This window comes from Lepisma saccharinum, chromosome 8 (assembly GCF_977018435.1).
Source record: "Lepisma saccharinum chromosome 8, izLepSacc3.1, whole genome shotgun sequence".
Lineage (NCBI taxonomy): Eukaryota > Metazoa > Arthropoda > Insecta > Zygentoma > Lepismatidae > Lepisma > Lepisma saccharinum.
Window position 1 is genome coordinate 6,795,237 of NC_139236.1, and position 133,729 is coordinate 6,928,965.

A 133,729-nucleotide genomic window follows, 5' to 3' on the forward strand; every position below is an offset into this window, starting at 1 on the left:
CTGAAGGTCCAGTCCCGATTAGCCTTACTGTGCATAAAGTGGACTCAAAACACCAAATCAATCAATCATATACTTGAAATGTGACGTGCTAAACACTACTTTTGGAGATCAGATGGACATGGCAATTTTGATATACAAGTTGCACTTTTTCTACTTAGATTACTTATGTCCAAATTTTATCCTAATAGATAATCTCGCAACAACGCAAAATGTTTAAATTAACTCGAATTCACAATGGCTCATATACAGTGTGTTTATAAATGAACGGTGCGGCTTCAAAAATTAATAATAAATCTATTTATTACCTTACACGGGCAAAACTTACACCGTAATCAGCAGCAACTGTCCAAGTTTATATAATTATTTTTAAATAAGTATAAAGATAGAAATCGAGAGGGGGCAATTGCCCCTCTGTGCCCCCTTGCAGGTGCTCTTGGCCGTCTGGAAGAAATAGTGCACGAAAGACGTGAAAACTAAATCCATCTTGAGTATCCTTTTGTCTTGCTACTCTTAGATTCTGCAACCTTTCTTTCTATAGTCCAATGTTTGCCTTCCTTACCTCCTAGAATTGATTTATGTACAAGTTTGAGGGCTAATCTCCCCTGCCCCCTGTGGTTGTGCCACTGCATCTTCTTCCACCGTTGTTGCTTTGTGAACTTTCATCGGCTTCAAAATACTTCATTTTCTTCAAGAGCACAATATCGTTTAATAACCGGCGATATGATTCCTCTACCCTAAATTTCTGGAATAAAGTATAATAAAATAGGGGCATGGAAATCTGGAAGGGGGGCGAGGATGGCCACCTCTCCCCTTTAGAAAACGAATGTCAGCTAAAAGTATATATTTCACACGTATAATTTGATTTGTCATAGTAATTTACATTAATTATTATAATGGGGATGCAGGAATGCGATAATTTCGAATTCAAGTGGTGTTTCTTGAGGGGGGCAACACTATTATCGGGTTAATATGCAATTGCATATGGCATATTTCCCTTCGTCTAAAATATCGAAAGATGTCCATGACGAGGGGGGGGGGCATTCCCCCCCCCCTTGCACCCCGTGCGCACGCCTATTGCTACTCATTTCTACACTAGTTGGAAGCTTTATTCAATTTCGAGCCAAAAATGTAATTTAATATCAAATCAGGGTTGTTAAACGTCCACGAACCCATAAATTCTAATGGGTTCTATTGGGTTCTGCAACAAGACCGGAACCTTTTTTATCGCACAGTTTAAATTCGGTCCAAGTTGCGTATTCTTTCATTTCAATATGGAACTTAGACCGTCTTTAAATTGATCCGGAAAGAAGGTCCCTGTGCCGTATTTCAATTGATCAGGAGAAAATGTCCCTGGAACGAATTGAAATACATAAAGAGGCTCTTTACAGTCCAATTCCATTTATGCTTGCTAATATTCCCTGCTGAACCGGAATTGAATTGATTTAAAATTCCTGACCCTTTAACAACCCTGGTTGAAATTCATTTTTTTTACAAACAACCATATTTTTCACGGCTATTTCACATTAATCCCATACGATATACTGAGTTATTTTTCGCAATGTTCTAATGAAAGGTAAGAGATTTTGGCTATTCCTTTTTCTTCCATGATGTTAAATAGATTATATTCGTCACGCGCCTATAACGTTACTAGCTAACATTTGTGAATTGTTCTTTCCTTGTAACGTTAACATCTACCATACTGAATTTATTTACGTTCCTTATGCAGATGGTATGTACCCAACTGCATTTTGTTCCGTTCCGCTACAGTGGTTTACATTTTGCTACATTCCTATGTAACGTTAGTTAACCATATTGCCTTTCACTTCATTCCGTTACGGAGGATTTCATTCATTACGTTCCTATGTACCGTTATTTACTACCATGTTGCATTTCGTTACGTTTTTGTAACGCTAGTATATACCATATTGCATTTCGTTACTACGTTCCTTGTAACGGTAGTATATACCATATTGCATATTACGTTATGTTCCAATGTGCTCATTTCGTTACGTTCATTTATAACGTTAATATCTACCATAATACATTTTGTTACGTTCTCTGTAACGTCAGTCTATAACATATTGCATTTCGTTACGTTACATGGGTACCAGCAGCTGAACCATACTCTTCCTCCTACAAAATGGAACGTAACGTGTAACGCAAATTGGGTACGTTACGACTCCCTGGTCGGGGGGTCAGCCCGACGTATCCCCAGCCGTTATAGTAGGTCTCACACCCAACGATATACTCCTGAAAAAAATCCTGCCTAGGTGGAGAATCGAACCTACGACCTCCCTCGTAAGAATCAAGCATGCTACCTCTTCTCCAGGTAGCTATTTGTTAAAATTTGTTACTAGTTTGAAGAAACCAATTCACACATAATGTCATGTCTATAATTTCCTCATGGCAATTTTCATGAGGAAACGAATTCAGATAAAATCGAGAAACGCTGAAGGAAAAAATGATGAACATGTCTATTGGCGTTTTGTCATATTTTGTAAATTGTGTAAAACTTCCGTGTTTTGAACAAGCAATCGTTTAGTTACGAAGTATTTGTTGTTTGTTTAAAGTAGGAACAGGAGAGCGAAAAGGAGTCATTTGAACCAGACCCCGTTTGACAAGAAACTTCAGCTTTTTTCCAAGGACTGTATGAAAAGAGAGTCCTCCTCCGTAGTCGAGCGGGTTAAGGTGTTCACTCGTCTTGAGATCGTTCGCTGCGGGACGGCGTAGGTTCGAATCCGGCTCTGGTCGGAATTTATTCGGCCTACGTATAGGGCCGGTGGCAACCCACCATCGTGAGGAAATTGGGAAGCTCCGAGTGAGTGAGCGTAACCTGGTCAAGAAGACCTACAATAACGGCTGCGGGTTCGTCGGGCTGATCACCCGTCACCCCAACACTGGTCTGAGACCTCCACGCTATAACAGGTGACGGCGGAACAGTGTGGGAGGGAGACCAGCAGTCGGTAGGTAAGCCAAGGCCCGCCAAGGTGCTGTAGAGCTGTAGGGTTATGTTATGTATGAAAAGAGAGAGGAAATGGATATTCAACGTATGAAATATAAAATATGTTTGAAATTATAACAATGGAAACCTTGAAAGATAATACTAACGAACTTCAAACTATGAAAAACATATTTTCGTGGTGGAAAACTCCAAGTCATTTTCGAAATATGAACTTGATTTTTTTCTATATTATAAAGTGGAGATATGGGACGATACGATCCCTCAGCAAGAGAATTCTAAGTAAGCTACCTCCAACTTTTTCAATGGTCATAATTACTAATTAGGGTCCGGAAGTTGATGAAAAATTAACTTTTTTCTGACCCTTAAAAACAATGCTAAACCTGATATCATGTCCGTTTCCCTTCAGTTAGAGCCGGAAAAAACCTTCTATTTTACATTTTTTTCATTTTTCGGCCTTTTTGGCTTTTAGTTTATTTGTCAGTATTTTTAACAGTTTTTGTTGCATTTTTACTTATTTTTGAGGTTTATTTTTCTCCTCCCCTGTTGTTTCGTGCATTTTAAATGCATTTACTAGTAAAACTTACATATTTAGATTTCTTGACATGGTCCTTTTAGCAAATTCACCATGAATCGAAAATACGGTCAATGGAAAAGCATAATATTATTCTTAACTGAAATGTTTGGCAATGGATTAAAATACTTTGTGTGAAGATCTACTTTGAAGTTCTTTTTCTGGACACTATTATGGCTTTAATCTGTAGTTTTAAAGTTAAATTAGTCACAATATTAAATGCAATTACACTCTGGTATACGCGAAGCACAACTGTATTTTCGGATTCTGGCCGACTACAGTATCATAGAAGGCCCACTCTGAAAGGATGTGAATTGGTTGATTTGGTGTTTTAAGTCAACTTTATGCATAGTAATGCTAATCGGGACTGGACCTACAGTTTAAAGTGGGATCCGAACCGAGTGCATAAAATAACGTGAACCGTGTGGTGTAGGGGGATCGTTTGCGTATGGAATGGAAGGTCATGGGTTCAATCCTACTTCTTTGCAAAATCTTTTTCGGGAAGTAAACTGCTTTGGACGAGAATGCTTATCTACGTTTCCAGGATATTTCCGTTGATATTTATGCGATTTATGTCCAGCATTTCCGGATGCAGAAAGTTGACATGTAAGTTCTTAATATGTGTTAACTTATAACAACTGAATGAAAGGAAAAGTATTTCCTAAAATCCTGCCAGTCACTGAAAGATTAAAAACATTAGTAGAAGCATTACTTGAGGCATGCACAGTGGCGACGATTATGGAGTGTGGAGGGGCAGATGACACAGCACTATGCTAAACATTATCTACAAAGGGAAAGAAACTATCCTTGCCCTCCCCCCTCCTCCCTCCCCCACCTTGCCCCATCAGTTTTGAAACCCAATCGCCGCCACTGAGCATGCATCGCATAAATATTTACAGTAATATCATATAATATTGTATTACGTTATTAGAACACTTCGTACTCGGTAAATAAAAAGGAAAAAATAATAAGGAAAGGGTGAGATTTGAACCTACGATGTTTCGATCTTGACGAATACAATAAAAGAACGAAAGTGCTGTCATCTAACCAACTACTCCAGGAGATTGCTAACAGAAAGCTCAGTGAAACACGTTAATCTCAGTTGAAGCAACATTGTGCCGGAGTTTCGAACCATTTTTCGCCAAGAACCAAGGAAAAGACACACTTTGCAGAATCGTTTGGTGTTGTCAAAGGTATCTTTACTAAACATTTCGCATAAAATCATCACAAATTTGCCTTCTTGCATTCAAATGTGACCGCAATTCTTTCTAGGTGGATGACAATCTGTTCAGTGTTTCACAATGCACATACCTTTTTCTATTTTCAAATTCAGAACGAAGAATCTTGAAATATTTTCAACATTCGTATTTCTACTTAACATTTTTTTGTCTACTCATATATTTTATTAATGCTTTAGAGTATTTTTACTTTATGGAATGTGAAAGAATGAAAAAAAATCACGAGCATTTTCATTCAGGAAGAAGAAATGTTGAAAAGTTGGCTACTCTTAGTTGGCTCTGAAGCGCTATGCTGCCAAATTTACGAATTCCGGACTTTGAAATTTTTCAAGGCGGTCAAATAAGATGTTGCGAAGTGTACTATATTTTGCTAAATGTGTAGCCACTTCACTCATGACTACTTCAAATATATGAACTTTCACTGGCTATCTTGCATATTCCGATGTTTGATTAAAAATACTTGATGCACACAATTAATTACACAAAAAACTGTTTGTGTTTTATATAGCCTTGTACCTACTCGTGTGTAACTGCACACAAAATCTTGCATTTATCCACCAACTGTCTACTCTGTTGATATATATCCGAAAATGTTCTGCGAACAAATGTATCGCTTTCGATGTTCCATGTAGGTGAACAAAAAATTACTGCTTGGGATAAACATATGCATAAAACATTGGCACTAAAGCATGCTTCCTGAAATGTTCGAAAGTGCTGTAGTTATGCTTGTCTATTTCTTGCATGTTCGTTTGGTTATCCATAATGAAAATTTTCTCTTAAAAAAAAATAACGCACTAATTGCTATCGTTGGATAATTTGACACAACTGGCGCTTGTCGTCTCCTTGTAATATAATGTAAACTATAATGCATGTAAAACTGGCTAGCATGCATGGTATGAAACTGAAAATTTGTAGAAGGGCTATGGAAAAGTATTGTTTTCCATAATGTACGGTAAATATTCACATGAATACACATGATATAAGCTTGAATGTGTATGTGTGAGAAAACACTGTAGCACAATTTGAACAATAATTCTGTACTTATTGTTGTAACCGAAACTGCTGCTTGTAGAATATATGTTCTCTCTACTTCTTCATATTGGTTTTCGTCTTAACTTAATTTGGGTAATGTAAAAGGTGTGGTAATTTACCCGTAAAACTTGGGAGATGGGAAAAATTTGTCCCAACTGTAAAACAGTGTGGAGGGAAACTTTATCTGGTTCCTTCACTTGGTGTCGTTGATAGTCTGTGACACTAAACTGGAAAGTTCCTGGTTGAACATAGGCTTTCCGGGAAAAATGTAGTCTTCTTGTAGAAAAAAATATGTCTGCATGCTTCCTTGTAATCTGGTGATGAGTATTTCTGCATGGTACGTTCTGTGGAAGTCCTTCATACAAAAATGCCCAAGATTGATGTAGGCATTGCTTGTCCACGTTGTTCCGTATAGACAGGTTAGGTTAAACAAGGGAAAATTATAATAAAGAAAGGAAATTGCAAAGGATGGGTAGATATAATTCATGTTTATGCACACAAAACCAAACTCATTTCCATTGTCTTTTCTTAAAATTAAATTAAATTGCCTCATCAAAATAAAATAAAATTAAAATTAATTGATTAAATAATTGCCATAACTCTTTGAAAATAAATAAGGAAAATTTAAATAAAATATACAACCATAACTAAAATATTAATGTCCATGATTGATGTGTTGCCTTAACTTATTAATTATTACTGTGCTGCGCTGATTAAACCTGTCTCGTAAGTTGATGTTGCTTATAGAAATAATACACCAGTGTTATAGTTAGCAATAAATTCCAAATAATAAATACTAATATAGACATGGGCAAAGGGTTTAAAACTAATTCCTGAAATGAAATGCCCTTACTAATAGATTGATTAAGTTGCTTTAAGGCAAGTTCAAGCGGAGTCCATTGGGGAATAGTGAAATCAGATAAATTCTTGGGAATATTAAGTAATAATTCAACTTCCTTCATTTTTACTTGTTCGAAAGCTAAAATTCTTGTATGTAAAATTTGTTGATCCACAATAATCTGAGACAAATCCTGATAGTTAAAAAATATAGATTGCCCCTCGTTAATCTGAATTGATCTGTGGGTGTTCAAATTATTATTCAAATTCTGAATGACAATGAATTGACCTGAGCCTGATATTAAAATACCATTACGTGTTCTGATAAACTGAAATAATTTATTGTCAGTAATAGATTTCACTTCAAAATTACAAAATGCAGAATTAATAAACAAAAGTAAGTGTTGCAAGCATGTTCTAAATTCTGTTTAAATTTTAAAAAATATTATGTTGTGAACCCTTAAAATAAATATATAAAATTTGTGTTGCGCAAAGCAAGCTATTAGTGTCCTAAAAGGTTGCTTTGGCAAGCCTCTATTGGCCTCCTAATAAATGATAGGCCGATTCAATTAGCCGTGGTTCAATATTATGCAATGTAAAACAAAAAATCAGTAAATGCTACTTCTGAGTTTCGTTGAAACTCCAGGTGGTAACAAATATCGCATCAGGGAATTAAAAAGGTAAAATTTAAATTTTAAACACCATAAGAATAATGAACTGTCTCAATTCCACATTTCCTTTAATCAAAAGAAATTTAACAACTCGGTGCGTCAATCCCTTAGGTTTGTCCAAACAAAATAGATCGAGAATAGTTATGCAATATATTAAAATAAAAATACAAATTACTAGTTATTACCTACTGTACTAAAATTAACATGAAGTTAATCAGTAAGAAGTAATGAATTTATTGCTGCTATGTCAAATAAGGTGCAAATTGGGTAAGTGAGCTAAATTTCCTAATAATAAATATTAATAATAATAATAAATTCTCAAATTATAACATTTGTGGTAAACCACACTGTTTAAATTTGGAAAGGCTAACGGTGCCGTGGCGACTTTTGCTGCACATGCCTGTGCTAATCACCGAGGCTTAGCCTGGACATGTTGCTAACAATTTTGATTACTCTATGTGCATAAAGTGCTAAAATTGCCCTTTTGTAAAATTTCCCTGATTGTATCAAAATTTCGTTTATCTTTATCCTGATTCTAATGAAAAATGAGTCAATTTCCCAAAAATTTACTTACTATAAATATCTCTATAAAAAACGGGAAAATGTTGCGAGGAAAGCGCCAAAAAATTTCGTCTTGTTGTTCCTTTATAAAATTATAGGTCGTGATTAGTCTGAAGTACATAAATGCGACGTTTTATGGCAAAATTTATCTTTGTAACAAAAAATATCCCTAACATTGTTTACATGAACTTCTGTCGTGAAAATCAAATTCTAATGGCTATATGCTTAACTAAACTGGTATCCTGAAAGTTTTAAAAGAGCGAACGCCACTGGTTCGAGAAAAAATTCAAAGTCTATGCTAAGTTTTTCTGAGCTACGAGCGTGCTCTGGAAGGCGTAAACGCGGAGAACGGAATTTGCTGACATCAGATATTTTAAGTTGTGCAAAGTTGCATTTTGGTCGCTGGACGCAACTGAAAATTTCTCAACCCCTATAGCGAGGAAACTCGCAGGCTCGCCGTCGTGACGGCGACTACGGGTAAGTTCGCGTTCCGTCCGAATAGCGGACAAAAAAAATCGTTGCTTCGAGCAACGAGCAAACGTGACAATCCAACAGGCGGGGGAGGAAAATGAAGGGCGATGATTCGCTGACGCGCTGAATGATGCGTGAATGTTTACAAAACTTTAAATTACTACGAACAAAGTTTAGTAAGAGCTGCGAGAATTCGAAATGAAGTCAAGGACTTTTGAAATGACGTCATAGATGGGATGGAAAGAGAGAAAACTTCGTGGCGCTTGCGACAGCGTGTTTATTAAACTCGACCACTTCCGTGAGGATACAATAACAAGACTTGGGAAGGTGCTAGCAAAATAAATGACTAATAAACCTTGCATAAAGTACAATCAAACCTAAAAATGGATTATAACTTAAAATTTTAAAACGCAATGAATAATAAAATTCTAGGCAAAGGTATACTCGTAAAAAATATGATCTGTGAAAGATACAACAGGTTCGGAAACGTGAGAATTTGGCTTACTTTCTGCTTTTAAAGTGACATTTGGAACTTTCTCGACTTTTGCTGTTGACTGATTCACAAATAAATTTTTAACTTTTACAATTGGCAGGACACAGGGTGAAATAGTCAATTCACTTTCCATTTTGCGACTGTTTTGAACAAAACTTGGACCCTTGTTTACGGCGAATTCCTGAACTCTATCATTAACAGATACAATATTCTTCGGCAAATCTAAAATGTCGTCTTTGGTGACTGAAATATTTCGGGATACATCCTGAACTCTTTTTAGTGTACTGGATTGAATGATAACGGACGGAGGAAGGGGTGGGGGAATTGGCGGGTGACTCGTTTTCAATGGTATCACTTCAATCATTGAAGCAACATCGTCGTAAATCTGGTCAATGGATGGTGAATCATTATTAAATTTGCTTAACGGTAATTCGTTGGTACACTCATGGTCATAAGTAATAGATTTCTTGCGTTGACATTGACAGTAATAACAAATTATGAAAATTATAAATATACTAATAATAAATGTTGTTAATAATAAAATTATAATTATATTATAAGGATAGTCAAAGGACTTGTTCAACAGATAAATAAAATTAAAAGCTATTACGTATGGAAGAAATCCGTTTAAAATAGCTAAAATCGCAATGATTTTCATGTTGCTTAGGCAATCAAAACAAACAGTTCTTCAAAACTAACACGTACTTTAAGCCTGCCTAGTCTAAATTAGTAGGTATTTTAACTCAACTTTTAATTATTTCTGACTCAAGGCTCAAATTATCTGCATAATTTATTTATTTCATATAATTGATTTATTCTCTAAATTTTTTTGCACTGTTTAACTTATCTTATTTTAAATTTTACTGCAAACTTATCTTATTTAATTTCAGGTGTTATCTTTATTTTTAAATCCTTAAAATCAATCGAACCGTACTGAGGTACAAGGTAATGGAAAAAATTGGGAGTGATTTACTCCTGACTACCTGAAATAAAATACTAATTATTATTTATGCGATCTTTAAATGCATTAAAATACTAACATCACTAAAACTTGAAGAATCTTTAATTCTCTCAACTCATTCTAAAATATGCTTAGCATATTATTGTGGCAAAGTTAGAAACTAAAACCGTTGTGGTTTAATCATTATCATTCTGCGATGGCAGAATGGATTTCCAGGATTATCGGTAGCTATCCAATATCCCAAGGAAAATACTTGTTATTGGGGCGCAATAAAATCTTGACGTCGACGTCTACATATTCATATAATATAAATATTCTCATAACTGGCGCTTAAAATAAACTTTGCTAATATAATTATATACCTTCTTCTGAAGAGTAACTATAAAATTCTAGTGATGTATTTGCTGAGCTAGTATTATTACATACTGCAAAAAACTTTTGTGCCTAAGGCACATTATTAAATAATAAGTCTGCTTTTAATCTTTAATATTATTAGTGCCATTTTATTATAAATTATTATTATGTCACGCGAGTGGATTTAATACATTAGACCTGTTTCACTTTAATAAATACCGTAACTTGGAGCAAAATATTAATATTTATATTTTAAAATTTAAAACAAACTACATTTGAAACTTTTTAACGTTCGAAGCTGCAACGTGCTAAGGATAAATATTCAACTGTCAAACGAAACATTGTTTCGGACAGGAAAAAAAATATATAAATATATATTAACAAAAAAAAATCTCGTTAATATGTGAGAAACATCCACGCCGTGTGATGCTCTCCTAATCCTCTTCTAGTTATTCAAAGTACGTTGGCTGTGCCTAACTTTCCTTAAAGCATATAAGTATATGTATATATGTGTACGGACTCATTTTCGTCACAACTGCTTACCTGTGTACGGACATCTCTCGTCACTGCAGCCTATTTATACATCTATTACTTCTCAACTAGAACTTTTAATTAATCGGGCGGTTTATATCCTAAATCACGGTACGAACATTGTACAGCGTGTCGAGGAATATAATTAGCGTTTCGTCTCTTTACATATTAACATGGATTAAAATTTTCAGGCAATGTATGCGTAAGTTAAGGTAACATAAAGCAAGTGACTATCTCGTATAAACTTGACTATCTCCTTAATCTAAGCTCCCTTCATGAGGTGCTAGAAGACTTCAGTCATTAAGAATATAAATGAGTGGTCCTCGGGGCCTTATTCGTTCCCAAAACTATATATGTATAAAATGTAATATCCTCGTTGCAAAAGTCTTAGCAGTCATAGTTCAGGCATTCTAAATCCTTTACAAGTTACGGTCAGTTTTAAACCAAAATTAAACTTTTAAGGAATCTCAATTTATAATAATAACAATAACAAAATATTGACTCAAACAAGCATACTCTGTGCTATGACTCGTTAAAATGCACCATAGTGCCGATTGACTCTGACTCGGTGGCACTAATTTATTTTCCTCATTCATAAATAACTTTAAAATCCACTTGTAATCCACGTTATTAATTAATTAAAATGTTAAGGATAAAAAATCGTTTACTGTTTACTGTAGCTTACTGCATCCTCATAACCAACGTTGTAATAATTTTCGTATCCAAGGTCATGTAAAAAAAAATTTCTAAAATCACTGTCAATGCAAGAAATCATCAAATCTATATGCCTTTCCCTTATTCCTTATTTAAAATTCTGGATGGTAAAAATTTTCCAGGTGGGAATTTGTCGTAACCATGGTACCGGGTTCGTGAGTGAACCACAGAGCTACCAGGAGCAGATTGATAGGGAATCGTCCACGGACGTCCCTGGGCAGGCCACATTTTTGATGAAATGGGCCTCCCTAAAATCCGACATCGAACCTTCCGCCACGCGGAATGCCGGACGCTCCTGATATCAAAGCGCCAGCCCGACGTTTGTAACCGCGACGGAGCTAGGGCGTAGGTTCCTCCGCATTCTTACATTTCGCTGATTACCGACCCAGACTCGAGGTCGATAAATTTCATCGCATTCATCCTCATGTTAGACTAAACATCTATCATGGCATATAAAAAATTCTTCTCCCCCCATTAATGTTAAAAAAAAAACTTTAAGCCCTATGTATTTTCAAAATTAATTGTGGCAAGGACATACCAAAAAAACTAAACAAGTGAGCAACATTTTGGGGTGGGTGTGAATTTAAAATTAATAGTTGAAACCTCAACTTGATAACATTCTATTTTCTCATCGCACGTAACGAAATTTGGGGTGGGGTTGAATTCTAACTGCTTAACAATTAACTGCAATTCCACTACGTAACGAGCTATTTTCTCATCGCATTTCCGAGAAAATGCATGAGAAGCCCCAGCAAATCCACCACGTAACGAACCTTAAAGTTCGTGGGATCTTATGAATACCTAAACTGTTAACCAATTAATCAATGGGTGATGTAAACTACTCATCATTCATCCTCTTGATGAGACCACTCGTCATTGGCATGACGAGTTATCGCTTGGCAATGCGAAAGGTACAAAATCACACTAAAGAACTAAACTACAGAAAAGACAATGGTCACTCGTTGGGTTTTATGAACCGTTGAACCTGAATCATGGCTGGGTGTTAGGATAATTACCTGTCTATCTGAAGTCTTTAGCTGAATCAAATAAGCGAAGTCCTCTGTAAGTTTCTCCAATTCATCGACCAAAGCGTCGTTCCACTTCTGACCTACTGCCTTGCTGACCACATTCCCTCTCTCAACTCAATCCCAAAAGCCCGTCCCCTCTCAGCTTGTCTCACCTCTATATTACTAGGCCATCGAGCTCTTCCTCTATGCCGAATCGTGTTATTTAATTGCTCCCATGCAAACCGATGACTCTATAACCAGAAGTATTACCTGTTTCCTGAATGCTCAGGAGGTTTGCATGGCACAACACAATGCATTGTAAACATGCCTCAGAGGTTGAGACAACTGAGAAAAACAAGTGAATGCCCTGGTCAACGTGAAGCGTTCAGAGAGACTTTAAGAAAAATAAATATACAATCTTAGGGATTGATATGTTCGCCCGCGTGGAGAAAAATTTTCCCTGTTGAAAATTTAAAAGTCAAATCGCAAAGCTTGACATGACCCAGGTTCGCCAATTCCATGTATTTTCTTAGAAAAACAAACAGACAAAAAATATATAAAAAAAACATAGCCTTCTCTTGTTGTCTTAATCCCTAAAAAAAATTTCCATTCCCTAAAACCTTATAATGAATAATAACAAGTTCGTATGTTTATACGATGTAAAAACAATATTATATACCATTATATGACTAGTAATTATAAGAGTTCATGTCATTAAAATGATATAACTCGCAATGTACCACACTTGTGCGTACGTAAAATTTTATGTAGAATTGCTCATCCGCGAGCGCTTGGTCAACAAATTGTCAAATGGCCGTAGTGTTATCGTACAGAAAAAACATAACTCCCACTGTTTCTAAAAATTGGAGCCCAAAATGGACCCTTAAATAAGCTACAAAACCTTAGAAGGTTCACAAGTAAGTACAGACGTAAGTTCAATCGTAAATAAGCATGTAGAACACAGGTGTTCGCTGTAACCTTATCACAATATACACTGTTTCACATCGCACTGTTTTGCCTGTAAAAAGCCTGAGTACACCAACATGTACTATATTTTGCTAAAGGTGTAGCCACTTCACTCATGACTACTTCAAATATATGAACTTTCACTGGCTATCTTGCATATTCCGATGTTTGATTAAAAATACTTGATGCACACAATTAATTACACAAAAAAACTGTTTGTGTTTTATATAGCCTTGTACCTACTCGTGTGTAACTGCACACAAAATCTTGCACGTATCCACCAACTGTCTACTCTGTTGATATATATCCGAAAATGTTCTGCGAACAAATGTATCGCTTTCGATGTTCCATGTAAGTGAACAAAAAATTACTGCTTGGGATAAACATATGCATAAAACATTGGCACTAAAGCATGCTTCCTGAAATGTTCGAAAGTGCTGTAGTTATGCTTGTCTATTTCTTGCATGTTCGTTTGGTTATCCATAATGAAAATTTTCTCTTAAAAAAAATAACGCACTAATTGCTATCGTTGGATAATTTGACACAACTGGCGCTTGTCGTCTCCTTGTAATATAATGTAAACTATAATGCATGTAAAACTGGCTAGCATGCATGGTATGAAACTGAAAATTTGTAGAAGGGCTATGGAAAAGTATTGTTTTCCATAATGTACGGTAAATATTCACATGAATACACATGATATAAGCTTGAATGTGTATGTGTGAGAAAACACTGTAGCACAATTTGAACAATAATTCTGTACTTATTGTTGTAACCGAAACTGCTGCTTGTAGAATATATGTTCTCTCTTCTTCTTCATATTGGTTTTCGTCTTAACTTAATTTGGGTAATGTAAAAGGTGTGGTAATTTACCCGTAAAACTTGGGAGATGGGAAAAATTTGTCCCAACTGTAAAACAGTGTGGAGGGAAACTTTATCTGGTTCCTTCACTTGGTGTCGTTGATAGTCTGTGACACTAAACTGGAAAGTTCCTGGTTGAACATAGGCTTTCCGGGAAAAATGTAGTCTTCTTGTAGAAAAAAATATGTCTGCATGCTTCCTTGTAATCTGGTGATGAGTATTTCTGCATGGTACGTTCTGTGGAAGTCCTTCATACAAAAATGCCCAAGATTGATGTAGGCATTGCTTGTCCACGTTGTTCCGTATAGACAGGTTAGGTTAAACAAGGGAAAATTATAATAAAGAAAGGAAATTGCAAAGGATGGGTAGATATAATTCATGTTTATGCACACAAAACCAAACTCATTTCCATTGCCTTTTCTTAAAATTAAATTAAATTGCCTCATCAAAATAAAATAAAATTAAAATTAATTGATTAAATAATTGCCATAACTCTTTGAAAATAAATAAGGAAAATTTAAATAAAATATACAACCGTAATTAAAATATTAATGTCCATGATTGATGTGTTGCCTTAACTTATTAATTATTACTGTGCTGCGCTGATTAAACCTGTCTCGTAAGTTGATGGTGCTTATAGAAATAATACACCAGTGCTATAGTTAGCAATAAATTCCAAATAATAAATACTAATATAGACATGGGCAAAGGGTTTAAAACTAATTCCTGAAATGAAATGCCCTCACTAATAGATTGATTAAGTTGCTTTAAGGCAAGTTCAAGCGGAGTCCATTGGGGAATAGTGAAATCAGATAAATTCTTGGGAATATTAAGTAATAATTCAACTTCCTTCATTTTTACTTGTTCGAAAGCTAAAATTCTTGTATGTAAAATTTGTTGATCCACAATAATCTGAGAAAAATCCTGATAGTTAAAAAATATAGATTGCCCCTCGTTAATCTGAATTGATCTGTGGGTGTTCAAATTATTATTCAAATTCTGCATGACAATGAATTGACCTGAGCCTGATATTAAAATACCATTACGTGTTCTGATAAACTGAAATAATTTATTGTCAGTAATGGATTTCACTTCAAAATTACAAAATGTAGAATTAATAAACAAAAGTAAGTGTTGCAAGCATGTTCTAAATTCTGTTTAAATTTTAAAAAATATTATGTTGTGAACCCTTAAAATAAATATATAAAATTTGTGTTGCGCAAAGCAAGCTATTAGTGTCCTAAAAGGTTGCTTTGGCAAGCCTCTATTGGCCTCCTAATAAATGATAGGCCGATTCAATTAGCCGTGGTTCAATATTATGCAATGTAAAACAAAAAATCAGTAAATGCTACTTCTGAGTTTCGTTGAAACTCCAGGTGGTAACAAATATCGCATCAGGGAATTAAAAAGGTAAAATTTAAATTTTAAACACCATAAGAATAATGAACTGTCTCAATTCCACATTTCCTTTAATCAAAAGAAATTTAACAACTCGGTGCGTCAATCCCTTAGGTTTGTCCAAACAAAATAGATCGAGAATAGTTATGCAATATATTAAAATAAAAATACAAATTACTAGTTATTACCTACTGTACTAAAATTAACATGAAGTTAATCAGTAAGAAGTAATGAATTTATTGCTGCTATGTCAAATAAGGTGCAAATTGGGTAAGTGAGCTAAATTTCCTAATAATAAATATTAATAATAATAATAAATTCTCAAATTATAACATTTGTGGTAAACCACACTGTTTAAATTTGGAAAGGCTAACGGTGCCGTGGCGACTTTTGCTGCACATGCCTGTGCTAATCACCGAGGTTTAGCCTGGACATGTTGCTAACAATTTTGATTACTCTATGTGCATAAAGTGCTAAAATTGCCCTTTTGTAAAATTTCCCTGATTGTATCAAAATTTCGTTTATCTTTATCCTGATTCTAATGAAAAATGAGTCAATTTCCCAAAAATTTACTTACTATAAATATCTCTATAAAAAACGGGAAAATGTTGCGAGGAAAGCGCCAAAAAATTTCGTCTTGTTGTTCCTTTATAAAATTATAGGTCGTGATTAGTCTGAAGTACATAAATGCGACGTTTTATGGCAAAATTTATCTATGTAACAAAAAATATCCCTAACATTGTTTACATGAACTTCTGTCGTGAAAATCAAATTCTAATGGCTATATTCTTAACTAAACTGGTATCCTGAAAGTTTTAAAAGAGCGAACGCCACTGGTTCGAGAAAATATTCAAAGTCTATGCTAAGTTTTTCTGAGCTACGAGCGTGCTCTGGAAGGCGTAAACGCGGAGAACGGAATTTGCTGACATCAGATATTTTAAGTTGTGCAAAGTTGCATTTTGGTCGCTGGACGCAACTGAAAATTTCTCAACCCCTATAGCGAGGAAACTCGCAGGCTCGCCGTCGTGACGGCGACTACGGGTAAGTTCGGGTTCCGTCCGAATAGCGGACAAAAAAAAATCGTTGCTTCGAGCAACGAGCAAACGTGACAATCCAACAGGCGGGGGAGGAAAATGAAGGGCGATGATTCGCTGACGCGCTGAATGATGCGTGAATGTTTACAAAACTTTAAATTACTACGAACAAAGTTTAGTAAGAGCTGCGAGAATTCGAAATGAAGTCAAGGACTTTTGAAATGACGTCATAGATGGGATGGAAAGAGAGAAAACTTCGTGGCGCTTGCGACAGCGTGTTTATTAAACTCGACCACTTCCGTGAGGATACAATAACAAGACTTGGGAAGGTGCTAGCAAAATAAATGACTAATAAACCTTGCATAAAGTACAATCAAACCTAAAAATGGATTATAACTTAAAATTTTAAAACGCAATGAATAATAAAATTCTAGGCAAAGGTATACTCGTAAAAAATATGATCTGTGAAAGATACAACAGGTTCGGAAACGTGAGAATTTGGCTTACTTTCTGCTTTTAAAGTGACATTTGGAACTTTCTCGACTTTTGCTGTTGACTGATTCACAAATAAATTTTTAACTTTTACAATTGGCAGGACACAGGGTGAAATAGTCAATTCACTTTCCATTTTGCGACTGTTTTGAACAAAACTTGGACCCTTGTTTACGGCGAATTCCTGAACTCTATCATTAACAGATACAATATTCTTCGGCAAATCTAAAATGTCGTCTTTGGTGACTGAAATATTTCGGGATACATCCTGAACTCTTTTTAGTGTACTGGATTGAATGATAACGGACGGAGGAAGGGGTGGGGGAATTGGCGGGTGACTCGTTTTCAATGGTATCACTTCAATCATTGAAGCAACATCGTCGTAAATCTGGTCAATGGATGGTGAATCATTATTAAATTTGCTTAACGGTAATTCGTTGGTACACTCATGGTCATAAGTAATAGATTTCTTGCGTTGACATTGACAGTAATAACAAATTATGAAAATTATAAATATACTAATAATAAATGTTGTTAATAATAAAATTATAATTATATTATTTTATTTTTTTTATTTATTTTTTTATTTTATTTATTTCCCTTCAACAGAGACAAGTCTCCAATTACAGAAAGGTAATATCAAAATATTACATTTTCATTTACAACTTGTATGTACGCACGTACACATTCACCCTCCTTCCTCCTTTACACACACACATATTCACAAACATAGACAGTTAATACATAATATATATATATATATATACAAACATCTTGGTGACAGAACAGGTTTACTGCTTAACTGTGACAACAAATGTTCAGATATTTACACATTTCATCTGAATTACACAAAACAAGTATCACAAACACTGGTATAATATATCATTACAACAAACTTCAATATGACAAATCCAATTATCATAATAAATACATATTAAGAGAGATAACCCTTTAACATATTCATAAATTTGGTTCGTGTCATGCCGAAATCCAAGTCCACCAAATGATTTGAGATCTTGTTATATTGAAGTGTCATTTTTTGTAGTGGGGAACCTTTATACATTTCTGTTCTTGGGATTTTGTATGAGAGTAAACGTCTATTACGTAAATGACCCTGTCTCACATTAAACCAGATTCTCTCTAGTATAGAACTACTATCAATATGTCCATTTATTATTCTATACAGAAACATTTGTTGAGAAATTTCACGTCTATTTGACAGGCTTACAAAATCAAATTCATTTAATAAATCATTGTATGATATTTTAAGAATTATTGGCGATATTCGATACTTCTTATAATACAAAAATCTGAGAAATTTCTTCTGTATACGTTCAATCATATTTTTCTGGGAGTCACAGTTTGGCGCCCATACGGAACAAGCATATTCTAATTTGCTTCTAACTAAACATTTGTAGAGCATACACAAAGAGCATATATCATTTAAACTTTTAGCATTTCTTATTAGAAATCCAAGATTCCTGTAGGCATTCTGGGTAATGCAAGAAATATGCTCAGTAAAAGTCATATTATGGGTAATAATTACTCCTAGGTCTTTAATTGAATACACTCTTTTAACAAATTCGCCGTTAATAACATACTTATCATTTCGCTCATTATTTCGTGCTCTAGTAAATATCATGTATGAACATTTCTTAATGTTAAACTTGATATCATTCTCTACACTCCACCTATGAACCATGTTTATATCAGTCTGTAATTTCCTAGTATCCATAATATCCCTAATTTCTCTATATATTTTAACATCATCTGCGTACACTAAACACTTTGAAAATTTGATTGTACCTGGTAAATCATTAATATAAATTGCAAAGAATAGAGGACCCAGATTTGAACCTTGTGGAACCCCAGATTTAACATCATAAACAAAAGACTTTGCTTGTTTATAAGTTACATATTGTTTTCGATTAATAATGTAAGATTTGAAAAGATTTACATATTGTGTTGATAACCCAAAACTTGCAAGTTTTTTTAGAAGAATATTATGATTAATTCTGTCAAAAGCTTTTGCGAAATCTATATATATTGCATGTACACTAAGTCTCTCATGGAACGCATCATGTATATCTTGGACAAAATTTATCAGATTTGTTTGTGTTGATCTACTTGGCAAGAAACCATGTTGATTGTCACTTAAGAAACATTTTACATGATTAAATATGCGATTGTATAGGATGGATTCGAATACTTTCGCCGGTGCACAGAGAATTGATATGGGCCTGTAATTTTCTATTTTTGAACTTTCACCAGATTTTAAGATGGGGCATACACGCGTTTCCTTCCAGATATCAGGGAACATTTGTGTTTTCATTATTAAGTTATAAATTCTAAGGAGAGGATACATCAATACCTCAGAGCATCCTTTCAAAATGTAAGGTGGTATTTCATCTGGGCCGCTAGATCGTTTGCCTTTTAACTGTTTTGTAGCACTTTCATATTCTTTCTGACTAACTGGCGAAATCGCTAATGTGTATGATATAATGGACTCAGTGTGTTCGTCTATTATACATGGTTCAGATGTTTCAGCATATACGGACCTAAAATATTTAGCAAAACCATCAGAAATATCTTTTGCAGATTTGAGAGAATTTTCTTCAAAATTCATTGTGCTGTTACAAGCACCATTATTACTTTTCTTATTTCTAATAAAACTCCAAAACTCTTTAGTATTTGATTTCAAATTGCTTTCCAATTCCTTTATGTAGTTGTAATGGGCACTACTTATCATTGTTTTTACCTGCTTTCTAGTTTGCCGAAACAATGACTTATATTCTATTCTAAATTTTATTTTTTTTCTGTAATACTCTTTTAACTTTATCAATTTAATGATATCATTATTAAACCAACATGGGTATTTATTTGTTGTCATTCGTCTTCTTTTTGGGACTGTGGCAAGAAATACTTCATGAACTCTATTACAAAAAAAGTTAACCGCCTGATTTACATCAGTCATATTATCTAATACAGACCAATCTACCATTCCAAGCAAATGATACATCTGCATGAAATTGGCTTTTTTAAAATTGTAAGAATAATAAGCTTCATTTGTTATTACATCAGTAGATTCTCTTATAGTTAGGTGTACAGTCAATGCAGGATGATGGTTATCTTCTTTTACAAGTGGCATTTCCTCCCTACATATATTCACATTCTTTGGAATGTTAGTAAGAATAAGATCCAAAGTTCTATCGAGGCTATTTTTAATATTGTTTACAGAATGAAGGTTATAAAAATTCAAAAAATTTAACAAAGCTCTACAAGAGGGTCCACCATTCTGTAACTCATAACCTGAACTGGTAATCGTGGGTAAATTGAAATCTCCAATTATAAGTATATTCGAGCCATGAAATTCCACAAAAGAATCAAACATATTATAAAATGACAAATATTTTTCTATACCGCATGCAGGCGTAAAATACACTGTAGTAATGTAATAAATCTTATTACGTGTACTTATTTTAACAACCAATGTATCTACCTCACAATTCAAATTTATTACTTCCGATTTCAGTGATTCCTTTATTGCTATCATAACTCCCCCTCCCCTCTTATTTCCAGGTCTATCGCGACGGTTAAGGATAGTCAATGGACTGGTTCAACAGATAAATAAAATTAAAAGCTATTACGTATGGAAGAAATCCGTTTAAAATAGCTAAAATCGCAATGATTTTCATGTTGCTTAGGCAATCAAAACAAACAGTTCTTCAAAACTAACACGTACTTTAAGCCTGCCTAGTCTAAATTAGTAGGTATTTTAACTCAACTTTTAATTATTTCTGACTCTAGGCTCAAATTATCTGCGTAATTTATTTATTTGATATAATTGATTTATTCTCTAAATTTTTTTGCACTGTTTAACTTATCTTATTTTAAATTTTACTGCAAATTTATCTTATTTAATTTCAGGTGTTATCTTTATTTTTAAATCCTTAAAATCAATCGAACCGTACTGAGGTACAAGGTAATGGAAAAAATTGGGAGTGATTTACTCCTGACTACCTGAAATAAAATAATAATTATTATTTATGCGATCTTTAAATGCATTAAAATACTAACATCACTAAAACTTGAAGAATCTTTAATTCTCTCAACTCATTCTAAAATATGCTTAGCATATTATTGTGGCAAAGTTAGAAACTAAAACCGTTGTGGTTTAATCATTATCATTCTGCGATGGCAGAATGGATTTCCAGGATTATCGGTAGCTATCCAATATCCGAAGGAAAATACTTGTTATTGGGGCGCAATAAAATCTTGACGTCGACGTCTACATATTCATATAATATAAATATTCTCATAACTGGCGCTTAAAATAAACTTTGCTAATATAATTATATACCTTCTTCTGAAGAGTAACTATAAAATTCTAGTGATGTATTTGCTGAGCTAGTATTATTACATACTGCAAAAAACTTTTGTGCCTAAGGCACATTATTAAATAATAAGTCTGCTTTTAATCTTTAATATTATTAGTGCCATTTTATTGTAAATTATTATTATGTCACGCGAGTGGATTTAATACATTAGACCTGTTTCACTTTAATAAATACCGTAACTTGGAGCAAAATATTAATATTTATATTTTAAAATTTAAAACAAACTACATTTGAAACTTTTTAACGTTCGAAGCTGCAACGTGCTAAGGATAAATATTCAACTGTCAAACGAAACATTGTTTCGGACAGGAAAAAAAATATATAAATATATACTAACAAAAAAAAATCTCGTTAATATATGAGAAACATCCACGCCGTGTGATGCTCTCCTAATCCTCTTCTAGTTATTCAAAGTACGTTGGCTGTGCCTAACTTTGCTTAAAGCATATAAGTATATGTATATATGTGTACGGACTCATTCTCGTCACAACTGCTTACCTGTGTACGGACATCTCTCGTCACTGCAGCCTATTTATACATCTATTACTTCTCAACTAGAACTTTTAATTAATCGGGCGGTTTATATCCTAAATCACGGTACGAACATTGTACAGCGTGTCGAGGAATATAATTAGCGTTTCGTCTCTTTACATATTAACATGGATTAAAATTTTCAGGCAATGTATGCGTAAGTTAAGGTAACATAAAGCAAGTGACTATCTCGTATAAACTTGACTATCTCCTTAATCTAAGCTCCCTTCATGAGGTGCTAGAAGACTTCAGTCATTAAGAATATAAATGAGTGGTCCTCGGGGCCTTATTCGTTCCCAAAACTATATATGTATAAAATGTAATATCCTCGTTGCAAAAGTCATAGCAGTCATAGTTCAAGCATTCTAAATCCTTTACAAGTTACGGTCAGTTTTAAACCAAAATTAAACTTTTAAGGAATCTCAATTTATAATAATAACAATAACAAATTATTGACTCAAACAAGCATACTCTGTGCTATGACTCGTTAAAATGCACCATAGTGCCGATTGACTCTGACTCGGTGGCACTAATTTATTTTCCTCATTCATAAATAACTTTAAAATCCACTTGTAATCCACGTTATTAATTAATTAAAATGTTAAGGATAAAAAATCGTTTACTGTTTACTGTAGCTTACTGCATCCTCATAACCAACGTAGTAATAATTTTCGTATCCAAGATCATGTAAAAAAAAAATTATAAAATCACTGTCAATGCAAGAAATCATCAAATCTAAATGCCTTTTCCTTATTCCTTATTTAAAATTCTGGATGGTAAAAATTTTCCAGGTGGGAATTTGTCGTAACCATGGTACCGGGTTCGTGAGTGAACCACAGAGCTACCAGGAGCAGATTGATAGGGAATCGTCCACGGACGTCCCTGGGCAGGCCACATTTTTGATGAAATGGGCCTCCCTAAAATCCGACATCGAACCTTCCGCCACGCGGAATGCCGGACGCTCCTGATACCAAAGCGCCAGCCCGACGTTTGTAACCGCGACGGAGCTAGGGCGTAGGTTCCTCCGCATTCTTACATTTCGCTGATTACCGACCCAGACTCGAGGTCGATAAATTTCATCGCATTCATCCTCATGTTAGACTAAACATCTATCATGGCATATAAAAAATTCTTCTCCCCCCATTAATGTTAAAAAAAAACTTTAAGCCCTATGTATTTTCAAAATTAATTGTGGCAAGGACATACCAAAAAAACTAAACAAGTGAGCAACATTTTGGGGTGGGTGTGAATTTAAAATTAATAGTTGAAACCTCAACTTGATAACATTCTATTTTCTCATCGCACGTAACGAAATTTGGGGTGGGGTTGAATTCTAACTGCTTAACAATTAACTGCAATTCAACTACGTAACGAGCTATTTTCTCATCGCATTTCCGAGAAAATGCATGAGAAGCCCCAGCAAATCCACCACGTAACGAACCTTAAAGTTCGTGGGATCTTATGAATACCTAAACTGTTAACCAATTAATCAATGGGTGATATAAACTACTCATCATTCATCCTCTTGATGAGACCACTCGTCATTGGCATGACTAGTTATCGCTTGGCAATGCGAAAGGTACAAAATCACACTAAAGAACTAAACTACAGAAAAGACAATAGTCACTCGTTGGGTTTTATGAACCGTTGAACCTGAATCATGGCTGGGTGTTAGGATAATTACCTGTCTATCTGAAGTCTTCAGCTGAATCAAATAAGCGAAGTCCTCTGTAAGCTTCTCCAATTCGTCGACCAAAGCGTCGTTCCACTTCTGACCTACTGCCTTGCTGACCACCTTCCCTCTCTCAACTCAATCCCAAAAGTCCGTCCCCTCTCAGCTTGTCTCACCTCTATATTACTAGGCCATCGAGCTCTTCCTCTATGCCGAATCGTGTTATTTAATTGCTCCCATGCAAACCGCTGAGTCTATAACCAGAAGTATTACCTGTTTCCTGAATGCTCAGGAGGTTTGCATGGCACAACACAATGCATTGTAAACATGCCTCAGAGGTTGAGACAACTGAGAAGAACAAGTGAATGCCCTGGTCAACGTGAAGCGTTCAGAGAGACTTTAAGAAAAATAAATATACAATCTTAGGGATTGATATGGTATGTAAGTTACATACTTCTACATTATGTAAGTCATAATGTAACTCATTGTTACATTCAATATTACTACCTTTTTTTCAATAAACCAATCTCTTCATTATCACATTTTATTAGAGGTTAACATAAAGGTTGGTTGTCAACCACCAGTTCAACATTAATGCGTCATACTTCCTATCAGTCACAAGGTCGTTACAATACTTAGTAGTGGAATAGTAAAGTTTACTGACTGGTAACATATACAACTTTTTATACAAAAAATACAAAAACAACTACTCCTTCGGAAATAAAATCAGAAATATGACACTGAGTGAGCATCTCCCCCCTCCCCCAAGCAAGAAGCTTAATTCGCAGACTGACTTTTGTACATTTTCATTCCTGTGATATCATTGCCCTGAAAGTTGAATTACAGATTTGTCCATAACTTATCAGCGTTACAGAGAAGGCAGTGCACTTAATGGATTTCGTAGATTTACTATCAAAGTACAAATTGGTATTTGACGAGGTTTACAAACTAGCTGTAATCTCTGTGAACAAGTTTCCAGTTCAGGGTGAGAAAAATCTTTTCCTGTTTTAGAAGTCTTCCTCGTAACAAAATGCTGGATACCAGGCTCTCTCATTTGTATGTCCTTGCTATTGAGGAGGAATGTCAACTGGTGAACGAACAGAAGGAATCTGAATGTGTGTGGTAAAAAATGTAATAGTGTATGGCTTTTCTCCGTCTAACTCTGAGAGAAAGATAGGAAAAGAAGGCATTTCGCAACGAGTGGTGCAAAAGTTTTCTTGCGGAATAGAGAAGATTATTTTCCTATGGTCGTGTGTACGGCAGCGCGCACAAGGTAATAAGTTTCAAGTCATCTTGTGCACTGGCGGTCGCAGAATGTGGCCGTGTCTGAATCGCATTCTCGTTGCGATTACCTCCACTGACCAGACTAAACAAATCCACGGACTGCGAAACGCCAAACTTAACCCTGCAACCACCAACCCACCAGAAATTAGCGGAATATCTTACCTCTCCTTAGTAAATACATATGTGAAATTTAATTAAGGAGATTTAAGCCAGAATAAAACTTTAATTTAAATTATAAAGAGAGGTTCTTATTATTACATATGATGAATTATATTAACCTCTTAACATACAGATTTTATTAAAAAAATTGTTTCGATTTTAATGTAATTTTTTTATTACTCTGTTGAAATAATCAGTTAAGAACATTATATGTGATTATAATAATGTTGATTGTTGACAACTCAACAATGAGATACATGCGTCTGAAAAGCCCCTAAGATAAAATCCCGAGTATACTCGTGCTATCAATGAGTAAAATATTACCAATAGAACTTGTTAAAAAATCAAGGTAAGTTATTTTAATAATCAAAATAAACACAAAATAGCACTGAAACACTAATTAGTGAACTTAAAAACAATTGTTTACATTATAGGGACTTTGTCATTAGTCCTAAAACGTGTATAAGTGTACCCACTAAATGTGAAATACATTGTTTATATGTTACTGACTGTGTGATAAGCCCTGAAACATGGATCAATGCACAAAGCTACACTGCATTCCTCACACATGTATGTGGATTCTCTTCTAGCCTTCTTCCCTCTAGCATCACGCACACTCTCTGGCACTTGCAAAGTCAGTTTCCGATGAATCTGACACATCACTTTCTTCTGAACTTTCTTCGGAGCTACCTGAACCATTAAACTGAATATTAAGCTCTTCTTCACTCTCCATTTTCACAAAAGAAGAAGAATACCAACAAGAAACACGGAAGAAAACAAAGGCACCCTAACTGACTTTCTCACACCTATGACGTAGACGAAAATAAATATCAAAAGAAGGAGATTAGTGACATCTACCGGAAAGACAAAAAAAACAACAACTTCAACAGCACTATTAGTGACATCTACTGGAAAGACAAGTAAACAACAACTTCAACAGCACAATCTAACGGAAACATGCAGAAACATAGAAAAACGAGTATAATCGTCCTTTTAAAATGTGTACGGATAAAAAGAAGTTACCCCGAATATACTCGGGATATTATATTTTCGTGGAAATTAAAAACCCGAGTATTCTCGGGCTTTTATGTTAAAAGGTTAAATTAGATTATAATTAGAAACTATATCACGAAAACTTCCCCCTATTAATCTTTCTCTCTCTCCCATATTATATAGAACACAATTTTTTCCCCCTCAAAATTGTGTAAAGTAAAGTAAGGTTCGGAAGTTGATGAAAAATCATTTTTTTCCTGAGCCTTGAAAACCAGAAAACATTGTTTATATTTTGTTTTTTTCATTTTGGCTTTTAGGTCACTTTTGAATATTTTTTAGTTTGTGTTGCATTTTTCTTCATTCTTGAAATGTATTTTTCTTCTCTCCTGTTTCGTGAATTTTAAATGCATTAGCTAGCGTAACTTACATATGAAATGGTACCTTTGGCAAGTTCGCCATTAATCGACAATACAGTGAATGGAAAAGTGCAATATTTTTTTCAAATGATGTTTGGCAATGCATTAAATATAATTTATTGTGGTAAATTTATTCTCTCCAGCAAACTTAAAATACTTTGTGTGAAGCCTAGTTAGAAGTTCACTTCGCTGGCCACTATTATCGCTTTGGTCTGTGGTTTTAAAGTAAAGTCAGTCACATTATTTAAAAAAAAAGTATACATATATGTCTATATATGTGTGCGTGCGTGTGTGTATGTATGTATATAATCTGATGCATTCGAAACACAACTGTATTTTCAAATACTGGCCGAATACTGTATCGTGGAAGTCCCACTCTGGAAGGAGGTGAATGACTTTCATAGAAATCTCTTGCAGTGCATGTTACGTAACCTTGAAGTAAGAATAAAGAAAATTACATTAGCACTTAATTGCTTTTTCCCTTTTGCTTATGTAGTTTAAACCACCAAGCAACGGGTTTTATTGAATTATTCAACTTCTCTCTTGTAATTTATGAAAAGTGAAGCTTTAATTTTCAGAGCGAAAATTATTTTAGGTCATTTAAAATAACGTTAAGGTCATTCCATCGGCCTTTTTTTTTTTTTAACATTTTTAGGTCATAAACTTCCGAGCCTTAGTAATGGTAATTAAAATAGCTACACTAACGTCCACTCCGACCGTTACTTGAGGCTACAGGCCCTCGTGATTTGGTGGTCAGCCGAGCAGTAGGCATAGCAGAATGTCTGGATGTGAGATGGAGAAATTTGGAAGAGTGAAGAGGAAAATAAACTGAAATACTTAAGGCGGACAACTCGAATTGATCAAGGAGTTCTTGGGATTCTTATCCCACTTCATATGCAAAGGAAACATTCAGCTGTTAGGCCTATTCAAATTGCACTATGTGATTTGAACTTTCAAACATACAATTCCATGAAGTGGAATTTCCTCTAAAGGAGAGAGTCCATATTCCTTATTTAAGAGAAACAGCAAATTAAATGAATGTTAGGAAATTGGGTCTCTAATATGTATGTGTAACAATTGATCTAATTTTCTCTATTACCCCATTTTTTTTCTACTAGCCCTTCACCTCATTCGGAGCCACCAGCCACCACAAAAGCAGGATAAGATATTTCATCACTGAAACACAACAGTATTGAAATGTCCAACAATACGAAGAGTAACTATGGAACCACAATGAAATCACAGCTGAACACAAGACCGGTGGAAGAGTTCCATTCTACTTTTTTCCCAGGTAAAATATTCAAATTTTAATTTAATTTATTTGCAGGTTAGTGAAACATCTTCAAGAATGGCGAAATGGGTTATGACAAAACCCGGACAGGTGATAGATATTATTCGTAACTGATAATTTACATTGATATATACGTGAGGTTTGCAAGAAATGGATATGTAAGATGAGATTCATGAACTCACACTTATTGTGCACACATGCCTACATCAGGATTCAAACCTGGAAGTGTTGAGATCGTGATCCAGCGCTCAATGATCTCGGTCACCAAGGTACCCACTACTACAACTAACAAAATGGCATCAATATGACAGAATGAAAATTTCTTCTGATTCCTTACCACAATTCTCTATTTGTTTTCTCAGATTCTTCTTGCACATGACTACAGAATTGACATTTGCACTAAAATTTGTTACTCCTCTTGAAATAAATTGAGAGTTAAAAAAATATTTTCCTAATATATGCCTACTGTTTTGTATCTCCTCGAGATGAGGCACAAATACCAACAGTCATTTAATTAAAAGCCTTTCAAATTTTGTAGATGTTTAGGATCGAATATTTCTCTCTAAACCAACATATTCTTTTGTCGTGAGGTGTAAAGAGCTTTAATAATGTAGAATGTGGCTGCAGATAGGAAGAGTTATTACTGGATTCTCTTGACCACCTTTTTTGTCTCCTAGCATTCTTTTTACAATGTGTGTGTTTCGTGGCTTATATTAAGTAAAGTTCGTATGAAAACGCAAATGTGTGAAATTGTGAGTACAAGAAATGAAGAAATTATGAATGCTTGCAAAAACAGAGAACAAAAAGTAAATAATTCAATACACTTTCAAAATTATTAAATTAAATGTGCAGTCACAACTGAAAGTAGGTGAAGCTACTGTAGACCATAATGCATGTTTAAATTAAATTTTAAAAAAAAAATACTACTGTAGGCAGGCCATAATGCATGTTTAAAATAATTTTTTTAAAAAATTGAGGTGGCGAAGATTTGAAATTTACGTTGATTTAGCTAATTATCTTGAAATTTAGATGTTATTCTAAACTTGACCAGCAGCATGAATGTTATGTAGTGACAAAATCAAAAGCTGTGTAGCAAAATTTTAGAAAATGAAAGTCTAGAATGATGCCACATAGACTCCAAGTTTGATTGGCTCATAGGAGAGAAAATATCGTTGTTATTTTAGAAATTGTTCCTCCATTCTAAGTAAGTCCGCGTACTTAACAACATGGGTTTTGTCAATATCATACACCATCAGTTCCTTGGAGTGATTCAGAGAAAGACGAGCACAGGCAATCAGGATGTCTGGTCACAAACATGTGCCCTTACCATGAACTCTCTCCTAAACTTGTTCGGTTTGTCTTACTGGTGTATACAACTATACCATTATCTTGCCATGTTTTCATACAAATAGAATTAGGCTTCATTTTAGCTGGATATTTTATTTACTCACATTTGTGTGATAACTTACCAGGTTCAAATTATCAGTTAAAGGATAGCTGTTAAGACTATAGCCCTGTAGACTGGAGTTAACGACTACAGTATGTGACTGAGAAGTGGACCTTTGTAGATTTACAGGGTAGGGTGTCCACATGAAACCTTCCTGATTTGAAATAACAATTGTGGGGAAACTCTTCGACATAGTAACATCTTGTAGTTTGCCACATCATGTAAAGCAACTCATTTTTTAAAAAATCTAGTGGACTTCTATGTGGGCTCCTTTCGTAACTCTCAAAATGTCTAGTGTTTAGCCGATAGTTGAACTCTACCCATGTGCACGCTAGCATGTCAGGGGCATGGAGTTGATGGAATTCTCCTGTACAGATCACGAAGGTCACGTACAGTTGAAGTGTAGACTGTCCTTTTTACATAGCACCACAAGAAGAAATCCAGAAGGGTTATGTCTGGAGATTGCGGTGGCCACCTGATTGGTCCATCGCTGTGAGAACATTCTGTCCAGAAACTCACAAACATCCAAACTTGCAGTGGTGCACCATCCTTATGGAAGATCACATTTGGCTGCAAAGGAAGAAGCTGAGGGACAGCAAAATGCTCAAGCATGTCCAAATAACACCCGGTTACTGTTTGCCCGATGAAGAAAAACGGTCCGATAAGTCTGTCTTTCATCAGTGCACACCACACATTCACCTTCTTGCTGTTCCTGGCCTGCTTGTGAACAGTATGGGCAGGGTTTTTCAGAACCCCAGATGAAAACGTTGTGCCAATTAACCTTCCGAGATGTGTGAAAGTTTGTTTCATCGCTGAAAATCACATTCCCCAGATAGTCAGGGTCCAGCATCTCAATAGCGAACTGTTTGTGTTTTGACGTGTCTTGTGGCTGCAGGGCCTGAACAATTTGCACTTTGTATGTATACGGACAAAGATGTTTATGCAGCACCTTGTGAACTGTTGAGCGTGGGACGTTAAGCTCTCGTGACGCTCTGCAAACTGACTTTGACAATCATCTCTCGAAGGCATCCCTGATCACCTATACAGTTTCATCAGGTGTGCGTTTCCTGCCAGAACCTGACTGTCGGCTAACACTCCCAGTGGCTAAGAACTTGTCATACCAAGCCTTAATTTGTCTTGACATCTGGTGGCTCAAGTTCAAATGCATGTAAAAATGCTTTGCATGATGCTGCAAACCACAAGGCTGTGTGTTCAACAGTTTCCTCACAATTGTAATTTTAAATCAGGGAGGTTTCATGTTGGCACCCTGTACATCCTTGATACTGTTTATCTTCCCCTTGGAATTCAACAACAGCAGTTATATTTATGATCAGTTTGTCAGCAGATTTTAACATAAGAAGTTCTCACTCTGTTTGTGCATATTGCTACTGGAATCTTGAAGTACAACGTGGTGTGTAAATCTAAGTCACTAAGTCAAAACTTAGGTTAAGTTTCATAAAGGTAAAAAAAAAAAGGTAAAGTGCTCCCCGTTGCATAGCGCCATGCCATGAAGGCATATAGGGGGTGTGGGGGTAACGCCCCACACTTTCTTCATCCGGTCGTGAGTGGGGATGATGTGATGAGCATTACGGACCTGACCACCTTTACCCCCCAGGGTTTCCCCCAGATACCCGTTATTCGAAGATGGGTGGGTGCCGGGGCTGCTTCCATTGTAAAAGTTTCCGGATTTGAACCGGCCGGGGGTTGAACCCGGGACCTTCAGCATGGAAGTCAGACATGTTACTGACTGAGCCACCATGGCCACAGCTAAGTTTCATGATTTTCTTTTTTCCAGTTAAGATTATCCTCACTGATATGAACCACTCTTGAATGTCAGTGCTATTTGGAAATACCTCGCCTTATTGAACTTAAATTTTCCTCCATAGATTTGATTTTCTCTATCGGAATTCTATTTTGCTTTCCACACCAATCGTTTAAAGACATGCTTTCAAGACATCTAAGAACGAGTGCATGTAAAAAGGTGTATAAGATGGAGTTGCCTACAAAGACTCACAAAAATCCATTAACCTACTGACCAACACAATACATTGCACTTACAAGAGAACATTAGATGGATTAGGTTCTATGCATTTCCACACCATTAGCCTGTTTAACTGAGGGGTCTAGTGAGAGAGGGAGCTATGCCACTTTGACAAGAAATGGAAATAAATTGAGTTTTCTAAAGCATTGTGTTGAGTCATAATTTGTATAACAAAGGGTAATTATTTTTTTCTGAACATATTGCTAAGTAAATTATTCAAAAGGAAAAATATGAATTTCAATATAAATACCATTTATGGTATATTGTTGTAGTATACCCATGTGAAAAAATCAATCTAGCACATCAAATAATTTGAACAAGGCTTAAATACTTTTGCCTGAGTGTAAATTATATTCACAGGGTTACATATGATCTACATAAAGACAACTTCATATGTCTTTCGGAGGATCTCCACTGTCCATTGTTTCTGTGGATTTTAGTTTTTGGAAAACACCTTGAAAAACTGGAGGAATATAAGGCATTATTGCCATGAGATCTTTTAACTTCAGGGCTGATATTAAATCTTGCACCGGTTACTGCAACACAACCTCTGCTACTCCTATTGCAGACACCATCAGTAAGTGACATAGCTCCTTCTTTCACTCAAAATGCTGATGAGGACGTATTCAAGAACTTAGAAAATCTGCTGCAGAACAAGCGGGAGTTATGCCACATGGTTGTAGTTCACATGATAGATGACAGATGGTAGGAGAAGACTGAAAATGGCAAAAAATAAAATTTTCAAGATTTGTGGCATAGCTCCCTCTCTCACTAGACCCCTCAACTGTCTACTCAAAATCACACTGTGGTCAAATTTGTGCTGTTTCTTAGTTGTAAGTGTTTCATTTTGGGTCTGTTAACTAACTTGGCATCTAGGTTAGGTTAAGTGATATTGCATGTTGTATTATTGGTTTAGATTTATATGTTAGCAGATTCAAAATGAAGTGATATCACAAATCGGTCGTGAATATTAAAAATGCTGATCTTGTGGAAGGAATTGATGTTTTAAGTCGATTCAAGTTTCCCAGTGCAAGGTCGTAAGGTACAAGCAATCTTGCATCCTTCTTGCAACTGAAAAAAAAGAGGCCCCCACACATGGAAGAGACTTTGACACAGTTGTGTGGCTTAAAATTAGCATCTACCTGTACCACGGTGGAACCAGACTTCTCTTTTCAGTTAGAAACCTCTTCACCATGTTATGTCATTCTGGAACATGAGTACCAATTTGGAAGTATCCTACCTTCCTGCCCTTGAATGCTTCTCTCCGTATTGTTGCTATCCTACCTTCCTGCCATTGAATGCTTTCCTCCATAGTGTTGCTATTCTACCTTCCTGCCATTGTATGCTTTCTCCATAGTATTGCTATCCTACCTTCCCGCTTGTATGCTTTCCTCCGTAGTGTTGCTATCCTACCTTCCTGCCGTTGAATGCTGTCCTCATAGTATTGCTATCCTACCTTCCCGCTTTCCTCCTTAGTGTTCCTATCCTACCATCCTGCCATTGAATGCTTTCCTCCATAGTGTTGCTATCCTACCTTCCTGCCATTGTATGCTTTCCTCCATAGTATTGCTATCCTAACTTCCGTCTTGTATGCTTTCTTCCTTTGTGTTGCTATCCTACATTCCTGCCCTTCTATGCTTTCCTCCATAGTGTTACTATCCTATCTTCCTGTCCTTGCATGCTTTCTTCCGTAGTGTTGCTATCCTACCTTCCTGCTTGTATGCTTTCCTCCTTAGTGTTGCTTATCTACCTTTCTGCCATTAAATGCTTTCCTCCATCGTATTACTATCCTATGTTCCTGCGATTGTATGCTTTCCTCCGTAGTGTTGCTATCCTACCTTCCTGCCATTGCATGCTTTCCTCCTTAGTTTTGCTATCCTACCTTCCTGCCATTGAATGCTTTCCTCAATAGTGTTGCTATCTTACCTTCCTGCGATTGTATGCTTTCCTCCATAGTATTGCTTCCTACATTCCTGCTAGTATGCTTTCCTCCATAGTGTTGCTATCCTACCTTCCTGTCCTTGAATGCTGTCCTCATAGTACTGCTCTCCTCCTTAGTGTTGCTATCCTACCTTCCTCCTTGTATGCTTTCCTCCATAGTGCCATAGTGTTGGTATCCTACCTTCCTGCGACTGTATACTTTCCTCCAAAGTATTGCTTCCTACCTTCCTGCTTGTATGCTTTACTTTGTAGTGTTGCTATCCTACCTTCCTGCCATTGTATGCTTTCCTCCATAGTATTGCTATCCTAACGTCCAGCTTGTATGCTTTCCACCTTAGCGTTGCTATCCTACCTTCCTGCCATTGAATGCTTTCCTCCATAGTGTTGCTATGCTACCTTCCTGCCATAGCATGCATTCCTCCTTAGTTTGCTATCCTACCTTCCTGCCATTGAATTCTTTCCTTCATAGTATTGCTTCCTACATTCCTGCTTGTATGCTTTCCTGTGTAGTGTTGCTATCCTACCTTCCTGCCCTTGAATGCTTTCCTTGATAGTGCCATAGTGTTGCTATCCTAAATTCCTGCGATTGTATGCTTTCCTCCAAAGTATTGCTTCCTACGTTCCTGCTTGTATGCTTTCCTCCGTACTGTTGCTATCCTACCTTCCTGCCCTTGAATGCTTTCCTTGATAGTGCCATAGTGTTGCTATCCTAAATTCCTGCGATTGTATGCTTTCCTCCAAAGTATTGCTTCCTATGTTCCTGCTTGTATGCTTTCCTCCATAGTGTTGCTATCCTACCTTCCTGCCATTGTATGTTTTCCTCCATAGTATTGATATCCTAACTTCCAGCTTGAATGCTTGCCTCTTTAGTGTTGCTATTCTACCATCCTGATTTGAATGCTTTCCTCCATAGTGTTGCTATCCTAACTTCCTGCCAATGTATTCTTTCCTCCATAGTATTGCTATCCTACCTTCCTGCCACTGAATGCTCTCCTCCATAGTGTTGCTATCCTACCTTCCTGCGATTGAATGCTTTCCTCCATAGTGTTGTTCTCCTACCTTCCTGCGAGTGCATGCTTTCCTCTATAGTACTGCTTCCTACCTTCCTGCTTGTATGCTGTCCACATAGTCTTGCTCTCCTCCTTAGTGTTGCTATACTACCTTCATGCCATTGAATGCTTTCCTCCATAGTATTGCTATCCTACCTTCCTGCGTGTATGCTTTCCTCCGTAGTGTTGCTATCCTACCTTCCTGCGATTGTATGCTTTCCTCCATAATATTACTTCCTACCTTCCTGCCATTGTATGCTTTTCTACATAGTATTGCTATCCTAACTTCCAGCATGTATACTTTCCTCCTTAGTGTTGCTATCCTACATTCCTGCCATTGAATGCTTTCCTCCATACTGTTGCTATGCTACCTTCCTGCCATTGTATGCTTTCCTCCATAGTATTGCTATCCTACCTTCCTGCTTGTATGCTTTCCTCCTTAGTTTTGCTAACCTACCTTCCTGCCATTGTATGCTTTCCTCCTTAGTGTTGCTATCCTACCTTTCTGCCATTGAATGCTTTCCTCCATAGTATTGCTATCCTATCTTCCTGCTTGTATGCTTTCCTCCTTAGTGTTGCTATCCTACCTTTCTGCCATTGAATGCTTTCCTCCATAGTGTTGCTATCCTACCTTCCTGCCATTGTATGCTTTCCTCCATAGTATTGCTATCCTACCTTCCTGCTTGTATGCTTTCCTCCTTAGTTTTGCTAACCTACCTTCCTGCCATTGTATGCTTTCCTCCTTAGTGTTGCTATCCTACCTTTCTGCCATTGAATGCTTTCCTCCATAGTATTGCTATCCTATCTTCCTGCTTGTATGCTTTCCTCCTTAGTGTTGCTATCCTACCTTTCTGCCATTGAATGCTTTCCTCCATAGCGTTGCTATCCTACCTTCCTGCCACTGAATTCTTTCCTCCATAGTGTTGCTATCCTCTTTTCCTGCCATTGTATGCTTTTCTCCATAGTATTGCTATCCTACCTTCCTGCTTGTATGCTTTCCTCCTTAGTGTTGCTATCCTACCTTCCTGCTTGTATGCTTTCCTCTGTAGTGTTGCTATCCTACCTTCCTGCCATTGAATGCTTTCCTCCATATTATTGCTATCCTGCCTTCCTGCTTGTATGCTTTCCTCCATAGTGTTGCTATCCTACCTTCCTGCCCATGAATGCTTTTCTCCATATTATTGCTATCCTGCCTTCCTGCTTGTATGCTTTCTTCCATAGTGTTGCTATCCTACCTTCCTGCCCATGAATGCTTTTCTCCATAGTATTGCTACCCTACCTTCCTGTGCTTGTATGCTTTCCTCTGTAGTATTGCTGTGGCTGCATCCAAGTTCTTCTATGCTTCCTGTACCAAATTATTGTGTACATACCTTCAAGACAATGAAGGTCAATAATTATATGTTTGTATGTACACACACACACAAAGAGAGAGTAAACACGATACACAGAAAAATGAATATTTTGCAGCCTTCTTGTTCTCTACAGTGAACATGTATAGGCTGCAAAATAACAACCTTTCTTTGTGTGTGTGGCAAGTGTTTACCATCTCCTCCTTTAAATATTTTTGTTTATCTGCTCTTCTGGCTATTTTCCTCATTCTATTTCCGTTTTTACACACACACACACACATATTTCACCAGATCACCTCAACTAATACTAAGCTATTTAACATATACTGTAATGTCATATGTTATGCCTGATGAATTGAATAGAATGACAGCAAATCACGAAGACTCTGAAAAAAGTGTATATTGCATTCAAATTTGTGCCTCAATTTTTAGTGCCACGAATTTGAAGGACAAACATTCGAGGTAAAGTTTTAAAATATTCACCTGTTACCTTACCATGTAATCAGAAACACAAATGTATTGAATATAGTATTGATATATCATATTGCTCTATCAAATGTACTTTTGAGTTTTGATACTGACGGTGTGCTTTTAATAACATATTTAATAGCATCTTAAATATACTCTATGTGATCAGAAGTATCCGGACACCTACCTGAAAATAAAGTACATGTTTGGGCAACCCTCCATCAGGAACACTGGCAGTCAATACAGTGTTCGCCCACCCTTAGCCTTGATAACAGCGTTCACTCTCGCAGGCATACTTTCAATCAGGTGTCGGAAGGTTTCCTGAGGAATGGCAGCCCATTCCTCGCAGAGCACCAAAATGAGAAGAGGTATTGATGTGGATCGGTGTGGTCTAGCACGAAGTCGGCATTCCAAAACATCTCAGAGATGTTCTATGGGATTCAAATCAGGACTCTGCACAAGCCAGTCCATTAGTGGGACATTGTTGTCCTCAAACCACTCCCCCACAAGCCCTGCATTATGGAAGGGTGCTTGGTTGTGTTGAAAGACACAATGGTCATCCCCGAACTGGTCTTCGATGGTAGGCAGCATGAAAGCTGTTAAAATGTCAACGTAAGCTTGTGCCGTGACATTGCCATGTAAAGCAACAAGGGGGCCAAGCCCCTCCAGGAGAAACATGACAACACTGTAACCCTGCCACCTCCGAATTTCACTGTCGGCAGTATACAGGCTGTTAGATGTCGTTCACCAGGCATTCGCCACACCCACACCCTACCATCAAATCGCCACATTGTGTACTGTGATTCATCACTCCACACAAAGGTTTTCCACTGTTCTATGGTCCAGTTTCAACGCTCCTTGCACCACATGAGGCGACGTTTGACTTATGGGCAACTGCTCGGCCATCAAAACCAAGTTGCCGGACCTTCCGCCAAACAGTAATGGTGCTTGGAGTAGATCCTGATGCAGTTCGGAATTCCTGTGTGATGGTGGCGATGGATGATTGACGATAATGCTGTATGACCCTCTTCAACACTCGATGGTCTCTGGAGGTCAACATGGAAGGTTGGCCTGCATGCTTTTGGGTTGAACACATCCCTCCACTATAACATCGGAAACAGTGGACAGAGGGATGTTTAGGAGGGTGGAAATCTCACACACAGACTTCTTACACAAGTGGCACCCAACCAACTGACCATGTTGAAAGTCTGTGAGTTCCTCAGACCATCCCATACTGCTGTCTCACATTGTCTGCAGACTACTGAGTTCGCTGACTATGTGTTCCACGTGGTAGATGGCAGTACTGTGTCGCCCTCTATGATAAACACACGTTTCGCGGTGTGTCCGGATACTTTTGATCACATAGAGTATATCATAATTGATATTCTTTTAAAAATCTGCAATACATATACAGCTAATCTCATCTAGTGGATATTAGAAAAAGGAAAAACATACACATTTTCAAGAAAAACTGTTTATTAATACCAAAAGTTTCATGTAAAAAGCTTTTTACTGTTGCCACGCAAATATCAAAAGCCAATTGTTCAGTGGAACTTCCTCCTCTTGAATCCTGTAAAGAAAATTGAAATGATATAATATGGTGAATGTAACTTCTTTAGCTCAGCACAAAGCATATATGGTATCTTATAACTGGAGACCTGAAAAATTGTTAGAATTAAAAAAAAAAAAAAAAAAAAAAAAAAAAAAAAAAAAAAAAAAAATGTACTTCCTTATAGTTTGACTGTTATTTATCTGTCTAAACAAATATAATTAAGTGAAAAAATTTGTTTCCAAATTTTTATTTCTACATGCATTTTGCCATACATCACTTTTTCTTTTTGCCTATTTGAATATTTGTATTTTCTTTATTTTCTCTTCTTGCAAAGCTTATCTATATCATTAGGTTATTTGCTACAAAAATGAATGGTTGAAAGACTTTAGTGGAGAGGTGATGGGTATGCATAAAGAAACATGAAATATAAACACATTTCTCTGATAGCATAGTGGTAATGCCATCGCCTTGTAATCAAGGGGTACCAGGTTTGATATCCAGTGAAGGCACATTGCACAGTGGTTCGGATTACACTTTAAACTATAGATCCAATCCTGATTAGCCTATCTGTGCAACTATTCAATCCGTCAATCAAATAAACAAACAAAGGAATAGCTATGTTCTCGTGGGTCAGCCAATAAAGCAGTAAGCCAAATCCCCAATCAAAATGATCTTCATTTTCTAGAAACACACACTCCTGACTGAACACCAAAATATCTTGAGGGAATAACCAACAATACTGCATTTTTGACTAGGTGTCTTATTTCTTAATGCAAATGAAGTCTGTGTATATCTGTTTTCATTGCTAACTGAAGTCCCTATTTGTGAAAGATGCCTCAGAAAAATCTATTGTGTTCTGTAACTGTCACATAACACTGGGTTATTGCGATTCTGTAGTGAATCATATCAACTTACATAACACAGAAAGCACTAATAGTTTATAATGATCACAGTAAATGCAGTTTTAATATTGTGTAGGTGATGTTCTAGCCAGATGCTGTAATCTTTGTTACTGAAAGCAATGATAGTCCTTCGAAATTAATTGGAAAACCCGCTTAAATTTGCAATAAGGAAATATAGAGCATCACCTAAACAACACTAGGAAAATGTTATTTCTAAAAACAAGATTTAACTGTGCAGATTTAACTGTGCATCCTTTACAAGTACCAAGAAAGGTGAATAAAATTTGTGGCTTGAAGACATTGAATAAGGAGAATTTTTAAAAACAAGAACTTTTTCTCTGTAGAGAATGTAAAATTAATGGAAATTGAGATCAAAAGTTTGAATTAATTAAATTACAAAGTTTTCATATTTTAATTTTAATGTTTCAGAAATATGTATTCATGTCCAGATATTAGAATAAATAAATCAAGAAGACTTAGATGGACAGGCCATGCAGCATGAATGGGAGAGGAAAGAAGAGTTTACAGAATTCTTGGGAAACCTGATGGTAAAAGACCTGTCAGAATACCAAGATGAAGATGGAGGGATAACGTTGAGATGGACCTAAAGGAACTCTGTAAGGATGGAAAAGATTTGATTGATCTTGCCCAGTATAGGGACAGATGGAAGGCTTGTGTTGCTGCAGCCATAAACCTTTGGGTTTAAGAATGCTAGAGAATTAGAATGTTTCAGAAAATATAATATATGAATTTATTAGCAAAAAATCTTAATGTTGTTACTGTAATTTGCTATGAATTCTTGCTCTCTTGTTCAAACTTACTCACTTATTGAAATTATCCGTACATTCTATGTAACATATTGTAACATGTGTAGACCAGTGGCTGGCAACAGTGGAGCAGACAAGATGGCCGCACACAGCTGCAGAAGTTAACCTACTGTACGCACTTGTTCGATAATAAATAAGTTATTCAATTTAACATTGTTTGTATATTAATATAAAACATGGCACAATCGCGGAAAACAGATGGAATGGTGAATGTTTCAAATTTATATGTTGGCGGCAGGCCATGATGCGAAACCTGATCATGTTAAAGTGGCTATATTATTTAATGTAATTGGTGATGACACAGTTGAGTTTTTCAACACATTTAAGTTATCAGAGGAGGATCAACGTGATTTTGAATGTGTGCTGCAACAGTTTGAAAACTATGCAAATCCAAAAAAGAACGTAGTGGTAGAATGCTATGTATTCAATTCTCATACACAGGAAGAAAGTGAAAGTTTTGTTATGGATCTGAAGAAACTGGTTAAGTCTTGATGAAACCCTGAAAGAACAAATGTTGCAAGTAGGAGAACTAACTTTACAGAAGATCATAGAAATGGGTCAGACTTCGGAAATTAGCAAACAACAGGCTATAATATAATTCAAAATAGAAGTGCAGTATCATCTTCAGTGGCAACGGTGAAATCGCATCAGGACACTCGTTCCCGTGAAGTATATACCAAGGGTGCCATGAAAAAATTCAGAAGGAAACAATGACAAAAAAAGGAACAAGACTTCTTGTGCAAGTAGTGCAAGAGAAAACATAAAAAAGCCTCATGTCCAGCATATGGCAAGCAGTGCAGGCAGTGTGGTGGCTCTAATAATTATGCAGTGGGATGCAAAATTAAGCAAGTGAAAAATGTGCAGATGAAACAACAAGAGTCGAGTATGACTGATAGTGAAAGTGATGTGCTAGGTGTAACATCTGTTGTGAGTTGTGAGTAGTGCCACTAAAATGAGTGCTTAAAGTCAAACCAATAGAGAATGGCTAGAAAAAGTTAAGGTAGAAAATGAAAATATGGTATTCCAGCTGGATACAGGTGCTGAGGTCAATGTAATGCTGTGGAGATTGTTGAAACAAGTCAAACCCAATTGTAAAATGAAGCCTACAAAAGTAGTGTTAGAAAGATATGGTGGTGCAAGGATTAGTCCACTTCGAGTCATAAGTTTAAAGTGCAGGACTAAAATTGATAGTAGCAACTTAGAATTCATAATAATTAAGGATGAATATCGTCAGTGTAAGCCAATTCTAGGTGCAAAGGGCATGTGATACACTAAATTTGGTACAAGTACAAGTAGATCTGGTATGTAATAAGGAAACATGTGAGTTTATTCAGAGTAACAAAGATGTGTTTGAAGATGTAGGCAAGTGTAGTGGCACATTAAATATAGAGGTGGATGAACAGGTAATACCTGTTGCTAGGCCTCCAAGAAGAGTTCCTCATGCAATAAGACCCAAGTTAAAGCAGAGTTTAGAAAAACTTGAAAAACAAGGTATAATTTGTAAAGAAGAAAATCCACAAGATTGGGTTAGTAACTTAGTAATTATAGAAAAGCCTAATGGTTCTCTTCGTTTGTGTTTGGATCCACAAAATCTGAACAAAGCCATCAAAAGAAATTTTGCTTTGAGGATGTAAGTACAAAGCTAAATAATAAGTCAGTATATACTGAGCTTCACTTGAAAGATGGGTTTTATCATGTGGAATTAAAGGAGAAGTCAAGTAAACTGTGTACTTTTACCATATTATTTGGGTGTTATAGATTTAAAAGACTATCGTTTGGTTTGGCACTGGCACTTGAAGTGTTTCAAAGAATCAATGAAAAGAATTTTGGTGACATTCCGGGGGTTAGAGTGTATTTGATGATCTATTAATTGCAACAGAAAATGAAGAAGAGCATGATAAAATTCTGAAACAGGTACTGGAAAGAGCAAGGAAGTTAAATGTAAAGTTTAATCCGACAAAAGTACAATACAAAGTAGGTGAAGTTAAATATATAGGTAAGGTGTTTAGTAAGGAGGGTATAAAAGCGGATCAGGAACAGGTAAAAGCAGTTCTTAACATTGAACATCGCACAAACAAAAAGGAGTTGCAAAGAATACTGGGTATGGTAAATTATCTGCATCAATTTATACCCGACATGTCTACTTTAACGGCACCTTTACGAGAACTTCTCAAAAGCAATGTGGCATGGCAGTGGTTACCAAAACACAGTAAGGCATTCCAAGAGTTGAAAAACAAAGTGTCATCAACTAAACTTTTGGCTATATTTGATGGTAAAAAAATAAATTGTTATTCAGTGTGATGAGTCAAGTGAAGATTTGGGTTCCTGCTTATTGCAAGAGGGTATGCTTCACGTAGTCTAACCGAGGCAGAGAACTCTTATGCACAGATTGAAAAAGAGATGTTGGCTATAGTATATTTGGTTAAAAAATTTCATTATTATGTATATGGTAGGAAGATGGTAGTACATACTGAAAAAAAAACATTAGTCTCAATAATGAAGAAACAAGTGGCAAGTGTGATGTCTAACAGTTTGCAAAGAATGAAAGCAAGATTATTAAAATACAGTCTTAATGTAATGTATATTCAAGGTAAATATATGCATATAGCAGATTTATTGTCAAGGTCATACGTAAAAGAGAACAACCCAATAGTTCCATTTTTGTCTGAAGTTGTACATACTATATCTAAACACTTACAAATAAGTGATTCAAGAAAGGAAGAATTTGTTAAATTCACAAAAAGTGATCCAGTGTTATGTAAATTAATAGACTATCATGTAAGTGGATGGCCTGATGACAAGAAAAATATACCTGAAGAGTTGAAGTTGTATTATAAATTCCGTAGTGATATTTATGTGGAGGAATGTTTAGTATTTTTAGGTCATAAGGTAATTGTTCCACTGGAACTAAGAAGCAAAATATTATCATTGTTGCATGAAGAGGACTTTGGTATAGTTAAAACTAAATTGAAAGCCAGAAAAATAGGCTACTGGACAGGAATGACGTCAGACATTGAAAACTTAATCTTAAAATGTAGGGTCTGTGAAAAGTTTCAAAGAGCTAATTGCAAAGAATTGTTGATATCACACTCAATTCCAGAAGTACCTTTTGAAAAAGTAGGTGTAGATATTTTTGAATTTGCAGGTACATCTTATTTAAGTGGTTGGAAGTAGTGAAACTCCAAAATAAAACAGCAGTAGAGGTAATTGATAAGCTAAAAGTTATATTCATATGTGATAATATGTATGTATGTAAAAAAGTTTGCAAGGAAGTGGGATTTTAGTTTTATAACTAGTAGTCCAAGGTATCCTACATCCAATGGGTTGGCGGAAAAGGCAGTTGGAATAGCAAAAGGTATGTTAAGGAGATGTCGTGAGACAAGCTCAGGCATTCTGTTGGCTATAATGGAATATAAAAATTCTCCTGTTGTAGGGTTAGAAGTAACACCAGATCAATTGTTAATGAGCAGGAGAGTACGAACTCGTTTACCAGTTAGCAAGGAGCTACTTAAGCCTGAGTTACAATTAAATGTTACAAAATCAATGGCACAAAAACAAAGCAAAGCTAAATTTTATTATGATAGGTCTGCACATAACAGACCTAATTTTCATTCCAATGAAAATTGTTTGATTTGCAAAGATAAGGTATGGGTGCCAGGACAAGTAATAGAAAGTCATGTATCTATGTATCCTATGTAGTCAAAGATGAAAATAACCAGCTTCTTCGAAGAAACAAGTTGCATTTAAGAGAATCATGTAATGCACCTACATTTAGTAGTAATATGTTTGATGGTGAATTGGAAGGTATCAACACTGAAACAAATGCTGGTACACAGAGAAATTCTGAATCACATAGCTCAGTTAACAATAGAGTAATTGACGTACAAAGTGAGTCTTACACAACAAAGTCTGGTAGAAGAATAAACAAACCAGAAAAACTTAAGGATTATGTTTTGTTGATAGTGATTTGATGTATGTATTGTATGTTAAATCATTACATATATATAAAAAAAATGAGCTGTAACATATTGTAACATATGTAGACCAGTGGCTGGCAACAGTGGAGCAGACAAGATGGCTGCACACAGCTGCAGATGTTAACCTGCTGTATGCACTTGTTCGATAATAAATAAGTTATTCAATTTAACATTGTTTGTATATTAATATAAAACATTCTAAACATTGAAATTTCAGAACATAATGTGCATGACAATATCTTTAGTCAAAATTCACAGAATGGCTGAGGGTCTATCATGATTGTTCATGGTGTTGGTGATCGTGTGCTGAATCTCCAATTGAAGCTGTTTCTATTTTAACGTTTTTGTCTCAATGGCATTTGCACTGACTGAAAGTTAGTCACCTGTACTTCACTTAATTGGACACACAGAAAAAATGCCTCATAAATTAACGATTCCTGTCTTTGCACAGCACAACAGCTCTGGCAAGGTCAGTTTCTATTATTGCACATTTTATTTTAAAACCAAATTACCTATCAAGCATGTTGTCAATAACACAATGGCACTGAATATAACACTACATAGAAGCATTGCACACTTGCCGTATTCCACATTACTGCACAAATAAATACATAAACATGTCAAACATCAAAGCACAGAACTATTAATGGACAATAAGAGAAATAATAAACAAACAAGGGAAAAACTCCCATTCCATACATTAAAGTTCTCTATTCTATTTATGATACTTAAAAATTAAATAAAACAAAAAATCCTAAAAGCTGAATACAGAAGTACACGGTGGGGAAATTTATTGGTAATGAAATGATCATGTAAACATTCAAAATAATCTAACACAGTTATTTTGAGTGGTTTTTATTTGATTTTATCTGCGACGTTTCGTTCTTGTTTCCCAGAACTTTTTCAAGCTACACATAGAACAACACAACCTCACATGGCTAGTCACTCTACACTTCTAAGGAATTAATGTCCTTATTTCCTCCTAGGTAAAACTGGTTTTCTACCTTGCAGGTGTTACGAGAAGCAAAGGTGGAAGAATTAACAATATCGATTATAATAAGATGGGCAGATGTGTGCGTAAGTCATAGTGTGTTTTGTTTTGGAGGAGAAGTATTTGAACAGAAGGAAGGATTAGCTATGGGGAACCATTATCATGTTTATTAGCCAATATATGTATCCATTGGATAGAGAAGAGAGCAATGGAAACCTTGAAAAATGAGGTGATACTGTTCAGGAGATACGTGGATGATGTGCTCTTCATAGCAAAAAGCATAGAAACAACAGAAGGAATCTTTAGATCATTGAATGAAGGTCATGAAAGAATAAAGTACACAAAAGAAGAAATGGACACTGCAAAAATTAACTACCTGGATATATCTATTAAAGTGAAAGGTAAAGGAATTGAAACTGGGGTGTACCATAAAAAGTTAGTGGGGAGAAAGTATATCCACAAGGAATCGGCATATGAAAGGAGAACCAAAGACAACATTTGGGAGAATTTGGTACGGAGGGCAGCGAGATTATGCAACAATAAAGCAAGCTATGACAGAGAAATGAAGTGGATAATGTAGGCAGCACAGGAAAATGGATACAAAGCAGGGGATATAATTCACATCATAAGAAGAAGAGAGAAGAAAATTAAAAAAGAGACAAACACTAAAGAAAAAAGAAGAGGAGGATAAGAATGCACAGGAAGAGAAGTGTGTGAGTGTGCCATTCAGAAGAAAGATGGAGAAAAAGATAAGAAACATCTATGCAAAGTATGAACTAAGAGCAGCTTTCAAGCCACCAAAGAGTATTGAGAAATGGTTTAATGAGAGCATTCGTCATTGGCATGACGAGTTAACGCTTGGCAATACGAAAGGTACAAATAAGATTTAGGAACTAAACTGCTAGAAAAGACAATGGTCACTCGTTGGGTTTTCTGAACCTTTGAACCTGAATCATGGCTGGGTCTTAGGATAGTTACCTGTCTATCTGACGAATGAAGATAATTACGATGAATAAACATATTCTAAGTCCTCTGTTGGCTTCTCTATCGGTTGACCAGAGCATTGTCTCACTTCTGCTCCACTGCTCTCCTAACCTCTTCTCCTTTCTCAATTCCAATCCAAAGTCAGTCACCTCTCAGCTTGTCTCACCTCTATATTCCCTAGGCCATGGAGCTCTTCCTCCATGCCGAATCGTGTTTTTAATTGCCACTATGCAAACCGCTGACTCCATAGGCAGAAGAAACTACCTGTTTCCTGAATAGCTCAGGAGGTTTGCATAGCACAACACTGTGCATTGTTTACATGCCTCAGAGGTTGAGACAACTGAGAAAAACAAGTGAATGCCCTGGTCAACATGAAGCATTCAGAGAGGCTTTTATAAAATAAACATATAATCTTAGGGATTGATACGGTACAAAGGAGAGAAGGAGAGTGATGAATTGGCAATGGCAGGGGTATATGAAGTAGAATGTGGTGGATGTAAAAGCAAGTACATAGGAGAGACATTAAAGAGGAAGATCCAAGAACATCATTGAGTGAGCATATGTTGACAAATGGGCACAGGATTAAGAAAGTAAAAATGAAGAAGAAGAGGGGAAAATGAAATAGAGAGGAAAGTGGCAGAGACAAAGCACATATGCATAAACAGGGGAGAGGAAATTAACAAAAACGTAGGGGAAGTTGGAATGGAATAAAATGGGTAGAACTAATAAAAAAGCATGTGGACAGCAAGTTGGTTAAGTTTCCAGAGCCCTTCAATTTTCTTGGAAGATTTCACCTTACCAGATCAGATCAAGGAGAAAGGGAAGGTCAATGCCACACGGATGGAGGAGGGGACGGAAGACAAGAAGAGTAGGTTACAGGATGGAGGGGGGATAAACAGCCAGCCATAACAGCTGCAAGGTGAAAAAAACAGTTTTACCTAGGAGGAAATAAGGACATTAATTCTTTAGAAGTTTAGAGTGACTAGCCATGTGAGGTTGTGTTGTTCTATGTGTAGCTTGAAAAATTTCTGGGTGACCAGAACGAAAAAAATTTCTGGGTGACCAGAACGAAACAACGCCGATAAAATTAAATAAAAACCACTCAAAATAACTGTGTTAGATTATTTTGCATGTACAAAAAGTGGTTATGCGAACCTTCAAGAAGAACATTGATATCATGTAAACATTTTACAAGAAAATGGAATTTATCAAAGTCTTCTTTACAGGGTATGATATTTTGATTATGAAATTCCCTGACATTTCCAGGTTTCCCAGTACAAAAATGAAATTTTTCCAGACATGTTTAACATCATGATTTTTCCTTTTGCATCTTGTGTTTTTCAATTAAATATATAATCCGTTAATTATTATGAATATTCACTTTCACAACTTTTTCTTTTTAGCAAATTTCATTCTACACACACAAGAACATGTGAAAATTCAAAGAGTAAAATGTAAAATTATAATCGGCATTAACCTTTTGGGTCCCAAATGTCTCGGTCGAGATACCCAAATGTAACCCTCGTGGCCCCAAGCATCTCGATCGAGACGCTGTGTCAAAAAGGTAAAAAAAAAAAAAAGGTAAAGTGTTCCCCTGTGCTTAGCACCACGCCATGAAGGCGTATAGGGGGTGTGGGTGTAACATCCCACACTTTCTTGATCCGGTCGTGAGTGGGGGAGATGTGATCAGCACCACGCCCCTGACCACCTTAACCCCCAGGTTTCCCCAGGTACCCATGTTATTCGATGCTGGGTGGGCACCGGGGCCGCTTCCAACGTTAGAAAAGTTCCCGGATTTGAACTGGCCGGGGATCGAACCTGGGACCTTTAGCATGGTAGTCAGACGCGTTACCGACTGAGCCACCGCGGAGCGACGGAGGAATGTTAGTGCTAGGTCAGCGGTGTGCAAGGTATTGGTTGCACGATTGGGTCAATGTACTGTGTGCAGAGGCAATGTTCTAACGTTTGCTCAGTTTCCCTCATCAATATATATTGTTCCTAATATATGTATTTAACAGAAATTTCTTGCACTTTTTTTCCTTCATGAAAATTGAGGGGGAAAGGTGGGAAAAGGGACTTCTCCTTTGCGTCTCTTTCCAAGGGAAAATTTTTGCCGACAAAGGAAGACCGGCTTTGTTGTTCTAAAGCAATGTTTTTCACTCCTGCCTGGTAACTGCATTCGAAGGAAGCTTGTTTATCAGTATCCGATGACAAAATGAAACTTTTCCGTGCGGGCGCAAGTAGGTGGTGGGGTTGGGGGGAGGGGGAAGACTGGTTGTTGAATCTGCGTTGTGAGAATGGAATTTCGAGGCACGCTGAAGGAAACCTTTGTTTTTGAGCACAAGTGTTCCACAAGTTGCAACACAGGTTATCCTGCATTGTCTAAAAATAGAATTTCAGCAGCTGCAAGAATCGGCGCTCATTTTTCACTACGTTCTAGCTTTTTGTCCGTGAAAGTTGTGCGTAGGTGTGTGTCGTTTTGTGCCCAAGTGCGAGACTTCCAAGGACTTTTTTGTCATCTATGTGTTTTTCTTGTGGTGTGAAAAGTGTGCTAGTGTCGCTTGTGCCTGCTGTGTCCCCAAAAGGCTTATAGTCGACCATTGCTGCCCCCGGTGTTCTCTGTTCTGATGAAATCCGAGATGAGCTGGAGGATATGGATACAGACTCCGAGTGGGATGAAGAAGAGCTTCTCATTCCCTCTGATATATCACCAGAATCTGATTCTGATGAAATGTCACAAAGACGTTCCCCTTCCCCTCGTCCTGCTCCATCCGACTGGCAACCCCCTTCCCGAACTGGTAGAACTGCTCCCAACCCCCAACCTTTCCTAGGACAGACTGGACTGAAGGTTCGACACATTGACGATGCACCCTCTTCCTTGGACTTTTTTTCCTTGACTTTCTCCGAAGAAATCTTCCACCATCTGGGGACTGAGACCAATAGGTACTACCACCAACATATCACAAAGCACCAACGACAAAGCCCGAACGTGACATGACCATTGACGAAATGAATACTTCCGTTGGTTTGACAATACTAATGGGACATGACCGCAGATTACGTTGGCGAGACTACTGGTCCAGAGAACCCCACCTTCACACACAGTTTTACGGACAACACATTTCACGTAACCGCTTTTCTCACTTGCTCAGATTCCTACACTTTGAGGACAACACGAAGAACCCCTCCCCCCAAGATCCCGATTATGACAGGCTGTGGAAGATGAGGTTTGTGTTTGACAATATCAATGAGCTTAGCTCTAATTGCTACTATCCTACAGAGCATTTAGCAGCTGACGAAGCTATGGTCTTGTACAAAGGGAAAGTCATCTTCAAACATTATATTCCAGAGTTTGTAGATCTTGATCCCAAACCTCTTGTGTTTCTTTGGGATACACCTATGACATGACCGTATATCTGGGCAAGGACAAGAACAGAGCAACTGCCACATCAGCGATGCATGGTTTAGTTGTAGCGTTGACTGAGAAGGTGAAGGGAGTTGGTCATAAATTATTTATGGACAACTACTTCTCTTCTCCAGAGCTATTTGATGATCTCGCAACAAGAAGTATCTATTGCTGCGGGACCGTTAATCCCCGACGAAAAGTCCTCCCACCCAACTTTTCAAAGTCTGACTGGAAGCTGAAGAGAGGTGACCTACGTGTTCGGGTGAAGAATGACTTGACTGTGATATGTTGGAAAGACAAGAGAGAGGTATAACTGTTGATGAACATCCATCAGTCACCAGCTGAGGGATATTTCTTCGATGACCATGGCAACGTACTCAAGCCGGCTATTGTATGCGAATACAATAGCCACATGGGTTACGTTGACAAGGCCGACTGCATGACTAATTCCTAAGGTGTCCAACAAAAAACCATGAATTGGACTGTCAAGCTCTTCTTCCACCTACTCGACCAATGTATCCTCAATGCCTACCTGCTCTTCAAGACATTTCATCAGAACGTGAGACACTGTGAGTTCTGTGAGAAGTTGGCTATAAGTCTTTTGGGGACAAGTGGCGGGCGAGGCACTCGAACCCCAGCTCCCCAAGGTGCGGCACAACTTGGTCCATCATCAGTTTGTCTCCATTCACCAACCCGCACTACGAGGTAAGAGGCTTCCGTCACTTCCCCACCATGACATGGGAACAACGGAGATGTGTGCTGTGCAGGCCACGAACTTCACGGCGAAGTATATGTCGCTGCGTTACCTGCAAGGTGCCCCTGTGTGTGGAGCCATTTTTTATGGAATACCACCAGAAGTAAGGCATCATGGCTCCAGACCAAGCCTGGGATTTGGAGCAGCAAAGGTAAATACAAAGAAACCTTCTTATTTGTACTCTTCTTCCTATATTTTTAAAAATTATTTTTGAGAGGTTTCCTCCCTTCTCCCTCCATATATATATGCCGAATTTGCATAAATTTTGCATTTTGTGCATTTTGCCATCCTTTTTTCGGGGTGGGGGGAAACCCCATTTTTTTAAAAAAAAATCAGGGGATTTCCCCCCTTTCCCCCTCCATATGTACGCCGAATGTGCATAAATTATATATCGTCTGAATCTGTGATTCATTCAGCGTACAACGGTATATCGTTCATATCTCTAGGGCATTTAGTTTCTGAGCTATAGTCATTTCAATGTAACTCTGCATTTCGCTCAATTTCGAACCTTGAGACAGTGGCGTACAAGCCTTTCGTTTCAGGGGTACAACTCGCGTTACATTGGTCATATAACAATGATGCAAATATTTTTCTGTTTCTTACATGCCAGCGATAATATCTATGTGCATTTTGAACTTTTCATATCCTTTTTTTTTGGGGGGGGGGGGAGAAACCCCATTTTTTTAAAAAATATATTTTTCAGGGGATTTCCCCCTTTCCCCCCTCCATATGTACGCCGAATGTGCATAAATTATATATCATCTGAATCTGTGATTCATTCTGCGTACAACGGTATAATGTTCATATCTCCAGGGCAAATAGTCTCTGAGCTAAAGTCATTTCAAGGTACCCCTGCATTTTGAAGCTTGAATCAGTGGCGTACCGACCATTCCTTTTGGGGGTACAACTCACGTTACATTGGTCATATGATAATAATGCAAATATTTTTGTGTTCCTTACATGTCAGCAATCATTTCCATGTGCATGTCGACACTGTCATGTACTTTTTCCTTGGAAGGGAAGGGGGGGGGGGCATTTTTTTTCCGAAATTTTGAGAGTTAGCCCCCTCCCCCCACCACATATATGCCGCATTTGCATAAATCCCATATAGTCTGAATCTCTAGTTCATTCCGCGTACAACGGTATATCACTCATCTCTCTAGGGCAATTAGCCTCCGATCTACACTCATTTAATTGAAACTCTGCATTTTGCTCAAAATCGGCTTGGGACCAAGGGGTTACATGTGAAAATGGCCTTGGGGACTCAAAAGGTTAAATGTATTGGGTGCTACAATCACGTGCATCTAACTTTCAGGCTAACGTAACAGAGGTACATGATTTCACCATTAACAGATCTCCACAATATAAAAAAACAACAGAAAAAGTTCATGAACCATACACAATTTTTAATTTTCTGGCGGATTTATAGTGTCGTAGAAAATGCTGCTTCTTTGCATACATTTATAAGAACACAGCATCTGGAGAAATTTTTGTTGCATATAGGAAATGCCAACAAAGCTAAGATCTATAAAATAATAGACGATAACCTCAACTTCACCAACTTTTCCGATAATTATGTTCATATTGTCAATGTACTTTAGTTATCAATCAGATATCTGGACTGCAATTTTACTTAAATATTCTTTCTAATATCTAGTATTAATAAATGAAAATTTATTACAGAAATTCGAAGGAACCATAATTTTGAACAAGACTGAGAATCAAAAGAACGAAAGAAACAAGTTTCTAAACTGAATCTTTTTTGGGAGTTGAATCACAAGAACCGAATCCAGAAGTGGAAGTCAACTGTTTGTTAATTTGGAACTTTTTTCTCTTGCAGACTCCAAAATGCACGTAAATTCCAGATGATCTGATGGGTTCGGAGTGAAGGACTTGGTAATGTGGATTAATACTAAGTTGCACAAGATAAAAACCAGACGGTGAACAATTAACATATTTAATATAAAACTGGACTTATGTCCGACACATTCAAGTACATTGAATGATGACACAGCAAGAAATCTCACAGAATACATCTGCTTATGGTTTCTCTTTTTTCTGGCCGTGAAGACCAAGCCTTGTAGCCATACGCTTAATAGCTGGACCGTATCATGATCTGCAAAATTCCCTGACATTTCCCTGTTTTCCAGGTTTTCCAGACCGCAGCAACCCTGGTAAAATACAACACATTTTATGTGCCAATAATTATATATGGAGCAGAGACTTGGACAATGACAGAGACAAAAGAAAGATGAAGGCAGTGGAGATGAAATTTTGAAGGAGTATATTGGGAAGACTAAAAGAGATAGAATAAGGAATGAATGAGGAAATAAGAGCTTACAATGCACAAGGAGTGGGAATAAGGCCAAAAAAGGGGGGGGGACAAGATGTCAGTGAAGATAGTGGATAGTGTTAGTAGAAGATGACAAGATTAGAACACTGTGGAAAGAGAGGAGTGGTTGAAGAGTAGTAAAAAATTGAGAGGCTTGACTTCTATGCTGACGCAGCCAGAGGCAGGAAACGGCAAAGGATGATGACTGTTATATTGAGTAATGTGGTTCTGTGAAATCTCTGCCACTATTTTGCATTTTAGTTTATTGTAAATATGTTTTATTGCAAATTACAGCTCTCCAAGACCACCATCAGTGTTCTGTTCACATGCAGTTCTTTCTTTAAAACTTTGAGGACTGACCTGAAATGTTTTCCCATATAGACTTTTCCCGTGCTTTTTTTTAAAAAAAAATAACCATTGAACATATCTTTCTCAATTTGTTGTTAATTACCAAACCTTTCTTACAAAACATCCTCTTTCCATATATATATATATATATATATATATATATATATATATATATGTAACATGTTACATTTTATATCGTCATGAGAGAACCAGAGACGTAACTCCAATTTATCAAATTTATAGAAAAGAGGAAATAATGTATACTTAGGAATATGTATTACCCTCAAAAAGAGTCAGTACATTGGAGATGCATGGCTTCACCTTACTCCTAATGATTAGAAGTGAAGATATGTTGATCTGCTCCAAATAGAGGTCTTTCAGACGAGTTTATTTAAACAAAACTGAAAACAGTTTTTTTAAGTTTCGTTCCTGTAGTTCTCATATGACGATATACATTTTCTCACATTTATTAATGTAACAATTTTTTTTAAAGAAAAAAAATAAACGTAATAAAAGTTACCAAAACATATTTTCAACATGTAATATTGAAAAAATAAAATAACCTTAACACTTTTACTTCAGATTCAAAACCGTTGGTAACTTACGAAATCCGAATTGGAATCCTCGTGAAGGATTTATACAATGTGCACTAAAATTGTTCAATGCAATTCTCAAGAGCATAAGCATAAGTGTAACGTAATTTGACACAAGTACAAATCACTCAGCAGTGATTTTTGAGTCATCTAGCACTTGGAATTTTAAAGAAATGGTCACAATAAACATACCCAAGAGATGGGATGCAAATACAGGCCATCATTCATTCACAATCTGAATGTTTAGTGAAGGATGGTCTATGCCCATTGCCTGTTTTATTGGATAGTAGTTGTACAATGGGCTGCACATCCGGAATGTGTCAAAGTTAGATGCATAATCGAATGGCCTTTGTTTTCTCATATCATATTTTTCAACATGGTGCTGCATAGTCAATAATACCACTGTTGTGATGTTTCCATTTTGAGGCTGCACCTTTGGCCCACGCAAAGGCAGTTTCTTTCAAATTTTCCTCTCCTTTCAAAAAAACAGTTTGATATTCCAAAATCTGAAAAATTACATCTGCTTGGAATTCCTTCTAGAGCATTCATGTGAATCTTCATGTGGTTTGCTTATGCTCTTGTCTTGAGCAATGTCACATAATCATGAAACTATTGAGAATATCTACGCGACAGCAAAAGCAAGCCACATGAAGATTTATGTCAATGCCCTAGAAGGAATTCGAATTTTTCAGATTTTGAAATACGACAGCGACTTTTCGAGAGAGCAAAATTCAGAAAAAGCTGTTATCCAGCCAAGCCTTAACACATGCTTAGTCATTAGTATTGCGTTTGCTATGTTCTTTTGCTAATTCATGTTGGGATTTTTACATGGTAATATAATGATAATTCTCTGTACAAGGTTAGCAACTCTTCAAGTTTCGTGTGTTGAGAATATATACGTATCTTGCATGTTCAAATTTCCACATGACTGGGCTGTTGTCATCCTGATGGTATATACGCAGCAGGCCCACAGTACAGAGTTCAGATGACTCCCAGATGTTGACTGGCAAATATCAGGGTAGCCAGGCCTGGATGCCAGCAGCACAAGCATCCCAGAAGGATGAGGAAGAGAAGATAGCCCAGTAGCAATCTTTCTTAATTACAGTTCACTCTATTTGGCTAGGAAGATGCAACCGAGGTGAAGCCAGCTCCTAGCTAACACTCAGGGTATTGCAAGCTCCTCCCCCTTTATCTTTGATATAAAAAGAGGCCTGTGAGTGGTTACCTAACAATTGATGATAAAATTTGACATTTTAGTGACACACATTACTAGCTAACAACACTGGTTGTCCAGAATTTGTCAGCAAAATGCAGACATGTACACAAATACTGACAATTTACCACATGACAAATTGTAAATCATAATTTTAACCTGGAATGGCACTTCCGAAACGATTTTTAGTTGCAGGTCCCCAACCTGGTTTCACTTGTTCATGCTCCATTCCACATGTGCTGGTATCCATTAAGTAATCTTGCTGTAAAGTGTTGCCAGGTGCAACAAAAATTTCCAAGCAAAAGTATAACTCATTTTTCATGAAGATGTATGGTCAGTACTTGAGTGCATGTTGCCTGCACATGATGACAAAATGTTGGGACCTTCAGTGCCACTTATTATGATTGAGTGGCATTAAAATGTCACTTTATAATCTTTTAAATAAAAGTGTTATGTCTAAACCTAATAAGTGCTGCAAACGAACCCTATGCCACCACAAGCCATGGTGGTCTACTTGGTGGGGTATCTGACTGCCACATGGGAGATCCGGGTTGAATTCCTGAGATGGGTGATCTAAGGTAGTAATTTTTCCAGCCTTGTCGCCGCATAAAGCGGCTCTGGGGCCACCTAGCCTCAAATCAATGGGTATCTGGGGGACCCCGGGAAGTAAAGGTAGCCAGAGCATGGCGCTGATCACATCACCTCCAACATTGCATGGATCGAGAATGTGTGAAGCTATATTTTCATGGCATGGTGTTATATGGACTGGGAACTTCACCTTTACCTTACACAAACCATATTGGTCACAAACACAGAATAGCATGACATCAGTTATGAAACTGCAAAATATGATCTTAGATATGGTCTTTTATCATTTTTTCTCCTCTGCAATAGTCCTTTTGGAAGAAAAAGTCACTCTGACTACCAAGGGCATTTAAAAATGTATCAGCAGATAAGGCTTCGTAATTCAGAAAACTCTGGTGCAAATATATTAAAGGTTTTATGTTGCAAGTAAATAGACTCGTGGCTTTTGAAACACACTAATCTTTAAAAATATAAATGACAGTTCCTTAATATTACGTTCAATGAGTCCAAACATTGTATGATCATGTCACCACTTTTAACATTGTTTGAACAAATTACCAAAATGTTACTAAACCAGTAAATTTGAGGATATAACTTCTAGAAAAAGAAATTCCTTTGGTCTTACTTGGACTAGAAAATCAATACAGTTGAACCTTGATTTTAAGTCTTACAATGGGCTAAAGAACTTGCAATGCAATAAAATATATTATCAGAAGAAATTTTGAAATGTTTTGCTTCATTTGGTGCGCAAAGATAAAGAAAAAAATGTTAAAATTGGAGTTGATTCTAGACAAGTACTAATTCTGCATCCCAAGAGAACAGAGGTGGTTGATCCACAATTATGAGAACTGCAATCCATCTACATAAATATTATCTACAATGCATTTACCTTTCTTTTTGGTTTTCAAGTTCTTGGAGAGTTTTCTTTTCTTGCCAGATGAAGAAGGCCCAAGCATAGTTTCATCCATATCAAGTGCACTTACATTGCCAAATTTTGTCACTTCATCTCCCAACGTCGCCATTGTAGTTAGAGCACTTGAAGAGTGACGCTCACGACGAGTGATGGGTAATCTTGTGAAATATTTTTCTTCATACCTGGTCAAGAAATAAAGGAACGATCATGAAAAAACTGTATTCTTATTAACAATTTATCGATAAAACACAGACAGCACACTAAATGTGGCAACAATTTATACACATTTTATTTGTTATTCTTACGAGCCAGATTTTCATGTAGCCAAAACCTGAGAAATACGTACAGTGGTGGCCTGCCACTCAGATAAATAATATGAACTATGAACCATTTAGATAAATTATATTTTAAATATTTGTCCCTCAAATACAGATGAACCTGAGTTATGCGTATGTCAAGATGAAGAGAAAATAATACGTATAACTAAGGATTGCTTACAAATCATATTTAGATATCATACCATTATTAAAATGCTTTCACTGTATCTATTTTGAGGAACAAGATTCAGTATAGTACAGTATATTTCCATCATAAAGTGGTAAATTAATTAATCTAAAAGTTTGATTCTAAAGTACATTACATTTAAGAATACACTTCCCGCACACTTCTGGTCAAGCATGTAACTTTTCTTCTTTCTGTTCTTCATGAATGACCAGTAGCAACTGAATAAGTTCACTGAAGGAACTGCTGTTCTGTTTTTATAATGGAACACTGCAAAAGTCAGCTTTTGGCATTTTTTTAAAGTGTGTACTTTCGTATCGTGAGTACATACAAAAGAAGATGCGTCCCATGCTCTGATTTCATGCGGCATCTCCTTGCCTTCTCTGTGACACCGCCGCGTCACACTCGTCTTTCTTACAACTCGAGACCGACCGCCGCCATGAAACTCAACTTGTGTTCTTGTAACAAGAAATGTATACTTACGTGACATTGTAGCTTGGTTTAAGTACAAATCAACTGTATTTTATGAAAATTAGTACATATAATTATGAATTACGTACAAAAGGTTTAATTAACACATTTTTAATCATATTTTGCCGGGACCTACAGTAATTTACATACAAAACAGAAGTATGCAGAACTGGGTTACATATAAACCAGTTTCAACTGTATACTATCTTTAGTACTCAATGAAAACTAGAGAAATGGCATAAATACAATATTTTATGTAAATATGTAGTAGGAAAGGAACATGAAGAAGTGAAGGAAAAATGAATCTCACATGGAAAGAAGTAGAGAATGCACTGGAGAGAATGAAGAGAGGTAGAGCACCTGGAATAGATGGAAGTGTCAGTGGGAATGATACTAGGAGCAAGAGTGATTTGTGTGGCTGTACAGAGTAGTGAAAACAGTGTGGTAAGAGAGGGAGGTGTCAAAAGATTGGACGAAGGGACTAATAGTTCTCACATTCAAGAAGGGTGACAGAAAGCAATGTAAAAACTACAGACGAATAGCACTAATGTGCCACTCGGCACAGACGTATGAGAAAATAATAGACAAAAGAATAAGGGAAGTAACAGATCTGAACATTTGAGAGGAACAGTGTGGATTTAGAAGAGGCAGATCAACAGATCTGATATTCACCAGGCATTACGAGTATGGAAATGATTTGATTATGGCACTCCTAGATATATAAAAGGCATAAGAAGGAAGGCTGTAAGAGTGAAAGGAGTAGAGGAAGAGATAGTGTGTAGAGTGCACATCACATACAAGGCCAACCAGAGCTCTGTGAAGATGCCAGGGGGAATAACAGAGTGGTTCACTAGCACACTGAAACAGGGAAGTACTCTTTCCCCACTGCTCTTCATAATTACAATGGATGTTATTAACAAAGAGGTGGGGAAGAAGATAGAAGGGGAAGAGATAAAGGCCCTGTTGTTCACTGATGATCTAGTAATATGAGGAAAGAGCGAAGAAGTACAGAGACAGCTTGATAGTTTGAATGAGAGAAAATCAGAAGAGCAGGAAAGAAATTCAGTGCAGAAAAGAGTGAGGTGCTAATAACAACAAGAAACAGAGCCAGAAATGAACCAGGAATAAAGATGGACACGGAAGAGTTGAGGGTAGTGGAGAGCTTCAAATATATAGGAAGCTTAATTGAGAGAAGTGGAAGAATAGATGAGGAGGTAAACAGAAGAGGACAAATGGGTAGTGGACTATATCAAAGCGTTCGAAGATTAATATGGAACAGGGATGTACCTGTGAAATGAAAGAAGGTAATATATAACATACTATGTGTCAATAATTACGTATGGAGCAGAGACTTGGACAATGACAGAGAGAGGCAAAATAAAAATGCAGGCAGGAGAGATGCCCACCACTCTCCCTCCAATACATTTAGCTTATCAAAACTTTCACTTCTGTAACCACCTTGTTTACTCTGCAGTAGAAGAAAGTGAGATCAAAATTATGTTGTAATGGGAAGTGCATCCACGAATTCTGCTACAATGGTGCAGTCGCAAAACGTTCCGTTACAAAGTAAAATATCACGGGAAATGGTTATTTCACTTTTGTAGTGTTATTTTTGTTATATTATTATTACTAAAGAAATCCAACCTGGTAATTTGCATTTGCACCTGTTGATATATGTGTTATATGTAGTAGCATAGGAGTCATTATACAGGGAGGTTATTGCAGCATGCCACCGCTTCAGCGTCGGCCGCTTGCCGGCCCAGTCATGCAACAGGTGCCGGCAAATTGCGTAACAGATAGCCCGTTACACAAACCGCTTGTTTTGTAATGTTTCCACTTTTCACAATTATAGTTACAATTACAACTTAAATAAGCACGTACCTTGCCGCAAGGATGCTGGAAAAGGTGTCCTCTAAAATACAAATATTTCTGGCACTTTATTTCTGCCCATATCGCTTCTGACAGCAATGACTCATCCAACATAAAGGATTCAATTTTTCATTCTTGTCTTGCCTTCGAATAAACAAAACCGTGACTCTTATTTTGCAGATAACACAAGATTAATCCTTTTGAACACTAGAGTCAGTGGCGTTCCCAAGATTTTCGAGGGGGGAGGTTACGTATACATTATTATGCAAAACGAAAGCGCAGATAAACGAATTATTTAACAGTGTCACTTAATTTTAACGTGTGAATATTTTTGAAGTAAAGTAGCGATCATACACTGTGTGCGTTTTTCTTTCTGAGAGCGCCATTTGAAATAAGCACTTTTCCCCTTTTGCTACTATGGGATAAACTGAATATAAAAGGCTATAACTGCTCAACAACTGCATCTTTTTAAGAAATTTAAATTCTAAATGTAAGAATGAACAAAAAGCAACATTTTATGTAAATTCCGACAATTGTGAGTCCAGGGGGAAACGGGGGCCAAATCCCAAAGTTCTATTTTCCCCGTAATTACGCAAAATTTCTGAACGTCGTAATTTCCATATTTTTTTTTTTTTTTTTTCAAAGTTGCGGCAGGAGCATTACATATCCTCATAGAGTAGTCTTTTGTTGTGCTTCCCTCAAAATTTGGTCCATCCAGTGTCTATAGAGCCGACGCTAGAAGCGAAATTCCTCAGATGTCGCAAGAGCGTCAGCGGCTTATCGGAGTAGTGGTAAGCCGCGAGAAGCCTCTCGATACTACGCGAATGCGACAGCTGTCGGCTACCAGTTGTTTAGACGTGTTCACTTCGGTTTGCGTTTATCAGTACTCGTGTTGTTCAGTGCTAGTGCTTTATCGTGTGTTAATTGTTATTCATTCATTAGTTATGCCGCCAAACAAATATAGTCTTGAACAAAGAGTTTTTATGTACGATACTTACGTGAAAACGAACTCTTGCAGAAAAATAGTCAGGCGATTCGCAAGAAAATTTCCAGGCAATCCTGTTCCGGACAGACATACTGTTTACAACCTCGTTAAAAGATTACGAGAGACAGGATCTCTTGAACCTAAGAAACGTGTTTCCAGACGACGTGTTCTTACGGAAGAAAAGCTAGACGAAATTGGTGAACGACTTGAACATACTCCAAAAAAATCCCTCCGTCGGCTTGCTCAGGAAACAGGCATTTCAAAATCCTCAGCACGAAATGCCACTAAATTACTTAGATTAAAACCCTACAAAATTACAGTGGTTCATGAATTGCAACCGCGCGATCACGCGACTAGAGTTCGATTCTGTAACTGGATGCTGGATAATATTGTTGCTGGCAGAGTAAATCCAGAATTAATCATATTTTCAGACGAAGCTTGGTTCGAATTGAATGGCCGAGTTATTTCACAAAACAATCGCTATTGGAGCGCAGAAAAACCTGACCTTGTGCATGAAGTTCCGCTCCATCCTGCAAAAATTGGTGTGTGGTGTGGTTTGAATGCACACAGAATAATAGGGCCTATTTTTTATGAAGGTACTATCAATGGTGAAAGGTATCGAAGAGACATACTACAACCATTTTTTGAACAATTAACGGACATTGAATGCCAGCAGTCATTTTTTCAGCAGGACTCTGCTACTGCTCACACTGCTTATGAATCACTTAATTTTATTGCCGAGATTTTTGAGGACAGAATTATCAGTACTGAGTTGTGGCCCTCTCGTAGCCCCGATCTTACTCCTTGTGATTATTATTTATGGGGAACATTAAAAAACAAAGTGTATCAGAATAACCCGCGTACAATAGAGGATTTAAAAGAAAATATAAGAAGAGAAATTGCCAGAATCACACCTGAGGAGCTTATGGATGTTCAGAGGAATTTCATACGCAGATGCCGGAAATGTATTGGTGTTGAAGGAGGTCATTTTCAACATCATTTATAACACAGAAGGTTAGTGATCATCATTATTATTAGTTTTAAATATAATTTTACACTTTCGGTTTGCTTTATGCGCCGCGATGCTGTTTCTGTTACGGACTATCTGTTACGCAATTTGGCGGCACCTGATGCATGACAAGGCCGGTAAGCGGCCGACGCTGAAGCGGTGTCTAAGAAAGATTACATGTCAAAAATAAAGTGCCAGAAATATTTGTATTTTAGAGGACACCTTTTCCAGCATCCTTGCGGCAAGGTACGTGCTTATTTAAGTTGTAATTGTAACTATAATTGTGAAAAGTGGAAACATTACAAAACAAGCGGTTTGTGTAACGGGCTATCTGTTACGCAATTTGCCGGCACCTGTTGCATGACTGGGCCGGCAAGCGGCCGACGCTGAAGCGGTGGCATGCTGCAATAACCTCCCTGTATATGAAATCAACACAGCCCACAACCTGACCAACTCTGATTTTCATGAAAATTGGAGCGTTGAAACTATGCATGGTACTTAGTAACTATGAAAATTTTGAGTCTCATGCATCTTGTAATTGTTAAATTATTCAAGGTCAAACTTCGCATAAATTGACCTTTTTGAGCCCGCTTAGCTATACTAAATGTGCTGTAACTCCGCCCCTATTTCGCCTAGGAAGCTCAAATAAAGCTTATTGTACAGGGAATTGAACAAGCTTTAAAGTGGTATATAACAAGCCTATCTTTAGATAAAAATATAATTTTGTCACGTGACCATGGCTTTGACCTTGATTATTTCAAAACATGACATCACCAAAAATCGTGAAAAAATATATTTGGTCCCTCATGCCATACCCTAAAACATATCAAAAAGTCATTTTGGGACTGCAATGGGATCAGAAGATACAAAATAATATGTGTAACTATGTGACTGATAAAAGCCTCATTACATGAACTATGACGAGTCAAATGTCCCTTAACACCCCCTACAAAATGTAAAAGAGTTATCCTGTGTATAATTGGTCATGAAAGAAATAGGTTAGGCACAGGGAGATCTCTAGCTGTGTGTGTCAAGCGCAGGTCCGGCATATTGTTGACCACCATATTGAATTCAACGCAAAAATTTCAAAGGAAAGGGGATGATGTGATATATCAAATCAGGCTAGAATTTCACGAGAAATGAAGCGGCGTAGGTTTTCCCAACATATATTTAACCAGAAAAAAGTTATATGCATATCTTTCCTTATGATATATGTGCATTATAATGTTGTCAATGTTCCTGTGAGCACATTCGTTGACATCTCTCACACTCACATAGAACATTTGGCAATGTAGTAGGTGAAACATCATCACAAGCAGCAACTATGCCTTCTCTCAGATGGTCAATATCACGGACTTTTAGTGTATGCACCATTCTCTTCAAATGTTTCTGAAGGTCAAAGTCCTCCTAAAATGTTAGATCTGAGAAATGTGCAGGCTTTTTAATAGATCCCTGTCTGCCCATCAATCTACCTAGAAATTTACCGTGAAGAAATTGCCACAATGTCCACACAGTGTGGTCACACTCTGTCCTGTTTCAAAACTCTGGAAAAGTGCCATATCCCATAAGCAAGGATGAAAAACCTGTGCACTTAACAAATACAAGAAACCCTCATCACTTAAGGTTCCGTTGTTGAATATGGACCATCCATTCCCGTTATCCATACACTATACCACATCATTAGCTTATCAGCAACAACCATTCGGCTGGGATCTGTCTACTGTAGATGATCAAATCACAGGTATTGCATATTCTTTTTATTAACTTTACCGTGAACATAAAAATTAGCCTCGTCACTGAAGAATTTTTCATTCCATACGAAGTGTCACGTAATTGTTTCAGACACTTTACCCAATATTCTTCACTATTCAACTATATTCTTGATATCAAATTATCTATTCCTTTATAGATACATACCTTGAACAGGAAAATGTAAACGAATTATATAACCGGTATAATTTTGCACAAGTTTTATGTTATATATTTTTACACATTTACCAGGATTACATATTTTACATATTTGCTAATTTACTTTACATAAAACAACATATTTCGGTATTTTTATTCTATCTTGATCCTTTTTCCTATATTTTGATCTTTGAAACATGATCAAGAAAATTTGTAGCTCATGTGATGTCACATTTTCTAATCAATAAGATGCATAGTGCTTAAGGTTACCTAAAATTGACTGCCAAGTCGAAAGACAGGCTGCAGATGAAAAACATATACAAGAACTGTCATTTATCGAAAGATGCTGGAGTCTCTTTCCTCCCTTTCTGGTTACATATTTTCGATTTGCTTTTAGGTTTAGGTAAAGCCTCTATAAACTTGGCATCGGTGGACAAGAAAATTAGCAAATTACGTAGCAAATTACACAATATGTTCCCTTGTACAAAACTACAAAAGGAGCTATGCATTTTCATTCAAGTTTTCTTTCTGTAGATGCTTTTTTTTTTACAATTTGTTTCGAAATTTACAAAGAGATCTCTTTTCACAATGCAGATGGAGATTTTACAACTATGCTGAATTTGAAAGCTGCAAGTGTTCAACAATGCTGCGCTGCTTCTACAGTGTGTTTCAAAATTCGCACAACCCAAACTTTGAACATTTATATCATGAAAACCGCAAGAGATATTTACATCGGGTTTTTTGCATTATAAAGCCTCATTTATTGATATATTTTTCAATGCTTAACATTATCAATTTATTCCATACAGAAAATTAAATAAATTAATAACTGGTGAAAGGCAGCAGTGCTCGAAAAATCTTCTTCAAAGCTGAAAATCAGGCACCAGCAAACCACCTACTAGCAATTGTGCACAGGGTGCGAAATCATTGAAAACTGTTCGGGGGGAGAAAGTTCTTAATCTACAAAACCCCCCTCCCCACATGTCTATTATTAAAAGTAAAATTAAATCACTCAATTAAAAAATATATTATTATTATTATTAATTACATAAAGGAAATTAATTTGTTACTTTTATACATATCAGATATGAGACATTGCAAAGCAGCTAACTAATTCCTTTAGTAACTGGTTAAAGATGTTAATAAATTATGAAATAGTTGAAGTAGTTTCATTATGTGTAAGTTTTTGTTTTGTTCTTGCTTTATGTTAATATAAATTAATTAGATTTCATAGTTATTCTTTTCTTGCATTCTTATTTTACTTTTATTGTGCGTATTGATGTAGATTTGTTAATGATCTCTTCAGAGAGAATGCATTCAATACTCACAACCACACTAATGTGTGTGTGTGTTTCCGATATTTTTCTTAGTAAAGTATACTGGAAATTAAAAGTAATTTCTTATCTTTTGTTTATTATAACAAAACTCTCACCCGCTGGGAACTTTTGGTGGGGGGTTTTTGAGGCCAAGATTGTTGGTGAGGGGGATTTCCTCCCCGTCCACCCAGGATTTTTTGCACCCTGAGTGTATACTATAAGAAGCTGAGCCGGTCCCTGTGGCAGAGTGGTTAGCACATCACGTTACAATGCCAGGGGTCCCGGGTTCGAATACCGGCCTGGGCATGGATGTTTGTGAGTGTTCATTCATCATTATCATCACTCATCCCCAAAAGTGGCAAAAAAACGAAGTAAAATAAAACAAATCAATCAATCTATAAGAAGCTGAGCATCACTGTATTAAAAACATCGCTAAATCATGTGAGAAAGCGGGAAATGGGGGATTCGGGGACAAGGAGTAAGAAATTGTTACCGATTCTATGGAATGTTCACAACGTTGATAAAATCATTTGCTAACTTACGCAGTACTGCAATTTGAACTTAGAATTTTCAAAATTTCGAACATGCAAACTTAAAAAACGGCAATATTACAACAAAAGCTCACAGTCGCCAGGCTCACACCATGGCGACCTGGCGACCGAGATTTTTCGAACCCTGAAAGGTAGCGTAAAACTTTTTCTAGAAATGCAATTTTGAGTGAGAAAACTATGTAAGAAATTATCTGATGAGTGATGCCATGCAAATCTGTCATTTGCAACCAATAATGATCATGTACATCATTTGATGGACTTATGACTGCAGATTTTATGGATTGTGAAAAAGTGCTATTTTTGGCACATATCTCCATAGCTGGCAACACTAGCAGGACGAAATTTTGTCACCAGATGTATGCAACATGTGCCTAAGCATTATTCATACATTTATGTGAAAAATCTAAAAATTATGATTTTGTAGCGAAATTGGACTCTTGAGAGAATCCTACGCTGCCCCTGGCTACCCTGAATTTTCTTCGCTCACGCTTCGCCACTACAGTGCCTGGTTGATTCAGTATGGCGTATTCACTGGAGCAGCACGTGTGCATTGTTGAAGAGTATTTTAACTCATGTGCAATACCCTGCTTCTGCTGTACATCACAAAGCAACTGTTTTAAGACTAGTGCGTCGATTTCTAGAAACTGGAAGTGTAAGTGACACAACACGAAGTAATCGTCCATCGGTTTTATCCCTGTCGCAGTGGGGGATGTGCGTAAATGCCTGAAACAATGTCCAACCAATAACCTGAGGAAACTTCCGTCCCAAGTCAACTTGTCACTTTGCAGTGCTCATAGGACTGTGAAGAAAACTACCCTAAAGCCATATTGTTTTCGCACTGTTCAAGAACTTCAACACATTAGAGATCGAAACCACCTGCAGTACGTCAAGTGTTTATCCTTATCAATCAAAGAAAATGGCATCAAAATTCTTGATTTCGTGTTTTTCACCAAAGGTTTGAATGGTTATGTAAACAGCCAAAACAGCAGAATATAGTCTTCTGAAAATCCTCATGCATTCCACGTGGTACCGTTCCACAAAAAAAACAAAAAAAACTTGGAAGGTTGGTGTACTGTGACACATGAGTATATCGTTTACTATTGTTGTCAGACTGTTTCTGTTTTCAGACTTGACAACATTTGATTGATTGATTGATTTGCTTTATTTTTCTTCTCTTCTTGTGCCACTTTTGGATAATTTGCGATGATGGGGATGAGTGATGATATGATGAAATTGATGAATGGACACTCTCAAACAACCATACCCCGACCAGGATTCGAACCTGGGATCTCTGCCGTCGTGGCGCAATGTGCTAACCACTCCGCCACACCAACAAATGATCCTACATATTGTTAAGAGTTGGTATTTACTGTTGAAGATCAATTCTCAGATGTTTTCAGCAAATTAACAATGTTTATAAAATATTGTAATTGCTTTTATTTGGATAAATGATAACATAAATTTATTAACCCAGTGATAACCTACATGATTAGTTAAGTGATTTAATCGGAACACTTAATGTCCAAATTGTAATAATAATAAAAAAGTAGACGTATAGTTGCCGCATTTATGACTCGCCCTTACCATTTTGTAACAAGTGGTGTTGGAATTACAGTGTTGCCAGGTGAGGATAAATTTACACTTAATAGTTAAATTTTGGCCCAAAATTATGATTTTAATTTTTCACATAAATGTATGGACAATACTTAGTCACATGTTGCGTGCGTCTGGTGACAAAATTTCATCCTGCTGGTGTTGCCAGCTATGGAGATATGTGCCAAAAATGGCACTTTTTCACTCAACCCATAAAATCAGCAGTCATAAATCAACCCATAAAATCAGCAGTCATAAATCAATCAAATGATGTACATGATCATTATTGGTTGAAAATGACAGATTGGCATGGCATCACTCATCAGACGTCTAATTACGAATCTGATAATTTCTTACATAGTTTTCTCACTCAAAAGTGCATTTCTGAAAGAAAAAAAAATAACGCTGCCTTTCGCCAGTTATTAATTTATTTAACTTTCTGTATGGAATAAATTGATAATGTTAAGCATTCAAAAATATCTCAATGGATCAGGCTTTATAATGCAAAAAACCCGGTGTAAATATCTCGTACGGTTTTCATGATATAAATTTTCAAAGTATGGGTTGTGCAACTTTTGAAACACTAGGTGGAGTAGCTCAAACGTAAACAAGACTGACTGATACTAGAGGCTCCGGATTATTGCTGCTGACTTGCATTAGACATTCGAGTTGATTGAGAGGCGTTAGCATTGAATAGGCATGTTTGTTTTGGCAATGGTTCCCGTTGCTTGTACGCTTGCAGAAAAACTAAGGTCGTGGCTGGTAATAGACAACCCCTTCACCACTGATGGAAAAGTTGTAATGTGTCACGTTTGTGACAAAAAGATAGGATGTTCCATGAAGTCGCAGTTGGAACAACACACGTGAAGTGCTCTACACATAAAAAAGAAGCAGTTAGTCTCTTCCAAGAAACAAATGAATGAATACGTAGAAATTTTCATCGAAAAATGCAGGCTTGACCAGGACTCAAACCCGGGTCTCTGGCATACCGTGCCATTGCTCTAACAACTGAGCTACCGAGTAAGCCTGGCCTCGCCTGATCTTTCGCTATCGCTGTTTTACCTGCGTGGAATCGTCTCTGACAGTGCTACCCCAGTGCAACAGTTGCGCATTTTGTGACTGACGGTCTTAGTGTGTTGTGGTCGAGATGGGCGTGCAGGAGCTAAAAGTGATTGTTTTGTATTCCGGTGTAACGGCTTACATGTTAAAAGTCGCAACTGTGCTTAAAGTTCTTTCCCCAATTTGATTCACTTCACCTGCTTAGCCCATGCTCTTCAGCATATGGCTGAAGAAGTAAGGAGCAATTTTCCAAATGCGAACAAAGTAATTTCATCCACGAAAAAAGTGTTTGTGAAAGCTCCACAGCATGTGCAGTATTACAGAAAACATTTACGTGATGTACCATTGGCCCTTGAACCTGTGTTAACAAGATGGGAAAAATGGATTCAAGCTATCCACTTTTACAGTGAACGTTTTCAAGATGTGAAATCCATTGTTGAGTCCTTTCCAGTGAAATCTGCTTTCTCTGTAAGTGAATCACAACTTGCATTCAATGAACCAAAAGTTCATTCTGTTATTGCGTGCGTTCAAAGTAATTTCGGCTGGATTCCTCACAGCATAACGAAATTAGAAACTGGCGGACTTTCCCTTCAGGAGTCAATGGTTACTGTTCAAGATGCGAATATGAAACTCAGTGATGTACGAGGAGAAAAAAGTTTGAAAATTTTGAACAAGTTCCAGGCACTCTTGCAGAGGAATCCTGGTTACTCTACTTTCGCGACAATATGCAAGATCCTGAACAGAGAAGACATTGATCCTCCAGCAGATAACACTGATGAACAAATTCAAACTTTTTTTTGCTCCTTTGAACGAAAATAGGTGATTATTTATAATTCGACCCCGCTGAATCCAAATCTGAAAGTAGAAATGCTGTATCACCTATCGTTTTCCCTGGATTTTCATTTTTTGTTTTTAATGAAAATTTAATTCCCTTTGTAATAATACATCGAAATTTGAAATTATTTTTGTTTGTTTGCTCATGAAATAAGATTTAAATATTGTAGTGAATAACTATGAAATATGAAAAAATTAAAAAATATATATAGGACTGATTTTGACTGTTCAATGAAGAAATTTCATGCAAAAAAAGGAAAAAAAAACACATTTTTACTCACATTTTCAAAATTTCTTTCTTGAACTCTGCTGTTTGTAACTGCCACCAGAAACCTCTTCCTTGAGGTTCCAACAGTAGTCTGCTAACATGTTCTGTACCGATTTTCCTGCATATAGTTTCTCCATGATAGAAATATTCTGGTGAAATCTCTCGCCGCATTCGTCACTAACCGCGTCCAAGTCAGGGGGGGAAAAAGTCCAAATGCGAATGTAAAAATTGAATTTTCAAGGACATATTGCACCCCATGCGCTGATAACACTTCATTACTAACAGAAAGAAAATGTGTCAGTGATTGTTGGCGTTTCCGATATGACACCTTAACACCATCTTGTAATAAATTCCACCCTCGGAGACGAGAACCTAATAATTCAGCTTGAACTTTAGAAAGGTTGAGGTCTCTGACTAGATCATTTAGTTCGGATTGGGAAATAAAGTGAGGTATATTTGGATCAGGAAAATTTGGATCGGTGTTTGAATATGAGAGTCCAGGTTCGTCATCTGGAGAAGCACTGCTTGGTTCGGTTTCATCCACTGTCCATTCTTTAGGAGGCTTAGGAATTGGTATAAAATCATGACACATAGGTTTCTTAGCTGAAGAAACATCAGGATAAAATATAGAATGTTTTATCCCACTATGTTTGTTAAACAGAAGTAACAATTCGTAGTATGATCCATCTGTTCTGTCCATATTACAGGGTCTCCGAATGGCATTTATTTGTGAGTGCCATTAAGCCAACCACGTAAAGTTCGTGAACAATTACAACAAATTTTACCTGGTGCCCAGCTTTTTCCCTCGTCTACTTTACTTCCAAAATACAACTCATATGCTTTTTTCACTATAGGAGTGATAGTATTTCTCTGTGACTTCGGAGTAAATTCCCCGCAAATATAACAAAACAAGTTCGGGTTATTCACACATTTGCGTGACATGGCGAACTCATTATTTGAATTATAATATATTTCTTTAAAAAACAATTATGAATGCTCTGATCGTTTTGTTAAAATACAACTTACACTTCACTTCACTATACACAATATTACATTCACAATTTCACGAACATACACAAACATAAAATATGGCTACTCGCGAAGTTATCGGAAAGGAAGTTAAGACTCAACTAACCCACAAAAGAACAAATTTTAACAGAGAAACAGGAAATTACTCTACTGCCACATGTTTCCTTCATGAAATATTAAGTGTCAGTCATAAACACACAAGGTCCATAAAAGGTTCTTATCCATTTGTTAGGAACGAAACGTTAAGCTGGATACGGAGCAGGCTGCGGAGACCTGAAACCATAACACTATAAAATGTGGGTGTTCTGCAAAAAATTTAGGTGATACAGGAAAACGGATGCGATATTCGTTATCAGCACATCTGAATACATAAAGATCACTTAGTTTTATTTAAAGGAGTATTTCATTGTTTATCAGTGTAATTCTCCTGAAAATATCTACCTTCTGAAATTCGCAAGAACCATGAGTGCAACTCATTTTTCAATGATTAACACTTGTATCATACTTCTCTTTTCTCTGTAAAGCAAACTTAACCCTTGCACATCTGAGCGAGATTTAGACAGAGGAAATTGTGGCTTATTCGATGCACACACATAATGTCTGCTTGGCACCAAAACCCCTGTAATCCCCTAAACCTGACAATTGGGAGTACATGTTCTGAAAGTGAAACAATGAAATCATATAACACAAAATGTCATATTTCCTTCCATTATCAATGGAACTTCTCCCGCAGTACAAACATTCATGGTGCATACAAGTACTGGCGATCAGGGAAATACATATAAATTTAAGGCAAGAATTTTATATATGGGAAGCAGAATCTACTGCATTGTACAGGTGCATGATTTAGCTAATCAAATATTAAAACAGGAGCACAATGTTGATAACAGCTTCCGAAAGTTTATATACGAGGGGCATCGAGGAAATAAGTTCCAATAGAGTGCTGGTCATGCAAATGCAGGCAGGATGAGGTAGCATGTGGCTGTAATTGACGCAGTTGCAGCACAGTCATTTTAGGTCAGTGCTAGGAGAAAATTTGCAGTTCTCTTACAGTTCCTCACAGACTGCGAGGTATGTACAGTAATCAGAGTTTTGCACACTCAGAAGCGGATGCCGGGATAGAGTCACCAGCAATTGTGAGGTGTACAGATCGGACATTATGAGCGACAGTATGGTTATACGTAGAGGCACATATTTTTGGTAAATAAAAAAGCGAAATTCGGTACAAAACAGTCTATTTCGGGTTCAAAAGCTGTAAATAAAATAAAATTTCGGTGTTGTAGCAGTGAATAATCACATCAAAAGTGATCACTATATAAAATGACATTTTGGTTTTAAAATTGTGAATATAATCTTAAATTTGATTTAAAAACTGCACTTATTACACAAAATAAACTTATCCCTTCTAACAGCACGTTTATGTAGTTACCAGAGTATTAAGTTTATTCCTCTGTAAAGGGGTCCATTTTTGCTTCTCAAATATTTACAGCAGAATTAATCAATTTTCCGTGAATTGCATTACTCACAGGATACTTCAGATTTCAGAAAGTGTCGCATTAGGTATATAAATGGTAAATTTCGTGTTTAAGAGTATATTTCGCATTTTGCAGTTTATTTCACATTATTTCTGTCAAAACAAGGTAGGAAAATGCACCTCACATAGGGTGACCAGACGCTCTCTTTTATCCGGACATGTCCTCCTTTTTTGGGAAGAGTATAGCATCGACCGTAGCAAATATGCTGCATAGAGAATGCTTCCACACATAAGGATCATCATATCACTTGGGGCACGTTAAGTATTCAAGCAATGCTCACCTAGCATCTGGGAGCTGAACAAGATCACTTTGCCGACCGAGTCATCGGTAGGTAGGGGTGTGCGAGAATTTTTTTTAAAAAAAATTATTCGGGACGTGAGAAACTAGCAATTTCCCGGAAATTTTCAGGACGGGAAATGTTCGAAAGTTCCCGAAGCTCTGGAAATCTTGAATTCTACACGTCGTTTTCACCTTAAGTGATTATTTTTGCATTTCTGGAATAAAAACTAACATTTTCTGAGAAGTTCCAGACACTTACAATGCAGAAAACTTCGAGAACTAACGACTTTTTAAAATGACCATTCGGTATTTTCCGAGTGCTCGGGATCCCGAAAAGTCAGGAACTTTCAAATGGTCATTTTTGAAAGTGGTTAATTCTTGATGTTTTTTGCATTGTAAGTGTCTTGACACTTCTCACAAATTGTTAGCTTTTGTTTAAGAAATTTCAGAAAGAAAGCTTAAGGGAAAATGACATGTAAAATTTGTGATTTCCCCAGCATCGGGAAATTTTTAACATTTCCCGGCCCGAAAATTTCCCAGCTTGGTTGGAAAATTGCAAATTTTTCCCATCCCGAAGGTCGGGATTTAAAAAAATTTCCCACCCCAACCAAAAAATGTTCTGGCCCGCACACCCCTAGTCACTAGTACGTATTATTCCAACTCGTTGCTTCGGAATCTGAGACTTGCGAAACAATTTAGTCTGAGCAGTTCTTTTCGATTGATTGATATGGTTTATTTTAATTCACTTTTCTGCAATTTTTGGCTAATTGCGAAGATGAGGATGAGTGATGATATAATGATTTTGATGAAGGGTTACCCACAAAGAACACCCATGCCCAGTCTGGGATTAGAACCCGGGACCTCTGGCATTCTGGCTCGGTGTGCTAACCACTCCATCACAGATGTCGCCCAGTTCAATTTCGAGTCATACATAGGCGATAGAGAAACGCGTAGTGAGAATTTTGACTATTAAGTTTTCTTTTATGAAATAACGAAGCGAAAGTGTAAATTCATCAATGATCTTGCAAGAAAATATCCAGTTTTTAAAGGATGGAAGAAACGAATATGAGGTAAATTGCAAGAGCGCTGTCACTTTCTCCTGCTGTTGAAGAGTGATAGAAATATTCGTGGCATTAAAATCATATTTCTTGACCCAATCTAAACTACCTAAACTTTAAATTCGGTTTTGGAAATGAGTTAAAGCGAAGATTACTCTTACATTTGCTTTCACTTATGGGGATAACTAATATCCAAGAATTGGAAAAATATTAAAATTCTGTGCTTCAAAATATAGATATTCTTAGTTATGATTGTCATGTGTTAATTAGTAGATTAGGAGATTGCTTTCGTTGCTTGAAGGTAAGAAGAAATTATTGAAAAAATCATCAGACTTATGTGTGAGCAAAGTGTTTATGAGTAATGGCAAAATGAGTTGCAATTTTTTTTTGGTGTCCTCTTTTTTATGACTTTGTCCTCCTTTTACACCATGCTCTGTCCTCTTTTTTGAATGTATATGTCTGGTCACCCTAACCTCACACCTTTCAGAAACATGAAAAATTAACATTACAATGTGTTATTTCACATTTCGTGTTTTCGTCAAAAACGAAATATGCATGCCTCTACCTATAATTAATTTCTGTAAGTACTGCCACATATATTTCACTTAATTACTAATTACGTAGTCCAACACTTTTTTGAGAATCACTGAACTGCTATGAATTTTTTCAAGTCTCGTAACATGTCATTTTCATTACAGCAAATAATTGACAGAGAATAGTCACAATACAACTGTCTTCTACATACTTTTTGGTATTCACGGCTTGTGTAGACAATATTACTGCCGGAAGACAACTTAAATTATAAAATTTGAGGCATAAGAATACATTTGACATACATACACACAGACACATACAAAGAATATATAACTTACTCTTGTTTCTCTCTCTGCGCCTTTGACATCCTGGTCCGTGCAGCATGAGCACTCGTGACTTCAGTGGGCGTGTCGAGGTATTCCTCCCTCAGTTCATGCATCATACTGCTGCTCAGAGCCCTCTTCTTGGCTCCCTCCAAGAACTTCTTTTGTCGTTCTGCTACGGTCTCATCTCCATCTGTGAACATGGAGTACACATTCACTCTACAGTTCTTACAAGTTATTTTCTTGTGAATATGGCAGACAGAGAAAGGTCCACATCATTCTAATCCAATTCAATTTGAATTACTTTGTTACTTTCTCAGGAAAATGACATGTGTGGTACAAAATTAAAGATCCAAAATAAAGTTGCCAGTCATGAAAATCTGTATTTTTGTCCAAAGGAGCATTCTGGAGTTTTCATAAGCAACTTAGAGCAATACTCAGTATGTTCCACATGTTCATGTAGAAGAAGGTAGTTGAATTCTTCCAATAACTAAAATAGTCTTACTGGTGTTAAAATGACGATAAAAAACACAACAAACCTCAAATGACAAACATAAAAACACACAGCTTTAATATCTGTGCTTTGTTGTGTTTTTCTTCAATTTTATCACAGGCAAGAAAGACTATGTGTGACCATGAGTCACTTCTGGCCCTAATTTTATTTTTGCTCTTTCCCCTTGCAGGTTTTTGCATGCAACATTGTTGAGCTGTGCAAATTTTTAAGTGCCAGGTTACATCAGGAAAAATCATCTTCAAGAGGCATGTGCCACATCACTAATTGCAAAAGCCTTCCAAGTCATCTACCCAGGAAGTGACACCATTGTGGAACTTTCTCCTAATTCAATTAATCTAACCATTCATAAACTCGCTGGTGTTGTAGGCTGGTGTAAGAATATTGAATTTTTATTTGCCATAGAAATTCTATAGGTTTTATGTTTCATGAGGTCAAGAAACCACAGCTTGTGCAAGTAAGCAGTGGGATCTCCATCTGCAAAATGATGAAAATGGAGTTTAGAAGCTAACTTTACCACTGTTGCAGCCTTGAGTATGTTCTATAAATAAGAGTTGACACCTTACACATTTTCAGCTGAACACAGTCTGTACTGCAATTCTGTACGTTTTCATCACATTTACCCTCATACTTCATACACACAAAGTGTCTTCTCTAATTTGAAGCAATCATTTACCATTGTAGATTGGTAAGCAACGGATTACTGATTAACCCTTAAATGACAAGGTCTGTTTTATGCAATAAAGCCTGAACACCGAGGGCATTTTCAGCGGGAAGTTTAAATATATCTTGGTAACTACGAATAATAGATTACTCGGGTTAAATGGTATCACCCTATCCTACATACTCTATGTGATCAAAAATATCCGGACACTTACTGGAATTAGGGCGTGAAGTTCGAAGCATCCTCAATCGGATGCACTGGCAAACAATACCATGTGAGGCCACCCTTGGCCTTGATGACAGCCTCCACTCTCGCAGGCATACTGGCAATCACGTGGTGAAAGGTATCTTGGGGAATGGTGGCCTATTCTTCACGGAGTGCCGAGATGAGAAGAGCAGTGGATGTTGGTCGGCATGGTCTGGCACGAAGTCAGCGTTCCAAAACATCCCAGACATGTTAAATGGGATTCAAATCGGGGCTTTGCGCAGGCCAGATCATAAGTGGGACGTTGTTCTCTTGAAACCACTGTCCCACGCAGCCCGCATAGTGGACGGGCGCATTGTCGTGTTGAAACACGCAATCATTATCCGCGAACTGTTCTTCGATGGTAGGCAGCATGAACGTTTGTAAAATGTCAACGTAATGATGTGCAGCGACAGTACTGTGCAAAGCAATGAGAGAACCAAGCCCCTTCCAGGAAAAACATGCACAAACTGTCATCCCACCTCCACCGAATTTCACTGTCGGCACAACACAGGATGCAAAATGTCAATCATGAGGCATTCGCCACACCCACACATGACCATCGGATCGCCACATAGTATAACGCAATTTGTCACTCCACATCACAGATTTCCACTGTTCTAACGACCAGTTGCACCTCCCCTAACACCAAGCGAGGTGGCGCTTCGCGTTTCGTTGGGTGATGTGGGTCTTATGGGCAGCTGCTCGTCCATGGTAACCGAGTCGTCGTACCTCACGTCGCACAGTCATGCTGCTAGGATTACATCCTGCCCTGGTTTGGAATTCCTGTGTGATGGTGGCGATCGCTGATTGCCGTTTCTCTTGTACTACCCTATTCAACACTCGGCAGTCTCTGTCTGTCAACATGGGCGCTCGGCCAGAACGTTTTGCGGTTGTACATGTCTGGACTTCGGGATTTTTAGGAGAGTGGATATCTCGCACACTGACTTGTTACTCCTGTGGCACCCAATCACTTCACCACATTTGAAGTCTGTAAGTTCCTTCGAGCGACCCATTCTGCTGTCTCGTGCACTATGCTGCCTGTAGTGGTCCCTTGCTTGTCTCACCTCACTGTAGATGGCACCACAGAGTGGCCTACTATGAGCAACACACATTTTGCCTGGTGTCCAGATATTTTTGATCACATAGAGTACATGTATTTATTTTATTATATTCATACAGTATGTAGTGAACAAGATTCTTTTTAAAAAAATATTATATTTTAAAGAGAAATGATCTTTTGGACAGACTTGCAATGTCGTGGAGAACAATGCTATAGCAAGAAATACTGAAAACTATGGCTGAGCTGACATGAGTGCCGGTCCTCTTGCAATCACAACACCAATACTTGAAAGTTGTAACAATTCAAAGCAATGAGTGCATTTATAAATGTTAATATTCTAAAACAAGTCGAAAACTATACGTACTTTCACCTTAACTTTCTTTAGGTTTGCCACACTCTCTTCAGCATTCACGTGCTGAAAGGTTCTTTCTTTGTTACAGAGTAAACATGGCCGCTCCACTGGCAGTATGCACCAAGGAAAAACAGAGATCAGTGATCTGATGCTTGTCGTGGATGATTTTGTACGCAGAACCATGTCTATAGATACACCAACTCATCTGAAACCCTGGCACGGGAGCAGTGTCGCTAGTTAAAGTTATGGGGAAGACTGTAGTTCGCATATTTTCCGAGGTTTCAGAAAGCTTGGTGGATCTATAACAGTGGAGTGCAAAGAATTTTTGAAAGGGGGGAGGGGGTTATGTATACTTTTTTTAGTAGTCTGTCCTCATTTGTCATCTTATCCTGCCTTTGATGTTCTTTTTTTTTTTTAGTAATACTGGGCCAAAGGGGGAAGGGTTATAATCCCCCCTTGGGCATGCCACTGATGACTAATTTGCTGTGAACAAGCCACCTCGTTGACTGTGACCCGTTGGTTCGTCAGAATCATCTCTCAAGCTTGTTGAATATTCCCGTCAGTGGGGGAGGTTGATGGGCATCCTGCTCCCGCTTCGTGCTTCATGCTTTTCTGGCCATTTTTAAACCTGTCGATTCACTCATACACACATCTATGTAATAGAGTGCTGTTCCTTGATCTTACTTAAAGCCTGCGATGAATTTTAGCCCCTCACACACATTCAGACGAGAGAACTCGGATCACTGATCTCTGTTCTTTCTTCGTGCACATTGCCAGTGAGCAGCCATGTTTACTCTGTAACAAAAGAAAGAGTACCACCTTTCAGCACATGAGCGCTGCAGACAGTGTGGCCAACATAAAGAAAGTTATGGTGAAAGTGCAGATATTTTTTACTTCTCCTCCTACATTTTTTTCATATCAATCTAACAAGAGTTTTCCTTTCAAATATTCACAAATATTCTTTTAAAAACAAAATTCCCTAACTTTACCAGGTTGTCCAGACCAAGAAACAAATTTTTCCAGACCAAATCAGTAGGGCAATTAGTGTTTGGAAACAAATCACAATATTCAAAATCTGATAGTGGTCAACTATTCGAGATGTCTCTTTGATTGGAATGCACACATATCAAATAACTTTCGATTTTTGCTATCTGCTCTAATAACAGAGTTGGCCTGCGATGTTGGATTTTTGCATCACCCTCTATATGTATATAGATTGTCAAAAAACAACTATTATAATCTCATAGACTTAGTTAAGCTCTAATTTTGGTGCCACCATTGAATTCTGGAACCTCCCAAACACACAGAGTGATTCCAAACCAGATCATGCTTATTTTTAGATTTTGGCAACCACGTTGACCACCATATTTAATGTTATGTGATAAAGTGCATCTTCTTCAACCTCGTATTTTCATGACACAGTTTTAAACTGCAATTTGCAAGTAAATCAAATGCCATGAAGGATAAATAACTGTAATGAAGTAATAGGGTTCAGGAACAGAACCATTCGTTAAGACTGCCATATTGATGACATCATTACCAACGAACGAGAGCTTAAAAACTTGAGGCCTGGAGCATTCAGGAATGAATGTACTTATGCCCTCCCCAAAGGGCATGTTGTCTGCCAAAAGTGATATATCTAACGCCTTTCCTTATGTTTCAACCGCACTCGTAAAGCTGAATATCAGCTAGTAAACAACCACTACATTATATCAAATAACTCCCTTATGATTAAAGATAGAGAAGAGATCCAGGTACCGTTGCGAAATTCTTAAAACAGTCTACAATTATAAAGTCAAAATGTTTAATAGGCCTTTATAATTATTAAGTAATTTATGCTGAAACGTTAAAACAGGTAATGAAAAATTATTTTTCTGTCGTTTTTATAAATGTATTTCAGAAAATGTGTCACATGCATACAAAATACTTCATTTTGTAAATTGTCCAATTGATTGCCTTTAGTTTGGTGTAAAAACGAAGGTTCTATCACTATTCAGTGAGACGTTATTCACGTTTAAAGATTGCACAACAAATTCTGACAGCTGCCATATTGATGACGTCATTTATCAGAGACCGGCAATGGAATTCTTAGGCACTTTTTGTCACAAATACAAGTTAAGTAGTACTACATATTCCAACAAGGTTTTTGTTTTTCTCTAATTTGACTGAACTACTCTAGTTGTGGTGAGTTTCCTAAAAATTGGATGTCACATCTCAAAATGCTTTCAAGGTTTGCAAATATGATATTTAGCATGCATACCATATTGTTACTATTTTTTAAAGTTCTTTATTGGTATCACATCGTATTTGGGCAAATGTTTCCCTCCTTATGTAAATTTGAAAATCTTTCTCTTTCTCGTCAGAGGCTATAATTTGTGTAAAATGACAATAATCAAAGTTTTAAACTAACAACTGAATACTTACCATAGTAGACAGCTGCTAACTTTGGAGGCACATACACGTCAGTCTTGTTCTTTCCTTTTCTTTTGTCACCCTCATCCTCGCTCTCAGAACTGGAGTCTTCTTCCTGTAAATAATTGCAAGGGAGAAGAAAATACATTTTAAGTATTCTTAGAATGCACAGCAACATACGTAAAGGGTGTTCCGTATAGGATGCAGAATTTGAATAGAGTGCTATTGTTTTGTTTCGAGGTTGGCAGACCTGTTCTTACCAATGTTGGTATCTGTTGTCATGCCGATTAATGTAGCCTCAATTGTTTTGACTCGTCCAATGAGACACTTCCCTTACTCCATGAAAAATTACCGCAACAAGTGATCTCTTTGCACGGTGACCAGGAATGGCTGGCAAGGTCATGTGATCTTACACCCTGTGATTTCTTCTCGTGGGGGTTGTGAAATCACAGGTGTACGCCAACAAACCAGAAACCTTTTTGGAACTGAAGGAGGCAGAAATCATATGGGTGATTGGAGGCATCGGGACAGACATCTGCGAGAGGGTTATCAATAATTTTGTGGAGCATATAAATGCATGCAGACTCGGTACGGGTGGACATATGCCTGACATTGTCTTTCATACATAAATGGGAGATGTTACTGCTTACATATATATTAAATATAACTATTTTCATGATATTTTGCCTATTCTTATTTAATTTTCTAATTGGGCATCCTATGGGCATCCTATACGGAACACCCTATACATTCATATTCAAACTGAGATGATTGAAAGTTTCACTCTTTACAGAAAACTCGACCTGCCCATTAGAACCTCCAACCAGAAGGCCTCTGAACAAATACTGGCTGAACAATGAAGACATATGATGTGCAGATTCCTGCATCAATAATTTTAATAAGGGATGGGACAGTCCCATTGCTTTCGGTACTGACAAATAAGGCATATTGGTGTATTGGTAAAATTACTGATAATTTTATTGATCTATCTAAATAAGCTGAAATTTAATGTGACTTATGCCATTTTGATATTATACATGAATGCATTTAATTATGAGTCATGGTTTCACATAGTAAATGTCAAAAATGCAGTTCTCTGTGAAAGGCATTACCCACTGCAGTCAACTTGTTACATTTGAACCATCCAGATTCTGCAAGGAACATTTGTAATACATGCAAATTTTAATACTGTTACTGCTAGCACAAGAGTGCTAAAATTTTATGCTTGTTTTATTTGTAATTAATTAACCATATCAGTAATAATTAATGCTACTCTACCAAAATATGACTGAGGCAGATGAACTTTTGAAGATAAAAGGTGACAATTACACATAAAATATAAAATCAGTTCTCATTACAGAAACATTATGAAACGTTACTGCACGTTGCATAAAACACAGTTGTTAACTGCAATAATAAGTTGATCATAACAGATGAGTACTCCAGAAGTATTGATGATGATTGGAGCATTTACCATTGGAATGTCACGTTTAGGATTATGACAACAAAATAATTATGACTTGGCGTAGCAAGATTATGTCCACTTGCTAACCCTTAGCCCAGTTGAAAGTAGAATACACATATCACTAAGTCTGAGTATCACATGAGTAAAAAGTGTACAAACACATGGATGCTACATTCAACTATATTTCAGCAAAATCAAATAATGTTGCCAATACATGCGTACATACACACGCAGTCTGCAACCTCGTAATATGTAAATAGTTTCAAAGTGGATAAGAAATTACCAAAACTAGCACCATCAAAACACGAAAACATATGAGAAGAGTCGTAGGGTGGTATTTAGAACAAATGTGGTGTCCTACTTGGGGGGAAGTAAGGTGAATTATTGAAAAGTTTGAATGATAAAGGGAGATGAGTGACATCTACTTTGATAGCTTTCTTAATTTCAAATGTGTGTAGGGGTAAAAAAAAACTTTTGGTTTAAGTGTACAAAATCTGTTTGCAGGTTTTAATGAGGTTTCGTTATAGCAGACTAGTATATTTCAAAACTGAGAATAAAACACACTCATCCACACAAAACCCCACAAAGCAAGTTGAATGGTGTCATTCTGACAAATCATGGTGACTCCTATGGATGATAAGAATATGTCTTGAAATTTTTAAATGAAAAAGCAGGACAAGTAATCCCTTGTTGGATAGCTCTCCTTATTTTATGAAAATTCTGTGCAAAATATTTTCTTTATATGGACCAAATGAGCAACACAAAACTTATTTTTTGAGAATTTAACCCTTTCGGGATGGGACTGAGAATACGGAGTTTTCCCCAGGAGATTTTCTTGCGGTTCTTCAAAATATCATAGAAAACATGTTAACAGAGTTATTATTTAACATTTTTTTCCTAAAATCTACAACACTTCCTCTTTCCACAGATATACAATATGTTACATTTTATGTAATTTATCTCACATTTATATTTCCTTTTATGTAACAATTATTTTAAAGTAAAAAAAAATGCAACATTGCATTAAATTTATTGAAACAGACTATTCAAAACTGAGAACAAAACACACTCATATATACAATTTCAAGATGTGTGTGAATTTTAAGTATAATAAACTGTAAATAACTTATTCAAAATTATTGCAATATTTAATATCGAGCGGCATGTTGCTTGTCCTGTGCATTGCACTTACACGTGTTGGCGAGGGGTAGAGTGGAGCAAGCTTCTCTGTGGTTCAGGCTGATTGGATGGAGGGGAAGATATGCGAAGGCTTCTGAAGGAAGGTTCTCTTGTTTGTGGTTGCACTATACCATTTAAAGCAATGAGATATCTTTTGGGTACATCCCTAGTGGGGCCCCATATATGCTGAAAATACAATCACTCAACTCAAAAGTGAGGTACCATTGTGTGCAGGGGCTTTTGATATTGTGTGGCAAAGGCATTTAATTAAACTAGGAGGGACACTGTATCTAAAGATATCTGTTTGGCGGTTCCTTGAAGGTAGGTAATTTACTCTGATAAGCTTACTTTTCATTTTTCCACGCAAATTTTCTTTGCAATCGATTTCGAAACCTGTTTGGTGGCTTCATCAGACATGTCAGTACACACCTGATGAAGTCACCAGATAAGAGGGACAGTCAAATAAAAATCTTAATTTGTTTCTTTGTTTATTATCTAATAGATTTCTGCACGTACGGTTGCACAACTTTGCTGCATTTTAGCATAGACCCATTGCTGACCCACATATATGTTCTAGTCTGAGTTACTGTCTGCATACCACAAGAAGAACAATCTTTGTGGTGCATCTGCAGTCACTTATGAGCAGGGTCCAGACTTTGATGACATAAAATTATCTGAAAAATGCTCTCTCAAATGACCTAAAAATATCAACAAAATGACCTAAAAATTTTATTTATTTCAGGGTATGACAGTACAGCATAGTTCTTTTTTTCGTAACGTTAGAACTGAAATTTCAAGGTGTATGTGAATTTTAAGTACAAAAAACTGTAAATAACTTATTCAAAATTATTGCAATATGTAATGTCGCTTCTTCCATATGGCATCAAAGTAGCGCACAAACCCAATTCCAAAATAGCTGATAAACGGAACAAACAGAAACGGTACTTCCTCTCCCCCCCACCTTAATAACCCAGATGTATAGGATGCAGAGTGTGAATGCAAGGTACATTACATCGGCAGGTCCATCAGAACTGTCAATGAAAGAATCCAACAGCACCTAGCAGATGCGAAAAAAGCCCAACCCACCACTGGTCTTGCTAAACATATCAAATACAATAGCCATAAAATTCAAAAGGTTCAAGTGAAACACACTGCCCACACGCTCATAAACACCAAAATCAAGGAAACGCACAACATAATGCACTTCCCGCATGAGTTAAACATCGATAGCAGGCAAGCGCACCATACTTGGATTCCCCTACTACAACAGTTATCGCCCGGAAATAGCAGACGACACAGACCCAGACGCACAGTTAACAACAGCGCACCTAGCAGCAACCAGAGAACTACAAACAAAAGACGCACGTCAAGCAACAGTACAGCAAGTTCCAATGAGGATGGTGGCAGTGGCCACTGAAATTAATCGAAAAAGAAAAAACAGCTTCGAGGATAAAAGTGAGTACTAGTTTCTCCATATTTATATATATACTACTGCGTGTCTCTTTTCCCAATTATGAATTACATATTTCGATTCCCTAACATGGTATTTTTAGCAAGTATGCAATTAATTGTAAATATGGTCAATGCAAAAGCACAGTATTATATTTAACTGACATCTTTGGCATGGATTTTGTAGAATTAATTATAGTAAATTTACTTCCCTTCCAGCAAACTTAAAATGCTTCGGGTGAAGCTTACTTTGAGTTTCCATTGTTGGCCACTATTATTGCTTTAATCTGTGATTTTAAAGTAAAATCAGTCAAAAAATATATGATGCACACGAAACAAAACTGACTGAGGCTGACCGACTAGCCTACTGTGTTGTGCAAGGCCCACTGTGAAAGGAGGTGAATGAATTACACAGAAAAACTTTGTGGAGTATTTTATGTAACCTTGAAGTAAAAGTATGGAAAACTATATTAGCACTTAATTGTTTTTTTTTTTTTCGAGATGAGCAAAATAATCACAACAGTAATATTCATTACATACCTTATTCAACATGTTCTCTGGATTAGCTTTAAAGCTCAAAGGATCCTTTTCATCTGCCCGACCAGCCACTGCAGTTTTCACCAACTTGTCAATTTGATATTTTAATTTGTGATCTATTGGTCTTATTTTTTCCAAAACCGTTCGAATTTCCACAAGGCGTTCTAGAATAGAAAAGCAAAAACAGTCTCAAATTTCTCATCTTCAATGCATTTGTAACCTAGCATTGAAAAATTTCCATTCTTCAAGTACATTATTGGCTAATACCAATGTTACAAATGTTTATAATACAGCAATCGCACAACTGATTACTAAAATTCTATTTGGAGTATATAATTACAACACAGAATAAAAGAAGTGCCTCTAGGAATCTGCAATCAGATTAAACACACGTTTCAATCCTGCAAATGAGGATCTTCACTGGCCTCCATGTCAAGGTTAGCATGACAATGCTATGACTCCAGGGTCAAGGGTTCGAATCCTGCCCTGGGTATGGGTGTTCTTTGTAAGTGTCCTTTCATCAATTTCATCATATCATCACTCATCCCCATCTTCGCGATTAGCCAAAAGTAGTAAAAATGTGAAGTAAAATAAACCAAACCGAATCAAATCAAATGAGGATCTTCGTTAGGAAGAATAAAAACAGCATGATGTTAAATGGTGAGAAGGATAAGATGAATTTGATGGTATTCAACAAACTAGCAAATTACATCACATGTGGTGTCATCTACCGGAGTAATTCAGAAGCTTGTAGGCATAACATTTGTCCTTAGGTGAAGCCCCAAGGTACAGGGATTTCAAAAAACTCAAAATCTAGAATAGCTGTCAAGACTATCTTTTGCATATTCAATTACTTCTTTTATAAAATTGAACTATCTATCTTTTACATTTCTCTGCAAGCAGATATGTGCCCTGTCATTCTCAAGAATTAATCTTGCTTCACACACTTTTCTACACCACTCATAATTACTCTCATAATTGTAATTTCTCTCATATCATGTTCTTTCATTCAAAGATGTTCATTGAGTACTGTGTCTAGTACATTATTTGAAATGCAACGACTATGTTCATTAACCTTGATTGTGTAGCCAGTTTATCCAATACATTTCCCTATACATTCCAATCAATGCAAATTTTTATGTTGTCACTAACTGATTAAACTGCTGCCCGATGTTTTTCTGTCATGTATATGCTGGTACCAACTTATACATCCTCATTATGCATTTGGGTTTCTCAGCAAGATTCTTCTCTTATGACAACAAGGAATAATTTCTCTCATTGGGGGTTACTTGTTCCTTCAGGTTATTTGCACTTATCATTCTTTCTTTGAAATGCTTGTTCATAATAATCTTTGAATTACTGCCATAGTGTAGCTGTTCTTAATGGCTAATTGTGTGATTCTGTAATTTTCTTTATTCAAATCACTAACAACGAAGAATCTCCATACACTAAAAAATTACATTTTGACTGTGTTCAGAATTTTCATTAATATACAAGTCACCTGTCACGACAATAACATGCTGCTTGACATTCCCTCAACCTGGGTCATGCTCCATCCAAGGTCAAATGTGATGCACACGAGGTTCTGAATTGTTCCAATGTAATGTAATGTAACAATTCCACATGTAATGTACTTCACTAGTTACTTGCACACCACCAAATGCATTCTATTGTCATCACCCTGTTTTATTCTCCCTTATTTGCAAGATCAAAACTTTGCTTTTAATGTGACTTATGTATTTTATTTTGATTTATGAATATGAGTGAGATAACATAAAGACACTTGCAAAAAATTTTACATTCCACTGGGAGAAAGATGCAAGTTCTATTCAGGATATGGATTATCTCATATGGGAATTGTCCCCAAATAAAGCAGTTCTGAAGGTTCACCCCTATTCAAATCGCTGAATATGTGTGTGTGGGGGGGGGGAGGGGGCAACCCCGAGAGGTAATGGCAGCCAAAGCATGGTGCTGTCTATATTACCTCCAATATGGACAAGATCAAAACTGCGTGAGACTATATCTCCACTCCTCCCATATCATTATTTCTATTTCAGTCACTTTACATTCTTTTCTACCTCTTTGGTTAATTGCAATACTGATGATGGATGATGTACTGATAAAATGGGTGATGGAACAAAACCCTTAAAATGGATGCTGGAAAAAATCCAATGATACACCTATGCTTTGTCCAGGGTTTGAAGCCTGGTCTCTGGCTTTGTAGCATGCTACACTAAGCCTACATGCTATCATGACACAGTGCATAGCTTTAACTTTTACATCAGGGTTCAAGTTTCATATTTCATAACAAAATCTGAAAAATTGTATTAACTTACAAAAGCAATTAAACACGTGAACAAACAACACAAATCAGATTTCAATCTCAGAAAGCCATATGGCAAATCAAACGTAACATTTTTGTCTGAGACAGTGTGAGGCTCTTATGGACTCCTGCACACCACACTGAACATTTTCTCAAGATCTTGTGCACTTTCATTCTGGTTACTATTTGGCATAACATAGGAAAGGTGTATTCCCTGATGTGCAATTGTACATTTGATATGATTGATGTTGAAAGCATAAGATTTGCAAAAACAAGCTGGAAAGGTACACACACATTCACAGTCCGTATTTATCAGTCACACTGAATATCCCAAACTAGGTGTGTGTGGTACATGGAAATTTGGTAGTTTAAATAAATAGAAATTGAATCCTATTTTCCGAAAAATAGGCTTATATTGTTGTGTTAAAAAACTGTGCAAAGTGGCACCTTTAAACATATTCAGGTGGTACGTATATAAGTGCAAAGGAAAGAAACAGATCAGAACGGAAGGGAAGGAATTAGATATTGCTTACTTTAGACACATGTACCACTTTCGAACTATACTGGAAACATGTAGAAATTTCAGCAGAAAATGCAGGCTTCACCAGCACTTGAATCTGGCATACGATGCAATTGCTCTACCAAATGAGCCAGCCCTGGTTTTGCCTGATCTCTTCCTCTCGCTGTTTTACTTGTGTAAAATTGTCTCTGTCGGTGCTACTGCAACGGGGTATGGTGCCTTTGAAACACTGCTGATGACGATGCCTAATTCCTCCATGCACAGAGATGTAAATTACCTTACAGTTTGGCACACACATGAGATGCATTATGTAGAAATATCAGCAAATTTTAGGCAGGTAAAACAGCAAGAGCAAACAATCAGATGCAACCAGGGCTGGCTTGGAGCTAAGTTGGAGCTCCAACTCCAGGTTAGTTTCTTTTTTTTTCCCTGGCCACCTAAAGGCCATCCTGCACCTTGGACATGCATCAGTAAAGTCAATTTAAAAATAATCCTATACAAGAAAACACCACGTTATTTCAAAATTCTCAAAAATTACTTCTCGTTCCAGATCATTCAAGTGAATGTACATGTAGTTTGGTTTCAGTGTTGATTACATATCTATGATAGAAAATAGGCTTACAGTGCCATGAAATAATCACAAATGTTTAGTTAACAGAAAAAGCAATCCATATGGAGACTCGCTTGAATGCTGTAGAAAGAATTCTTAAGATATTTAATTTTTCACAATTTTGAATATCATAGTGGCTTTTCAAAATAAGTGGAATTTCCAAAAAAATGACTGCTGGTGCAAGTCAAAGGCCCAGCATGCCTTAAGTTCAGAAGATATCTTCATTTTCTGTAACGAGGATGTGGCTAAACAATTAATATCTACTTTTCACGTTGTCCGGTGTTTCCTGTTTCCTACATATTGTAGCTTCAATCTGTTTTCTTTCCTTGCACTTTTATAGATAACAAGTGAAGTGCATGAAGCATTATTTATTAAGATACTCAAGTGTTTCTTATGAAGATTAGTTCCATACAAGACTAAATACTTGCATACGAGGGGGTACCCAAAAAAAATGGAATAGCACTGCGCTGGGAGGAGCTTCCGTAGTACGAAATTTCCCGCTAGGCAGGCGTTGAGCAACTTGTTGTGAGTTCAGTGCACCCAGTGGCTTTGCCGGAGAAGGTTGTCTCTAGTCACAGTGATTTTTTCGTAAAAGCAGTTTCGCTTGCACCTTGTTTCTTGTGATGGCCGATGTAAGAGAACAGTGTGCAGCTGTAATTTTTTTTTTCCTGCTCGGGAAAAATGCTGCAGAAACTGTTGTGATGTTTAACACAGCATACAAGGGCAGCGTTATGGGGAAAACTCAAGTGTACGAGTGGTTTTCTCGCCTCAAAAAAGGTGACATGTCGATTGATGACAAACCTCATTCTGGACGTCCTTCAACTTCCAGAATGGACGAAAATGTCGACAAAATTTGTGAACTTGGGATCAAAGACCGACGACGGACCACTGAAGAGCTGGGGACATTATCTGGGAGCTCGGTTCAGCAAATTTTAACAGATTTGGGAATGAGAAGGGTCGCTGTGAAATTTGTGCCTCGGAATCTGGGTGACCAGCAAAAAGAGTGTCGAGTGGAAACATGCCGTGCTTTGAAAAAGAGCTCCGAAGCGACCCAGACTTTTTTTTTTCCAAGGTCACTGGTGACGAGACATGGTGCTATTCTTACGGCCCCGAAACCAAACATTAATCAAGCCAATCGAAGACTCACCTCGCCCCAAAAAAGCTCGTCAAGTGAAATCAAACATCAAGACAATGCTCATTTGTTTTTTGATGTGAGGGGAATAGTGCATTCAGAGTTCGTTCCACCACATCAGACTGTTAATCAAGCTTTCTATTTAGAGGTTCTGAAAAGACTGCATAACAGTGTGCGACAATAAAAGGCCTGATTTGTGGCAGACTGGTGTTTCCACCACGACAATGCACCTGCGCACACAGTCACCTCAGTGTGCATGTTTTTGGCAAAAAAAACAGCATGACACTCTTGCCCCACGCCCCTTACTCACCTGACCTCGCTCCTTGCGACTTTTTATTGTTTACCCGAATGAAGAGGGACATGAAGGGACAGCGATTTGACGATGTAGAAGAGGTGAAGTAAAAAACGAGAAAGGAGCTGTCAGCCATCACAACAGATGAGTTTAAAAAATGTTTCCAAGAATGGAATCACAGATTGGACAAATGTATTACGTGTAATGGAGAGTACTTTGATAGTGACACGGTCGTTTTGTAAACAAAAAAAAATACATGGATTTTACAAAAAAAAAAATGTTTTTTTTGGTACACCCTCGTATGTGTGTGTGTGTGTGTGTACAAATGTAAATATAAATTTAGTTCCATGTTATATTACAATGCACAAGGAGTGAGAATAAGGCCAAGGGGGAGACCAAGATGTCGGTGGAAAGAGCAGATAGTGGAGAGTGTTAGGAGAAGAGGACAAGATTGGAACACTGTGGAAAGAGAGGAGTGGTGGAAGACCAGGAAAAAATGGAGAGGCTTGACTTCTATGCTGACCCAGCCAGAGGCAGGAAACGGCGAAGGATGATGACGATGTTATAATACAATAAGTTTAAAAGTTCTTACCAATAGCTGGATCTCCTGCTATCTTATGTCCAGAGCATTTTTTAAGCACAACATATGTCAGGTTAATTAAATAGCTTAGAAGCATGTGGTATTTGACTTCCAAGAAACTCAAACCCTTAAAAAAAGAAGACAGATACAGTTATCAGCATAAAATATTGCTACTCGAGATACAAAATTTTAATTTTAAAAAATCATGCCAACTTACATTTACATTTCAATGAGATTGTAATAAATATAGAAACTAAGGATGGTTGATTTAATTAATAATACATCCAATGTTACTATTATTTATAAGCAAATTTGAAAAAGTCCTTTGTTTCCCTGTGTGTACTGTAGAATAGATCTTATAACATGGGCTATAAGTCCTCAACAACACTTTAACAACATGCGACAATTAGGGGTCCAGGGTTTTGAAAATGTTGCACATTTCCATTCTTTTTTTACACAAAAAGAAATGGTAAGATGGGCATTACATATTCTCCAAGAGTGGTTTTTGTGCTTCCCTCCAAATTTGGTCTATCCAGCATCCATAGGGTTGATGTTAGAAGCGAAATTACAGAAATTATTTCCTAAGCTGATAACACTGCCATGCTTATCCATTGTTATTACTTTTTTTCCACAAGAAGCATCAGCCTATTTTCAACGAAACTTTGCATGGTTGTAGGAGTGTACCACTGCTGCATACCAGATTTTTTTTATTCACTTCTATTGTTGTGGCCACATGGTATGCTGATTAAGTTTATTTCTTTTCTTATGGTACAATTTTTCATCTTCTTCCGTTAACTTTCATTATTGTGAGGTACAATGTGTAAATTTCACCTCCACTAAAAGCCTAGTCATTCAAAAAAAAAAAAAATCATCTCTCTACGACAATTAGTTCTCATGCTATGATTTATTTTACTTCACGCCAAGTTTCAAAAGCACAAGTTTGAAAAATTCCCGTTCGGAATGAGTTAACAGGCAAGCGATGTTACATCAACTAAAGGTTAATGTTCCTATGCACACTTAACTCCTTAGGCCTGGATTTAAAAATTCTGCCTGCTCAAGCTATATTTAACTTGCTCAGCTCTAGTATTTCCTGGTTATAACAAATTACTAAATTTTTAAAACACTGGGATTCGAATCCAGAATCTTGGATGGCAATGTAATGAGTTGACTCCTCACTGAACTTGTCCACAGAAATGACAGATTTTTATATTACCATACAGGCGTACAAAATTACTTTCCAAATTCGAATTATTCATGATTTTTTAGGAAATTCAACTTCTCATGTTTATGGGACTCGTAGATACCAGGGGAAAAATATGACTATCATTCCACATGACATAGAACCCCGAACTAGAATATGAAACACAACCACCTTTGTTGTGAGACCACTGGTTTATAGGCTGATAGCAGATTTGAGATCTAGATATTGGACAAAAGGGGGCTCTAAAGTAGATGTAGAAACTGCTCCAAATGACAAAACATGCCTGGGTGCGTGCTAGAGCTGCTTTAACAGATGGAAAAAATCATGGTTCTGTAGTCAGATGGCATAATGACACAGCTACCATGGCTGTATTTTTCATTACAATAGCATATAATAATAAAACAATTTCCTACATTTCATTTTGTGAATAAATGAAAACAAATATATATTATGTTTTTATTTCTCTTGTAGTTTACGGTTAAGCATAAAAACAGCGGTTCAAATCCGGGAACTTTTTTAACGATGGAAGCGGCCCCGGCGCCCACCCAGCGTCGAATAACATGGGTACCTGGGGGAAACCCTGGGGGGTAAAGGCGGTTAGGGGCGTGATGCTGATCACATCACCCCCACTCACGACTGGATCAAGAATGTGTGGGGCGTTACCCCCACACCCCTATACGCCTTCACGGCATGGTGCTAAGCACAGGGGAACACTTTACCTTTTTTATAAAAACAGTTTTTCGTTGTGACATTTATTTTTAGTTTGACTAAAGATACAGTTATAACAATGGTTACGAATTTTTAAACAAAAAAGATAATTCATTATACAATAATTTTGTTGTCAATGTTACATTGTTGTAATATAGTCACTTAACTGTGAAAAACAAGCAGTCTGTTTCATTTTTATTTCAGATAAAAAAAATTGATCACATTACTTTTTATTTAAAAAATTATGAATCCCAAATATCATCAGGCAATTCAAAATCATGTTTTCTGCTTAAAATTTTCAAGGTAGTCTCTTTGTCAATTAAGAATGGAATAATGGAAGGAAGGGTTACGGTCTAAGAAAGCCATGAATTCAACTAAGATAAAGCTACACATTTTGAAATGTGCTCTTAAACATTTCATTTATTAATTAATACCAGGGCCAGATTAAGGTGGGTGCTATTGATGATGCAACATTAGGCCCATTCCTGAAATAGGCCCAGATGAAAACAGACAAGAATTTTCCGAAAGCTGAACAGTTTTGTTTTGCTATATTAACCTGGAAATAAATCTAAGAATGAAATTTGGAGCCCCAATTTCAGACGCCTAGACACAGGTAGCAAAATTTTCACCTTGAGAGTTAGTTGTATACAAAAAAATCAACAATATGCAGCATCAGGCTCAATTTCATCTTAATCCGGCTCTGATAAATACAAGATTGGATTAAAAGTAATTAATTCTTGCAGCAGGGTGCCATTTCTAAAGAAGGCTCAACTGGCAACAGCATGAATAACTATGCAATACATTTTAACATGTGGCCAACTGTATCATATTCCCTCATATTTTAAAATTCGGCCAGCAACAGTGAACAAATTTATAATTAATGATACATGTGACACATAAAAACACAAACATTAAAAAAGCACATACTGAATTCATTATTTAGAAGAAAAGGGGGAAAATTTCCATAAGCGAACTCGGAATATTAAAAAATATATTTTTTTAGCACTGAATTTGAAAATTCAGTTGGCAGTTGAAAATTTTCAGGCACCATGGTGACCCATGCACCTTGTATTTTTCTACTCCTCGCTAGTCATATGACTTAGCAGGGTGTCTACCACAATAATAAATCCAAAATTATTGACTTTTTCATGACCTGTCTTTCATTTTTCTTAACATTAATTTAATTGCCCCCTACTGTGGTATAGTTGGAATTAAGAAAATAGTAGGGCTGAGCAGATACCACTTTGAACCGATACCGACACCGATACTTGAAAATTATAATTTAAAGGTGTTCAAAATAATGATCAATATTAGTGTGTAAGTATCCTACTCCAATTATATGCATCAATTTACCAAGAATTTTGATTTAAAATATGAAAGAATTAAAATATTAAAATACATCTTACGTAATCACAAAACCCAGTTTTTTACTTCAAAAGTGGTACAAAATTAAACGAAATTCAAATTTTGCAAAATTTCCAGGATAATTGAACTCCCCGAAAGTGTTGTGCAACATTTTTGTGGACACTGTGAAAGACCGAAATGGCAAAAAGTATTGACTGGTATCGGTAAATAAATTCCAACCGATACTTTCCGATACCAATACCATTAGTATCAGCCAATACCAATATATCAGCATCGGCTCATCCCTACAATATATATATTTTCAATTAAAAACCCCTACCACAAGGCTGGTTGAGATGAAAATGAAGCTGTACTTTAACAAGAGATTTAGACTTGCTTTAATTTTGAATGCATGTAAAAATGAATGCTTCAGACTTCATTCTGGATGGGGAATGGCCATATTGTATTGCTTATTTTTACGTAACTTCATGCATGCAAGAATGTAATTCTTAAGAAACAAAGTGAGCAAATCTTAAATACAACTCAATACAATTTTAGATTTCCAAATATTCTATTTTATCAAATCCCAGTACAGGTATATGACAAAGTAAATCCACTATAGGGTCAATCCATATGAAATCATACCAGCTGGTTGCTTGACCATTTTTAAAAAAGTTTATTTTTTGAGGTGGTGTGAGCCTCATATATTGACAGTTCAGAACCACTCTTATTTTATTTTTACTATCACCGATTTGAAGATGGCGGGCATTTTTTTATCATGGCGCGCGTCATTTTCTCCATTCGTAAGCATCAGCGGCAACTTTTTTTCCTCAGCTCTGGTAAGTCCTACGACAATGAGACAAAATCTGTGATGTTAAGCACATTATAGGCTACAATTATATTTCTGTGTAATTTTCTAAATATTATTCCTTCATAATAAATTTTAAGGTTAAAATTGTGTATTTTAATCGCTCAAAATGACATTTTCGGACATTTTTTTGAGGGGGAAGGCAGTTTACTTGACACTTGAATTTTTTTGCGCAAGTACCTGTGTACCAATAGAGTACGTCAAAATTATTTGAAGCTTGAGACTTTAATATTTGTTTTTCTACAGGGTCATAAACATGTACTTTTTGTTAAAAAAATCCAAGTTCAGGGTTAAATATCTCTGGTGGGCAGTTGTTTAAAAATCTGAAATTTGTACACAATACAGTACTTCAGGATAAGTAACTTCAGTAAAAAAATTTTCAAGTGTCAAGTAAACTGCCTTCCCCCTCAAAAAAATGTCCGAAAATGTCATTTTGAGCGATTAAAATACACAATTTTAACCTTAAAATTTATTATGAAGGCGACTGTGATCCTTTGCTGTAATATGCATGAAATTTTGATGATTCTAATTGCAGTACATCGTAAGTTAGCAAATCATTTTTTCTTCATCAACGTTGTGAACATTCCATAGAGTCAGTAACAATTTCTTACCCTTTGTCCCCCAACACCCCATTCCCTGCTTTCTCAAATAATTTAGCGATGTTTTGAATACCATGATGCTCAGCATCTTATACAGTGTGTTTCAAAAGTCGCACAACCCAAACTTTGGAAATGTAGTATATCATGAAAACCGTAAGAGATATTTACACTGGGTTTTCTCCATTATAAAGCCTCATCCATTGAGATATTTTTCAACGCCTAAAATTATCAGTTCACTCTGTACAGACAATTATATAAATTAATAACTGATGGAAAGAAACATTCAAATTTTTCCAGAAATGAACTTCTGAGTATGAAAAATATGTAAGAATTTATCGAAGGGTCATAATTAGACATTTGATGACTGATGCCATGTCAATCTGTCATTTGCGACCAATATTGGTCATGTGCAACATTTGATGAATTTTTGACTGGCGATTTTATGGGTAAGTGAAAAGTGCCATTTTTGGGACATATCTCCGTATATGGCAACACTAGCAGGTAGAAATATTGCCAACAGTCGCATGCAACATGTGTCTAAGTATTGGCTATACATTTACGTGAAAAATCGTAAATCAAGATTTTGTGCAGAAATTGGACTCTTGAGAGAATCCTAGACTGCTCCTGGTTACATTGAATTCTCTTCGCTCACTTTCGCCGCTACTGTGCCTGTTTTTTAATTGATTCAGCATGGCGTATTCATTGGAGCAGTGTGTGTGCATTGCTGAGGAGTATTTTACTACTCAATCTTACACTCATGTGCAAGAGGTTTTCCAATAAAAATGCCCTGCTTCTGCTGTACCTCACAAAGCAACTGCCTTAAAACCAGTCAAACACCAACATATGATCACACAAATTGTTTAAGAGTTGGTATTTTTTTTGTTGAAAATCAGTTCTCAGATGTTTTCAGCAAATTAACAATGTTTCTTTTAAAAAATAATGTAATTATTTTTATTTAGTTAAAGGCTAACATAAATTTATGAACCCAGTTATAGCCTACAGTATTAGTTTAGTGCAGAAAACGCGGTGTAAATATCTCTTACGATTTTCATGATATACATTTTTTCAAAGTTTAGATTGCGCGACTTTTGAAACATACTGTAGTATACATAATTGCTAATAGGTGGTTTCCTGGCACCTGATTTTCAGAGCTGGCACCTACCTTTGAAGAAAATTTTTCGAGCACTGATATAGTGTATGCATATTTTTAACACTGCAATGGAAGCAGGGCAGTTTGATCAGAGGGTGTGACCTATGGCTTTGCTCAGTGCAAGAGGGAGGGAAGATAAGAAATTCATACAGAAGACACCCAAACAACATTTTGTTTTTCCGTTATTATTCACCTCTCGGTAACAGTATGGTATAGGGAAAACACATTTCTTCAAATTTACAGGAGAAACTACTTACGGAACTGAGTTTCTGTAGACTTTTGAAAGCTCGTGGAAGTGTTTTCTCCCTTCGTTCAACTCATTTGGCTGGTAAATCATGTATTCTTCGACATTAATGTCTTTCCGATGCACAATCGTTCTTGCCTCCATTACATTCGACTACGCGAACCAAATGTTCTGTGCATTCTATGATGTAACCCCTGGTCAGTGTTTCCAAACTCGCCATTGTTTTGCCAGAACATAACAATTTTAACTATGTTTGCCTAACCAAACAGAACCTAACCTAACCTTGCGTGCATGGTTCGTGGGGCTATTTATGAATGGTTTACGGAGCTATCCATGCATGGTTCATGGGGCTATCTGTGAATGGTGTGTGGGGCTACGCGTGCATGGTTCGTGGGGCTATCCGTGCATGGTTCGTGGGGTTTTCGAACCCAGAAAAAAATACAAAATAAGTAACACGAAAGTAGGTATTTTTCGGCGAAGAAGGATGCAACACTGCAAACCCACTGATCATCGACAACGCTAGTCAAGATTTCTCCGCCATATTGTGTGTGAGAGGAACAAACAATAATTACTCGATATGTGGAAAATTGAAGCTATTTTCATGAAAGCGAAATCCAACCTTAAACAATGTTTTGCAATGCATAATAGGTAAGTACGAATGTAAAAAATGACGAAATGAACGAATGAAATGTGTTTTCCCTATACCATACTGTTACCCACTTCTCTTCACAATTCCATTATCCAAAATTTCATTTCATAAAAATGTACAAAAATGTCTAGACATGTATCTCATAAATACAGTGGAACCCAGATTTTACATTCCCACATTCATTTAAACCTGATGGTCCTAACATGGCAAAATATAAAATTTCCCTAGATTTTTCATTTTTCCGCATTTTAAGTTTTTTCAGCTTGGTCCCTTGAAAAAAATGTAAAATCGAGGTTCTGTTGCACTTCCAAATTTTCAAACCCACCCAGGCAGGAGAATTAAATGCATATGTGTTTAAAATATAGTAAAAATTAAGGATGATAAAATTGCAGGACACTATCTTTTATCATAAGTATTTTCTACTTGTACCCTTAACTATTTACTTTTACCTCGTTTTAATAAATGTGCATTTATGTGCATTTAAATGAAAATATATATATGCAAGGTCTAGATAATAGACCTTGTGCATTTTTATGGTGTTTTTATTTGTTATTTCTTCTCCATCAGAGAGATAAATATCTAAACAAAACAGCAATAATACATCTGAAAAATACCACAAGAAATAATACATTTACCTTGGCAGTTGAAACCTCTCCTCTTTTAACACGACCAAGCATGTTGTCTACAACATTTGTAACTCGCCCAACATGTTGTTTCATTTCTAACAGTAGCTGCAAAACTTTCGGCAAGTTTTCCTCCACAATCTCTTCCAATGGCTGCACAAGGAAAGAAATTAAAATACAATAATTAAAATGCATCGCTGCAAATCCATCTTTAAACAATAAAAACATGAAGGTGCACATTTACCCACACTATCTGTGGCATGGGTGAATGTCATATAGGCCTAAATAGGGTGACCATAATATTTTGACCCAAAAAACCTTCTCATTTCACTTTACCTCCACCAAAAAAATCATTCAGGCTTAATTATAAAATTATCGTTATTATTAACGTATTATTATTTATTAAAGTATGGATCACACAAATGATACATCCTAAACAATAAATGAAATATTATCTTCCATTGTCAAAAGGTATTAATTATTACAATCCGGTATGATTTAGATGGTGTTTCTGGCCCCTTCTGATCATCCTTTGATGTTAGTGCTACGCAGAAGTTGAGGAAGAACAGCTATATTCTTCACCAACTGTTCATAAAACTCCCCACATATCGGACACACAATGCGAGATTTGTCCTTTTACTTTGTGTCAAGATGCAGGAATTTAAATTACAGTTGCAGGTGCGTATTGAAACTAAATGTACGCTTTTTGGCCATGTTTATTCATTGCTCCACAAATAATGGAACACACTCAAAGCAATACAACTCAGGTTGCAAGCTAACTTAAACAGTAGACCGTTGTCTGCTTGTACATTGCCGATGACAATGGAACAATATGATTCTTATGAAGTGCTTGGAAAGCAGTCAAACTGTTTTGCCACTGCATTCCCTCGACGCTATTTTGAAAATTTTATCAACATATTTTTAGAATGAAATATTTGTAAAATCTAGATTTTAGTTTTATAAAATGGGAAAATATGTTTTTTTAATAATATCAACGGGACCACCAGGACATGCCTCTAAAAAGGGACTGACCCGATCAAAACGAGACGTGTGGTCACTCTAGATATAAGAGGAAAATTTAGGTCTTCACTGTTGGATTATTTTGGCAAGGCGAATTATGAGGAGTGTTTGAAAGGTTCTAAGAATGAGCAACATTGAGTTGGTGTTTTAAGTCCACTTTATGCACAGTAAGGCTAATCAGGACTGGATCTACAGTTTCAAGTGGGACCCGAATCACTATGTGCCTCCACGCTCCACCGGGTATCGAATCTGGAATCCCTTGATTTCAAGGTGACGACGCTACCACTGCACATTCGGGGATCCCAAGAATGAGCAACACATTGCAGTGTGGTACAATAGGTATAATCATACTATAATTATGGTTTTTCAAGTAAGAAGATTATTCTAGATTTACATTATGTTACCACTACATTATGTTATGCAAGATCATGCTCATTTTGGTAATATTGACCAGTTCCCGCTGGCATGGCATGACATTCTCAAAAGGGTAGGCAATGCCAGTAACAACTCGGTCATTGGCCAACAACTTCAATTACCATAATCAGTTCAAAAATAATGAATTTCACAAAGCCTACATTAGAGATAAAATAGAATAGACCATTGTCCATATTTACCTGAAAAAAAAAAGAAAAATACAGTAGCATGTAATCCATTCACAATCAGGTGTCGTAAATCACATAAGGAAAAAATATGCAGCACTTGCATTGCTTTGTCATGGTAATAGGAGTTGATCCCTTCAAAATATGGGTAACACTTTGAATGTTTAATGATATTTTCAAAGTTTCAAAGGAGAAAGACGAAGTTGTTACAGTAAGTTAGAACCTTAGTGAAAGTAATTACTACTGTTTGGAGTTCTGAAAAGTGGCATTTATCAGCAGAAAAAATACAAAAAGTACTTTATGCAAGCACCCATGGTTCCCATAGGCACGGCATAAATGAAAGAGAAAGGATCACAGATCGGTGGAAATTATTGTGAAAGTAAATCTGAAGCTCCCTGAAAGCAATTAGCACTATTTGCAGTTCCGAAAAGTCCTATTTATCAGTGAAAATAAGTTGTAAAAGGTATTTTACGCAAATATCTCTGCTTTCCATCCACAAAGCATTCCATAAACTACTGCCAACACGAGGCTCAAAGGGTGTCGTGCTTGAGACCAGCACCAACATCATGAGATGTTGAAAGCATTTAAGGAAATTATTGTAACACTAAGAACTCTAAACCTAGCCCCCTAACCTAATCACAAAAGCATTTAGAGACGTTATTTGAATACTAAGAGGTCTAAACCTGACCTAACCTAACTATCAAAACCCTTCGCATCACACACATGTGACTGGCAGCAGCATTCGGTAACTAAGACTGGTTGCAAGAGAAGAATCTTATAGGAGTATATGGAAGTGAAAACCCATTCTCAAGAAAACATGCAGTAAGTCATCAGTAAAACTCCGAAGTATGTGTTAACAGACATAAAAAGAAATTGAACGATGAAAAATATGCCTGTGTACCATGATAATATCTGAATTAAACAAACGGAACTTGGGCCACAATCAGTAGTACGAGGCATTTAGGGATCATATTTAAGTACTAAGAGAACGAAACCTGACTTGCATAACTTAACCAAACTAATAAATAACTAGAATTATTATTAAAATGCTAAATGAAGTAAACCTGGCCTGCCTAACCTAACTATGAAAGCATTTACAAGGTGGTTACAAACAAGCAGAAATGAAATACCCTGACTTTACCAGGACAAAATTTACATTTTTCCCTGACAATTACAAACTAAACTAAATCGAGGTTTTCCAAATGGAAATAATAAACTCATACAGATCCAGGTATGGATTTGTTAAGTACAAATATTATATTCTATGAAATTGACTTAATTTCTCTATTATCTATGATTTGAATTCAAACTGCAGAATAGTGAATTTGGAAAATTATTACAATTCACAAGCTAGGGAAGGATTACAGAATTTTATCATACGCAGTAAGTTTAAAATAAAATACTTGATTATTTTTAAAGTTACGAATAAATGAGATTAGAGTGAAGAATATTGATTAAGAAATACATTTTGTAATTTGTCAGTCTCCTTATCCATTCTCGGTATTATATGTTGATATTTCAACTGAGGTTTGGAACCCTTTGCTTGCAAGAACCATGAGTTCAGACTCATTTTTTGATGCATAGAACTACTTATCTCTTCTTTGTAAAGCAAACAACTTAACTCTTGCATATACGAGGTGGTATCAAAAAGTTTTGAGACTAGTTCTGTAACATGCCAACAGATGGTAGTGCAAGGCAGCACGCACAGGCACAGGGAGCACCAATCTTCATAAGTCAGTGTGCCAAGAGACATTGTCCTGTATTGTGTACATCGGGAGCTGTGCAGCTGGTGCTCTTCTGACCACGTGCATTACCACATCTGCAATTTCATCATGGACAGCAAGTTAGAACAACGAGCGAACATGAAATTCTGTGTGAAACTGGGCAAATCCGCCACAGAGACGCTTGACATGATTCGGCAAGTGTACGGCGATGCTGCAATGAATCATGCGAGGTGTTTTGAGTGGCACGCGAGCTTCAAGAGTGCAAGAACATCACTGGAAGACGACCTTCAACGAGCACAACACCCGAAAATGTCGAAACCATTAGGAAACTTGTGCATGAGGATCATGGGAAAACAATTCACAACATTGCTGCCATTGTCGGTGTGTCATACGGAACAGTGCAGGCAATCCTCACGTGTGATTTGAACATGCGCCGTGTTGCTGCCAAGTTCATCCCCAGGCTGCAGACCCAAGAGCAGAAGGAACACTGCGTCCAAGTCTGCCAAGAACTCTGTCAGTATGCGTGGATGCCCCATCCTTCATGTCGAGGATCATTACTGGTGACGAAACTTGCGTGTATGGGTACGACCCTGAGACAAAGAAACAGTCTTCACAGTGGAAGAGCCCATCATCTCCACAACCGAAAAAGACGAGGCAGGTCCGCAGCTCGACCAAGTGCATGCTCATCGTCTATTTCGACATTCGCAGCATTGTGCATCACAAATTCATCCCCAGGGGCCAGACCGTCAATAGCGAGTTCTACTGCCAGGTTTTAAGGCATCTGAGGGTGGACATTCGGCGAAAGCGCCCGGATCTGTGGGGTGAGAAAAACTGGCTGATCCACGACGACAATGCACCCTGTCACAGTGCTCTCCTCACACGTGAGTTTCTCACCAGAAACAAGATGATCACACTTCCGCACCCACCCTACTCGCCAGATTTGGCTCCTGCGGACTTCGCCATCTTCCTGAAGCTGAAGATCCAGCTCAAAGGTCGCCGTTTTGACACCATTTTGGAGATCCAGTGGGAATTGCAGAATATGCTTTACACGCTTTGAAAAGAAGACTTCCAGGATGCATTCCAGCAGTGGCAGAAATGCTGGGAGCACTGTATTGCTGTACAAGGTGACTATGTTGAAGGTGATCATGTGTAAACGTAGATAAATAAAGTAATATCTTGTAAACAGAGCTTGTCTCGAAACTTTTTGATACCAGCTTGTAGGTAAGTGAAACAATTGAATTATACAAAAGAAGAATGCATCACATTTCCTTACATTATCAATGGGATTTCTGCTTCAGTACAGTATGTCCAAGTGAGGTACTGTGAAACTGACACATGCAGTTATACCATTATTGCTGACGAAAAGGTTATGCAGGTATTAGAAATTTAACGCAAGTAATTTATAGAATTGCATTGTATAGGTACCTGATTTAGCTAAACAAACATTAAAACAGGAAAACTTTGTTAATAACAGCTTCTGAAAGTTCATATACAAGGAAAACTTTGTTAATAACAGCTTCTGAATATTCATATACAAGGGACGTCCTGAAAAAGCTCCAATGGTGCTTGTACGCAACACTAGTGGCCGGAGAGCGACACACACATGCAGGCAGGAAGAAGTGTAGCTATAATCTGGTACAGTAGCAATGCAGCCATTTTAGGACAGTTCTAGGTTAAGATTGCAGCTCTCATATAGTCTCCCACCGACTGCGATGTAGCCTACGTGCAGTAGATTTTTGCACGCTCAGAATTTGGCACAGAGCCACCAGCAATCGTGTGAGGTGTGCAGACCGGACATAGTGAGTGTTTGTATGGTCAGACAATGGTGCAGACAATTCACAGAAGGCCAATCCAATTGCACAACCCCATACAGCTGAGTACATGTGGGTGCTTTGCATCACTTCAGGTGAGAGATCTTGGACCAGTCCCGGTACAGCCCTGGCCTTGCATGTACCGTAACGAACCTTAAAGTTCGTGGGATCTTAAGAGTATCTAGCAGGTTAACCAGTTAACTGATGGGGTGATGTAAACTACTCATCATTCATCCTCTTGATGAGACCACTCGTCATTGACATGACGAGTTATTGCTTGGCATGCGAAAGGTACAAATTACACAAAGGAATTAAACTACTGAAAAGACAATGGCAACTCGTTGGATTTTGTGAACCGTTGAACCTGTATCATGGCTGGGTGTAGGATAATTACCTGTCTAACTGAAGTCTCTGAGCTGAATGAAAATAGCGAAGTCCTCTGTAAGCTTCTAACTTGTTGACCAAAGCGTGTTTCCACTATCGACCTCCTGCCTTGCTGACCTCCTCTCTCTACCAACTCAATTCCCAAAGTCCAGTCACTTCCCAGCTTGTCTCACCTCTATATTCCCTGGCCATCGAGCTCTTCCTCGATGCCGAATCGCCGAATTGTGTTTATTATAATTGCTACCATGCAAACCGCTGACACCATAACCAGAAGTGTTACCTGTTCCTGAATGCTCAGGAGGTTTGCATGGCACAACACAATGCATTGTAAACATGCCTAAGAGGCTTGAGACAGCTGAGAAAAACAAGTGAATGCCCTGGTCAACATGAAGCGTTCAGAGAGACTTAATAAAATAAACATACAATCTTAGGGATTGATACGTTCGCGCCTCCTAGGAAAAATTTTCTCCTTTGAAAATTTAAAAGTCAAATCGCAAAGCTTGACATGACTCAGGTTCGCCAATTCCATATATTTTCTTAAAAAACCAAATATACAAAAGAAATCCACCAAAACATAACTTTCCCTTGTTTGCCGTAGCCTGAAGGAAAAAAAAAATTTATTCCCTAAACTTTATAATGAATAATACCCTTAATACTAACAAATTCGTATGTTTATACGATGTAAAAAACAATAATATATACTATTATAGGACTAGAAATCACAAAAGTTCGTGTCGTTAAGCGAAAAAACTCTTAATGTATCACATGTGCGTGTACGTAATGTGTATTATGTATAATTGCTCATCAACCTGCTCCTAGTCAAGAGTCTGTGATGCCTCGCCACGCGGTAACGACTCTGTGTGTTTCGCGAGGCAAGCGACTGGCTGGAGCGTCTTTGCAAGATAAAACGAAATTCACAATGTTTATTTATATTGCCACTTGATATAGACTCTTCAAATAAATAGAAAAACCTTAAAAAGGTGCACAAGTAAGTACACGTAAGTAAGCATGTAAAACATTGTCACATCTCACTGTTTTGTCCGTGTGAAAACCTGATCATATCAAAGTGCGTATGTTTTACGAACTACGTAGCCACTGCACTCCTAAGATCGTTGAATATATGAACTTGCATGGCTGTGTTGCACATTCCAATGTATTATTATACAATATTCAAATGCATATAGTGAGTTACACTGAAAACTGTCGCTGGTAAAACTTAATTATAGCGTTCAATTTTCTTTTCTACGTTTAAACTGTACACTGTATACACATCTATGGCGTGGTGAATACCTTTGTATGACTGCACACAAAAATTATTAATCTTGCAAGTGACAAAACTATGTGCTTGAGTTATAAATATCAAAAAATGTTCTGCGAACAAATGTGTCGCTTTCAATATTCCATGTTGGTGAGAAGAGGGAAAAAAATATATCACACTAATATCTGCATGCAATAAACATATGCATAAAATATTGGCACTAAAGCATGCTTTCTAAAATGTTCGAAAGTGCTGTAATTATGTTTTTTATTGCTTGCATGTCCGTTTATTATTCAAAGTGCAAAATTTCATCTTAAAAATTTATGCACTAATTGCACTGGTCAATTGACACCACTGGTGCTTGTCGCTTCCTTGTAGTATACTGTAAACTTGAATGCATATAAAACTGGTTCTCATGCATGGCACAAAACTGAAGATGTGTATAAGGGCTATGGAAAAATATTGTTTCCCATAATGCATGTTAAATGACCAAATAGATACACATGATAGGAACTCGCATGTGTAGATGTAGAAACACTGTAGCACAATTCTGTAATTATTGTTTGTGACCAGAACTGCTGTTTGTAGAATGTATGTTTTCTCTGCTTCCTCTTCTTTCTGGATTGCTTGTTGTCTTGACTGCATTGGGGCAATGTAAAAATGTAGTAAATTACCCGTAGAACTTGGGAGATGGGGAAAAGTTGTTTGAACTGCAAACAGTGTGGAGGGAAATTTTATCTAGCTCCATCACTAGGTGTTGTTGATAATGTGTAGTCCGCTATACTGGGAAATGTATGGTTGACTACATCCTTCCTGTAAAAGGTAGTCTCCGTGCAGTAATGAGTAGAAATGTCTGCATGTCTCCCTCAAATTGGTGGTGACGAGTCTCTTCTTGAAATAATACTTAAAATGTCTGCATGTCTCCCTCGTAGAATGATACTCAGTCTTTCTGCCTGGTAATAGTAGACTGCCTGCGGATGTCCGTCATGAAAAATGCCCATGGATGGTGTAGGCATTGCTTGTCCATGGTGCTCCGTATAGACAGGTTAGGTTGAATAAAGGGAAAATTATGACAAAGAAAGGAAATTGCAATAGGATGGGTATATATAATTCAAGTATGCATGTACACAAAACCAACTAATTTCCACTGTCTTTTCTTTAAAATCAAATTAAATTGTCTCATCAAAATAAAATATGATTAAAATAAATTGATAAAATAATTGCCATAACTCTTTGAAAATAAATAAGGAAAAATTTAAATAAAATATCCAACCGTAATTAAAATATTAATGTCCATGATTAATGTGTTGCCTTAACCTATTAATTATTACTGCGCTGCTCTGAATTAATCTGTTTCGCAAGCTGATGATGCTTATAAAAGTAATATCCTAAGGTTGCGGTTAATAACACATTCCAAATAACAAAAACTAATATAGACATGGGCAAAGGGTTTAAAATTAATTCCTGAAATGAAATGTTCTTACTAATTGATTGATTAAGTTGCTTTAAAGCAAGTTCAAGCGAAGTCCATTGGGGAATAGTGAAATCAGATAAATTCTTGGGGATATTAAGTAGTAACTCAATTTCCTGCATTTTGACTTGTTCGAAAGCTAAAATTCTTGTGTGTAAAATTTGTTGATCCACAATAATTTGCGAAAAATCCTGATAATTAAAAAATAGAGATTCCCCTTCGTTAAGCTGAATTGATCTGTGCGTGTTCAAATTATTATTCAAATTCTGAATAACAATAAATTGACCTGAACCTGATATTAAAATACCATTGCGTGTTCTAATAAACTGAAATAATTTATTGTCAGTAATAGATTTCACTTCAAAATTACAAAATGTAAAATTAATAAACAAAAATAAGTGTTGCAAGCATGTTCTAAATTCTGTTTAAATTTAAAAAAAAAATATTATGGTGTGAACCCTCTAATAAATATATAAAATTTGTGTTGCGCAAAGCAAGCTATTAGAATGCTAAAAGGTTGTTTTGACAAGCCTCTAATGGCCTCCTAATAAACAATAGGCCGGTGCAATTTGCCGTGGTTCATTAATATGCAATGTAAGACAAAATTTCAGTAAATGCTACTTCTGAGTTTTGTTGAAACTCCAGGTGGTAACAAAATGTAACATTAGGGAATTAAAAAAGGTGATATTCAAATTTGAAACACAATAAAAATAATAAAACTTTCTCAATTTCAAATTTTCTTTAAACAAAAGAAATTTAACCACTCAAAACTTCTTGAGTCCGCCGTATACCTCAAATCACTTGGTCATGTAAACAGACCCGCCGCGGAAAGGTATACTTGACCCATATAAGAATGGTGTGTCAATCCCTTAGGTATGTTTAAACAAAATAGATAGAGAATAGTTATGCAATATATTAGAATATAAATAGAAATGACTAGTTATTACCTACTGTACTAACATTAACACGAAGTTAATCAGTAAGAAGTAATGAATTTATTGCTGCATTGTCGAATAAGTTGCAAATTGGGTAAGTAAACTAAATTTCCTAATAATAAATATTAATAATAATAATAATAATTTCTCAAATTCAACATTTGTGGTAAACCACACTGTTTAAATTTGGAAAGGCTAACGATGCCGTGGCGACTTTTGCTGCACATGCCTGTGCCAATCACCGAGGCTTAGCATGGCATGTTGCTAATAATCTTGATTACTCTAAGTGCATAAAGTGCTAAAATTGCCCTTTTGTAGAAATTTCCCTGATTTTATCAAAATTTCGTTTGACTTTATCCTGATTTAAACCAAATGTACGTCGATTTCCCAAAAAAAAACTTACTTACTATAAATATCTCTATAAAAAACGGGAAAATTTTGCGAGAAAAACGCAAAAAAAAAATTCGTCTTGTTGTTCCTTTTGTAAAATTATTGGTCGTGATTAGTCTGAAGTGCATAAATGCGACGTTTTACGGAAAAAAATTATCTATATAGAACAAAATATCCCTAACATTGTTTACATGAACTTCTAATGTAAAATTCAAATTCTAATGGCTATATGCGTAACTAAACTGATTCCCTAAAATTTTACTGAACGAACGCCACTAACTCAAAAAAAAATATGCAAAGCCTGTGGTAAGTGTTTCTGAGCTTCTAGCGTGTTCAAAGTACTCGGGAGAGAGCTTGAGTGCAGAAAAGGAATTTGCTGATACGAGACATTCTAAATTGTGCAAGGTTGCATTTGTGGTCGCTGGACGTAACTGAAAATTTCTCTATGGCGACAACGAAAGCTCTGGCAAGTTCGCTGCCGTGCTCGGCGACTTCGGGTACGTTCGGGTGCCGTCGGAGAGGTGGAGGGGAAAAGGTCGCTGCTTCGAGCAGCGGGCATAGGAACGGAGAAAGAAAATGCAAGGCGATGGTTCGCTGATACATTGAATGACGCGTAACTGTTTACAAAACTTTAACTTACTACGAACAAAGTCTAGTAAGCGCTGCGGGAGTCGAAAAGGAAGTCAAGGACTTTTAAAAATTACATCATAGGCGGAATGGAAAGGGAAAAAATATCGTCGCGCTTGCGACAGTGTGTTACTTGAACACTTCCGTGCTCGTAATAACAACAGTTGGGAAGCTGTTAGCAAACTGAATGAGTAATAAACCTTGCATAAGGTACAATCAAACGTAAAAAATGAATCATACTTAAAATTTGAATCGTAATTAATATAAAATTCTAGGTGAACATGAAGTCGTAGAAAATATGGTCTGTAAACGATACAACAGGTTCGGGAACCTGAAAATTTAGCTTACTTTCTGCTTTTAAAGTAACACTTGAAACTTTCTTGACTTTTACTGGTAACTGATTCGCAAATAACTCTTTAACTTTTACAACTGGCTGAACACAGTGTGAAATAGGCAATTCACTTTCCATTTTGCGACTGTTTTGAACAAAATTAGGACCCTTGTTTACGGCAATTTTCTGAACTCTATTTTTAATGGATAAAATATTCTTCGGCAAATCTATACTGTCGTTTTTAGTGGCTAAACTAATTCTGGATACGTCTTGAACTTCTTTTTGTACAATATGTGGAATAATAATGGACTGAGGCAGTGGAGGCGGCAGTGGTGGGTGACTCGTTTTTAATGGTACCACTTCAACAATCGGTGCAACATCGTCGTAAACCTGATCAATGGGCGGTGAATCATTATTAAGTTTGCTTAACTGTAACTCGTTGGTACACTCATGGTCATAAGTAATAGATTTCTTGCGCTGACATTGAAAATAACAGATTATGAAAATTATAAAAATACTAATAATAAATGTTGTTAATAATAAAATTGTAATTATATTATAAGGATAGTCAAAGGACTTGTTCAACAGATAAATAAAATTAAAAGCTTTTACGTATGGAAGAAATCCGTTTAAAATAACTAAAATCGCAATGATTTTCATGTTGCTTAGGCAATCAAAACAAACAGTTCTTCAAAGCTAATACGTACTTTAAGCCTGCCTAGTCTAAATAGTAGATATTTTAACTCAACTTTTAATTATTTCTGACTCTAGGCTCAAATTATCTGCGTGATTTATTTATTTAATATAATTTATTTATTCTCTAAATTTATTAGCACTGTTTAACTTATGTTATTTTAAATTTTACTGCAAACTTATCTTATTTTCATTTCAGGTGTTATGTTTAAATACTTAAAATTAATTGAACCGTACTAAGGTACAAGGTAAGGAAAAATTGAGTCTGATTTACTCCTGACTACCTGAAATAAAATAATAATTATTATTTATGCGATCTTTAAATGCATTAAAATACTAACATCACTAAAACTTGAAGAATCTTTAATTCTCTCTACTCATTCTAAAATATGCTTAGCATATTATTGTGGCAAAGCTTTAAACTAAAACCGTTGTGGTTTAATCATTATCATTCTGCGATGGCAGAATGGATTTCCAGGATTATCGGTTGCAATCCAATATCCGAAGGAAAATACTTGTTATAGGAGCGCAAAAAAATCTTGACGTCGACGTCTACATATTCATATAATATAAATATTCTCATAACTGGCGCATAATCATATACCTTCTTCTGAAGAGTAACTATAAAATTCTAGTGATATATTCGCTGAGCTAGTATTATTACATACTGCAAAAAACTTTTGTGCCTAAAGCACATTATTAAATAATAAGTCTGCTTTTAATCTTTAATATTATTAGTGCTATTTTATTATAACTTATTATTATGTCACGCGAGTGGATTTAAAATATTAGACCTGTTTCACTTTAATAAATACCGTAACTTGGAGCAAACTTGCAATATTTATATTTAAACTTTTAAAACAATCTGCATTTTAAAGTTTTTAACATTCGAATCTACAACGTGCTAAGGATAAATATTCGACTGTCAAACGAAACAATGTTTCGGACAGGAAAAAAAATATATAAATATATACTAACAAAAAAATCTCGTTAATATGTGAGAAACGTCCACGCCGTGTAATGCTCTCATAATTCTCTTCTAGTTATTCAAAATAAGTTGGCTGTGCCTAACTTTGCTTAAAGCATATAAGTATATGTATATCTGTGTACGGATTCATTCTCGTCACTACTGCTTACCTGTGAACGGACATCTCTCGTCACTGCAGCCTATTAATACATCTATTACTTCTCAACTAGAACTTTTAATTAATCGGGCGGTTTATACCCTAAATCACGGTACGAACCTTGTACATGCGTGTCGAGGAATATAATTAGCGTTTCGTCTCTTTACATATTAACATGAATTAAAATTTTCAGGCAATATATGCGTAAGTTAAGTAAACATAAGGCAAGTGACTATCTCGTATAAACTTGACTATCTCCTTAATCTAAGCTCCCTTCATGAGGTGCTAGGAGACTTCAGTCATTAAGAATATAAATGAGTGGTCCTCGGGGCCTTATTCGTTCCCAAAACTATATATGTATAAAATGTGATATCCTCGTTGCAATAATCTTAGCAGTTATAGTTCAAGCATTCTAAATCATTTACAAGTTACGGTCAGTTTTGTACAAAATTTAAATTAAACTTTTAAGGAATTTCAATTAATAATAATAACAAAAACAAAATATTGACTCAAACAAGCATACTCTCTGCCATGACTCGTTAAACTGCACCATAGTGCTGATTGACTCTGACTCGGTGGCACTAATTTATTTTCCTCATTCATAAATAACTTTAAAATCCACTTTTAATCCACGTTGTTAATTAATTAAAATATTAAGGGTAAAAATCATTTACTGTTTACTGTAGCTTACTGCATCCTCATGACCAACGTTGTAATAATTTTCGTATTCAAGATTATGTAAAAAAAAATTCTAAAATCACTGTCAATGCAAGAAATCTTCAAATCTAAATGCCTTATTCTTATTCCTTATTTAAAATTCTGGATGGTAAAAATTTCCCAGGTGGGAATTTGTCGTAGCCATGGTACCGGGTTCGTGAGTGGACCACAGAGCTACCAGGAGCAGATTGATAGGGAATCGTCCACGGACGTCCCTGGGCCGGCCACATTTTTAATGAAATGGGCCTCCCTAAAATCCGACATCGAACCTTCCGCCATGCGGAATGCCGGACGCTCCTGATACCAAAGCGCCAGCCCGATGCGGGCAACCGCGACGGAGCTAGGGCGCAGGTTCCTCCGCATTCTACATTTCGCTGATTACCGACCCAAACTTGGAGTCGATAAATTTAATCGAATTTATCCTCATGTTAGACTAAACATCTATCATGGCATATATAAATTCTTCTCCCCCCATTAATGCAAAAAACTTTAAGCCCTATGTATTTTCAAAAATAATTTTGGCAAGGACATACCAAAAAAACTAAACTAATGAGCAAAATTTTGGGGTGGGATTTGACCATGTGTCAATATTTGGGGTGGGGTTGAATTTAAAACTGATTGTTGAAACCTCTACTAGATAACATTCTATTTTCTCATGGCATTTCCGAGGAAATGGATGAGAAGCCCAAATTTCCACCACGTAACGAGATTTGGGGTGGGGTTGAATTTAAACTGGCTAACAAACTCTTTTCATTCCTGTAAGAAATGAAAAGACCCACGTATCTCCACCACGTAACGAACCTTAAAGTTCGTGGGATCTTAAGAGTATCTAGCAGGTTAACCAGTTAACTGATGGGGTGATGTAAACTACTCATCATTCATCCTCTTGATGAGACCACTCGTCATTGACATGACGAGTTATTGCTTGGCATGCGAAAGGTACAAATTACACAAAGGAATTAAACTACTGAAAAGACAATGGCAACTCGTTGGATTTTGTGAACCGTTGAACCTGTATCATGGCTGGGTGTAGGATAATTACCTGTCTAACTGAAGTCTCTGAGCTGAATGAAAATAGCGAAGTCCTCTGTAAGCTTCTAACTTGTTGACCAAAGCGTGTTTCCACTATCGACCTCCTGCCTTGCTGACCTCCTCTCTCTACCAACTCAATTCCCAAAGTCCAGTCACTTCCCAGCTTGTCTCACCTCTATATTCCCTGGCCATCGAGCTCTTCCTCGATGCCGAATCGCCGAATCGTGTTTATTATAATTGCTACCATGCAAACCGCTGACACCATAACCAGAAGTGTTACCTGTTCCTGAATGCTCAGGAGGTTTGCATGGCACAACACAATGCATTGTAAACATGCCTAAGAGGCTTGAGACAGCTGAGAAAAACAAGTGAATGCCCTGGTCAACATGAAGCGTTCAGAGAGACTTAATAAAATAAACATACAATCTTAGGGATTGATACGGTACCAACTTTCATCTCTTTGTTCAACTTAAGAGGTTTCTGGCAGGGCAAGGATTTGACAGCTACACTGCAGTAGAGATAGTTCCAATCTTTGCTGTCTGACACATATGTCATGGACATACAAAATTTAGTGCCATGCTAGGACAAATACCAGAACAACGGTGGTGATTATGCAGAAAATTAGGTTAAGGCTAACTGTTACTAATGCAATAAATTACTACTGACATTATTCTTTTATTTATGCCTAATCGGTAGGGACTTTGATTTTATGTTATTTTTTCAAATTGATGTATTTTTTTTTATTTAAACTATTGGCTGTAATTTTCCCCAAAAACTCACATTTTCATTTTAGAGCATTTTTCTGGCAAATATCTGAAATTATACCTTCATGGTGTTTTTAAACTACTGTTTCAAATTTTAAGTCACATTGCCTATGCCTCGTCGTGAGTGTTTGATATCTAGGAAGTTATTTTGGGAAAGTTATTTTCTAGTTTTAGATAATGGAATTTTCCCTGTATATACTGAAGGGTGGATAATGACCATAAGTGGCGATGCACCCAAAAATTTTAAATCAATAAATCTCACGTGACAGATACCGATATATTATGGCACCAAAAACTGGTATTATCTGGTTTTGACTTGTTAGTGTTACGTTTCCCAAAATTCGTGTTTTTGTTTAAAAACATTTTTCTGACAAATATACCAAAATTTGTGCTTTTAAACTATTATTTTAAATTGTAGGTCACATGGTGTATAGGAATGTGTTCTTGTTTTCATTATTTGGTTTTGATGATGTGGGTTAAATTACTTTTGTTCTCAAGAGATGGCGTATATAGTCCATGTATCAGCTGTGCGTGGGCGCCAAGCAAAGAAAACGGTTAGTGAGAGAGAAGCAACATGGCGCGAATCGCGATAACCACAGCTGGACATTACTAAGCACATACGTCGTCTAAAGTGATTAAAATTGCCTTTCAGTGATACTTCATGGTAGTTAGTGTATTACAGGTAGAAAATAGATGTCTCAAAAGAATCAGCGTGTGCATTTGTGATTGTGTTTTCTTACAAGAATCAACGCAACTCCAACATTTTTATGGTCCTCCAAGCCTTGGATGTCTTACCTCTACCTGACTTTGTGAACTGTAAACTTTGTGGTGAACGGTGTGTTCTAGTTTTGCATTGACATAGCGTGGTCCAGTTGTGTGGATTCGTGTCTCAAGAACTGAACGTTTCGTGCGGGTGGCAGAAGGGACATTCCGGAATCTCGATACTAAATTTATTGCGTAGCAAGCATATTCAGAAGGCGGGGAAGGAAATCAGCTGATTCTTCGTGCGAGCAGTGCAGCAGTGTTTCCAACCGGCGAGACGATTGTGTGTCCAACATCGGCAGCGCTGAAGTTTGCAGGTAATCAGGCTCATTTTAGTACCATTTCCTTTTCCTTTCTTTACATTACATTACGTTCATTAATTGCATTATTGTGAAACCTTATCAGTTATCCTTTCACCATGACAGAGGCAGAGATTAAACGTTTAAAAGTTGTGCGAGGAAGCTACAAAGGGCAATTGACCCGTATGAAAGCATTCGTCGATGCATTTGACATTAATATACAGAGTGTTCAGGAAATTAAATTGAGATTAAGTCACTTGACAGAGATGTTGGACAAATTCAATGACGTTCAAACCAGTTTAGAACTTCAATCGGAAGCAACCGAAGAGGAAGTTCACAGAATAGAATTTGAAGAAAAGTACTACAGCATTAGGTCTCAAATGGAGACAATAGTGATGCGGCATGATCAAATGAATCAGCCCAGTGTTAGTACTAGTTCTGTTACGTCAGTTCAGTCTCAACTTAGACTTCCAAAGATTTCCATACCCTCTTTTGATGGAAATTATGAAAACTGGCTTCCATTCAAGGACAATTTTAAAGTGTTGGTCCATGATAACAATACATTACCAGCAATACAAAAATTTCATTATTTGCGGTCCTCTTTAAAGGGACAAGCCAGTAAGCTCATTTCAAACTTGCAAGTCAGTGAGGCAAATTATACAGTAGCATGGAACTTGCTCACTGAAAGATACGATAATAGCAGGCTTATTGCATCACATTACGTTAGTGAACTATTACACATAAAGTCGGTGCGTAAAGAAGATGCAAATGAATTGAGACAGTTTGTAAATACAGCAACCTCAAATCTGAATGCTTTAAAGGCTCTTAAACTTGAGGTGCCTTTGGATGAAGTCATTTTATCACAACATTTTGTATCTCATTTGGATTACAATACTCGTAAGGAATTTGAATTATCACAAGAGCATGATTACTTTCCTACCTTGTCAGAATTATTTGCATTTGTAGAGTGCAGGTGTCAAGCTTTAGAAAACATGAAACCGACACATAGTGACACCAATGCTAAGCAGTTTCAATCACATGATAAACAAGGTAAATTCATGAAACAAAGCAACACGTATTTATCAACATCCACTAACATTCAGTGCATGTACTGTTCCGCAAATCATACTTTGCACCAATGTGAGACTTTCTTACAGGCAAGTTATAAACAGAAACAAGAATTTGTGAAGAAGAAAGGTCTTTGTTTTAATTGTTTATCTTCAAAACATTCAGTGAAATTTTGTAAATCTGGAAATTGTAAAATTTGTAATTTGAAACATAATACTCTCTTGCACAGGGATACACCTGAAAGACCAAGATCGGCGAGTGTCAGTAACAATACAAGCAATAGACAACTATTGAATTCCAGGGTGTCTCCTCAAGAAAGCAACAATGTGGCAAGAGATGAAGCACCTCAATCTTCATATTGTACAGTCAAAGAAAGACACACTTCACTAGTTTTATTGTCAACTGCCTTAGTGAAGGTAAAGGGCAACAATGGACAATTTCATTATTGCAGAGTTCTCTTAGACAGTGGGAGTCAGTCTAATTTTGTAACCACATCATTAGTGCAAAAACTACGACTGACGAAAGAAAACTATGTTGTTCCAGTTCAGGGAATAAACAATTCGTGTCTTGAAACTAAACATTGTGTAGATGTTGTAATCCAGTCTAGAACGTCTAATTATACAACAACAGTGAAGTGTCTTGTGTTACCAAAAATCACAGGCGACTTGCCTACACAGGTAATCGATTTGCAGTACTTGGAATCTTCCAAAGGATATTCAGTTTGCTGATCCTTCATTTCATCAGCCAGGCAGCATAGATTTGTTGATTGGATCTGAACTATTTTTCTTGCTACTACGTTCAGATAGAAGAACAAGAATAGGAAATTATCCTGTACTTCAAGATACAGAGTTAGGATACATTTTAGCAGGAGCTATGCCTCAACAATGTGAAGCACCTACAACAGTTACTTCATGCTTTGTACGTACTGAAGATAGCCTTCAATTACAATTACAGAGGTTTTTTGAGTTAGAGGAAGTATTCACAAAGACCAAGAGCAAAGAAGAAATGGATTGTGAAAGGCATTTTCAAGAAACAACCATCAGACAGAAGGATGGTAGATTTATGGTTAGGCTACCATTCAAACCAAATCATACTGAATTAGGGAATTCGTTTCAACAAGCAGACAAAAGATTTCATCAGTTGGAAAGAAGATTAACAACACAGCCAACACTCAGGCAGAACTATTGTGAATTCATGGACAATTACGAATCATTAGGCCACATGAAGCAAATTAAAACTACTGATGAAGAGAACAAGGAGTCATATTACCTACCGCATCATGCTATTATTAGAGAAAGTACTACAACACCTTTGAGAGTTGTATTTGATGGATCATCGAAAACAGACAGTGGACTATCCCTTAACGATGTTCTAATGACAGGGCCTACAGTCCAAGAAGATCTATACTCTATTGTACTGAGGTTCAGAACGCACGATAGTTTTTACAGCAGATATAGCCCAGATGTTTCGCAACATTAGAGTCCATCCTTATGACACTAAATATCAAAGAATATTGTGGAGAAAATCACCAAACGAAGAAATACAAACTTATGAATTATTAACTGTAACTTATGGCTTAACCTCATCGCCGTACCAAGCTGTTGCAGCATTACAAATGCTTGCAAGACAGGAAAACGAAAACTTTCCCAATGCATCCAGCATATTATTAAGGGATTTTTATTGTGACAATGTAGCATCAGGAGGTGATAACATTGAAACTATGCTCAACTTACAGTCTGAACTGAATGAACTCTTGAAACGAGGTGGATTTATTTTACGCAAATGGTGCTCCAATTGTGAGGAATTGGTGCAACCAGTACCAGAAGAACACAGAGAAGTTCATTTACCATTTCAGTTCAATAATGAAGCAGAAATAAACACATTAGGCCTCATCTGGCAACCATCAACAGACAAATTTTTAATTTCGTGCAAAGTAGCGAAAGATGGAGACTTTTGTTCACCATTAACGAACATAACCAAACGACAAGTTGTGTCAATTGTTAGCTCCATATTTGATCCACTGGGACTTATCAGTCCAACTGTCATTTTATACAAGATGTTTTTGCAGAAACTTTGGAGTTGTAAATTGGAGTGGGATGAACAATTAGATTCAGATTTAAGAAACCAATGGACGAATTTGTATCAACAACTACCAGATATAGTTCACATCCAAATAGAGAGATTTGTACTGACAACAGAAAAGACAAATGACATTCAGATACATGGATTCTGCGACGCAGCAGGAGGAGCTTATGGTTGTTGCATTTATATTAGATCAAGAGATGAGTTAGGAAGAATCAATGTTAAATTACTGTGCGCAAAGTCAAGAGTAGCGCCAATAAAAAAAGTTACTTTGCCACGACTAGAATTGTGCGGTGCTCTTCTATTAGCTAAACTAGTTAAGAAAACAACACCAATTTTGAGAATTACAATTGACAGTACATATTTTTGGACAGATTCAAAAATCGTACTTGGGTGGCTAGCAGCGTCCCCCACTCGATGGAAAACCTTCGTAGGTAACCGTGTTGCACAGATCCAGGAACTTTCTGTTATTAACCAATGGCATCATGTCACATCTAAGTGTAATCCAGCAGATTTGATAACAAGGGGAGTAGAACCAAGAGCCCTCAAGGATTCGGAAATTTGGTGGAATGGACCTACGTGGTTAAAAGAAGATACATGGCCATTACATGTTATGGAAAATAGCGAACTTGAAAAATGCATAACAGAACAAAGGAAGATAGTTACATCAATGTTTAGCAAGATACATGGAACAGAAGCAGATTTCATGCTGAGATTTTCCACATTACAGAGATTGCTTCGTGTAGTAGCAACATGCTACAGATTCATTTACAATGTTAAGAATCCTGTTTCAAAGAGAACAGGAAACTTTTCTTATGTTGAATTACGTGCAGTACTGATGAAATGTATCTTAATTGTGCAACGCATTTCATTTCCACAAGAAATTCATGACTTAGAAGAAGGACAACAAGTATCAAAAAATAGTCCTATCAAGGATCTTCATCCATTTATTGATGACAGACAGCTGTTACGAGTTGGTGGAAGACTCGAAAATTCAGAATTGCCATATGAGAGCAAATATCAATTAATTTTGCCTACCAAACATCATCTGACGCAACTCATAATTGAATCAGAACATCGTCGTTTATTACATGCAGGGCCTCAATTGTTGATAAGCTCTTTAAGACAGGAATACTGGATTCCACATATCAGACAAACAGTAAGATCTGTCTTGCATAAATGCTTAATATGTTTTAAGTTGCAAGCCAAGGCGTCACATCAACTCATGGGACAATTACCAAGCCCAAGAGTCACACCATCACGTCCATTTTTAAATACAGCAGTAGATTATGCTGGACCTTACATCATAAGAACAAACAGAAGAAGCAGAATCACTACCAAGGGATATGTAGCTATATTTGTGTGCATGGCTACTAAAGCAGTGCATATTGAAGCAGTTATTTCCTTAACGTCAGACGCATTTATCGCTGCTCTACGCAGATTTGTTTCTAGAAGAGGAAAATGTCAAAACATATACAGTGACAACGGGACTAATTTTGTTGGAGCTAATAGAGAACTGAGAGAACTCAGTCAACTCTTCAAAGCAGAACAGCTAAAAGGTGGACTTGAAGAAGATTTTGCAATAAAAGATGGAATCAACTGGCACTTCATTCCAGCTAACGCGCCCCACTTTGCAGGATTGTGCGAAGCCGCTGTAAAGTCTATGAAACATCACTTTAAGAGGATAGTGGGAAATGCTACTTTGACATACGAAGAGCTTGCAACATTGTTAACGCAAATTGAAGAATGCCTCAATTCCCGACCCCTGACCTCAATATCTGATAATCCCAGTGACACCTTTTACTTAACACCTGGTCACTTTCTTATAGGTTCACCTCTCATGTCCATACCTGAGCCTGATTTAACTAACTTGCCCCAAAACAGTCTTTCTAGATGGCAACACATTCAGCAATTACAACAACATTTTTGGAAAAGATGGTCGAAGGATTATCTCCACGAACTACAACAGCATCGTAAATGGACGGCTTCAACAGAAAATCTTCAACCAGGCATGGTGGTTCTGGTCAAAGAAGAAAACGCACCTCCACTTACATGGAAAATAGCAGTAGTGGAAGAGACGTTTCCTGGTAAAGACGGTGTAGTGCATGTGGCAAAAATTAGATCAACAACTGGTTTTACTAAAAGACCAGTGAACAAATTGATTCCCTTACCTAATGACAATTGAATTAGCAAATCTGTTGATTGGAATTTATCCAATCAAGAGGGGGGAATATGTATAGGAATGTGTTCTTGTTTTCATTATTTGGTTTTGATGATGTGGGTTAAATTACTTTTGTTCTCAAGAGATGGCGTATATAGTCCATGTATCAGCTGTGCGTGGGTGCCAAGCAAAGAAAACGGTTAGTGAGAGAGAAGCAACATGGCGCGAATCGCGATAACCACAGCTGGACATTACTAAGCACATACGTCGTCTAAAGTGATTAAAATTGCCTTTCAGTGATACTTCATGGTAGTTAGTGTATTACAGGTAGAAAATAGATGTCTCAAAAGAATCAGTGTGTGCATTTGTGATTGTGTTTTCTTACAAGAATCAACGCAACTCCAACACATGGTCTACGTATTTTCGTGAAAGTTTGATATGTTGGAACAGATTTTTGATGAAGTAAAAGTAATAGTAAAGTGCTCCCCTGTTTTTAGCACTAAGCCATGAAGGCATCTAGGGGGTGTGGATTTAGGGCCCCACACTTTCTTGATCACGGCTGAAGGTGGAGGTGATGTAATCAGCACCATGCTCCTGGCTACCTTTACCGCCCAAAGTTTCCTCCAGGTACCCTGCTTGATACAACACTGGGTGGGTGCCGGAGCAGTTTGAACAGGTCGAAAAGATTCCAGTACTCCCCTGCTGGAGATCGGCCCCGGGTCTCTAGCATGGTAGTCAGATGCACTAACGACTGAGCTCCATTATTTCTCGCTCAACAAATGCCGATAGTGCGCACTTGGCTTGGTAATTCAAAACACATCTCGTGCGACAAATACTGAAGATGCGGCTCCCAGGTGACGGTAGATACACACTCGATTTCCTGTTAGAACCCTGCCACTTTGCTCTGTAATCAAATTGTTTTGATAGAAGTTAGAAAAATCATGAGAAATGCATGGTTTAAAGTGGCTGTCGGAATTATTCCATGCATAACAAGCATTATAGTTTACTGTTGAATAAAATGTTGGAAAACTTGCACTATGTACACAAATATGGCACATTTTGTTTCTTTAAGCCTTGAAAAGACAAGAATGTTTGATTTCACGGAATGTTTCGTTGTTTTAGGATATATATTTTTTAAAAATCGCTAAAAACTCCAACAATTTGCATTTTATGCTAAATTCGCGTTATTTTGAATGGGCGAAAAATGTGTCCAGACATCACTGCACTTTCATAAACACAACTTCGCAGCAATTACCATTTTCCACGGTTTTCGCGTTTGCAAAAAATCAAGGTCCCTACTAATTGGAAATTACTTTCCGGGCATCCCTCGTATAAATCAGTAGATGAAAAGTGAAAATTTAGCAGGGCTGGCAGAGAGAAGTCAATTCTTGAAGAAAGTGATATGCTTTTATGATTGAATGATTCGAATAAATATGATATTAAAATATTTATGTATTTATTATTAGTATTTTATTTCATAATATTGGACATTAACTTCACTCAGTGAGAGGCGTTAATTTCATTGTAATACTAGTGTTGCAGTAAATCTGAGGTTGGGAGCATGCACTTGCCAATTTTTATAACGTTCACCAATGCAGATTTATGTTTCACTTTTTGGTGATAGTATTCAATATATATTCTGTTTTGTTGGATTCTTTTTGATATCTAAGAATAGTGCAATGCCAATGTAAATGCATGTTAACTTGTGTGAAACCAGTAATACATCAGGATAATGAAAGAAAACCTTCGTAAGCAGTGCTACATTAAATAAGGTGAAGTGAGCCAGAAGAGCAATAAAATTCCAGCAGCATAATTGCAGTATAAAGTTCTTGTTTATGCATGCGTTGGATGTTGCAGTCCGAAGACATCCAACAAAAATCAATTCCATAAGAGTGTCATGTATGCAATTTCTGTCGCACTTTGTAGTGAGATACTTTGTCGGGTGCCGATATTCGACAAAAATCGTATGTATCAATGGGGCCTATTTGTTTCCATGTTCCGTCAGTTTGTCCAACAAAATGCCTTACTACGACATCCGACAACTATCGGACGGTGCCACCTGCTCCCATCCCCTCCATCTGTTGACAGTTCTGTCCCCTTACTACTCCCATACGGACAAAAAAGTGATAATTCAATGCATTTTCCAAGTAATATTTAGAGGCTTAACACATTTTTCTGCCCCTCCGGAAATTTCTCTCTCTCTATCTCCCCTGCCATCACTGCTTCTGGCACAGTGGTTGTGTTGTGCATAAAAGGGGCCTAAAAGTTGAGGCCGAAACTTAGCAACAAGATTTCCTGTTCCCGTGCAGAGTTCCATAACAATATCTAAAAAAAGTCAATCAAGATAAAATTTCCTCACTTTTTTAACACCTCAAATTCCCCGACTTTACCCAGTTTTCCAGGTCTGTTGCCACCCTGATTTACTGAACAAAAATCTTCAAACATTTTGGCAGCAAGAAGAAAGTACACATCTGAACAACGCACAGTAAATGAACAGATTTTGTGAACCAACACTGGAAACTCCTTCATGCCTTACACATGTGACCTAGGTAGGTCAGTTTGTAACTAAGAATATAGTAAACGTATGGCTGTTGCCAAGTACTAATTGCATGAAGTACATGAAAGTAATTGCTAAAACTCCACAGTATTTGTTAACAGAAGTAAATCGAAATCGAACCATGTAAAAAATGCATAGATAGCATGATAAAATCACAATACAAGAAAATGAACTTGGGCCAAAATATGTCCTATTGTCTGTGAAATTTTTGAATGGTTTTACCCCAAGGCTTCAATCACACAATTATTTTCATCTGATAATGACATTATCTCCCGGATGAAGACATCTCTGAAATATTGAACACAGAACTAAAAACTCAGAGCGTACGTGGCAGGTTGCAGTGGCACAGCACAGAGCAATGACCGCTATTGTATCTAGCTAGAGCAAAAAAAGGCATTCCGTACATGTGTCTCAGCATAGCATTCGTTGGCATTGTACAATACTTGGTGCACAACAACCTAGCCACGCTGATGACATTTATATATGTTAAATTTTGCCTTGTAGCATTACATGAGGGTTAAGTGTACATTATTTTTGGTAACTGTTCGGATTGTTTTATGATTATTTTTTTTTAAAAAAAAAGCAGAAAAACTAATTATCGTAGAATTTTGGAAATCATTGAACCGAAGCGATCTTACAATACCAGATAATTCCCCAATTTCGTTCATATTTCGCATACTCAATAATCTAGAGCTCCTAATCACGAATCTGCAGTTAATGTTTGGCGGTCAAGTGTAGAATTTTTAAAAAAAGGGGGTCCGTGATCGCAACCGACAATGCACGATTGCTCATTACTTACCGGAAGATTTTCGGTTTCCAATATTTAAAAAACGAAATATACATTCCTGATATTACTACGACCCCAAATTTTAACTATGTTTGCCTAACCTGACCTAACCTAATCGTGAATGGTTTGGGGGGCACTGTAATGAGCAATCGTGCATTGTAGGTTGCAATCCTCTTTTTCGAAATTCTACATGTCACCGCCAAACATTAACTGCAGTTTCTTGATTAGGAGCCCTAAATTATTGAGTATGCGAAATATGAACGAAATCGGGGAATTGTCCGGTATTGTAAAATCAACAAAATCGGGGAATTGTCCGGTATTGTAAAATCTTCCCTTTGAACCTTCCTTAAAGTAATGAGCACTGTTTGGATTCGAAAAAAAAAGTATTTATCTTGAAAAAATAAAGTTAAAAATTACCTTATGCAAGCCTGTGCACTTCCCATGGACAAGGTATTCTCGGTTGACAAGCGACAGTAAGTATTCTAGACTAGTGGGAATGAATGTAGAAGTAAATCGGAACCTTAGTAGAGTGTATTAGGGACTTTATTTTAATGCTATGAGAACCAAACCTGACCTGCTTAACCTAACCACGAAAGCATATATTGAACAAAATCTTAAGCAATCGTTAAAACTCCACAGTATGTGTTAACAGACGTAAATCGAAATCTATCCATGTAAAAATTGCACTTGTAGCATGATGAAATCGCAATAAAACAAAAGGAACTTGGGCCTTGTATTTTGTTTGTAAGCATCGCTTATGAACAAACATGAACGCTATGATAAAATCATCATTCGACCTTTAAGTAAACAAACTTCCCAGCAAAACAGGACTATTGAATGTGTTATCATTTAAGATCTTCATCCGGTAAACAAGTTAATGATACTTCAGAATCACCAAGCGAGTACAGCTTGAATCAGCTATTTATCCACCGCACTCCTCCCCCTCCCATAAAAAAAAAAATTCTCAAAGGCCGAATGGCGAATTTGGTTCTAAACTTACCCTTTACCGCAATACATATCTGGATTTAATTATGTATTTTTCCAAACATTACTTGACACTATGACGAAATTCGAATGTGGTAAGGAGCAATGATAATAACATGCACTACATTGATGCCTGCCTGATTATTCGCATGAGCATTAATGTGAATTTTGAAGGACCAAAATTCACAAAGGCTAGTGTGTAAAATGAAATACAAGCACAGAAACTCAAATGCCAATAACTGATACAAGTTTTTTTGGATATCTGAACATTTGTTTTTATATACACACGATTTTCTTTTCTTACCTGTCCCATTGTTTACGTTTCGATTGATTTTCCCTATGATGTTTATCAAATATCAATGGTACACAATGTGTTTCGAAGTCTCACTAATCACCTGCACGCATAGTTAACTTTACTGCAAGTAAACCCCAACCTATATATACTTTTAATTTATATAAATTTGCTTGTGTAACCAAATAGTTGTTACTTGTAACATAAAAGATATAAAAAATAACAAAAAGTTTCGATTATGCGTCAATATACACTTTTGAAGCATTATTATTCTCGTCTACAATTAGGTTCTTACTATTGCATCAACATAGAGAGAAAGTTTAGATGGCCAGCGAATAAATTACTTGCGGAGCCTGCCATGTTTGTAGACCCAAGGCTCATTTAATGGAAGGAGGAAGGAAGTGAAGATGATAGCATTTTCAAAAGCTTTTCAGCTTAAGCATCTCACAGAAAAAAGCCTGCTAAGCTTTTGCGCCTTGCGTGGTATGCTACGTTTCGCGAATTTCACAGAAAGCGTGCAAGATTGCCAACTCGTAAGAAATTCGTGTGCCAACTCCCGAAACACCATCATCTCCTTGGAGTGTAAGGGACCATATTAGTGTGGCGTCACAGCAGACGACAAGCTGGAATTGAGTCTAAGCCAATAAAAACTTTTTTTTTTAATATCCAAATCCATTGACTTTCCTTTGCAAACGGTAACTTTAAGTGATGGGCATTGTATAATGGGATCCATGAGTATTACCGTGCAAATTGTCCATGACTATTTTCATTAATTTTTCTCTTACATCCTATGTGTTTTTAAGCAACGGATTTTTATGTATGCTGGTGCAGAAGTTGTCAACAGCTTATTTTGAGTTTTCTTTTAATTCTTGAACCTCTTACTGGGTCAAATGAAGTGCATGAACATGGTGATGGACAATTTGCAAGGTAATACTCATGGATCCCACTGTACATCAATGTAATGATGAGCTTTCAGAGAATACACACATACCTTACAGTAGCGGCAGCTTGACCGACTTGAGATCGGGTGAGCTTCTGACCGGCTTCGGCTGTGCTCGGAACTGGAATGACCAACTTTTGTATAAAAATTCATGATTTTCTTACTCCGGTTATTCTTTACCTTATTCTCTGTAAGGTTTGTGTGATATATAGGGTGAGTTCCGAAAGTCTTAACGAAACGAACGCATTCAACGAAAATAACTGGGCTCGTGAATCTGGTGAAACCAGTTATTTTACGGACTTATGGGACACGCTAGGCGAAAGCGCAGGCGCGGCGTTTTGTTTCGAGAAAGTTTCCGCATGGCGTCAGCGGAAGGAATGTCCTTATGGCAAAAATAAACTCTATTATGGCCACTGTTACTCATTTTAATCACATTCTAAGAACGATCAAGGCATACTTATCTTGTGCATGTTGCTTCATATCGCTATCTGTTAAAATTATAATACATTTTCCGAACTAGTGCAGTTTGAATCCAACAGCACGCGCTTTGTCTGCAAGCAGCAGACGATTTTCACGGAACAAACCAGCATCCTGGCCCGTGCGTTTGGTGAATCTCGTTCTTGCACGAAACGCACGGATTGCGACTTTTGGGACAGCATAATGAAACTCACGAAACGCACGGAAGCACTTATGGAACGGCCAGTTGCCATAACTCGTTTAACGCGTTAAACTCGTGCGACTTTCGGAACGGGCCCATAGATGTATTCTCCGAAATCTCATCCTTACATTGATGTACGATACGCATCATAATTTTGTTTCATAACTGCTGTCACAATAATTGAAGATTAAAATTGGTAAACGCTGTAAGTGCCACAATAATTCAATATTTTCTATTAATAATGTCTAATCACAATAAGTTAGAAGAAATAACTCGCATTTTCACAACAGGTACCAATATTCTCCCGTTTTTCTTCATCACATCCAATTTTTTTCTCTCGAAGGCAGCTGCTAATACAAGAAAAGGAATTCAAAATAAGTAAAAGTTCAACTACATGAATATCCAACGACATTTACAGTATTGGAGTGACTGAATATATAAAAGTTGTTGTTTGAACTGAAGGTAAAGGCGTGTGTAGTGGTAAGAGTTCTCGACTGGGCATGTAGCGGTCCAGGTTTGAGTCTCCTTACGACGCCTTCTTCTTCTTTTAAATTCTTCTTTTATTAAACAAGAGCATTGTACCATTATTTGTAATAGCAGTGTAGAGTGGCTACATTGTTCTGCATCTGGAATTTACTAAAAAAAACATTAAGCAAATAACTGAATTGACACATATTCAAAGGGATATTTCAAGTATAAGATCGTGAATTATGATACTCTAACGATAATTGTGCTTCAAAGACATTGACAAATATTAATGAAATAACTATTTATACTACGAAAATCAAAAACTAAAAGCAATTTTGTGTTTTCGCAGGAATAAACGAAGACTGGGTGCGTCTGACGTCACCAAGTGTATACTTGGAGTGACGTGGAAGTAGGAGTATCCATCACTGCCCCATTCAGTCGAGTGTTACAGAGCAAAATGGTCACAATTATGGACGCATCGCTCCACGAATGCACCATCAAGGAACAGCGTGCCGTAGTGCGCTTTCTGTGGTCGGAGGGAATCCAACCGGCAGACATCCACCGTCGGCTGTTATCGCAGTATGGAGCAAGCACCATGACTCAACGAAAGGTGTATGAGTGGGTGGATCGCTTTAATGCGGGACGCACAAGTGTAACGGACGAAAGTCGAAGTGGACGCCCAAAAATATATCCCGCACAGAAGAAAACGTCCAACGGGTGGATACCATTATCAGGGACGATCGAAGAATCACAATAGCACAAGTGGCGGAGCTCTTGGGCGTCAGTTTCGGATCAGCATATGCAATGGTGCATGATGAATTAGGGTATCATAAAGTTTGTGCGAGGTGGGTACCCAAGGAACTCACAGCTGGTCATCAGCAGCAGCGCGTCACAGTGGCTACCCAGTTTCTCCAACGCTATGAAGCCGATCCCAGTATCTTGGAACGAATCGTGACAGGAGACGAAACATGGGTTCACCGCTTCGAACCAGAGAGTAAGCGGCAAAGCCTGGAATGGAAACATCCGTCGTTCCCTTTACGCAAGAAATTCAAACAACAGCCATCCTGTAGGAAATTGATGATGCTAACGCTGTTTTAAATGTGAAGGGACCGGTCCTGGCGGAGTTCCACCCACATGGTGAAACTGTGAATAGTGCAAGTTATTGTGCGGTCCTGCGAGACAAACTGAAACCTACAATTCGTCACAAGCGACGAGGACTGCTGTCTAAGGGGGTGCTCGTACTCCACGATAATGCCAGGCCTCATACAGCAATGCAACAGTAGACACTGTGCACACGTTTGGCTTTGAGTTGCTTCCCCATCCTCCGTACAGCCCTGATCTGGCGCCATGAGATTACCACATCTTCGGCCCTTTGAAGGAGGCGCTGCGTGGTCGTCGGTTCAGGTCAGATGACGAGGTCCAGCAGGCGGTGCAGACGCGGCTTCGTGAGCAATTAAAAACCTTCTTCACGGACGGGATACAGAAGCTGATTGCACAATACCAAAAGTGCATTGCTGTGCAGAGGGTATATGTGGAAAAGTGATATGTGTAGTTCTTCTTCTTGTGTGGAAATAAAGATGTTATGTGAAAATTGTCTTTACTTTTTTATTTACCTAAGTATTTGTGGAAATTCAGGACACTAATTTTACCCCTTTACCCACTCCAGTTCAATCCAAGGATATCTCCGCAAATATCGAATGAAAAGTATTTATCATGTGCAATTCTCCATTAAATGTTTGCGCCGATTCGTACTACCTTCGTTTTCTTTGTTACAAACAAGAATTCTTTGCACATTACATGTAGGAGGAGAGTTATTATTATTATTATTATTATTTATTATCTGAATAGGGTTACAATTAAGCCATACAACATTTCATTTAGAACAATATTAATACAAATAATGCCTTGATGCCCTATGTGGTAAAAAATATACAAAAGCTACATCTAAGGAAAATTAGATGAATTTACATGAGTATACAGTATAAAATGTTCTATAGTAGCAATTAAATAAATAAAGTTTGAGAGTTATACACATTTAGAAGAAAGGAAAATGTAAGTGTGTGTGTGGGTTTGGGTATGAGTGTGTATGAAATTAATGTTCGAAGTACATGGATGAAAATTGTAAGACATATGTGTTTGGCGGGAATGGTGGTGTGTGTGTGTGGGGGGGGGGGACGCACTGAAAATAATGTTACAGGAGTTAGAATTTATAGGCATGTGAACGTAGAAGACGACAGAACTGCGCTTTGCTGGTACTGAGTTTGACCTTCGTCGGGAGTGAATTCCAGGTTACCGCTGTTAAGTACATTTCACACTGGTCAGCTCCTCCTAGCTGTTCTCAAGAACGAAAGTTTGTAGAGTAGTGCATACCGTTGTAGATTGTATACCTAATGGTCGCAGGTTCAAACCCCTCCGGTGGCAAAAAATTCGTAGGTTTTAGACATATCCCATTGTATTTATTGTCCACGCAGTATGAAACGATTATGTTTGGAATGACAATTCGATTCATGTTCTTACTGGTATAATCGCAGGTATAATCAAAGATCTTACGTGGCAGATTTTATCTCGCTCTGAACTCAGCCTAAAGGCATTTCGCATCGATCTAATACATTCTCCAATTCATTTTAAAATATTATTGAATGTTTCATGTCGATATTTTCTACAAATACGTCATCTCAACTCTCGTCTCCTTTCTATTCTCTCCTTCTCCTCTCCCCTTCTTCTCCTCTGCTTATATGTCATATCGCCTTCCCTCCTGTTCTCGTCTCTTGTCTCCATCCCATTTTTCTCCACTCCTCTTATCTCCTCTCCTGTCGTAGATTTCAGACTTCACTGCTCTCTTCTCCTCTTCTTTTCATTCTTCTCATGCTCTCTTTTTTACTATACTCTCAACTTCCCTCTTCTCGTCTCCTCTCTTTCCCTCCTCTCTTCTCCTCTTTGCTCCATTTCCTCATCTCTCCTCCCATCTTTTCCCTTTCTCCTCATTACTTCTCCTATCCACATCTGTCCTATCTTTTCTTCCCTCCGTTAATTTTCCTCTTAGCCTTTCGCTCTCTCTTTCTCCTCTTATTTGTTGTCCCTTTTCGTTTCTTCTCTCCATTTTTCCTTTGTGTAGACTCATCAGCGATGAAATACTAGAAAATCGATTTTCCTTCTTTCAGAAAGTATTTCTTACTTGCGACAAATATAATACTGTTATTTTTTTTACAGTTTTATATAATAGTACTTGATTTTATTCCTTTCGCGTATTTCATAAATGTCTATTGTGCATATGACAAAATTGAGCCTAACTCTACACCAACCCACCAGCGCCTTAAGTAATTTGGGTTGCCTAGTTTAAAATGCCGTTGTCCTAAAACTTTTGAGAGACACTGTACAAAGTCAGAAGGATAAATCTAGTTGCAAGATTCAAATGGCCGAACATTTCTGGACGTTTACTGAAAATTGGAGCCAATTCCAAATAATAATATGGGTGCAGGGAAGATTTTATTGAAAAGTTACGATTAGGCCATATTGGGTATATATATGTAACCAATATGGCCTAGTCATATATTTTGTTTTTTCATATCAAAATATGGAACAAAAATTGTAAAGAAGGTACATCTTTGTTGTTTTTAGAGGTAGATAAGTATATTGATACCCTTACATTTTATTTACATAATGGCATATGAGATTTGCACAAAGAAATAATATTGTTTACAAACCAATACACAATGGAGTAACATGTCACAATTGGTTACCAGAAGAACATGGATTACACATCACAGTCTGGGCATCCATAGCGAGTTTCACACACACTACGTGAATATAAGAGTAACCAATGCCACATTTGAGCATGCTTTTACGATATATTCCTATGTAGGCCATATTGAGTACACCTTACATAGTGTTCATTTTTCGTTCGTTATAAGCAGGACTTTAGATTAAAGTGTAAACTAATTATGTTGTTGTGGTATAGTTTAAATTATGAGCCATCATAATATGTACTAGGGATGTAAACCTTCGACCTTTCAACACGCCGTCGCTTCCACTCTCTTACAGCGCTCTACAAAATAGTGCATTCAAGAGAACCCCCTTACCTATTTTCAAGATTTCAACCCCTAAGCGCAGCACACACCTTTGCTACCCGTTCACGAAACAACTCCCTGCTCACCATCCCCTCCCACAAGACAGCGTTTTACGGAAATTCCTTCACGGTCACTGCCACCAGAACGTGGAACGACCTCCACAATGACATAAGAAACTCTTTTTCTCTCGGCAATTTCAAATCAAAATTAAAAAAGCATCTTCTGGAGGCAACTTACCAGTACTGAAAACAAGGAAAGAAAATAGAATGAAACCTTTCTTGATCTAAATTTGCAGGCCAAACACCGACCGACTTTTCTGTATGTTAAGTATTTTTGTTATGTGTATGTTCATGCTGTACGTGTATTTTTTACGTTTCTTACAGTATATATGTGTATTTTTGTGTTTTGTCTTTCTGTGTTTTTCTTCTTTTTTGTGTTTTTCTTCTTTCTTTTTTTGTGTTTTTTTCTCTTTTTGTGTTTTTTTATTTTCTTTTGTATTTTTTATCTTTTATATTTCGTAAACTGTTAGATATTTCAACTAAATTTGTAAAATGTGAAGTTGAGATGGTTAAGTGTAAGAAAAGGCTTGTGCCTTAACTTCGCCATCCAAAAGAAGAAGTAAATAAATAAATAAATAAATAAATAAATTACTTGGAAGATGTAGTAAGTAATAACTGTACTAAAAATTGCAAACCTAAGAAAACTATATAATGTACACAAATTTGGTGAAATACTTGTATTAGATTACGTAGAACTCAATCACAAGGTCCAGCTATTTCGTTTCTTTGTCTTCAAGTTACTGCACTATAGGTCCAGCCAACAGGTTCAATCACGTCATTCGGACAGTCTAAATGACATACTAACGCCATCTGTTGAATTAACCTTGTAACTACGTGGAAACAGAAAATAGGCCATATTGGTTACTGGCCCATATTGGGTACTAAGCCATATTGGGCACTAGGCCATATTGGGTTCAGGCACGTTACTTTTGTTACTGGGAGTTCCGTCCGAAACTGAAGTGAACAGATTCCACTGGGTTATGTTTCAAGGGTACAGGATTGTATGCATACAGTCACGTACACTTCTGAGTTGTAACAAACCTATTAAAAGTTAGCGAGGTTGTTACAACACAGAAATGTCAGTGACTGTATCATAGAGGGACATAGGAGTGCGCAGACCCTCTGATTAAGGGGGTCAAAAGCCTTGATAAAACTTCAGTGGGAGAAAAAAAACTCATTCCATCTCACTGTTGCATTGTATTGATGGATACTAAGCAGGGGCGTGTACAGTGTGTGTTAGGACCCACCGAAAATCAGTCTATTAGAAGATTTCCAGCTTCCATAACACAAAAGTCCTCTGTTCCCCCTCCCCTTTATTTTCCTTCTCTGTGGGTCAGACTAATTTACATATAAACATGGTTTCGTACATCAGATTCCAAACAACTACACATATTTTATGCATTTCCAATGTGTGACCAATTTATTCTGCGACCACATAGATGTAACTCAACTAGGATAACGAATAAAATGCGTGATTCTTAATAACAAATAATTTGCTGGAGAACGAAGTGACAGAGTCCAATTGCGTAGGAGATAAACCCGTTGTAGTTGCTTGGAACTTTCGACGGCTTGAAAGTATTATTTTTTAACCCTTCGATGCATTTCAGGGGACTCCGAGACCCTCAGAACATTTTGTTACTCCATTCCTCCGACTGAACACTTCTGATTTTCCTGTTTTTTCTTGACTTTTAAGATTACTAACTATGCTAACATTACGCAAATGTTTGACTCCCTACTTATATAATTCCTCTCGTTATATCCGATTTTCCATATAATTGTTCTTTTTTTACATATCAGGGGTCTGCGAGAACCTTATGGATAATACGTTGTTAGTTTTTGTGTGATGTAGAATTGCTTGCAGCATGCTTGGCAGTTGTTTTATTACTAGTACACCAAAGACATCTAGTATTGAAAAACACCTGTTCATTTACTTTCTGCAGTCAATGTAGTAGGTAGGTAGCTATAGGAAAGTCCCGTTTTGCTGTTTCCCTATTCTTCGTGGCTTTTATACTTGCTTCTGTTATGTCTGCCGCAAGTGAACGTGTTCTGCACAAAATAAAATATGTCAGAGCAGAAGATAAAAGTTTTCCAACTGTTTGAACTGGATTGATGGATCTTACAGTGAAAATGATGAGGAAAGTGAGGTATCAGTTTGCAGTGATGAAGAGTTTGTGCCTGCAGCGGTTAGTAGTGATGATGAAACCGTTGGAACTGTGAGACTAAATAAGCCTGAAATTCCCAATGAATTCAAACCTTGTAGAAACAGGGAAGTGTTTTCCTCAGAATTTGGATTCAAAGACTCCACAACAATGATCAGCTATGTCCCCAAGCAAGGTAAAGCAGTAATAGTTTTAAGCACAATACACCATGATGCCCAAATCGATACTACCAATTCCAAGAAAAAAAACCCAAATAATTCTAACATACAACAAAATAAGGGAGGCGTTGACAGAATGTTGGAAGATACACAGCAAAGTTGAAAACTGAAAGGTGGCTACTTGTCTTGTTATATAATATGGTTGATATTGCAGCTCTCAATGCATATATATTGTACAGTGTCTCTCAAAAGTTTTAGGACAACGACATTTGAAACTAGGCAACCCAATTTACACAAGGCGTTGGTGGGTTGCGTGTAGAGTTACGCTCAATTTCAGGGTTGCCACATGCACAATAGATATTTGTGAAATACGCGAAAGAAATGAAAAGAAGTATTTTTGTATAAAATTATTAAAAATGTCAATATTATATCGCAAATGACGAATTTCTTTCTAAAAGAAAAGAAACTAAGTTTTCAAGTATTTCATCGCTGATGAGCCTAAGGAGAAGGATAAGAGGTTAGAGGAAACGAAAGACGACAAAGGAGAGGAGAAAGAGAAAGCGAAAGGAGAAGAGGAAAAGTAGAGGAGAGAAGAAAGTGAGGATAGACGAGGAGAGGAGAAGTAGTGAGAAGAAAGGAAAATCGAGGGGAGATGAGGAAAATGGAGCAAAGAAGAGAGGAGGAAACGGAGAGGAGAGGAGAGAAGAGGAGAGGAGAGGAGGAGACGAGAAGAAGGGAGTGGAGAGTAGAGTAAAAGAGAGTAAAAGGGAAGAATGAAAAGAAGAGGAGAAGAGTGCAGTGGAGTCGGAAATCTAAGACAGGAAAGGAGATAAGAGGAGTGGAGAAGAGTGAGATGGAGACAAGATGCGAGAAAAATAGAGAAGGTGATATGAGATAAAAGCAGAGGAGAAGGAGGGGAGAGAAGAATAAGAAGGAGAAGAGAAAATAGAAGAGAATGGAGACGAAAGGAGAGAAGAAGTAGTTGGAGAAAATATCGTCTCGGCGTCAAGAATTGATGCATTGATCAAATTATCGACATGAAACAAAACACTCAATAACGTTTTGAAACATATTGGAGAATGTATTAGATCAGTGCCATATGCCTTTTGGCTGAGTTCAGAGCAAGATGAAATCTTTCACGTAAGATCATTGATTATACCTGCGATTATACCACTAAAAATATGAATGTAATTTTAACATTTATAAGAATTATCCAATTTTTCTCGGTTCGTTGAAATGAAGATGTTGTAATTTAATATTTCCCCTCCCCCCCATCGTTAATTCCAAACTGAATCATTACGTTTCACACAGCGTGGACAATGAACACAATGGGATATGTCTAAAACTTACGAAAAGTTTCTGCCACAGGAGGGGTTTGAACCTACGACCAGCAGATTGACAATCCTTAACGGTAACTATTACCCTACAAGCTGTCACTCCTGAAAGCAGGTAGAAGGAGCTGACCAACGTGAAATGTAGATGCAACTCTCCTCCTACATGTAATGTGCAAAGAAAACTTTTTTTAACAAAGAAACGAAGGTAGAACGAATCGGCGAAAACATTTAACGGGGAATTGCACATGTTGAAAACTTTTCATTCGATATTTGCGGAGGTATCCTTGCATTGATCTCGAGTGGGAACAGGGGTAAGTAGTATTGATGTACGCCAGTGGATGTTTGTGCCCTCAGGCGTTTAATATTCGCAATTAATTTGTATGTACTTAGAACTAATTTGCACGGGTTTTAATTAATTTGCATGTATTTAGAATTCATTTGCAAGTACTTAGAGTACTTTACATTTATGTATTTGCATGTTTATAACTTTTTATGAATATATAATTATTTATTTTATGAAAAATATGTATATAGAAGGTAATTAGAGGTACTAAATGCTATGTATATGATTTCATATTCATTACTGCAAAGTATGTAATGTATAAAATGTTAATATTAATGTTTATAATATTGAAAATAAGTTTTCTATGGTTTATGAACCGCTATGAACGGTGGTAATGGGTGTAGGTACAGGTCCAATTACGATTGGGGACGGTCCCGGTACTCGAACCCGCGATATGTAATATTATTAATTAGTACTATGCAATAATTGCATTATATTATGAAACACGGTGGTGCAACACGCTAGACAGAATACTGTCTCAGAATTTCGACTCCGCTCTGATGCCAGACAGAGAGAATGAATTAATATTCCGCGCAGGTATACGAGAAAGGAATTTGGGGAGTGTGCGTTCAAGGTCAAATGACGTCACAACGTCAGAACAAAGAAAGATGCTGATTCACCAATCAGAGAACGCGTCGGTAGATTTTCAGAACCGGTTTTTTTTTCCAAGGTTAACCAGAACGCAAGAACAGGGGAAAGCTATGCAATAGTGTAGGGCAGGGGAGGGATTGATCCAGACAACAAAGGATGTCTGGAAATGCGAAGCAAGGGTTAAATTTTTTGAAACTGTGCGTCGCTTGCATGCTACGACATGTTTCTGTCAAAGTATGCCAAGGTTACCGAGAACACTAGAACAAAGGATGATGGGAAGAAGTTCAAGGTGAACTAGAACGCAAGAACAAAGAGAACGAAGCGTAAGGGTTTTTTATATGTACTATGAAGAAGGAAGAGCTATCAGGGACGGGGCCTACAGTTTTCACTATTTGCTTTTATCACGGGGTATCGAACCTAGGACCCTTTGATTATTGATTTAGGTAGTACATTTATGTTACTGTGTGTTATTTAACATAATATTGAGTTTATATTTTACCAAACTTTGACTTTATGTCAAACATTTTCCCAGCTTATCCTTATTTTTACCAAAATAACACAATTTAAACGATTCTAGCAAGAGTTTTAGTTATATTTTCAACACACAAACTGCATTCTTCAATTTTTAATTGTTTATTTTTCAAGTTTTGGACACACAAAGACATTTTTTTTCAACTTTTAACTTATTATTTTACAACTTTATGTTAATTTTTACCAAAATAACACTATTTATACTATTCAGGCAACATTTTTTCATTAATTTTGGATTCACAAAGATTTTTTTCAACTTTTAACTTATTATTTTACAACTTTATGTTAATTTTTACCAAAATAACACTATTTATACTATTCAGGCAACATTTTTTATTAAATTTTGGATTCACAAAGACATTTTTTCAACTTTTAACTTATTATTTCACAACTTTATGTTATTTTTTACCAAACTTTGACTTTATGTCAAACATTTTCACAGCTTATCCTTATTTTTACAAAAATAACACTATTTGTACTATTCAGGCAACATTTTTTATTAAATTTTGGACTCGCAAAGACATTTTCTCAACTTTTAATTTATTATTTTACAATTTTATGTTAATTTTTACCAAAATAACACTATTTATACTATTCAGGCAACATTTTTTATTAAATTTTGGACTCAGAAAGATATTTTTACAACTTTTTAACTTATTATTTTACAATGTTATACCTATTTTTAACCTAAATAACACTATTTGTACTATTCAGGCAACATTTTTTATTAAATTTTGGACTCACAAAGACATTTTTCAATTTTTAACTTATTATTTTACAACTTGATATTAATTTTTACAAAAATAACACTATTTGTACTATTCATGAAAGACTTTTAGTTACATTTTCGACACACTAAGTGTGTGTTCTCAACTTCTATCTGTTTATTAGGCTTATTATTACTCAAATAACACAATTTCAGCTGTTCAGGCAACATTTTTTATTAAATTTTGGACTCACAAAAATACATTTTCTAAACTTTTAACTTATAATTTTACAACTTTATGTTAATTTTTTACCAAAATAACACTATTTATACTATTCAGGCAACATTTTTTATTAAATTTTGGACTCACAAAGATATTTTTACAACTTTTTAACTTATTATTTTACAATTTTATACCTATTTTTAACCTAAAT

The 133,729-nt window shown here is 36.9% G+C and overlaps 1 protein-coding gene across 1 annotated transcript; it reads right to left on the bottom strand.

Moving 5' to 3' along the window:
• Positions 1-37,650: 37,650 nt before the first annotated feature.
• LOC145991365 (neuroguidin) lies at positions 37,651-121,381 on the bottom strand. The gene is made up of 8 exons (XM_083127359.1): positions 121,294-121,381; positions 95,422-95,562; positions 88,036-88,150; positions 82,570-82,730; positions 77,949-78,051; positions 72,707-72,884; positions 55,546-55,751; positions 37,651-37,762 (listed from the first exon to the last, which is right to left on the bottom strand). Exons 1-8 carry the CDS (start codon positions 121,300-121,302, stop codon positions 37,737-37,739), a joined length of 939 nt encoding a protein of 312 aa, XP_082983485.1. The 5' UTR covers positions 121,303-121,381; the 3' UTR covers positions 37,651-37,736.
• Positions 121,382-133,729: the final 12,348 nt, after the last annotated feature.

Coding starts and splice junctions, on each gene's coding strand:
- LOC145991365 (XM_083127359.1), bottom strand. Junction 82,731..88,035: donor AGCAGGAGATCCAGCTATTG/GTAAGAACTTTT, acceptor TTTCTATTCTAG/AACGCCTTGTGGAAATTCGA. Junction 72,885..77,948: donor GTTAGCAGCTGTCTACTATG/GTAAGTATTCAG, acceptor CCATGTTCACAG/ATGGAGATGAGACCGTAGCA.